This window comes from Bos grunniens, chromosome 14, assembly GCF_055505025.1.
Source record: "Bos grunniens cultivar Pamir isolate PY7600 chromosome 14, Bosgru_T2T1.0, whole genome shotgun sequence".
In the NCBI taxonomy this organism is placed as follows: domain Eukaryota; kingdom Metazoa; phylum Chordata; class Mammalia; order Artiodactyla; family Bovidae; genus Bos; species Bos grunniens.
The window spans coordinates 84,193,102-84,335,932 of record NC_141178.1 but is presented as its reverse complement, the minus strand read 5'-3'; the positions used below and the strand labels follow the sequence as shown (position 1 = coordinate 84,335,932).

General features: G+C 46.1%; 3 protein-coding genes, 3 long non-coding RNA genes, 1 other non-coding gene and 3 pseudogenes across 12 annotated transcripts in view; 3 read left to right on the top strand and 7 right to left on the bottom strand.

The window, feature by feature from the left end:
- The first annotated feature begins 10,792 nt into the window (after positions 1-10,792).
- LOC147359921 (liprin-alpha-1-like) lies at positions 10,793-15,665 on the top strand. The gene is made up of 3 exons (XM_086338123.1): positions 10,793-11,801; positions 12,633-12,805; positions 14,114-15,665. Exons 1-3 carry the CDS (start codon positions 11,737-11,739, stop codon positions 14,167-14,169), a joined length of 294 nt encoding a protein of 97 aa, XP_086194249.1. The 5' UTR covers positions 10,793-11,736; the 3' UTR covers positions 14,170-15,665.
- A 2,044-nt stretch (positions 15,666-17,709) lies between these two features.
- On the bottom strand, positions 17,710-21,761 carry LOC147359920 (uncharacterized). The gene has a single exon (XM_086338118.1). The coding sequence runs from the start codon at positions 18,664-18,666 to the stop codon at positions 17,965-17,967; it is 702 nt and encodes a 233-aa protein (XP_086194244.1). The 5' UTR covers positions 18,667-21,761; the 3' UTR covers positions 17,710-17,964.
- A 485-nt stretch (positions 21,762-22,246) lies between these two features.
- LOC147359919 (5S ribosomal RNA) lies at positions 22,247-22,366 on the bottom strand (annotated as a pseudogene).
- Positions 22,367-29,639: 7,273 nt separating this feature from the next.
- On the bottom strand, positions 29,640-46,948 carry LOC147359918 (olfactory receptor 4P4-like; annotated as a pseudogene). The gene is made up of 3 exons (XR_015141333.1): positions 43,405-46,948; positions 42,386-42,562; positions 29,640-33,383 (listed from the first exon to the last, which is right to left on the bottom strand). The product of XR_015141333.1 is annotated as an olfactory receptor 4P4-like (transcript).
- Positions 46,949-49,223: 2,275 nt separating this feature from the next.
- LOC147359915 (uncharacterized) lies at positions 49,224-78,814 on the bottom strand. The gene is made up of 4 exons (XR_015141336.1): positions 78,604-78,814; positions 63,322-63,576; positions 61,046-61,131; positions 49,224-49,378 (listed from the first exon to the last, which is right to left on the bottom strand). It is a non-coding gene; the product is annotated as an uncharacterized LOC147359915 (long non-coding RNA).
- On the bottom strand, positions 49,831-54,184 carry LOC147359917 (liprin-alpha-1 pseudogene; annotated as a pseudogene). The gene is made up of 2 exons (XR_015141334.1): positions 53,977-54,184; positions 49,831-51,376 (listed from the first exon to the last, which is right to left on the bottom strand). The product of XR_015141334.1 is annotated as a liprin-alpha-1 pseudogene (transcript).
- LOC147359916 (uncharacterized) lies at positions 64,255-71,677 on the bottom strand. The gene is made up of 2 exons (XR_015141339.1): positions 68,424-71,677; positions 64,255-65,532 (listed from the first exon to the last, which is right to left on the bottom strand). It is a non-coding gene; the product is annotated as an uncharacterized LOC147359916 (long non-coding RNA).
- Positions 78,815-78,941: 127 nt separating the features above from the next.
- Positions 78,942-103,829, top strand: LOC147359914 (uncharacterized). The gene is made up of 4 exons (XR_015141335.1): positions 78,942-79,194; positions 99,886-100,008; positions 102,288-102,367; positions 103,470-103,829. It is a non-coding gene; the product is annotated as an uncharacterized LOC147359914 (long non-coding RNA).
- Positions 102,622-118,119, bottom strand: LOC147359913 (uncharacterized). Of its 4 annotated transcripts, XM_086338121.1 has the most exons (8): positions 117,855-118,119; positions 116,984-117,060; positions 114,495-114,665; positions 106,468-106,570; positions 105,785-105,998; positions 104,636-104,734; positions 104,214-104,413; positions 102,622-103,584 (listed from the first exon to the last, which is right to left on the bottom strand). In XM_086338121.1, the coding sequence occupies exons 6-8, from the start codon at positions 104,668-104,670 to the stop codon at positions 103,325-103,327; spliced, it is 495 nt and encodes a 164-aa protein (XP_086194247.1). In that variant the 5' UTR covers positions 104,671-104,734; positions 105,785-105,998; positions 106,468-106,570; positions 114,495-114,665; positions 116,984-117,060; positions 117,855-118,119; the 3' UTR covers positions 102,622-103,324. The 4 variants fall into 4 exon arrangements, with proteins under 4 accessions (XP_086194247.1, XP_086194248.1, XP_086194246.1 ...); XM_086338122.1 differs by lacking the exon at positions 105,785-105,998; XM_086338120.1 differs by lacking the exon at positions 114,495-114,665.
- Positions 118,120-142,740: 24,621 nt separating this feature from the next.
- LOC147359912 (U6 spliceosomal RNA) overlaps positions 142,741-142,831 on the top strand; it is a 107-nt gene continuing 16 nt past the window's right edge. Inside the window, exon 1 of the small nuclear RNA XR_015141384.1 lies at positions 142,741-142,831. This exon is cut by the window's right edge and continues 16 nt beyond it. This is a non-coding gene — a small nuclear RNA (U6 spliceosomal RNA).

Sequence of the window (142,831 nt, the reverse complement as noted above, 5' to 3'; positions counted from 1 at the left end):
AGTTGTCCAAGGAGGAGGGGATGATCGTGTGTAAACAGGGTGGCCAGTGAGGTGACACCAGGAGGGTGACCTTGAACCAGAGACCCAGAGGCAGGAAGAGAAGTAGCCACTCGGAGATAGAAAAAGGGTCATGTCAACCAGCGGGGACAAGGGAGAGAGTAGGCCACATCAGGGAGGAGCCTGAGCTCAGGCCTGAGCAGCTCGAGGCCAGAGGCTGTTTCCTGAGGTGAGGAGGGCGGCTGGGGCGGGGAGCTAAGCCGGGCCTCAGCCCTGTTGAGGTGGACGAGCCCATTGGGTGTCCCGGGGACGTGTCAGGAGAACAGCTGAGTGTTCCGGCCTGCATCCGGGAGAAAACTCATTCAGGTCAGGGTGGACTTCGGGTCGTGGGCATACAGATGGCATTTAAAGGCACGAGCACAGTAAAGTCACCAGGCGGGTGCCGGTGGAGAGAGATGGGGTGCAAGGGTAGGGCTGTGGGGCATCCTGCATTCCAAGGTTGAGAAGGGGCGCAAGGGACTGAGGAATAACCGCAGGGAGGGCAGGGCCTGGAGCCCAGGGAGAAACATGCTGGGGGCAGGGGGTGGCGTGGGGGAGGGCAAGGAAAGGAAGGGGCTTGGTAACTCGGGTTCCTCGAGCCCCTGGGGAATTGCCTTGCAGGGCGGGGCTCACCGCCTGCTGGCAGAGACGTGGAGACCTGGCGGGGAGGGGGACCATAGAGGCCACTCCCAAGGAGCTTTCAGAGACCCGCAGTGGGCGCTGCAGGGAGCCCTGGAGGAGGAATCTGCTGGTTCCCCTTGTGTGATTGGAAGGCGAGAGAAGGGAGAGGACATGCTGACCGGGCTGATGGGGGTGAACCCATAGGCAGCTGGTTCGCTGGAGCAGAGGAGGAATGATGGCAGGCGGTCCCGGAGCCAGCAAATGGGGTAGCCCAGCCCTGGGGCGGGGTCGTGATGAAGACAGGAGGCTAGGGCACTGGACACAGGGGCAGGGAGCCAGCAAGCCAGCACCTCGAGGCTGCCCCTCAGTTCCTTTGAGGTCCTGTCTGGGAAAGAAGGCAGGACCTGGGTGACAGTGTGGCAGGGGGGACGTTTTCCGAGAGAAGGGTGTGAGGTGTGAGAGCGGGAGGGCGGCACGGGGCCCCGCTGGCACTATCCCATGTGTCTCTGATGACAGAGCCACCCTTGCAGTGTGAGGAGCCATCCCCCAGAACAGCCCGAGGGCCTGTGTCCCGAGAGGAGAGCCGTGGAGGGGCTGGCCCTCCCGTCTCCTGGCTGCCCCTGCTTGCGCCTCTCTGTGGGTGTTCAGACCAGCCTGGGAAACGGAGGACTGGGAGCCTGCGAGGATGGCACACTCTGGTGAACTGGTACCAGTGATGACCGCTGATAGGGACCCAGCGGCTGCCGAGCTGAAGGGTTCTTTTTTCTTATTTTCCTCCAGCCTGGCTGATGGAGGCATGGATGTATTTTTGTAATTTTCAGTTTCTGTCTCTGACTCCATCAGCCCACCCTTGTGAATAACCTCATAGGATTGCCTGCTGTCCACGCTGAGACCTGAGTGTCACCAGGCCATCTAGGAACTGGATTCTCCCCGTGCCTGTTTCTTGAGTCCTGTTCGCTTAAGAGATGGCAGTGTCTCATGAGCATGGTCCATTTATCCAGAGTCAGGGCTTCCATGTAAAATTGGGTTCAGTTCCTGATAGACTTGAGCTGCCCTGAATGTCGCTGATGAGACGTGGTCCTCTCATGCCCAGGTGCAGACCCCGAAGGAGCAGGACTGGGAGCGCACGCAGAAAGCCAGCATGCTGGCCGACGTGGCCCAGGCATTTGAGAGTGACGAGGGCGTGTCTGACGACGAGGGCGACAGGGTCACCCTCTTCAGCTCGGCCACTCAGCTGTCGCCCGGCAGGCAGGCTGATGCCAAGACTCTGACCGTGATGATGCAGGAGCAGCTGGACGCCATCAACGAAGAGATCCGGTGAGTGATCCTGAACTCAGCTCCCCAGAAACTCGGTTTCTCTGAGGAGCTGTCTTCTCCTAGGGACGTCTGAGTGTTCCATAGTAAGAAACCTGACCTCAGGTCTGCTTCAAGAATTTTCAGTTTTGAGATGGCCCTTGATTACAGAGCTCGGTCAGCCAGGGCATTCTGTCCGTGGTGTGGTGTCAGCACTCTGTGGGGGCGGGGGGGGGGGCGTTGCGGGGTGTCCCCCCTCAGCTCTGAGCCACAAGGTGAGTGAGGTACCGAGGCGGTGTCCCCTGTGGCCCGTGGACTCTCCTGTGTCCCTCAGAGGCCCCCATGTTCTGGTGAAAAGCCACCTGGTGAAAGCTGGGGTTTTGCGCTTGGCAAATTCCCACTCAGATCTGCATTTTCCTTTTTAACTTAATGCAGTGTGAAGATTGGCTTGTTGTAAGACAGTGGTCCAAGGACGTGTGTTTGAGTTTTTCTCATCTCATCAGTATATTTAAGAAGTTTTCTTTAGACACCCGTCTTGGCAGTTATAACAATTTTCAAAACAGGATAGAATCCAAAGGCCTGCCTCGTGGTGAGCGGGGGGCCTTGGGTCTGGGTGCAGCCAGGTGGCTGGGGGCCCCGAGGCCTGCCTGGTGCCACACCCGCACAGCTATGCCCGTGTCCCGAGTCCATGTTCAGAGTGGCCGCAGGCCGGTGACCCTGCACAGGACCAGGCAGAGCTGCTGCTCAGACTGTTCTCATCACGTCAGCCCAGGCCGAGGTGCCCGTTCCTGTCGGCCGAGCGGGATGCTCCGGGGGAAAGGCAGGGGGTGAATGGGACAACCAGCAAATGCAGGTGGTGTCGCCTGCCCATTTGACGCCAAGACAGACAGCTGTGTGGGCCGTGTTTGAGCACAGATGAGCTCAGAAAGATGGTCTTTCCGCGTCCCTGCAGGAAGTATGGAACGGTTATATATTAATATTTTTATTTTTACAGCAAGTTGTCAGGTAAAAGTGATTTTTCCTTATGCGACAAGTTGACTTGATGTAAATGGTCAATTCTGTCCATCAACTTGTTATCAACAGTGAAAAACTTTCCAGATGTATGAGTAGAAGTGAAGCTGGAGAGTTTACTTCCTGTAAGAATCTTGTATTTTAATTTGAAAGTCATTTTATTTGCATAATCGTGTATTTAAACTGCTATATAAAAACATCCACCACACATTAGGGGAGAAGAGCAGAAACTGTGAATTCTAGGTTAATGCAGCACATTGACATGAATCCAGGAACTCACACAAAGCTGGTGGAGAACCTCATCAAGTGATGCGTCTGTATATATACAACCTTAAAAAAAAATAAAAAAAAAAAAAGATCAACTCAGCACTTCATCTGGTCTGGAGACTTGTGTTTAGAAACTGCAGCTTGTTTGTGAATTGCTGTTTTGATTATACAGAGTTCCTGATTCCCAGTGGAAAAGACTTGAGGCACTGACGTGCATCTCTGCCCTGAGAGCAGGGGAGGTAAGGGTTGTCAACTTGAGGTATCTCTTCACAGGAAAGAGAGTGGCCACCAGGGCCCCTTCAGAATGTTAGAGTAAATAAGTGAAATCAAGCGTGAATGATCAGGGCCAGTTTGTAAGACTCAACGCTAAGTTATTCTAAGTTTGAGAATATTCAAAAGAGGAAACGTAGAACCTTTTGGCTGAGATGTTCATTGAGCAACTGTTTCTGGAATTTGCTAATCATGACACAGAATGCCAGCCCAAATTTATTGTCCAGATAGGTTCCTCTGCTGACAAAGGCAGGTGACGTATTTTATTCTATTTTAGGTTGATCAAAGAAGAGAAGGAGAACACGGAGCAGCGGGCCGAGGAGACTGAGAGCAGGGAGGACAGGGGGAGCTTAGGCAGCCTCCGTCGTTTTAAATCAGTGAGCTCCCTCAACCTGCTTCCCACTTCCTCGAATGCTGGCTCCTGCCCGCCCCTGCCCAAGCCCAGAACGAGGCGGCACAGCCTGGCACAGGAGGGAGACCAGCTGGGCATCATGACTCTGGTATGTGTCTGCCTCCTCCCTGCCGCATCCCTCCCCCAGCACGCTGTTTTTTTTTGTTTTTTGTTTTTTCTCTTTATACCCAGAAGAAAATCAGATACATTTGCTACGCTCAGAGGTCTAAAAGTTTTTAAACCGCCTAGTCTTTAATCATTCCACAATGGCACAGCAACAAATTAGTCTTGGTATTTGGACCACTACTTAGCACGTCATCATGAACTCAGCCAGAGCCTGCCTCTGTAACGTTGGGCCTGGCCTGTGCTGGGCACAGCAGCTGCAGGGAAGTTTCTGTTCTCAGGGAGCAGACAGCTTCGTGAAAGTAGCCATAGGCAGCTCTCATGGCATGGGAAAGCCGTACAGCACATTCTCCACTGGGGATGCCTGGCTGCAGGGTGCAGGGCATGCGGTGGGAACAAAACCAAGAATCTACACTGGTCTGCTTGCTGATGGACCTGGCCACGCGCTCAGTCCAGCTCTGCGTGTGAAACCAGGTTAAAAGCCCAGGGCCCCAGGGCCGCAGGGAAGACGTCGGGCTGCCTCAGTTTTCTGAGTCTAAAACTGGGATGACGACCTAGGGCTTTTGGTGACAGAGTGTGCGGCTCTAAAGCACATGTTCCAGCTTTCTTGTGTGTTTAGCTTAGGTGTTGTGAGTGTATTGCTGTTTACCCCATGAAATCACGTGTACAACATTCTGCTTTGTAACTGGACTTGTATTGTCTCTTTTTTCTGTTACCACCCATTTCATGTTAGCTGCATTGTTAGTCAGCTTATAATTAAATTAACCGTGAATCATTTTAGCGGCCTGTGAAGTGGTAACCAGTCCATTTTGTGGTCTTTTGACACTGTTTTTTATAATTGGCATCATTGGCTAATTAGTTGATATTTAAAATTCTTTGATGATTTCTCTGTGGTTTCATGCTTGATTTCTTTCCAAATATTTGGAAAAAAACAGTTCTGTATGTTTTCCTTGCTGTTGGAGTTCTCTGACAGTGTGTCTGCTTTCATCATTGGTTTTGATTCCCTCTCTCATCCTGTTGTCTGCTTAGTCATCATGAATCCAGATCCCCCCCAGCCCCCGAGGCTGTAGTTTACCCATCCATCTCCCGTCCCCCATCCCCTCACTTGCTCTGGTCATAGCCGTTCTGTGGTCCACAGCGTGTGTCCCCTTAGTCGGGTTTGTGCTTTGTCTTCATGTGTCATTAAATGGTGTTTTTCCCCCATAGCAGTAAGTTGAATTGGTGTATCACTGTGCAGTTACAGGAGAAGGCAGTGGCAACCCACTCCAGTACTCTTGCCTGGAAAATCCCATGGACAGAGGAACCTGGTAGGCTGCAGTCCATGGGGTTGCACAGAGTCGGACACGACTGAAGGGACTTAGCAGCAGCAGCACGCAGTTATAAGCATAATATATGTAGATGGATCCTAAACTACATATCATGTGTAATTCATAAATGAGATTGTGCTTACATGAAGAAATGATCCTCTTAAGTGTAGAATTAATGGACTTTTAGATATGCAGATGACATCACCCTTAAGGCAGAAAGTGAGAGGAACTAGAAAGCCTCTTGATGAAAGTGAAAGAGGAGAGTGAAAAAGTTGGCTTAAAGCTCACCATTCAGAAAACTAAGATCATGGTATCTGGTCCCATCACTTCATAGGAAATAGATGGGGAAACAGTGTCAGACTTTATTTTTTGGGGGCTCCAAAATCACTGCAGATGGTGACTGCAGCCATGAAATTAAAAGGCGCTTACTCATTGGAAGCAAAGTTATGACCAACATAGATAGCGTATTCAAAAGCAGAGACATTACTTTGCCAACAAACGTCCATCTAGTCAAGGCTATGGTTTTTCCAGTTGTCATGTATGGATATGAAAGTTGGACTGTGAAGAAAGCTGAGCATCAAAGAATTGATGCTTTTGAGCTGTGGTGTTGGAGAAGACTCTTGAGAGTGAGTCCCTTGGACTGCAAGGAGGTCCAACCAGTCCATTCTAAAGGAGATCGGTCCTGGGTGTTCATTGGAAGGACTGATGCTAAAGCTGAAACTCCAGCACTTTGGCCACCTCAAGTGAAGAGTTGACACATTGGAAAAGACTCATGCTGGGAGGAATTGGGGGAAGGAGGAGAAGGGGAGGACAGAGGATGAGATGGCTGGATGGCATCACCAACTCAATGGACATGAGTTTGGGTGAACTCCAAGAGTTGGTGATGGACAGGGGGTCCTGGCATGCTGCGATTCATGGGGTCACAAAGAGTCAGACATGACTGAGCAACTGAACTGAACTGACACAATATCCTTTCTGTGTTGGTGCTTGTATTTAAGACTGTAAATCTCATCAGCTTTTGCACAGTTAATGTCTCTATTAGACTCGTTAAAAAAGTATCTTCTATGGTTAATGTAAAGACTGCACCTGCTATTATGCTAGCTTTCATTCTTACATATTTTCACAGGGAACTTGCTTTAATGAATTTATTGTGAGAAGTTTTTTTTTTTTTTTTGCACATTTTTAATTTTTAATGTCAAGCTTAAAGAAAAGTTCCAAAAATAATACAAATAATATCCATATAACCTCTGCCCAGATTTTTCACTTGTTCTTATCATTTCACCCCATTTCTTTATTATTTGTCTGCTCCCCACCCAAAAAGTTTTTTTCTAAACTCTTGGAAGGCCTGCTGCAGATATCATGGTTTTTATTCCCATGAAGTATCCCACATACTTCAGTACATATTTCTGAATTTCCTAAGAATAGGGATATTCGGTTAATAACTGTAATAGTACAGTTGTCAACTTCAGTGATTTAACATGAATAAAATACTTTTATTAAATCTACTGTCTGTATTCTAATACTGTTAACTGACCCTCAGTGTCCTTTTTAGCACTTTTTCCTTCTAGTACAAGATCTAGTCCAGGATCAGATATTGCATTTCATTGTCATGTTGATAAAGTCTCTTTTAATCTGGAACACTTTTACAGCCTTTCTTTGTTTTTTATGATATTGTCATTGTTAAAGAATACTGCCCCTACTTTGTTTTTTGTTTTTTGTTTTTGACAGCTTTAATTTTTCAGCACTTTATTTATTTATTTTTTTATTTGATAAATTTAACACCTTTTATTGCCATACCTCATTTTACTGTGCTTTGCTTTAGTGAGCTTTATAGATACATGTTTTTTTTTTTTTCCTTGTTAATTTTCTGTTTAGTTGATCTATCCATAAGTGTGAGTGGGGTATTAAAGTCTCCCACTATTATTGTGTTATTGTTAATTTCTCCTTTCATACTTGTTAGGATTTGTCTTACATACTGCGGTGCTCCCATGTTGGGTGGATATATATTTATAATTGTTGTATCTTCTTCTTGGATTGATCTTTTGATCATTATGTAGTGACCTTCTTTGTCTCTTTTCACAGCCTTTGTTTTAAAGTCTAATTTATCTGATACGAGTATTGTGACTCCTGCTTTCTTTTGGTCCCAATTTGCATGGAAAATCTTTTTCCAGCCCTTCACTTTCAGTCTGTATGTGTCCCCTGTTTTGAGGTGGGTCTCTTGTAGACAACATATGTAGGGGTCTTGTTTTTGTATCCATTCAGCCAGTCTTTGTCTTTTGGTTGGGGCATTCAACCCATTTACGTTTAAGGTAATTACTAATAAGTATGATCCCGTCGCCATTTACTTTATTGTTTTGGGTTCGAGTTTATACACTATTTTTGTGTTTCCTGTCTAGAGAATATCCTTTAGTATTTGTTGGAGAGCTGGTTTGGTGGTGCAGAATTCTCTCAGCTTTTGCTTGTCTGAAAAGCTTTTGATTTCTCCTTCATACTTGAATGAGATCCTTGCTGGGTACAATAATCTGGGCTGTAGGTTATTTTCTTTCATCATTTTAAGTATGTCTTGCCATTCCCTCCTGGCTTGAAGAGTTTCTATTGAAAGATCAGCTGTTATCCTTATGGGAATTCCCTTGTGTGTTATTTGTTGTTTTTCCCTTGCTGCTTTTAATATTTGTTCTTTGTGTTTGATCTTTGTTAATTTGATTAATATGTGTCTTGGGGTGTTTCTCCTTGGGTTTATCCTGTTTGGGACTCTCTGGGTTTCTTGGACTTGGGTGATTATTTCCTTCCCCATTTTAGGGAAGTTTTCCACTATTATCTCCTCAAGTATTTTCTCATGGTCTTTCTTTTTGTCTTCTTCTTCTGGAACCCCTATGATTCGAATGTTGTAGCATTTAATATTGTCCTGGAGGTCTCTGAGATTGTCCTCATTTCTTTTAATTCGTTTTTCTTTTATCCTCTCTGATTCATTTATTTCTACCATTCTATCTTCTAATTCACTAATCCTATCTTCTGCCTCTGTTATTCTACTATTTGTTGGCTCCAGAGTGTTTTTAATTTCATTTATTGCATTATTCATTATATTCATTATATTCATTATATATTGACTCTTTTTATTTCTTCTAGGTCCTTGTTAAACCTTTCTTGCATCTTCTCAATCCTTGTCTCCAGGCTATTTATCTGTGATTCCATTTTAATTTCAAGATTTTGGATCTTGAAATCAAATCTGTGTTTTAAATCAAATTCTGTGTCAGGATTTTACATTAATGTCCAAAAGGTGGTTAGATTTGTTCAGTGTTAAAATAGATATTATGGTAACTTCCTCATCAGTTAAATTACTAATTTAAAGTATAACATGTTTTTGATTAAGATAAACGAACTTATAGAGAAATTTGGCTGAGAATAGACACCTGTTAAGGCCCTTTGTTGTACAGAATGCTATGCTTTAATAAATCATGATGTTGTAATAGAATGGTATCTTCTTGAGTAATAATTTATAGTGTTTCTCTAGTAAATCTCGAATAGCTTATTTAACTTCTGTGGTCAAAAAAAATGTTCTGTTTCCAGTCACATGTTCTGTAAATCTTCATGTCACTTACATGTTTGCCATCATTTTTGCTTTACTGTATTTGCCTCTACGGATTCTTGAAATTTTAGCTTCAAAGTCGCAATGAATCTGGTTTCTCTTCATTTCTTTGCATGCATCTATCAGCCTAGTGATTTAAGGAAGCAGCGTCGAAAGGTAGACTGTTTACTAATTTAGCAGGCCTTTGTTTCTCTGTGAAGTATTGAAGAGTCCTTATCGTTTAACATGAATGAACACTGTGTGGTTATGTCTTGGTGAATAATTGATGTTTTAATGGAAGTGATGAAACTCACCCACCACTTAAAATGTGCTGATGGTTCTGTTGGAAATAGGTCATTCGTTGGGACAGTTGTAACAGTTTGCCTTTCTCCCACTTGTTTGCCTTCTGATCATCTCATGCTTGTTTATAATAGACATAGTATTATTTATTATTTTTAAAAGTTTCTATACTTATGTTTTTGGCCATGCTGCACAGCTTATGGGATCTTAGTTCCCCAAGCAGGGATCAGACCAGTGTCCCGGCAGTGAAAGTGCCAAGTCTTAACCTTTGGACCACCATGGAATTTCCGCTTAGTGTTTTCATGTAAGAAATGACTGAATCAGAGCCATAGATGTTAGATTTGCGGGAAGCCAATTTAATGATGGTGGGTAGCAGTGTGCAGGAGACTCTGTGTGCCGGGCACGTGCTTTCCAAGTCTGTCATCTCATCCCCAGGTGAGGTCCAGGCTGCTGCTATCCCCATTCAGCAGACATAGACACTGAGGCTTAGCGAGGCCGGGCACACTGCCCAGGCTCTCACACCCAGCAGCGTGGTGTGGACTGGTCTGATCAGAGCCCGGACACTTAACCATGGTGCTGTCCAGCCCGCTTTCCTCCAGAGGCTCTCGTGTCCATCACGGCATCCCTGATGGAGGGAGCATCAGGAGGGAGCTCTCTGCCTCTCCCCTCGGGTCACTTGGATGAGCCCCTGTTGTTGGAGTCCAGTGCCCCAAGGGATGGCCTTCCTTGTCCCTCTCCTGCTCCCAGCCCGCTGACCGAGCACTCCTGGGCCTTCCCGCAGGACTGGGGTGGCCGTGCTCCAGTTCAGGCAGCTCAGTGCACAGGAGACCTTCTGCTGAGCACAGCAGACCAGCGCCGTCCCCCTGGGGTTGGTGACCTGGGTGTGCTGCTCGCCTGCTCTGTGGCCTGCTTTGCCCTCCTGTTCAGCGAGGACACGGCACTGCCCTTCCTAGCCACATGTGGCACCAGTGGGGCAGCTCCCATCCTGGGGGAGGGCAGCCAGGCGCAGACCCAGAGGCCTTCCTCAGGAGGAGGCCCGGGGGAAGGGGCTGGCCTGGGCCCTGACTCTGAGGCAGGTGTTTGTCTCCACTGAGTCCATAGTCAACCCAGGCGTGTCACTTCCCTGCTCTGTTCGTTGTTATTTTCTGATTTTTATAAATGCTTATTTTAACTTGAATTTGAGATTGATCCGTGTTCAGTTCCATGTGGAAAATTTCTAGCCTTTGTAGCCTTCTGTTGTCTGAGGGTTCTTGTTAGAGCTCAGGGGAGGGAGCCCAGTTTATCCAGCTGCTCTTAAATGAGTTCAGCTCTATTTTGCACTAAGTTACTTTGTTGTCACCAAGCTCCTGTGGGGCTGCACGGGATCAGTATTCTTTACAGAATCCCACCAAAAAAGCACAGGTTAGTTGGTCAAAACAACGCACTCATTGTTTATAACAATACATGCCATGCATGTTTCCTAAAACCTCCCCTGGTTTAACCACACACCGAAATGTATCAGTGAGACCTGTTTGGACCCTGCAGGGTTAATCTGTTCCCACACTGTCTTTCCTTTCCTCACACCCAGGACCAGCGGAAACGCTGGGAGTCCAAGAGAGATCATCTTCTTCTTCTTTTTTTTTTTTTTAATTAGTTTATTTTTTAACTGAAAGATAATTGCTTTACAGAATTTTCTTTTCTGTCAAACCTCAACATGAATCAGCCATAGGTACCCATATGTCTCCTCCCTTTTGAACTTCCCACCACTCTAGGGTGATACAAGATCATCTCTTAGTGAAGACCTGGGGGTGCCTTATGGAAACCACTGTGAGCGAATGACACTCGAACTGCGTGTAAGTACTTCAGTGGGTAGTCCCCAGTCTGTATGTTACCGAGAAATACGATCCAGGCACATGGTGTTCGCGTGGAGGGGTTAGGTACCTTTTCTGTGTTTCTCTTGTTGTCATGGGTTCCAGTAACCTGCATCATCACTGCAAATGATCTTGGATGGTGGCACAAGCTGTGTCTTTTTCTCCTTCAAACAGAAAGGTCTGGACGGCTTTGCTGAGAGGTTTTGTACTCTAGCTGTGGTTCTTCCGAGCAGCATCTGGCGATGAGCACAGTCCTTTCATCAGGGCAGTTCATGCCGTGCAGGATTCAGGGTGCCAGCATCGCTCTGCTGTCCTGCCCCGCAGGGCCGTCTGGTCGCTGGATTCCAGGGAGGGCCGAGGCCGGCTGCAGGGAGGCTCCCGTCCGGGGTCTCTGCACTCAGTCAGATGCTCTCGTTGTCCCATAGCCTCGCTTTTTTTGAACAAGACAGTCCTTTAAGATGGCATTAAGCTATAACAAGGGTTTTTTTGTACTTGGGGGAAAGCATAGCTAATAGATCTTCAAATAAGTTTCTGGTTATAATGTAGGGCCTGTGTGATTGCCTTTTTCAGAACAGTCTATTGTTAGCCAATTTGACACTTACCTCACTCCCTCAGCTGCCAGCTATACAGGAAGAGGTAGGAGATGACAAGACCGCCATCAAATGTGAAACCTCGACCCTCGCCTGGCCACGGTCGCTTCGGATGGGCCGCCTGCGCACGGGGGCGCTGCGCACAGCCACCCATGAGGACCTCAGGGACGCCCACAAGTCAGTGACCTGTGTGTGCATCGTCAGTTTCAGGAGCCCTGCACCTCTTGTCTTGAAAGAGTTGCAAGGATGATTTTAAAGGAATACCACTGAGTTCGGTGCCTGTGTTTAGTGGTGAACTTCAGGTGCTGGGGAAGAAGAGCTCAGTGACCTCAGTGATTTTAGAAAGTGTCCATCTCTACAGATTGACTCCTGTGGGAGCTTTCTTCCTGCTCTGGGTAGAGGGCACGTTCCTGACGGTGACGGCCCCATGCCTCTCGGGTTCGCTCTTGAGGGTCCCTCCCTTTTCTGCAGGGGTCTCCTCTCAGGAGACCCTGTCCCCTCCTGTGACTGACACTGTCCTCATTCAGACCACCACTTGCTAAGCTCCCATCCTGAGCCAGGCAGCACTCGATGGGGGGCACGTGTGGTCACCTGACCAGCAGCCCTGCACGGTGATCGTCGCTCTCCTGCCACGGCCAGGGACGGTTACCCTGTGGGAGGCGGGGGGAACTACCCAGAGCAGGGGAGCACGTCTTCTCCTGGAGCGTCGTCACCTGCCGAGCAGCAACCCTAAGGGAGGGTCAGAGCGCCCTCTGCACCAGCTGTCCTGAAGTCAAGCCCTCCTCTCGGGAGAGCTCGAGGCAGAGAATCTCAGCTTCCCGGTGCGGTTGTCTGACACCGGGGGCCTGCATTGCTCGTGTGGAGTCTGGTTGGTGAAGGAGACTCCAACTGTCAGCTGCGAGGTTGAGGCACGGGTGTTTCTGGGTGCCCGTTTCTATCAGTAGCTCTTATGGAGGGGTGTGTGTTTGCACAGGGGTGCCAGTTAAAGGTCGTTTTCTCTCCCCGAAGCTCCACAGGCTCTCAGGACAGCCCCGGGAATAACCCCAGCAGCAGCACCAGCAGCCAGGGCTCGCTGCACAAAGCCCCAAAGAAGAAGGGCATCAAGTCCTCCATCAGCCGCTTGTTTCGCAAGAAGGAAAAGGGCCGGCCTGAACACCCCAGCAAGGAGGCGTTAGGACCAGGTGGGTGCTTCACCGTTCAGAGGGAGGAGGGCCTGCAGGCATCTCCCTTCTGTGTCTCCCCTGTCGTCCCCATGAGGCTCCTGTCAATCACGCTGGGGGTCCTCCTGGGAGCAGGAGTGAAGGAGGCGTCTGTCTTCTCAATGGGTCTGAGATGATCGGCTGAGTTAATGAGTGGATGGTTGGATGGATGGATGAATTAAGAGTGGATGGATGGATTGATTAGTGAGTGGTGGATGGATGAACAGATGGCTGGCTGGCTGGGTGGATGAACGGAGCATGGAATGAATAAAGCAGATGATTGTACTCCAGTGCTAGAAACATATTCTACGAAATTGGTTGAGTAGGAGCTGGGCGATGATTGTTTCATCCTAACAGTGACATGTGTTTGGAAACGGCCTAAGTGCTCCTCAGTGAGGGGTGAAGTACAATCTGTGGACACCCCACAAGGAACAGCCCGCCCTCCTTCCTGCCACCTTCCCCATCCCCAGGAGCTCATCAGGGGTTCTGCTCATGCCCCCCACCCCACCCGACAGCCACACAGGTCCTCCTGGGGTCCCCTCATCACACAGGGTTATCATCAGGCCCCCATATCACTCAGCTTCCTCTCCTTGAGGACAGCGCATGTTCCTGCCTCTTCAGCCACAAATGTGTTGAGTCTCGTTTGTGCTGGGTGTGGGATTTACAGGGGTAAGTAAAGCAGATGTGGTCTGGAGCACAGTTTAGTGACAAGAGAGAAAAAGGAGCAGATTATTAAATGCTATCCCTATTAGTAGTAAATACAATGCTGAGATGGATGGTGCATTGATTATGTACCAGATGCTGTGTGTGCCCCTTACCAAGCAGGTGCTGCCCCCTCCCGATTTACAGAGGACAAAGTGACAGTCACCTGGTTAGGGAGCGGTTAGGGCAGGTTCACACCCACCCAGTGGGACCAGACACTTTGCCGAGCCCCAGCCACCTCTCTCGTGGATGAAACAGGAATGAGATGGCTCTATGGCATGATGATTCAATGGACATGAGTTGGAGCAAACTCCAGGAGATAGTGAAGGACAGGAAAGCCTGGAGTGCTGCAATCCAAGGAGTGACAAGAGTCGGACACAACTGAGTGACTGAACTAAAAACTGAGTGTGTGCTAACCTGTTTCAGTCGTGTCTGACTCTGCGACCCCAGGAACTGTAGCCCACTAGCTCCTCTGTCCATGGGATTCTCCAGGCAAGAAGACTGGAGTGGGTTGCCATGCTCTCTTCCAGGGCATCTTCTCAACCCAGGGATTGAACCCACATCTCTCATTATCTCTTGCATTGGCAGGCAGGATCTTTACCCCTAGCGCCACCTGGAAAGCCCCAGTGAATGCTGACAACTAGAAATGCAGAAAATGAGGGCTGCTCCTAAGTTAAACTGGAAGAGCAGCAAGCACAGGTTGTAAAGAGGAAAACACACGATGAGCGACAACAGCGCCAACAGAAACAAGGGATGCGTTCACCCACAGAAAGAAAATGTCTGTGCCGTTCGGAAGAGGAGCCCGTCAGCCCTTGGAGGGACAGTTGGAACCAGAATGAAAACCGAGGACATGGTCAGCAGTGCCCACCACACGGCCTGGGTGGCGTGGTGTCACTCACCAGGCTTCCTGTATCCCCAGAGCTGCTGGCAGTAACATCTCTGAGTGCCAGGCCGGGCAGCATCCCCAAGTGAGCTAAGGCATCACTGCTCTCCTTCCAGTGCTGCTCCGGAGCCCTCTGTAGGCGGCCACCCTCATCCCCTGCCCTGCCACTTGCTGGGGCCCAGCTGTCCCCCTGGAATCCTTTCAGCCCTTGAGCTTGGGTGTTCCCAGCCCTCTGCCACACCGGACTGGGACACAACTCAGGACTTGGGCTTGAGATATCAAGGAGACCGTGAATCTGGAAGGACACCACCCTGGGGCCTGTGAGAGAGCAGGAGAGCAAAGCCCCTACGGGGAGGAAGCAGAGCTGGGGGAACGTGCCCACAGCCTCCACTGCCTCTTGCACAAGTGCCTTTTCTTTGTCTCTCCTTGATCTGAAACAAAGCCCAGCTGCTGCTGCTCCGCAGGTGATTCCTAAAGATGCACCTCCTGCCAGAGCTATTGTCCTGCTTCTCTGGGGCTGCCTGAGTGTGCTCAGGAGTATCAGACAAGTAGGGCTGCCACACCTCATACTGGAGGTGGGGGGCCTGATACTGGGGAAGGGTTGGAGGTGGGGGGAGGGTTTGAGCGTCGGGGAGGGCCTGATGCTGGCCTAGGGTGCATCATTTGGGTCCCCATCAAGGTTGCCCTCGGACACCCCACGCTGTGACCGATGGCGAGCCTCGACACCTGCACTTTGTTCCCACCCTCGGCCCGCTGCCCACGCCTCAGCAGCAGAGGGGCCCTGTCCCCGCAGATGCTGAAGTGATGGAGCCTCTTGTCTCCGGAGCCAAGGGCATGAACACACCGTCGGTCGTCCTCTAGGGACACCTATGCTTCCGCCTTCTGGCCTTTCCATTGCATCCGTCCATTTCTCTTAACAGAATGTCCGTGTGATGACACGGGCTCCCATTACCAGCTCTGGTCTGTTCTCAGTGAGAGTACAGCTTACCCTCGGCACTCTTTATTGGCCCTGGGAAATTTTGCTTCAGTACTTTATTGAAAGAAAGCAATAAATAATACTATGATAAAAATAGTTCAAAAGTAGACTGTACATACTTTGTCACATATTCGGGAAGTTCACAAAAGATTAATAGAAAAATAGAATGGTAACAATGAATTGTACAAGTAAATTAAAGGCAGAACCCACATGTAAAGAAACATGCTGTCTCTGTCTACCAAGATACCAGCTGCATAATAAATATCACACTGTGACCTGAACGCATCTCTTGCTGGCTTTTTTAATGTGCCGCTGAAAAAGTAAAAATTACATTTGCTACTTATACAATCCAGAATGGCTATGTCATCACAATCTAAAAATGTACGCCTAGGTCCATTCTTTAAACATGTTTACAATCATGTAAAAAGATGATTTCCATAAAAATAAGGCCTTTGTCAGAGCTACACTACCCTGTCTGTCTGGGAAGTGGCACCTTCACTGTCCAGCTCGATGGCTCTGTAGTGGGTGCAGGGCATTGAGATTGGTCCCCAAAGAGTCTCACCAGAGAGGAGGGATCCAGGTCCACAGAGACAGGGTTACAGGAGAGATTTTCAGTCTTCTTCTAGGCATCCTTTCAGCCCAAATTTCATTAGAAGCTCACATTTAACACCCAGTACTTTTAAATCACTTCACGCTGTGGACAAAAAGCATTTCTTGCTAGAAAAAGTACAGTTTAGGCCAGTCGTTAACATCCAACAACAACTGGTTGAAATTAAGTTTTCTTATTTCAGAGTGATTGTTGGAGAGCTTGGTTACATTCTGGAAGGATAATAAAGCACACCGTGTCATGATGATTTTACAATCGCAGGAAAACCCCTTCTCTCATGGCTTAACATTGAAAAATTAAACAAGAATAATTACAATAAATGCATCATTTACAAAAGCCCTGTGTTTGTTCATAGGATTTATACAGACAAGCACTACAGTACATTCATTTGAAAGACTGAAATCAGGTATCAGAACATGAAATTGATCTGAAAGGATATTCATAGCCTGAATATACAAGAAAAAGGAAGGAATTATATAAATGAAGTCATAAGTTTACATAAATATCAGAAACATTAAATTCTAAAATATTTTCTCTATGGTATTCATGAATTTTTCACTAATTAAAAACCCTGTAATATCTTCGGGTCCATGTAACAAGTATTAACAGAGTAAAGATTCCATCGAGTTCAAAATGTAGTCTTTGTTGTATACTGGATGCTGTATAAACATCTGGAGAATTCGTGCAGGTAAACTGGAAACACACACAGAAAAGTCAGTCCTGGGTTGGCAGCTGGTGCCCCAGCCCCTGCCCCTCCTGACACCCCCACCCCCCCACCCCATTTGGGGCTTCAGCTGCTTTGAGAATTCAGAGAAACATGGAGGGCCAAGCAGATCAAGGAGAGAACTCTGTGGCTGACTTTATTCTGACATATAGCTAAAAGCTGCTGGTAAAAAAACCTCAAAAGCCCAATCCAGCTTTCTAGCTGAGATGTGAACAGGACAGAGCAGACAGCCTCCTGCCCTCAGAGTTGCTCGAGCAGGGCTGGGCCCCAGGGCCAGACCCACCAGAGGCCTACCCAGAGCAGCGCCTGCAAGGGAGGGTGGCCCCTTAGCAGCAGCCGAGCCCCAGATGCCGGTGCACCTCCGTGTGAAATGCTGGCCTCCGTACGGAGAGGCCCAGGGCAGGGCAGCCTCGTGAACCCTGACACTCTGGGCCCTGTTCCCTCCGAGAATGTGCACGCAGGGCATGGCTGGCAGCACTGCCGCTGTGGGAGGGATACCCATGCGTCCCTATGCGAGGGGCCTTGGCCATGCTCTGACCACTCCGGCGGCAGTGGGGCACCAAGGTCACGTTCTCTGGTGTGAGGGTTCTCCCAGGCTAACCTCCAGAGACCCACTGACCCTCCACTCCCTGGGGCGTGGGCTCCATGCCCCCGCAGGACCAGGCCGGCCTGTACTCACCCCAAAGCACATCAGGAGCAAGTCCTGACTGTAGCAGAATCCAGCCCCTGCATTCCCGCCACGCTGCCTGGTCCCATGAGCGCGGGAGGAAGGGTGCAAACACAGAGTGCGGTTAGTCGTGCAACGTCACATGGGGCACGAGGACACACAACGCACACCCGCAGCAGTGCCCACTCCTACTGAGGGTCTGGGGAAACTTCTAGAGGGTGGATGAGCCAGAGAGAGCGAGCCTGGGGGCTGCCACGTGGGGGTCCCTGCCACCCGGGGTCGGGGGAGGGCGGTCAATGGCACATTTGATGACGTAAACGTGGTCATGGGGACAGATACTCCACGTCGGCAGCTGCCAGTCTCTCCTTAGACCTACGGATTCACAGAGCTCCACATTCACAGATTCCACACAGTCTATTGTTATTCAATTTTACACTTACCTCATTCCCTCAGCTGCCAGCTTTACGAGAAAGAGGTAGGAGATGACAAGACCACCATCAAATGTGAGCCCTCGAGATCAGATGAGATCAGGCGCGTTCAGGGTGGTATGGCCTTAGAAGGAGGCGGCTGCCGCCGGGGGCCCTAAGAGCCCTGCACTGTGCCTCCCTTTCGCTCTGACCTGCCAGTCGGGCCAGCAGGCCGCACCTCACCGTGGGGGCGCGCGCTATACTTGAGCCGAACGACCCGCGACCAGACTCCGCCGGCCAATGGCGCCACGCTCCCGAACACTGCCACCCCGCGGCCAGCAAACGCCTGGCCAGGTTCGGCAGCCCGGAGGGCTTCCGGGACCCCCAGTGGCATGCCAGGCGTGCGTGCGCACGGGGCCTGGGGGGTGGGCTGAGGGGCGCGGAGGTCTTGGCGCCCTCCATCCCGGGCCTCTTGAGGCCCGGCCGCGCTCGGCGAGCCAGGCCTCCCTCGATCCCGTTCGCTGCCCAGGGCCACGCGGCCCAGATGTTTCTGGCTTTCGGCCCTGCCGCCGCCCGACCCCCGCGGCCCTCGGGCCTCTGAGCCTCCTGTGGGCCTAGGCGCAACCCAGCCAGGGCCCTGAGCGCCCATCCTGCCCGACACCTGCCCGATGCCCATACCCACCGGGAGCCACGGAGGCGCGGTCCACCCGAGTGCCTCAGCCCCGCCCCTTCGCCCTACTGAGGCCCCCACCTTTCCCCCACGCCGCCGGACAAGCACACAACCTTCCTGCGAGAGCAGACGAGCGACAGGCAGGCACACGGACAGACACACAGACAGTTGACAGCCCGCCGTCGCAACCTCATCAGCCAGAGCCATAGCACCTGTGAGAGGCCGGGGCCAGAGGAACGGACGGGCCGCCGGGTGTCAGGAGAGACAGAGGCAGAAAGAGATGAAAGTTCAGAGATAGACTCCAGGACTGTGAGAGGGAGATACAGATAGACAGACAGACAGACGCGTGTGCGTGCGCGCGCGCACACACACACACACACACGGAGCCAGAGACAGAGGGAGACACAGAGCGAGTGACAGAGAGACAGCAAACAGGAGACAGGGGAGAGAGGATGGCATCGGATCTGAGACAGACACATTGGCACAGCCCGTGACGCACCTCAGAGGAAGGTCACACGGAAGAAGCAGCTTCCCCAAGGGAGGGGGCGTCGGCTTTGGGCCGGGCCCGGCTGGACGCGGTGCCCTGGGGCTGGCGGTCACCCGTGGGGACCCCAAGACTTCCTTGAAGCCGAGGTCTCAAAGGTCCCCTTTGGCCTGGCTATCTAAGGCGAGACCCAGCCCCCATCCCCAGGCCAGAGGGTGAGTGTGTGAGAGTGTGTGTGAGTGTGTCGGTGGGTGAGGGTGAGGTCGGGTCGACTTGGGGCCGAGTGAATACCCAGAGTGGAGGGGGGAGGGTGTGGAGGCCGGGGGTTGGGAAGCTTGCGTGTCCTCTTGCTGTCTCTCTCTCCCTCTTTCTCCGTCTCCCTTACCTGTGGTTTCTAGCTCTTGACCTGTCTCGGCGGCAGGGTGTGTGTGTGTGTGTGTGTGTGTGTGTGTGTACCTCCAAACCCAAAGCAACTTTCTATGGAGACATAGTGAAGGGTAAATGCATTCTTACTCATCTGATATATCCTAAAACACTGGACATGTCTGAACTCAAACTTTCAGGGCCGCCTTCCTGCCACCCCTGGCAAGCATTGATGGTGCAACTGTAATCCTCTAAAGGAGCAAAAGTCCTGTACAAGTCCAGACATCTGCTCTGTACAGTCTCTTCCTGCAGTACAGAAAAGTATAGAACAGAATGACACATTCTTTGTTAATTGTACAGAAGAATCAGCTGCTATCTGCTGCCTAGTCAACATGGTCAACATGAGGAAGTCAAGCAAGAGTTCCAAATCTCTTGAATGTGGTCCTTGGAAATACTTCTGTTCTTAGTTGCTCAGTTGTGCCCAACTTTTATGCTACCCATGGACTGTGGCCAGTCAGGCTCCTCTGTCCGTGGCATTTCCCAGTCAAGAATACTGGAGTGGTTTGCCATTTCTTTCTCCAGGGGATCTTCCCGACCCAGGGATCAAACCTGAGTCTCCTGCAGGTGGATGCCTTCCCATCTGAGCCACAATACAACTAATTGCCTAGTCAAAATACAAAGAAAAAAGCTAGTGTTCTACTAAGTGGAAAGATGATTTAAGAAACGGAAGCTTTCCTTTGTTGGTATATTTGAATCTTTATTTAGTTTTATTTTATTTTTATGATTAAGGCTACTTGAACAAGGCAATGGAGAAACCCCAGAGTTGAAAAGCAATTGACTTTTTAAAAGAAACATGTGGCAGGTGAAACTTTCTTCATTTTTTAGAGTTGGTTCAATGCAAAATCTTTATTCAACAAATATGACTCTTGTGAACTTTATTTCAAATCTCCACGATGAATCACTAAGGCATCAAGGAAGAAAGGAGTAGAGGTGGAGAAAAAAAGAGCAACCTTTCCCCTTGGCTCCATCTCAACCAGCTGCTTAGTTCCTTCATCTCATGGACTACGATCTGGGATAATCTTGTTTGTCTGATTTTTGTTTGGGGACCGTTTCTAGTCACAGGGCTAGAAACAGTGGAGGGGGTAAGCCCTTCTTTCCATTCCACATCAGACCCAGTGGGCAGTCCAGGCCCTGCCCACTGCATTGAGTCTGTAGCAACAGAATCACCAATGATGCTGGTTAACAATGCATATTGCTGGAATCCACTCCATGAGGACTATGGAAGATCTTCACATTTCTGGAAGAGCTGCACACCTCCAGAAGGAACCAAAAGACTTGCCTGAAATGGTAAAGGTATAAGTATTGGACTGAAAGTTGGAAGGTCTCCACCTTTGCTATGTAAGTAAAATGATCTTTCTTTGAAATGAAAATGGATAATACTAAAAGTTCACATTGTTCTAGAGCATTAATTAAAAAAAAACCCTGAATTATAGAAATCTGATGTATGAGTTCCTGGAAAGCAAGAACCTATATTTATTGATATGTCTTCATGCCTTAGATCGTCCCTTGAATATAGTGTGCACATCAACAGAAGAAAGAAAAGAACTGAATTGACAAAGATACAAAGAGATCCAAAGTGCTGAGCCAAGTGAAAAGCTGAGGCTTCGCAGAACTTTTCTGTCTTTCACACACTGAATAAATATTGAGCACCTACTATGAGCTAGTAGGCATGCAATAAGTTTCTGGAAATAGAATGCTGAGAGAAGAAGAAACACAGTTCCTTCTTTCACTGACTAATGATAAATAACAGGCAGATACTTTGAGAACTTCTATAGGGGCCTCTTCCCTCACCAAAAACTGGGTGTCAGAGAAGGCTTTTCAGACTAATAATTGAGTTGAGATCCATAGGTTGAACCAATGTCAACCAGGGTTGAGATGCAGGAAGAATTTCAGGCAGGTAAAATAGCATCTTGGAAGGCTACATGACAAGGGAACCTTAGTACATTCAAGAAATGAAAAATGCCCTATGGGATGGAACCAAAAGAGTGCAGAGGGCATTCCGGTGAAAAGAAATCAGAGAAGAAAGGGGGGACCAAGCAATGAAGGGATTTGGTCATATCTTCACTATGATGGGAAAATACAAGAGCAGTTGGAGCAGGGAGGTGATAGAATTGCATCTGCATTTTAAAAAGGTCATCTTGCTCCACATCACTCATGATTGGACAGACTCAACTCCAAACTACAACGAGGTTCCACTTCACATTAGTCAGAATGGTCCTCATGGAAAAGTCTGTAGATAACAAATGCTGGAAAGGATGTGGAGAAAAGGGAACTCGCCTCCACCGTTAGTAGGAATGTGAGTTGGTAGAGCCACTATGGAAAAGAGTATGGAGGTTCCTAAAGGAACTAAAACTAGAAGTACCATATTCAGCAGTCCCACTCCCAGGCATATATCCACCAAAATTATAACTGAACAAGATACATGCACCGTCTGTGCACATATATCTGTGTGTGCGCGCGGGTGCGCGCGAGCTCCGGCGTTCGCAGGCGAGGATGGGGGTGGGGTGGGGTGGGGGTGGGGCTGGGGCTGGGGCTGGAGCTGGTGCAGCCCCCTGGGATTGCCTGAGGCACGCCAAGGGAGCCCCAGACGGAGACCCGCGGGACGGTGGGGTGGGGTGGGGGTGGGGCTGGGGCTGGGGCTGGAACTGGTGCAGCCCCCTGGGATTGCCTGAGGCACGCCAAGGAGCCCCAGACGGAGACCCGGGACGGTCGTCTGGTTTCCTGGAAGCCAAATGCGGAGGGGCTCGCGGGCCCCGCGGAGGCAACCCAGGTCTGCAGCGGGAGTCAGTGCCCTGGCCACCCAGCCCCAGGAGGGGCTGTGGCTGCGGGAGCCCAAGAGTTGGGACGTGGGGCGGGGGCTAAAGGAGAGGGAAGGCAAAGAGCCTACAGCACCCGGTATACCCAGGCGGTCTCCCACCCAAGTACTAACCAGGCCCGACCCTGCTTAGCTTCCGAGATCAGATGAGATAGGGCGCGTTCAGGGCGCTATTCGCCTTAGACAGAGGCTGCTGCCACCGGGCGCCCTAAGAGCCCTGCCCTGCATCTCCGTTTCGCTCTGACCTGCCGGTCAGCCATTCCGTCTACAAGTGATTTTACTCTCTCCCCTTTCAATCCCTGCTTTCTGAGAGTCTCTCTCCTTCCATACTTGATGGTGTAATGAATGGATGCCTTAGATCATTTTCCCTCAACATTTTTTTCTCTTTATTTTTACATTGATTTCTATGAATTCATCTTCAAGTTTATGGATTATTTCTGCTAGCATCTCAAATGTGCTGTTGAACCTATCAGTTTTTCATTTCAATTATTTTAGTTTTCAAATCCAGAATTTATGTTAGTTTCCTTTAAAAAAAATAATTTGTAGCTCTTCATTGAGTCTCTGTTTGTTGACTTCGTATCATACTGTCATCTAATTCTTCAAACATGGTTCCATTATTTCATTTTGTAGTTATCATTATTTTGATATTTTATCTTTTGACCTTCATACTGAATTTATAAGTGATATTCTTATATGAGTTATCAGTGGTATGTTATACAAATGCTTTACTCACCACCATTACAACATTAGAGTTTTCTGAGTTTAACTGTATACTTACCTGTCCCAGCAGGTTGATAAAGAGTCCAAGCCTAAAGCCCCTTTAAGGAGGAGGCAAGCTTGCTTTCTTTTTCACATTCTTTTGCCTAAGACAAGTAGGCATTGTAGGGAGCAGTATCTCAGGTTCAAGGACATTCCTCTTTTTGAGCTTTGGATGTATGTTATAGGAAAGGGTGTGGGCAAAACGCTCACATCCTTGAGATGTTTTTTGTCTATTCTCAGAGGCTAGTTGAGAAGTATATATGGCCCCACTTAAATTAGTGAGCCCCTTCTGATGTCTGTGTCAGAAGCTTTTTCTGTCACCTTCACTTTAAATAAAATATACACAAAGCTCTGAGTGACTGAGACTGTCTTTGGCCCCAGAGTAATATCTTCTTCTTAGACACCATGAATCCAGTGGCATCGGTCACCGTTGACTGCTAGGTTATCATCTTGGGGGCTTGTCCAAGATCTTCAAGACAAGATAAGAACACTCAGAGTTGAGATTCTTTTGCTCTTTTACTGTGCTCTCTACTTTACTACGGAGAAGGCAATGGCACCCCACTCCAGTACTCTTGCCTGGAAAATCCCATGGGTGGAGGAGCCTGGTAGGCTGCAGTGCATGGGGTCGCTAAGAGTTGGACACGACTGAGTGACTTCACTTTCCCTTTTCACTTTCCTGCATTGGAGAAGGAAAGGGCAATCCACTACAGTACTCTTGCTTGGAGAACCCCAGGGGTGGGGGAGCCTGGTGGGCTGCCAACTCTGGGGTCTGACTCAACAGAGTCAGACACGACTGAAGCAACTTAGCAGCAGCAGCAGCAGCAGCAGCTACTTTACTAAATCAGAAGCATGTGGACTGAATTTCTTTTCCCCAGTCAGCTTTTCCTGGTCCCTCTGACCATTTCATATCTGCTTGGGGAATTAAAGTTATTAACCTTGTGTGCCGGATTGTAGACTTTCAAGGGACTTGCAATCCATGCTGTTATTGTGCTTTTCTAGCAAGGCCCCCACTCCAAGTTTTACAGGACACTGCAGACAGGAGCACTTTAGGGAGCTAGCTGGAGCTCTAGCTCCAGGGACATCTCTCAGACTGGAAATCACCATCCTGACCCCACAGACACACAGGCAAGTTCTTGTCATGGCTATGCCTCTGGACTATATGGATTGAGGCATTGCTGGTGAGCATGAGATTCCTGAGGACACAGATTGGGACACCCCAGATTTGGGCAGATTGAAAGTGCATTGGGCTTCTTCCCTTAGTAACGCTAGCTCTTAGCAGAGCAGACGAAGCCCTCCAGTGGCTCTTGTCTCAACTCCTTAGGTATTCTTTTTGTACAGTCTGCTGGACAGGAATAAAAAGGATGATGCTGGCACTCCATGAATATGAAGGATTAGCTTTTCCTCGCAGGCGGGCCCTCCATCGCCTCCTTTGTTATTAAATAGACTCGTGTGGCCACTCTCAGGAGGATGTCTTGGGTTTTCTGTTCATCCCTTTATGACTTGCCACTTATACTGTTATGAGGAATGTGCACAGGTACACAGAAGTTGGGTGCTTCCCCTAGTGGTCTTGGCTCGGCAAGCATCCAGAAAACTACTCTGTTCCACCCCAGGTGGTGCCGGAATAAAAGGGAAATCAAACCAAGGTTTTAATGGTGAGGACCTGGACATCAATCTGGAATGCCATCAGCTCTAACCCTGGTGCATCTCCACCATGCCTGGGTGGTAGAACGAGGGGGGTTGGGAGTAGGACACCTTCACCTGTAAGAGACAGGTTAGCTCTGGCCAGGGAAGGAAGCTTAGGTGGAAAATCAGTCTCCAACCCCGTCTAGAGCAGGGGCAGACACCTCTGGTAGAAAAAAGCCATGGCACTGGGCACTGCTTTTTTCTCTCTTACAGATGGGGCCTAACAGTCCAGAACCACCCCCCTTGAATAATATCTTGAAAACCTGGGATAATTTTGATCCTCAAGGCCTAAAAATCCCTTATATATGGGGTTTCTTTGCTTTAAGAGAAGACCTCTCCTGCCCAGAGAGAGAATCCCTGCTGGGACATCTTATCGATCAGTCTACCCCTGTCATCAGAGCCCATCTGAGCACTCTCTGGTTTAAAGTTTAGCTATGAAGCTATGACTACATGAAGGAGAAATGACATTTTGAACCCTGAATGGCCATGTGTATTCTTTAGACTCCGGAGAAAACTAGGTAAAATGGAATCTTTTTGAAATTGCAAAACTGGTTCTTTTTGCACATGTAATTACTAAAAGTTTGACTTGTGAAAATACTCTTTTGGGGAGCTCTGATCCTGCCTGAGAAACAGAAACATGCCTGGGGAAAAACCTGAGTTAACTCTTATCATGTCCTTGAGATACACAGCCCACTCTATCTGGGACTCCAGCCATGAGCTGGAACTCAAGCCAAGAAATTAAAAGGGACAAAGAGACATTTTAAATTTCAGGTGGAAAACTGTGAGGTTTCTGTCTGTCCAGATATGTGTGTGTCTCGGTGTATGTCTCCATCCTTGGAAAAAATTGCTAAAGGCTAAGTGGTTCAATGAGCTCTAATTAATTGGCCTAAAGAGAAGTCAGTGCTTACAAATCAAACAATTCTAAATTCAAGAAAATTAAAGTAAATGAATTTGAGGCTTGTGTGATCTGGGAAATAATCATTACTGAACTGATACATGATATTGATGTTTGTTTATTGATCTAATTAACAGAGGCATTGTGAAGATACTTTTATAAATGATATAACTTTGGGTGATTTATCCTTACCAATCTACAGAATGATGATGTAAAGTACAAGTCATGGTTTCTGAAGAAAAGTAAGATGTGTGTTTTTAATAAAAAGTAATAAGGAATGGAATTCCATTCTATTAAGGAAAAGCAAAGTAAGTCTAAACGTACAGGTGGCTGTCCTCTAAATGGACAAATGAAGTGATGAATACAGAAAGTGTAACCAGGTGTGTTGCAAGTGAAAGAAGAGTTTTGTGCATGCTACAAGTTTGTTAAGACATTAAACTGCCTTTGAAGTCTTATTGTTACTATGACTAAGTGAATAACTATTGTTTCACAGTGAATATAAGCTGTTACCAAACTGGAATTTGGTTTTCTCTCACTGATTAAAAGAACAAAGTTTTCTTGGAATGTGGCTTTTGAGAACAGACTACAGCACATATGAACAAAGCTCATTCTGCTTCTACAAAAGTTAACATGTCTTCAGGGAATTTAAAATGGATTAAAAATGGCCATAAACCAAAGAGTTGGGGCTATGAGAGGTCCAAGATGGCCACTTGGCTTTTCCTGGCTCCCTGACAAACCTCATTTTTATTTGATAATGCCTTTCCTGGCTTCAGGATTAATATCGCAGAATAGAAAAAAATGGTTAAAAGGTGCTTTCCACAATCTCCAGTGATCAGGGCACCCACTTTGCTGGACAGGTCATACAGACGTTCACAAAAACTTCATGAGTCTCTTCGAGACTATTGCTTTCACTGATGTCCTTGGTCATTGGGCAAGGACAGCAGAACAAAGGGATCAATTGCATGGGATGGAGTAGACCGCTAAATATGACCACAATTTTCACGACTTTTTGTCTGACATATTGTTGACTTTTACTCTGTGTTTTCAGATATAAAGAAGCACTTCTCCTCGAGTTACTGATCGTTTAAAACAATCTAGTGATTTACTCCTATGGGTAAAATTATACCTTTTTTCTCTCTGCCTCATCCCTCCAGAAACTGGAGACACTTGGGTTCTGAACAGCCTTATCAGGTAAATAAAAAGACTGTCTCCCGACATATACAGAAATCTCAACGTATACTGGGGAGCTCTAAAAGAAAAATCCACCTAACTGAAGTCAGGCCTATGGCATCTATTATGTTTCACTGAATATTAAGTTCCAGTTTTTTTAATTAAGGTCTGTATTTACTAAGACTCACTCCTTAGATAGTTCCTTGTGGTTATGTTACATTGCTAAGAGGTTGAATTAAGTTGTTAAAAAGGACATTCTGAGTTTGTTTCTAAAGCTTATCTCAATAACCAGTCTTTGAATAAAGATCAGATGCTCAGGATCTACAAGCAGGATATCAACAGCAAGCTATAGTCATTTAGCAAACTAAGTCAGATGACATGGAGATGTCACTGGGCTACACCTAATAGAAGTTCTTGACTTAACTTCTTATGATTCTACTATTACTGCTATTGTTTTCGATATTGCCTGTTTCAAGAAGTGTTGTTCCTTACATTCTCAAGTGTGTGACTGAGCCACTAAGTGAGTCACTGTATGACTTAGCTGTAAAAAGAAGAGAAGTGAAAAGCAAAGGAGATAAGGAAAGATATAAGCATCTGAATGCAGAGTTCCAAAGAACAGCAAGGAGAGATAAGCAAGCCTTCCTCAGCGATCAATGCAAAGAAATAGAGGAAAACAACAGGATGGGAAAGACTAGAGATCTCTTCAAGAAAATTAGAGATACCAAGGGGACATTTCATGCAAAGATGGGCTCGATAAAGGACAGAAATGGTATGGACCTAACAGAAGCAGCAGATATTAAGAAGAGGTGGCAAGAATACACAGAAGAACTGTACAGAAAAGATCTTCACGACCCAGATAATCACGACGGTGTGATCACTGACCTAGAGCCAGACATCCTGGAATGTGAAGTCAAGTGGGCCTTAGAAAGCATCACTATGATCAAAGTTAGTGAGGTGATGGAACTCCAGAGGAGCTATTTCAACTCCTGAAAGATGATGCTGTGAAAGTGCTGCACTGAATATGCCAGCAAATTTGGAAAACTCAGCAGTGGCCACAGGACTGGAAAAGGTCAGTTTTCATTCCAATCCCAAAGAAAGCAATGCCAAAGAATGCTCAAACTACCGCACAATTGCACTCATCTCACATGCTAGTAAAGTAATGCTCAAAATTCTCCAAGCCAGGCTTCAGCAATACACGAACCGTGAACTTCCAGATGTTCAAGCTGGTTTTAGAAAAGGCACAGGAACCAGAGATCAAATTGCCAACATCTGCTGGATCATGGAAAAAGCAAGAGAGTTCCAGAAAAACATCTATTTCTGCTTTATTGACTATGCCAAAGCCTTTGACTGCATGGATCACAATAAACTGTATAAAATTCTGAAAGAGATGGGAATACCAGAACCCCTGACCTGCCTCTTGAGAAATCTGTATGCAGGTCAGGAAGCAACAGTTAGAACTGGACATGGAAAAACAGACTGGTTCCAAATAGGAAAAGGAGTACATCAAGGCTGTATATTGTCACCGTGCTTATTTAATTTCTATGCAGAGTACATCATGAGAAATGCTGGACTGGGAGAAACACAAGCTGGAATCAAGATTGCCAGGATAATATCAGTAACCTCAGAAATGCAGATGACACCACCCTTATGGCAGAAAGTGAAGAGGAACTAAAAAGCCTCTTGATGAAAGTGAAAGTGGAGAGTGAAAAAGTTGGCTTAAAGCTCGACATGCAGAAAACGAAGATCACAGCATCTGCACCCATCACTTCATGGGAAATAGATGGGGAAATAGTGGAAACAGTATCAGACTTTATTTTGGGGGGCTCCAAAATCACTGCAGATGGTGACTGCAGCCATGAAATTAAAAGACGCTTACTCCTTGGAAGAAAAGTTATGAACAACCTAGATAGCATATTCAAAAGCAGAGACATTACTTTGCCAACAAAGGTCCGTCTAGTCAAGGCTATGGTTTTTCCTGTAGTCATGTTTGGATGTGAGAGTTGGACCATGAAGAAGGCTGAGCACCGAAGAATTGATGCTTTTGAACTGTGGTGTTGGAGAAGACTCCTGAGAGTCCCTTGGACTGCAAGGAGATCCAACCAGTCCATTCTGAAGGAGATCAGCCCTGGGATTTCTTTGGAAGGAATGATGCTAAAGCTGAAACTCCAGTACTTTGGCCACCTCATGCAAAGAGTTGACTCTTTGGAAAAGACTCCGATGCTGGGAGGGATTGGGGGCAAGAGGAGAAGGGGACGACAGAGGATGAGATGGCTGGATGGCATGACTGACTCGATGGACATGAGTCTAAGTGAAGTCCAGGAGTTGGTGATGGACAGGGAGGCCTGGCGTGCTGCGATTCATGGGGTCACGAAGAGTCGGACAGGACTGAGCAACTGAACTGAACTGAACCGACATAACATAAGAAATCCCCACGCAATAGGAATTAAAATCAGTATATGAGTTTTCTCATACAGTTTGATTTACTAGCGAAAAGCAACCACCACCCCACAACCTGAACTGTTCATGAATCCAGACTGAATGAGGCAGGCAGAATAATGTCTTATTTTAAGCCTCATTCCGAGAGAGAGAGATTTGTATGAATGATGTCTCTGTGAAATGAAGCAATATATTCTGGCCTCTTTATTTCCTAGTACTTGTACTTATTAACAAGAGAGATAAGAATGGCATATATTGTAAGCATCTTTTTAAAAAATTCCTCACCCAAAATATCTGGTATTAAACTCTGTAGTTCGTGGCTGAAGGTCATGGATTATGGTTTATGCTTAATTTACACATGAAGGCAGAACTGAGGTCTCTATGGAAGGCTATTAAACACTATAAGCAAACACAGAGATGGGGATATTGAAAAATATCAGTTATTACCAGATATTCGCAACTATCTGGGAAGATGAATGGATGATCTTTATGAAAATGTAACTCCAAACAACTGATCCACTTGAGGAGATAATTCAATTGGGAAAATAAGTAAGATTTGGTTAATTTACATTATTTACTACATATTCATTCAGTTACTTTGATAACTTTTGCCTCCTTAAGATTATTATTTACAATTCTGAAACACCATTCTTTTTTGACATGTAAATATGAAGCAAAATATGAAAATAATATTTGCAAAGTATCTTGCAAGTACAAAAATAAGACACATACATATTCAGTTCAGTTCAGTCCCTCAGTCGTGTCTGACTCTTTGAGACCCCATGTACTGCAGCAAACCAGGCCTCCCTGTCCATCACCAACTCCCGGAGTCCACCCAAACCCATGTCCATTGAGTCAGTGATGCCATCCAGCCATCTCATCCTCTGTTGTCCCCTTCTCCTCCTCCCCTCAACCTTTCCAAGCATCAGGGTCTTTTCAAATGCGTCAGCTCTTCTCATCAGGTGGCCAAAGTGTTGGAGTTTTAGCTTCAACATCAGTCCTTCCAATGAACACCCAGGACTGATCTCCTTTGGGATGGACTGGTTGGATCTCCTTGTAGTCCAAGGGACATTCAAGAGTCTTCTCCAACACCACAGTTCAAATGCATCAATTCTTCGGCCCTCAGCTTTCTTTACAGTCCAACTCTCACATCCATACATGACTGCTGGAAAAACTATAGCTTTGACTAGACAGATCTTTGTTGCTAGTAAAGTAATGCTCAAAATTCCCCAAGCCAGGCTTCAGCAATACGTGCACCATGAACTTCCAGATGTTCAAGCTGGTTTTAGAAAAGGCAGAGGAACCAGAAATCAAATTGCCAACATCTGCTGGATCATCGAAAAAGCAAGAGAGTTCCAGAAAAACGTCTATTTCTGCTTTCTTGACTATGCCATAGCCTTTGACTGTGTGGATCACAATAAACTGTGGAAAATTCTGAAGGAGACACACACATAATATAGCCAAATATTAATATGGCCTATCTTTGTGTGGAGAACAGTTAACAACATTTTTATGACATATTAATAATATGATTCTTTAAAATTCATAATCTTTCCTATTAATTCTAAAAAATATTACATTATTTGAGAGAGAAACATTAGAAAATATCCTATTACCTAAAATAAATCTATAGTATTAAATATAGTTTAACTCATTATATAGAATACAAATCTATACTATCAATAGTTACATTTTATATCCAAAACTATGCACATTTTCATAAGAAAATGCAGCAATCTTAAAAATGTATTTCAAACAAAATGTATACTTTGCACTAGAAAATCATGAAAATCCTATAGGTATGGATGTATACACATTAGACTTCCCTGGTAGCTCACCTGGTGAAGAATCCATCTGCAATGCAGGAGACCTCTGGTTGATTCCTGGGTCAGGAAAATCCCCTGGAGAAGAGATAGGCTACCCACTCCAGTATACTTGGGCTTCCCTGATGGCTCAGTTGGTAAAGAGTCTGCCTGCAGTATGGGAGACCTGGGTTCAGTCCCTGGCTTGGGAAGATCCCCTGGAGGAGAACATGGCAACCCACTCTGATATTTGTGCCTGGAGAATCCCCATGGACAGAGAAGCCTGGTGGGCTACAGTCCATGTGGCCACAGAGTCAGAAACACCTAAGCACAGCAGCAGAATATATATATATTCCCATCACTGAGTCTGATCTATATTTTGTCAAATATTATTTTAGGATTATTCTACACTTGAAATTAGAAACGAAGTGAAAGTCTTTTACTTTGAAATAAATCATCTATTTTGAGGAACTAAAGGATTTATATTTTCTTCTTTTTTGTAGCAAAGTCAGTTGTAGTTTATATATTCCTTGATCATGTATACTTAATGTGAAACCCAGTTAAAATAGCAAGAGTTTGTGTGTATGTATATATATATATATATATATATATATATATATATATATATACACACACACATATATTTTCCCCAATACTTACAATGTTACTGCACAAACAGATCACACAGTGACTTGCTTTTCAGACTGTAAGACTTGCCATGTAGACTATAAGGCTGGACTTTACACTATGTTGTATTTAGATCTATATATTCTTTTCACTTAAGTAAAATAATCGCAGTTCACAAATACACACAAAAAGATCTCTAGGTATTTGATTAAAAGAAATCTAGAGTTGTAGGATAGGAGGCTAGGTATATAGTTCTGAAAGGAGTTTGCAGTATGTGATTGTTCTTATTTTCCTATAACTGCCTTTTTGTTTTTGTTTAGTCGCTGAATCATGTCCAGCTGTTTTGCATCCCCATGGGCTGTAGCCCACCAGATTCCTCTCTCCATGGGATTTCCCAGGCAAAAACACTGGAGTGGGTAGCCATTTCCTTCTCCAGAGGATCTTCCTGGCCCAAGGATTGAACCTGTGTCTCCTGCATTAGCAGGTGGATTCTTCAACTGTCTTTTACCTTTTAACATATTATTACCTTTTATACCTTGAGGCCAACTATTTTGAGAGCGAAGTCTCCCCCAGGTTTAGCCTTCAATACAGGCAGGATCACTCTCCCTCCAGATTTTTCAGTGTGTTTTTACTCTGTAAAAAGTTTTCTTTTCTTTTTTTTTTTTTTTTAAACAAAGGGGATTATTAGTGAAAAGTGAAATCAAGGAAAACACATTGAGAGGAAAATAAAGAAGGAACCACCGAAGGCAAGCTGCTGTTGGAGGCTTGGCTTTTACACATTCTGACTGATTTTCCCATTAGCAGGAGAGAATCAGCAACAGAGGGAGTGATGAGAAGACAGTCACTGGCGTCAGACGAATGACCTTCAGATCATTAAGTTCCCTTCCCAGAACCTTTTATTGCACCAAACTCTTCTTATGGAATTTTTCATCTCCATGTTTCTAAGTGTGTAGATAAGCGGGTTGAGCATGGGGACAATAATTGTGTAGAAGAGCGTAAACACTTTATCTTCTGGTAATGTTGTGGCAGGTCTAATGTAAACAAAGATGACAGGTGTGAAAAAGAGGATCACGGACTGTGATGTGGGAACTACAGGTGGAAAGTGCTTTATGGTGGCTTTCTGCAGAATATGTGCACACATTATACAGAATCAAAGTGTAGGAGGCCATCAAAACCACAAAGAGCACCAGTCCCATCAAGCCAGAACTGGCAATGACAAAAAAGCCAATTTTGTGAGTATCAGTGCAGGCTAGTTTCAACAAAAGATATGCATCACGGAAATAGTGATCTATTTCACTGGGGCCACAGAAAGGTCAAACAATCGCAAGAAGAAAGAGACCAAGAGAATGAAGAAGTCCCCCTGCACACGACGCTATGAGAATTGAGTGACGTTTTTGCCTGTTCATGGTGATGGCGTCGTGGAGAGGTTTGCTGACGGCCACATAGCAGTCACAGGCCATCCCTGTGAGGGTGAAGACCTCAATCCCCCCTCAAAGAAGTGGGTGGTGAAAAGCTGTGTCATGCAGTTTTTATAGGAAATGGCCTTTTTCTCCATCAGTAAGTCAGTCATGAGTTTGGGTGTCACAGTGGAGGTGTAGAAGAGGTCTGAGAGTGCAAGGCAGTTAAGGAAGAAGTACATGGGCTGGGTGATTAGCTGACTGCATGTAATAGAAATCACAATGATCAAATTCCCCAACCAAATAGCCAGGTAACAGAATAAGAAAAATAAAAAGCAGAGGATCTGGACTTTCTTGTCCATAGAAAGTTCTAAGAGGATAAATTCAGTAACATTATTTCTATCTTCCATGATCTGATGTTCAAGAAAGTGATCTGAAATGACAAAACCAATGAAACGAATCATTGATGAGAAAATGGAAACCTAATATCTACTTTAAATGGCACCAATGCCTTTTAAAGACAAGTTATTTTGAGACCCACTGAAATCATTTTCATTTAATACGAGTCTTTGACTATCTAGTACTAATATTCTTCTATGAGCTAAGAATACAGTGATAAATTAGACAAAGTTCCAGTTTTTATATAATTTAAATTATTTTGTGAGGAAGCAAGGAATTATATTTATCAAGAATTTTAAAAAAAGAGATAATCTTAATAGTGTTAAGTAGGGTGACATATAATGTGCCAATTTAGGATGTAAAATAGAGGTAACTATAGAATTTGCTTGATTAAGTGGTTTCTAATGAAATCACAAAATTGGTGTAGGGTGTGTGGGTGGGTTTTGCAGTGCTGGCACAGAGTCAATGTTAAATAAATATCAATTAAATAAAAATCTGGAAAGTGAACAATGTGCTATAATTTTGAAGGAATAATACAATAAATAATCATCCTTTAGTCAGGTAATTCATGATAAAACTGAAGAACAAATCATTTTTATGAGTGGACTCATTTTTGACTTTTTGACTTTTAAGTTAGTTAAGTTGCTCAGTAGTATCTGATTCTTTGCGACCCCGTGGACTGTAGACCACCAGGCTCCTCCATCCATGGGATTCTCCGGGCAAGAATACTGGAGTGGGTTGCCATTTCCTTCTCCAGGGGATCTTTCTGACTCAGGGATCAAACCCAGGTCTTCTGCATTGCAGGCAGATGCTTTAACCTCTGAGCCACCAGGGAAGCCCTTTTGACTTTTAAGAGGAAATAATTCCTTCATGTGAAATACTCCATGAAACTTTCATATTTCTTAAACAATATTTGAAGCATCTCTAGGTTAATATATTGACAACTATGCTTTTCCTGTTTGTCTATATTTCTCTTGCAAGATTATTTCCTCTTTCAAAATAAATTAACATTCAGAAGTTATTTGAGTTCCATCTTATCAGACTGTAATTATAGTTGCCTAGTTTGGAAATAATATACTGAGAAATGGGCTCCACTAATTCCAAATTAGTTCCCCTAAACACAATGCAATAAACAAGATGGAGCACTTCTTCCCGTAATTTCTTAGAGAATTCACCCACACAGTCTGCATGTGGAGTAGAGTTCCCTTTGGTCCACATCTTCTCTAGCATTTGTTATTGATAGACTTTGCAATGAGGACCATTCGGATTCGAGGAAGTGGTCCCTCCTTGTAATTTGCAGTTGAGTCGCTGCAATCATTAGTGTTATGGAGCAAGATGAACTTTTGGAAATGCAGATGCAATTCTATCACCTCCCTGCCACAACTGCTCTTGGATTTTCCCATCATATTGAATATATGATCACATCCCTTCATTGCTTGTTCCCGAAGTTTGTCTCTGATGCCTTTTCACTGGAATGCCCTCTGCACTCTGGCTTCCATCCCATAGGGCATTTTTCATTTCTAGAATGTCCTAAGTTTCCCTGGTCACATAGCCTTCCAAGATGCTATTTTCCCTGCGTGAAATTCTTCCTGCATCTTAACCCTGGTTTACGTAGGTTCAACCTACGGATCTCAAACCAATTGTTACTCTGAAAAGCCTTTCCTGACACCCAGGTTTTGGTGAGGGAAGAGGTCCCACTATAAGTTTGCAAAGGATCTGGCTGTGATGTATCATTAAATTCCTCTCAGTGAAAGCAGGAACTCTGTGTCTTCTTCTCTCCACATTCTATTTCCAGAAATTTATTACACGCCTCCTAGCTCATCGTAGGTGCTCAGTATTTACTTAGTGTGTGAAAGACAGAAAAGATCTTGGAGGCCTCAAGGTGTCACTTGGCTCGGCACTTTTGATCTCCTTGTATATTTGGCGATTGAATTCTTTCTTTCCTGGGTTGATGTGTACACTATAATCAAGGCAAAATATAAGGCATTAATACATATCCATAAATATAGTTTCTTGCTTTCAAGGAACTCGTACCGCAGATTTCTACAAGTTAGGGCTTTTCAAAAGCTCTAGAACGTTCAGTGAACGTTCAGTATGATTCATTTTCACTTCAAAGAAAAATCGTTTGACTTCCATAGCAAAGGTGGAGACCTTCCAACGTTGAGTCCAATACTTATACCTTGACCATTTCAGGCAAGTCTTGTGGTTCCTTCTGGAGGTGTGTGGCTCTTGCAGAAATGTGAAGATTTTCCAATGTCCTCAGACTTTGCTGTCATTTGCAATCATCAGGAAAGCTTCCAGGTCTCCCACCACACACAGTCAGTAGCCAACGGAGTGCATTCCAGGAATATGCGTTGTTAACCAGCATCACCGTTGATACTGTTGCTGCACACTCAATGCAGTGGGCAGGGCCAGGATTGTCCTCTGGGTCTCATGTGGAATGGAGAGAAGGGCTACCCCCACCCCCACAGAGCCCAACACCCCCACCCGCTGTTCACAGCCTTGTGACTAGAAACGGTCCCCAAAACAAGAATCAGACAAACCAGAGAAGCCCAATGATAGTCCTTGAGATGAAGGAACTAAGCAGCTGGTTGAGAAGGCACCAAGGGGAAAGGTTGCTCTTCTTGTCTGCCACTCTACTCCTTTCTTCCTGGACGCCTTAGGGGTTCGTCATGGAGATTTGAAATAAAGTGCACAAAAGTCATATGTGTTGAATCAAGATTTTGCATTTAACCATCTCTCAAAAAGGAAGAGAGCTTCACCTGCACATGTTTCTTTCAAAAACGTCAACTGCTTTTCAATTCTGGGGTTTCTCTCTTGCCTTGTTCAAGTAGCCTTAAGAGTAAAAATCGACGAAAACTACATAAAGATTCAAAGATACCAACAAAGGACACCTTCTGTTTCTGAAATCATCTTTCCATTTAGTAGAACACGAGCTCTATTCTTTGTATTTGGCCTAGGGAATTAGCAATGTCCTTGTTCAGATGGCAAGGCATCCGCCCGCAGGAGATTGGGGTTTGGTCCCTGGGTCGGGAATATCACCCCCCCCGCCCCGCCCCGGAGAAGGAAATGGCAACCCACTCCAGTATTCTCGCCTGGGAAATGCCACGGACAGAGGAGCCTGATGGGCCACAGTCCATGGGTCATATCAAAGTTGGGCTCAACCCAGCAACTAGGAACAGAAGTATTTCCAAAGACCACACTCAAGTGTGTGTGTGTGTGTGTGTGTGTATCTCCTCTTGCCGTCTTGGAGTCTGTCTCGGAATCTTCATGTATTTCTGCCTCTGTATCTCCTGACAGCCGGCCGCCGGCCCGTTCGTCTGGCCCTGGCCTCTGCCAGGTGCTCTGGCTCTGGCTGAGGAGCTTGCGCAGGCCAGCTGTCTCCCTTGGTGTGGGTGCGTGCGAGTGTCTGTCTGTGTGCCTGCCTGTGGCTCGTCTACTCTCTCAGGAAGGTCGAGTGCTTGGCGGGCGGCGTGGGGGCAAAAGGGGGCCTCGGTAGTGCGAACGGGCGGGGCTGAGGCGCTCTGGTCGACCGTGCCTCCGTGGCTTCCGGTGGGTTTGGGCACCAGGCAGGTGCCCGGGAAGTTGGGCACTCAAGTTTCGCTGCGCCTAGGCCCGCAGGATGTTCAAAGGTCCCTGGGCCGCGGGGGTTGGGAACCGGGGGGCCCCGAAGACCGACACCTCCAGGGCCCCGCGGGCCTGAGCAGCGAATGGGATCGGGGGTGGCCCCGCTCAGCCAGCGCGGCCGGGTCTGGAGTGGCCGGGGGTGGGAGGGCGCCGAGACCTCCGCACCCCTCAGCCCACACCCCAGGTCCCGCGCGCACGCACGCATGCCCTCCCGGTCACTGGGTGGTCCTGGAAGCCCTTCGGGCCCCCGGGCCCGGGCAGACGCTTGCTGGTCTGGTGTTGGCAGTGTTCGGGGGGCGGGCCGGCGTCAGCAGGCTGGAGTCAGGTCGGGGGTCATGCGGCTCAAATACAGCACGCCCCCCGACGAGAGGTGCGGCCCGTTGGCCCGACCTGCAGGTCAGAGCGAAAGGGAGGCGAAGTGCAAGGCTCTTAGGGCGCCCGGCGCCAACCGCTTCAGTCTCCGGACATATCAGCCTGAAGGCGCTAGATCTTGTCTGCTCTCAGAAGTTAAGCAGGGTCGGGCCTGGTTAGTATCTTGGATGGGAGACCACCTGGGAATCCCGGGTGCTCGAGGCTTTTTGCCTGCCAGAAGAGGTCCTTTAGCCCCACCCCCTCCCACCTCCCGCGTCCCAATTCTTGGATCCCCCCCGCAGCCCCAGCCCCTCCCAGGGCAGGGGGAGTGGGTGGCCCGGGCCCCAGCTCCCGCTGCAGACCTGGGTTGCCTCCACGTTGCCCGCGAGCCCCTCCGCATTCGCATTCGACTTCCAGGACACCAGAGGACAGGCAGTCCCTTCTCCATCTGGGGCTCCTTTGGCTTGCCTCAGGCAATCCCGGGGCTTGCACCGACTCCAGCCAGAGCCCCATCCCCCACCCCACCCCCTGCCTAGCAGGCGATCACGCACGCGCACGCACAGATAGATGTGCCCAAACGGGGCATCTATCTTGTTCACTTATACTGTGGGTGGATCTATGCCTGGGAGTCGGACTGCTGAACCATACGCTACTTCCACTTTTAGTTCCTTCGAGAACCTCCATATTCTTGTCCATACCGGCTCCACCAACTCCCATTCCTACTCACCATGGAGGAGAGTTCCCTTTGCTCCACATCTTCTCCAGCATTTGTTATTGACAGACATTGCAGTGAGGCCCAATCGGACTCATGTGAAGTCTTCCCTCCTTGGAGTTTGGAGTTGAGTCTCTCCAGTCATTAGTGATGTGGAACAAGATGACCTTTTGGAAGTGCAGATGCAATTCTGTCACCTCCCTGCTCCAACGGCTCTTGTATTTTCCCATCATATTGAAGATATGACCACTTCCCTTCAGGCTTGCTCCTCACGTTCTTCTCTGATGTCTTTTGCCTGGAATGCCCTCTGCACTCTTTGGCTTCCATCCCATAGGGCATTTTTCATTTCTTGAATGTCCTAAGTTTCCCTGGTCACATAGCCTTCCAAGATGCTATTTTCCCTGCCTGAAATTCTTCCTGCATCTCAACCCTGGTTTACCTAGGTTCACCCTATGGACCTCAATGCAATGGTTCCTCTGAAAAGCCTTCCCTGACACCCAGGTTTTGGTGAAGGAAGAGGCCCCTCTATAATCTCACAGGATCTGCCTGTGATGTATCATTAGAGTCGTCTCAGTGAAAGCAGGAACTCTGTGTCTTCTTCTCTCCACATTCTATTTCCAGAAACTTATTACTTGCCTCCTAGCTCTTCGTAGGTGCTCAGTATTTACATAGTGTGTGAAAGATAGAAAAGCTCTGGGAAGCCTCAAGGTGTCTCTTTTGATCTCTTTGTATATTTGTCGATTCAATTCTTTGCTTTCCTGGGTTGATGTGTACACTATATTTGAGGCACAATCTACGGCATTAAGACACATCCATAAATATAGGTTCTTGCTTTCAAGGAACTCGTACAGCAGATTTCTACAAGTTAGGGCTTTTCAAATGCTCTAGAAGAATGTGAACGTTCAGTAGGCTCCATTTTCATTTCAAAGAAAGATCGTTTGACTTCCATAGCAAAGGTGGAGACCTTCCAACGTTGAGTCCAATACTTATACCTTGACCATTTCAGGCAAGTCTTGTGGTTCCTTCTGGAGGTGTGTGGCTCTTGCAGAAATGTGAAGGTCTTCCATCGTCCTCAGACTTTGGTGTCATTTGCAATCATCAAGACAGCTTCCAGGTGTAGGTTCCAGACCACCACCACACACAGTCAGTAGCCAACGGAGTGGATTCCAGGAATATGCGTTGTTAACCAGCATCACCGTTGATACTGTTGCTGCACACTCAATGCAGTGGGCAGGGCCTGGATTATCCACTGGGTCTCATGTGGAATGGAGAGAAGGGTTTCCCACACACACACACACCACCCCCTCTGTTGACAGCCTTGTGACTAGAAACGGTCCCGAAACAAGAATCAGACAAACCAGAGAAGCCCAGATGGTAGTCCTTGAGATGAAGGAACTAAGCAGCTGGTTGAGATGGCTCCAAGGGGAAAGGCTGCTCTTTCTGTCTGCCCCTCTAGTCCTTTCTTCCTGGATGCCTTAGGGGTTCATCATGGAGATTTGAAATAAAGTTCACAAAAGTCTTATGTGTTGAATCAAGATTTTGCATTTAACCACCTCTCAAAAAGGAAGAGAGCTTCGCCTGCACATGTTTCTTTCAAAAATGCCAGTTGCTTTTCAATTCTGGGGTTTCTCTCTTGCCTTGTTCCAGTAGCCTTAATAGTAAAAATCAACAAAAACCACATAAAGATTGACAGATACCAACAAAGGACAGCTTCTGTTTCTGAAATCATCTTTCCATTTAGTAGAACACGAGCTCTATTCTTTGTATTTTGCCTAGGGAATTAGCAATGTCCTGGTTCAGATGGCAAGGCATCCACGCGCAGGAGACTCGGGTTTGATCCCTGGGTTGGGAAGATCCCCTGGAGAAGGAAATGCCAACCCACTCCAGTATTCTCGCCTGGGAAATGCCACGGACAGAGGAGCCTGATGGGCCGCAGTCCATGGGTCCTATCAAAGTTGGGCTCAACCCAGCAACTAGGAACAGAAGTATTTCCAAAGACCACACTCAAGTGTGTGTGTGTGTGTGTGTGTGTGTGTGTGTGTGTGCGCTTGTGTATCTCCTCTCGCCGTCTTGGAGTCTGTCTCGGAATCTTCATGTATTTCTGCCTCTGTATCTTCTGACAGCCGGCCGCCGGCCCGTTCGTCTGGCCCCGGCCTCTGCCAGGTGCTCTGGCTCTGGCTGAGGAGCTTGCGCAGGCCAGCTGTCTCCCTTGGCATGGGTGCGTGCGAGTGTCTGTGTGTCTGTCTGTGCGCCTGCCTGTGGCTCATCTGCTCTCTCAGGAAGGTCGAGTGCTTGGCGGGCGGCGTGGGGGCAAAGGGGGGCCTCGGTAGTGCGAAGGGGCGGGGCTGACGCGCTCCAGTGGACTGCGCCTCCATGGCTCCAGGTGTGTTTCAGCACCAGGCAGGTGCCCAGCAAGATGGGCGCTCAAGATTCATTGCGCATAGTCCCGAAGGAGGTTTAGAGTCCAGCGGGCCGCGGGAGTCAGGTCACGGCAGGTCCCGAAGATCGACACCTCTAGGGCGGCGTGGCCCTGATCAGAGAAACGGATTGGGGGCAGGCCCTGCTCAGCGAACGCAGCCGGGCTTGGAGTGGCTGGGGGTGGGAATGGGCCAAGACCTCCGCACCCCTCAGCCTACCCCCCAGGCCCCACGCGCAAACACGCCCACCCTCCCCGTCACTGGGATGTCCTGGAAGCCCTTCGGGCCCCCGGGCCTGGCCTGGCGATTCCTGGTCTGGTTTTGGCGGTGTTTGGTGGCGGGCTGGCGTCAGCAGGCTGGTGTCCTTTCGCAGGCAGTGCACCTCAAGTACAGCACGCCCCCCAAGGAGAGGTGCGGCCTGTTGGCCTGACCTGCAGATCAGAGTGAAAGGGTGGCGACGAGCAAGGCTCTTAGGGCGCCCCACAGCAACCGCCTCTGTCTGGCTGTCGCAGTTTCCGCGGGGTGGCATGTGTTTTCCTCTTTATAACCCGTGCTTGCTGCTCTTACAGTTTAACTTAGAAGCAGCCCTTATTTTCTGCATTTCTAGTTGTCACCGTTCACTGGGGCTTTCCATGTGGTGCTTGGGATAAAGATCCTGCCTGCCCGTGCATCAGATAACAAGCGATGTGGGTTCGATCCGTGGGTCGAGAAGATGCCCTGGAGGAGGGCGTGGCCACCCACTCCAGTATTCTCGCCTGGAGAATCCCATGGACAGAGGAGCTAGTGGGCTACAGTCCCTGGGGTCGCAAAGTCAGACACGACTGAAGCAGGTTAGCACACACTCAGGTTTTAGTTCAGCCACTCAGGTGTGTCCGACTCTTTGCCACTCCGCGGACTGCAGCACTCCAGGCTTTCCTGTCCTTCAGTATCTCCTGGAATTTGCTCCAACTCATGTCCATTGAATCATCATGCCATAGAACCATCTCATTCCGGTGGCATCCACCAGAGAGGTGGCTGGGGTTTGGCAAAGTGCCTGGTCTTGCTGCGTGGGTGTGAACCTGCCCTCACCACTCCCTGACCGTGTGACCGTCACCGTGTCCTCCTCTGTAAATTTGGAGGGGGCAACACCTGCTTGGGAAGGGGCACACACAGCATCTTGTATATAATCAATGCACCATCCATCGCAGCATTGTATATATTAATAACAGGGATCACATTTAATAACCTGCTCCTTTTTCTCTCTTGTCACTTAACTGTGCTCCAGATCACATCTGCTTTACTTACCCCCGTAAATCCCACACCCAGCACAAACAAGACTCAACAAATTTGTGGCTGAAGAGGCAGGAACATACCCTGTCTTCAAGGAGATGAAGCCAAGCGAGATGAGGGCCTAATGATAACCCTGTGTGATGAGGGGACCTCAGGAGGACCTGCATGGCTGTGGGGTGGGGTAGGGGCATGGGCAGATGAGCTCCTGGATGGGGAGGTGGCAGGAAGGAGGGCGGGCTGTTCCTTGTGGGGTGTCCACAGATTGTACTTCACCCCTCACTGATGAGCACTTAGGCAGTTTCCAAACACATGTCACTGTTAGGAGGAAACAATCATTGCCTAGCTCCTACTCAATTGATTTCGTACAATATGTTTCTAGCATTGGAGTACAATCATCTGCTTTATTCATTCCATGCTCCGTCCATCCACCCATCCAGCCAGCCATCTGTTCATCCAACCATCCACTCACTAATCAATCCATCCATCCACTCATTAACTCATCTGATCATCTCAGACCCATTGAGAAGACAGACGCCTCTTCCACTCCTGCTCCTAGGAGGACCCCCAGAGTGAGTGACTGGAGCCTTGTGGGGACAACAGGGGAGACACAGAAGGGAGATGCCTGCAGGCCCTCCTCCCTCTGAAAGGTGAAGCACCCACCTGGTCCTAATGCCTCCTTGTTGGGGTCTTCAGGCCGGCCCTTTTCCTTCTTGCGAAACAAGAGGCTGATGGAGGACTTAATTGATGCCCTTTTTCTTTGGGGCTTTGTGCAGCGAGTCCTGCCTGCTGGTGCCGCTGCTGGGGTTGTTCCCGGGGCTGTCCTGAGAGCCTGTCGAGCTTTAGGGAGAGAAAAGGACCTTTAACTGGCACCCTTGTACAAACACACACCCCTCCACAAGATCTACTGATAGAAATGGGCACCCAGCAACACCCGCACCTCAACCTCGAAGCAGACAGTGGAGTCTCCTTCACCAAACACACTCCACACAAGCAATGCAGGCTCCGAGACACAGAGAACCACCCCAGGAAGTTGAGATTCTCTGCCTCAAGCTCTCCCCCGAGGAGGGCTGGACTCCAGGCCAGCTGGTGCAGAGGGCACTCCGACCCTCCATCAGGGTCGCTGCTCAGCAGGTGAAAACGCTCAAGCAGAAGGCAAGCTCCCCTGCTCTGGGCAGTTCCCCCCACCTCCTGCAGCGTGACTGTCCCCGGCCATGGCAGGAGAGCGACGGTCACCGTGCAGGTCTGCTGGCCAAGTGACCACATGTGTCCTCCATCGAGTGCTGCCTGGCTCAGGACGGGAGCTTAGGTGGTGGTCTCAATGAGGACAGTGTCAGTCACAGGAGGGGACAGAGTCTCCTGAGAGGAGACCCCTGAGGAAAAGGGAGGGACCCTCAAGAGCGAACCTGAGAGGCACAGGGCCATCACTGTCAGGAACATGCCCCGGGCCGGGCAGACCTCTACCAAGATCAGGAAGAAAGCTCCCACAGGAGTCAATCTGTAGAGAAGGACGTTTTCTAAAATCACTGAGGTCACTGAGCTCTTCTTCCCCAGCACCTGAAGTTCACCACTAAACACAGGCACTAAACCCGAGGGTATTCCTTTAAAATCATCCTTGCAACTCCTTCAAGACAAGAGGCGCAGGGCTCCTGAAACTGATGACGGGCACACAGGCCGCTTACTTGTGGGCGTCCCTGAGGTCCTCATGGGTGGCTGTGTGCAGCGCCCCCGTGTGCAGGCGGCCCAGCCGAAGGGACAGCGGTAAGGCGGGGGTCGAGGTTTCACATTTGATGGTGGTCTTGTCATCTCCTACCTCTTCCCGTATAGCTGGCAGCTGAGGGAGTGAGGTAAGTGTCCAATTGGCTAACAATAGACTGTTTTGAAAATGGCAATCACATAGGCGTTACATTATAACCAGAAACTTATGTGAAAATCTATTAGCTATGCTTTCCCCCAAGTACAAAAAAACCCCCTTGTTCTAGCTTAATGCCATCTTAAAGGACTGTCTTGTTCAAGAGAAGCAGGGCTATGGGGCAGCGAGAGCATCCGATTGAGTGCAGAGACCATGGATGGGAGCCTTCCTGCAGCTGGGCTCTGCCCTCTCTGGAATCCAGCGACCAGATGGCCCTGCCGGGCAGGACAGCAGAGCGACGCCAGCACCGTGGACCCTGCATGGCATGAACTGCCCTGATGAAAGGACTGTGCTCATTGCCAGATGCTGCTCAGAAGCACCACAGCTAGAGTACGAAACCTCTCAGCAAAGCCGTCCAGACCTTTCTGTTTGAAGGAGAAAAAGACACAGCTTGTGCCACCACCCAAGATCATTTGTAATGATGATGCAGGTTACTGGAACCCATGACAACAAGAGAAACACAGAAAAGGTACCTAACCCCTCCACGCGAACACCATGTGCCTGGATCGTATTTCTCGGTAACATACAGACTCGGGGCTACTCACTGAAGTACTTACACGCAGTTCGAGTGTCATTCGCTCACAGTGGTTTCCGTAAAGCACCCCCTGGTCTTCACTAAGAGATGATCTTGTATCACCCTAGTGGGGTGGGAGGTTCAAAAGGGAGGAGATATATGGGTACCTATGGCTGATTCATGTTGAGGTTGGATAGAAAAGAAAATTCTGTAAAGCAATTATCTTTCAACTAAAAAATAAACAAATTAAAAAAAAAAAAAAGAGAGATGATCTCTCCTGGACTCCCAGCGTTTCTGCTGGTCCTGGGTGTGAGGACAGGAAAGACAGTGGTGGCAACAGTGTGGGGAACAGATTAACCCCTCAGGGTCCAGACAGGTCTCACTGACACATCTGGGTGTGTGGTTAAGCCAGGGGAGGTTTTAGGAGACATGCATGGCATGTATTTTTATAAACAATGAGTGTGTTGTTTTAACCAACTAACCTGTGCCTTTTTAGTGGGATTCTGTAAAGAATACTGATCCCGTGCAGTCCCACGGGAGCTTGGTGACAACAAAGTGACAGTGCAAAATACAGCTGAGCTCATTTAACAGCAGCTGGATAAACTGGGCACCCTCTCCTGAGCTCTAACAAGAACCCTCAGACAACAGAAGGCTACAAAGGCTAGAAATTATCCACATGGAACTGAACAGGGATCGATCTCAAATTCAAGTTAAAATAAGCATTTATAAAAATCAGAAAACAGCAACGAACAGAGCAGGGAAGTGACACACCTGGGTTGACTACGGACTCAGTGGAGACAAACACCTGCCTCAAAGTCAGGGACTGTGGCCAGCCCCTTCGCCTGGGCCTTCTCCTGAGGAAGGCCTCTGGGTCCACAGCCTGGCTGCCCTACCCAGGATGGGAGCCACACCACTGGTGCCCACATGGCCAGGATGGGCAGCACCGTGTCCACTTAACAGGAGGGCAAAGCAGGCCACAGAGCAGGCGAATGGCACACCCAGGTCACCAACCCCAGGGGGACAGCACTGGTCTGCTGTGCCCAGGAGAAGGGCTCCTGGGCACTGAGCTGCCTGAACTGGAGCACAGCCACCCCAGTCCTGCGGAAAGGCCCAGGAGTACTCGGTCAGTGGGCTGGGAGCAGGAGAGGGACAAGGAAGGCCAGCCCTTGGGGCACTGGACTCCAACAACAGGGGCTCATCCAAGTGACCCGAGGGGAGAGGCAGCGAGCTCCCTCCTGATGCTCCCTCCATCAGGGATGCCGTGATGGACACGAGAGCCTCTGGAGGAAAGGTGGCTGGACAGCACCATGGTTAAGTGTCCAGGCTCTGATCAGACCAGTCCGCACCGTGCTGCTGGGTGTGAGAGCCTGGGCAGGGTGCCCGGCCTCGCTAAGCCTCAGTGTCTATGTCTGCTGACTGGGGATAGCATCAATCTGGATCTCACCTGGGGCTGAGATGACAGACTCAGAAAGCACGTGCCTGGCACACAGAGTCTCCTGCACACTGCTACCCACCATCATTAAATTGGCTTCCCGCAAATCTAACATCTATGGCTCTGATTCAGTCATTTCTTACATGAAAACACCAAGCGGAAATTCCATGGTGGTCCAGAGGTTAAGACTTGGCACTTTCACTGCCGGGACACTGGTCTGATCCCTGCTTGGGGAACTAAGATCCCATAAGCTGTGCAGCATGGCCAAAAACATAAGTAAAGAACATTTTAAAAATAAGAAATAATACTATGTCTATTATAAACATGCATGAGATGATCAGAAGGCAAACAAGTGGGAGAAAGGCACACTGTTACAACTGTCCCAACGAATGACCTATTTCCAACAGAACCATCAGCACATTTTAAGTGGTGGGTGAGTTTCATCACTTCCATTAAAACGTCAATTATTCACCAGGACATAATCACACAGTGTTCATTCATGTTAAACGATAAGGACTCTTTAATACTTCACAGAGAAACAAAGGCGTGCTACCTTACTAAATAGTTTACCTTTCGACACTGCTTCCTTAAATCACTAGGCTGATAGATGCATGCAAAGAAATGAAGAGAAACCAGATTCATTGCGACTCTGAAGCTAAAATTTCAAGAATCCATAGAGGCAAATACAGTAAAGCAAAAATGATGGCAAACATGTAAGTGACATGAAGATTTACAGAACATATGACTGGAAGCAGAACAGTTTTTTTGACCACAGAAGATAAATAAGCTATTCAAGATTTACTAGAGAAACACTATAAATTATTACTCAGGAAGATACCATTCTATTACAACATCATGATTTATTAAAGCATAGCATTCTGTACAACAAAGGGCCTTAACAGGTGTCTATTCTCAGCCAAATTTCTCTATAAGTTAGTTTCTCTTAATCAAAAACATGTTATATTTTAAATTAGTAATTTAACTGATGAGGAAGTTACCATAATATCTATTTTAACATTGAACAAATCTAACCAGCTCTTGGACATTAATGTAAAATCCTGACATAGAATTTGATTTAAAACTTCTCAGAATAAATTCATTAAAGCAAGTTCCCTGTGATAATATGTAAGAATGAAAGCTAGCATAATAGCAGGTGCAGTCTTTACATTTTATTAACTATAGAAGATACTTTTTTAACGAGTCTAATAGAGACATTAACTGTGCAAAAGCTGATGAGATTTACAGTCTTAAATACAAGCACCAACACAGAAAGGATATTGTGTCAGTTCAGTTCAGTTCAGTTGCTCAGTCGTGTCCGACTCTTTGTGATCCCATGAATCGCAGCACGCCAGGCCCCCCTGTCCATCACCAACACTTGGAGTTCAACCAAACTCATGTCCATCGAGTCGGTGAAGCCATCCAGCTATCTCATCCTCTGTCGTCCCCTTCTCCTCCTGCCCCCAATCCCTCCCAGCATCAGAGTCTTTTCCAGTGAGTCAACTCTTCACTTGAGGTGGCCAAAGTACTGGAGTTTCAGCTTTAGCATCAGTCCTTCCAATGAACACCCAGGACTGATCTCCTTTAGAATGGACTGGTTGCATCTCCCTGCAGTCCAAGGGACTCACTCTCAAGAGTCTTCTCCAACACCACAGCTCAAAAGCATCAATTCTTCAGCGCTCGGCTTTCTTCACATCCCAACTTTCATATCCAAACATGACCACTGGAAAAACCATAGCCTTGACTAGATGGACGTTTGTTGGCAAAGTAATGTCTCTGCTTTTTAATATCCTATCTAGGTTGGTCATTAACTTTCCTTCCAAGGAGTAAGCGTCTTTTTAATTTCATGGCTGCAATCACCATCTGCCGTGATTTTGGAGCCCGCAAAAATAACGCCTGACACTGTTTCCCCATCTATTTCCCATAAAGTGATGGGACCAGATGCCATGATCTTAGTTTTCTGAATGGTGAGCTTTAAGCCAACTGTTTCACTCTCCTTTTTCACTTTCATCAAGAGGCTTTCTAGTTCCTCTTCACTTTCTGCCATAAGGGTGGTGTCATCTGCATATCTAAAAGTCCATTAATTCTACACTTAAGAGGATCATTTCTTCATGTAAGCACAATCTCATTTATGAATTACACATGATATGTAGTTTAGGATCCATCTACATTATGCTTATACCTGCGTGCTGCTGCTGCTAAGTCCCTTCAGTCCTGTCCAACTCTGTGTGACCCCATGGACTGCAGCCTACCAGGCTCCTCCATCCATGGGATTTTCCAGGCAAGAGTACTGGAGTGGGTTGCCATTGCCTTCTCCTGTAAATGCATAGTGATACACCAATTCAAATTACTGCTATGGGGGAAAAACACCATTTAACGAGACAGGAAGACAAAGCACAAACCCGACTAAGGGGACTCACGCTGTGGACCACAGCACTGCTATGACCAGAGGAAGTGGGGGGACGGGGGAGGGGAGATGGATGAGTAAACTACAGCCTCGGGGGCTGGGGGGGGGGATCTGGATTGAGGACGACTAAGCAGACAACAGGATGAGACAGGAAATCAAAACCAATGATGAAAGCAGACACACTGTCAGAGAACTCCAACAGCAAGGAAAACATACAGAACTGTTCTTTTCATAAATATTCGGAAAGAAATCAAGCATGAAACCACAGAGAAATCGTCAAAGAATTTTAAATATCAACTAATTAGCCAATGATGCAAATTATAAAAACAGTGTCAAAAGACCACAAAATGGACTAGTTACCACTTCACAGGCCTCTAAAATGATTCACGGTTAATTTAATTATAAGCTGACTAACAATGCAGCTAACATGAAATGGGTGGTAACAGAAAAAAGAGATAATACAAGTCCAGTTACAAAGCAGAGTGTTGTACACGTGATTTCATGGGGTAAACAGCAATGCACTCACAACACCTAAGCTAAACACCCAAGAAAGCTGGAACATGTGCTTTAGAGCCGCACACTTTGTCACCAAAAGCCCTAGGTCGTCATCCCAGTTTTAGACTTGGAAAAGTGAGGCAGCCTGACATCTTCCCTGGGGCCCTGGGGCACTGGGCTTTTAACCTGGTTTCACACGCAGAGCTGGCCGGAGTGCGTGGCCAGGTCCATCAGCAAGCAGACCAGTGTAGATTCTTGGTTTTGTTCCCACCGCATGCCCTGTACCCTGTAGCCAGGCATTCCCAATGGAAAATGTGCTGCACGACTTTCCCACGCCATGACAGCTGCCTATAGTTACTTTCACAAAGCTGTCTGCTCCCTGAGAACAGAAACTTCCCTGCAGCTGCTGTGCCCAGCACAGGCCAGGCCCAACGTTACAGAGGCAGGCTCTGGCTGAGTTCATGATGACATGCTAAGTTGGTGGTCCAAATATCAAGACTAATTTGTCACTGTGCCATTGTGGAATGATTAAAGACTAGGCGGTTTAAAAACTTTTAGACCTCTGAGCGTAGCAAATGTACCTGATTTTCTTCTGGGTATAAAGAGAAAAATCAAAAAACAAACAAAAAACAGCGTGCTGGGGGAGGGATGCGGCAGGGAGGAGGCAGACACATACCAGAGTCATGATGCCCAGCTGGTCTCCCTCCTGTGCCGGGCTGTGCCGCCTCGTTCTGGGCTTGGGCAGGGGCGGGCAGGAGCCAGCATGCGAGGAGGTGGGAAGCAGGTTGAGGGAGCTCACTGATTTAAAACGACAGAGGCTGCCTAAGCTCCCCCTGCCCTCCCTGCTCTCAGTCTCCTCGGCCCGCTGCTCCGTGTTCTCCTTCTCTTCTTCGATCAACCTAAAATAGAATAAAATGCATCACCTGCCTTTGTCAGCAGAGGAACCTGTCTGGACAATAAATTTGGGCTGGCATTCTGTGTCATGATTAGCAAATTCCAGAAACAGTTGCTCAATGAACATCTCAGCCAAAAGGTTCTACGTTTCCTCTTTTGAATATTCTCAAACTTAGAATGACTTAGCGTTGAGTCTTACTGGCCCCTGATCATTCACGCTTGATTTCACTTATTTACTCTAACCTTCTGCAGGGACCCTGGTGGCAACTCTCTTCCTCTGAGGAGATACCTCAAGTTGACAACCCTTACTTCCCCTGCTCTCAGGGCAGAGATGCATGTCAGTGCCTCAAGTCTTTTCCACTGCGAATCAGGAACTCTGTATAATCAAAACAGCAATTCACAAACAAGCTGCAGTTTCTAAACACAAGTCTCCAGACCAGATGAAGTGCTGAGTTGATTTTTTTTTTTTTTTTAAGGTTGTGTATATACAAACGCATCACTTGATGAAGTTCTCCACCAGCTTTGTGTGAGTTTCTGGGTTCATGTCAATGTGCTGCATTAACCTAGAATTCACAGTTTCTGCTCTTCTCCCCTAATGTGTGGTGGATGTTTTTATATAGCAGTTTAAATACACGATTATGCAAATAAAATGACTTTCAAATTAAAATACAAGATTCTTACAGACAGTAAACTCTCCAGCTTCACTTCTACTCATACATCTTGAAAGTTTTTCACTGTTGATTACAAGTTGATGGACAGAATTTACCATTTACATCAAGTCAACTTGTCAAATAAGGAAAAATCACTTTTACCTGACAACTTGCTGTAAAAATAAAAATATTAATATATAACCATTCCATACTTCCTGCAGGGATGCAGAAAGATCATCTTTCTGAGCTCGTCTCTGCTCAAACACGGCCCACAAAGCTGTCTGTCTTGGCGTCAAATGGGCAGGCGACACCACCTGCGTTTGCTGGTTGTCCCATTCACCCCCTGCCTTTCCCCGGGATCCCCGCACTCGGCCGACAGGAAAGGGCACCTCAGCCTGGGCTGACGTGGCGAGAACAGTCTGAGCAGCAGCTCTGCCTGGTCCTGTGCAGGGTCACCAGCCTGCGGCCACTCTGAACGTGGACTCGGGACACGGGCATAGCTGTGCGGGTGTGGCACCAGGCAGGCCTCGGGGCCCCCAGCCACCCGGCCGCACCCAGACCCAAGGCCCCCTGCTCACCACGAGGGAGGCCTTTGGATTCTATCCCGTTTTGAAAATTGTTATAACTGCCAAGATGGTGTCTAAAGAAAACATCTTAAATATACTGATGAGATGTGAAAAACTCAAACACATGTCCTTGGACCACTGTCTTACAACAAGCCAATCTTCACACTGCATTAAGTTAAAAAGGAAAATGCAGATCTGAGTGGGAATTTGCCAACCCCAAAACTCCAGCTTTCACCAGGTGGCTTTTCACCAGAACGTGGGGGGCTCCGAGGGACACAGGAGGGTGCAAGGGCCATAGGGGACACCGCCTCGGCACCTCACCCACCTTGGGGCTCAGAGCTGACGGGGAACACCCCACAACGCCCCCCCACAGAGTGCTGACACCACACCGTGGATAGAACGCCCTGGCTGACCGAGCTCTATAAGCAAGGGCAATCTAAAAACTGAAAATTCTTGAAGCAGACCTGAGGTCAGGTTTCTTGCTATGGAACACTCAGATGTCCCTAGAAGACAGCTCCTCAGAGAAACCGAGTTTCTGGGGAGCCGAGTTCGCAATCACCCACTGAATCTCTTCATTGATGGTGTCCAGCTTCTCCTGAAGCATCACAGTCAGAGTCTTGGCATTGGCCTGCCCGCTGGGCGACAGCTGAGTGGCCGAGCTGAAGAGGGTGACCCTGTCGCCCTCGTCGTCAGACACGCCCTCGTCACTCTCAAATGCCTGGGCCACGTCGGCCAGCATGCTGGCTTGCTCCGCGTGCTCCCAGTTCTGCTCCTTCAGGGTCTGCATCTGGGCACGAGAGGACCACGTCTCGTCAGCAACATTCAGGGCAGCTCAAGTCTATCAGGAACTGAACCCAATTTTACATGGAAACCCTGACTGTGGATAAATGGGCCATGTTCATGAGACACTGCCATCTCTTAATCGAGCAGGACTGAAGAAACGGGCAGGGGGAGAATCCAGTTCCTAGATGGCCTGGTGACACCCAGGACGGCAGGCATTCTATGAGGTTATTCAAAAGGGTGGGCTGATGGAGTCAGAGACAGAAACTGAAAATTACAAAAATACATCCATGCCTCCATCAGCCAGGCTGGAGGAAAATAAGAAAAAAGAACCCTTCAGCTCGGCAGCCACTGGGTCCCTATCAGCGGTCACCTCTGGTACCAGTTCACCAGAGAGTGCCATCCTCGCAGGCTTCCAGCCCTCCATTTCCCAGGCTGGTCTGAACACCCACAGACAGGAGTGAGCAGGGTCAGCCAGGAGACAGGAGGGCCAGCCCCCCTGCGGCTCTCCTCTCTGGGCACAGGCCCTCGGGCTGTTCTGGGGGACGGCCCCTCGCACCACAAGTGTGGCTCTGTCATCAGAGACACACGGGAGAGGGCCCACGGGGCCCCGTCCCACCCTCCGGCTCTCACACCTCACACCCTTCTCTCTGAAAACGTCCCCTCTGCCACACTGTCACCCAGGTCCTGCCTTCTTTCCCAAACATGACCTCAAAGGAACTGAGGGGCAGCCTCGAGGTGCTGGCTTGCTGGCTCCCTGTCCCCTGTGGCCAGTGCCCTCGCCTCCTGTCTTCATCACAACCCCGCCCCAGGCCTGGGCTACCCCCTTCGCTGGCTCCAGGACCACCTGCCATCATTCCTGCTCCGCTCTAGCAAACCAGCTGCCTATGGGTTCACCCCCATCAGCCCGGTCAGCAAATCCTCTCCCTTCTCTCGCCTTCCAATAGCACAAGGGGAACCAGCAGATTCCTCCTCCAGGGCTCCCTGCAGCACCCACTGTGGGTCTCTGAAAGCTCCCTGGGAGCAGCCTCTATGGTCCCCTCCCGCCCGGTTCCTAGCTCTCTGCCAGCAGGCGGTGGGTGTGCCCCAACCTGCAGGGCAGCTCCCCGGGGGTTTGAAGAACCCATGTTACCAAGCCCCCTCCCCTCTTTGCCCTCCCCCACACCCGCCCCAGCATGTCTCTCCCTGGGATCCAGGCCCTGCCCTCCCTGCAGTTATTCCTGTCGCTTGCACCCCTTCTCAACCTTGGAATGCAGGGTTCCCCACAGCTCTACCCTTGCACCCCATCTCTCTCCACGGGCACCCACCTGATGACTTTACCGTGCTCGTGGCTTTCAATGCCATCTGTATGCCCACGACCCCAAGTCCACCCTGAGCTGAGTGAGTCCTCTCCCGGATGCAGGCCGGAACACTCAGCTGCTCTCCTCACAAGTCCCTGGGACACCCCATGGGCTTGTCCACCTCAACAGGGCCGAGGCCCAGCTCTTAGCTCCCCGTCCCGGCAGCCCTCCTCACCTCAGGAAACAGGCTCTGGCCTCAAGCTGCTGAGGCCTGAGCCCGGGCTCCTCCCTGATGCGGCCCGCTCTCTCCCTTGTCCCCACTGGTTGACACGACCCTTTTTCTATCTCCAAGTGGCTACTTCTCTTCCTGCCTCGGGGTCTCTGGTTCAAGGTCACCCTCCTGGTGTCACCTTGCTGGCCACCCTGTTCACACACAATCGTCCCCTCCTCCTTGGACAACTCGGGCACTCTGGTCTCCTTTCCCTGCTCATTACTGTTCGACAGGCTGTGCGGGTTTAAAAAGGGGTCCACAAATTCTTCCCTCCTCCTCCCTTCAAGCGGCAGAAGGGGCAACTCCTGCTCAGCCCCTAAGCGAGGCAGGACTGTGCAGCTCACTCTTGCAAACAGAAGTGAAGGTGTGCGGCCTCGGGATCAGGGTGCAAAAGGCCCCGGGCTAAACCCCACGCTCTCACTCTTAGAGGGTGTTCCGAGGAGAGTCAGGCCATATGGGAAAGCCACACGGCAGGGACCTGGGCCTGTCCCCAGCAGCCAAGTGAATCTGAAAGCCTGCCATCCAGCCCTGGGGGGCCTTCCTGTGTCTGTGCCCTCAGGAGGCCCTGAACCAGGCCTGCCTGCTACAATGCACAGGCACTGTGGACTGTGAGCTGCTCCCTAGGAAGTCATTAAGCTTTGCAATGATTCGTTACGTAGCAGTGGATAAAGGACACACACGGTTTTTAATTCACTGCTGGAGTCCTACTTCTGACCATGTCTGGCCCAAACTAACTGCTCACTGAATATGGAAGCTCAAAACACAGACATGTATGAACAAACACATGGCATGAATGAGGTGAAAAGATAAAGGCACTTAAACTCCCAATGAGAATTCTTCTCACTATAAGCTGATGGATATGTGTATCCATTTACTCGTAGGATGATTTCAAAACTGTGGTAATTAGTACCATGCTGGAGCTCACAGTAGGCCACAAGTTATCCAAATTGGTTATTTTAAGAAAAAAAAAAGCATGCCTTAAAAGTAAACTCTTAGCCAGAAAAAGGAAAATGGGAAGACATAAAGCGACCTATCAGCGCTTTGTTCCAAACCCACCTCAGGACCACAGTGTGAGGGGGCAGGTGCCTCACAAGGTGCCCACCAGGGACGGGAAGAGGGCCGCGGGGTCCTTGCCTCTGACAGCTCATCGTGCAGCGCTGCCAGCTGGCCTTTCTGGGGGCATTGTAGCACTGCCCGATCTCCTGAGTAGTCTGCTGACCAGTCTGCCACAGGGAACCTGAGGTCCAGAGCACTGCCCAAGTGGGGTCAGCTGAAACACACGGCAAAGAGCAGCGCTGTTAGAAGAAAAGAGAGCTCACTCTGTCAGTCGAGCCAGAGCCTGTCCATTTGGAAGATTGGCAATTTCACAGCAAAAGGGCCCCCGGGAGGGCACTGCCCTCTGGCTCCAACAGCAACAGGCCACCCGCTGCTCCACAGACACTCAGGGCTCATCCCCAGCAGCTGGAAAACTCCCATATGTGGGGAAGGCAGTGCTGACGCGAGGGTGTGGAGCTGACTAGGACAGGATCGGCTGTCTGAGGCTGGGGCATCCAGGGTCCCTCTGGAGCCCACTCTCAGGTCCCAGGGCAGGGCCTGCACCTGCTCTGCTTTCCCCTTGGCACCCCACCTCCCCTTCGGCCCACGCCTGCTCTGACCTCCCTCTCCCACGGGAAGTCTGTGGATCACAATCACCAGTCTGCCTGGAACACTGTCTGCACTGCTCTCATTGTTTTTAAAGGTGTCTCAAACAACCCGCAGCAGAAAGGGCTAGGACCCACACCTCGGAGCTGAGCACCACTGGTGTCTCCCATTAAAACAAAGGTGAGCGTGTCACTGGACTCTGGGCTGAACAAGGCCCAGCACAGATGCTCAGGCCCTGAGCACTAAGGCCTGGGCCTGCAGGTGCCAGGAGCTCACTCAGCAGGGGCCTGCTGAGAGGCAGGGTGGCCCCGCCTTGACTGTGAGCCACCTGCACGGCAGGACCGCCCGGGCTGTGCTCAGTCTTGTCCCTAGGAAGAGGGTGGTGCCTTCACGTGCAGGAGTCCCTAAACCTGGGAGACAGGACCTTCCTCCGAGGACAGGACACCCCATACGTCTGCAGAGTGGCCAGGGCCGACCACCAGCTCAGCCTGCTCGGGGTCACCCGCTGCTCTGCTTGACGGTTTTGCAAGGAATACTGTGTTGCATAGGAGATGGAAGTCTGGAATCTCCCGGAGCCACACCTGTCTTCCCTCCTGTCTCCTCTCCCTCCTGACAGAACTGCTCCCTTCTCTGCCCCACTTGCACCCAAGGGCCTGGGGCCAGAACACACTTGGGAACTGGGTAGGGGGTACGACACAGTCCCACTGTGGACTGCGGACCCTCGAGGGTCCTCTGAGGGCCACAGAGGCCTCCGGATTGGGTCGCCACCCAACCATCACCTCCCAGTCCCCTCGCGGGATGCAGCCTCCATCTCTTTCCCCCTCATCACCCGAAGCTCTATCCCCCCCGGAGAAGGTCTCAGAGACAAGGTGACCAATTCCTCTGGGAGGCCCACTAAATATGCTGTGCCTGCCCTGCCTGTGAGCCAGGTTTTCAGTCCCCACTCCCTTTCTCCTGAGCCAGCATAGTGCTGCCCACCCAGCCCACAGTGCCCGCAAGCCCCACTCCGAAGCCCCACCTGTGCTGCTACGTCACTGCCGTGACCCCTCGAGAGCTGCCTCCTGGAGACACCCCTCCCTCGCACCAGCCGCTGTGGCCCACTGTCTTCAGAGCACAGCGGGCCCTCCTGCCCCGCGGCTGCTTCCTCTTCTTGTCTCTCACACTCACTGACACACAGGGGACTGGTGACCAGGCCCCAGGTTTCTCCATCTGAGCCCCCCAACCATGCCAGGCCTCGGATCCTGGCACCAGGGCCCTCCTCATTACCCAAAACCCCCCAAGAGCAGGAGGCCATGTCCACCTCCTCTTTCTCCACTGTCTACACAGTCTGCCTCACACTCACCTTGTCCATCCCGGGAGCAGGGGTTCCCCACTTCTGACAGCACCAGCCTCTCACCTTGGGGGAGCTCTACCAGCAAGTCCAGCCATGTCCCCTATCCATATTGCAGGGCACGTGCTCTCCTTGAACTCCACCCACTGTGGTTTCGGACTCCACCTGCCAGTTTCTGGCTCTGCCTTTGTCTCAAATGATATCCCCTTACTCTAGAAGAAGGCTGGGTTGGGGCCCTGGACTGTGAGGATCCCCTAAGTACACAAACACAGAAATATGCGTATGGGCTCCAAACTGTCTCCTAAGTCAGGCTTCAAGCAGTAGTCGATTTCCTACAGATGAATGAATGTCACCAGTTAAGCACTTAATGACCTTTGCTAAAGTTTGTCTCTCACTTGTGACCATTTTTCCGTGAAGAAGCCAAAGAAACATTTAAATACTTAATAAGAATTACCACCCCTCGAACAATGAGGAAGAAAAAATCAGGATGCTCAGTAATCTGCTCGCCTCATTCACAAGCCAGGTGATTCCTCCCACCACAGTCAACGGCAAGTCATGTCTCAGTCTCCATTCATGTAAAAAAGACTACAGGTCATTAACCTTCTGCGACTCTTCCGAAACATCAGTGTCACAGTCTGTCAGGCCCCTCAAATGAATACACCCAAATATCAACTGGTCGCCCCCACACTTCCAAATCTCTGCCTGTGGTTTTGAGTGTTGTCAATACTGTGACTACCACTCCATGGTACCAAGTTTGACCCTAAGGAACGATGCTTGTCTCTTCCCTCTCGCTGGTCACGAAGCTACAGGCTCCTTGAGGTGCGACCATGAGCAACACCCAGTCATACTGTCCACACACCAGACAGGCCCTTGTCACACTCGACAGCGCTGAGGGGAGCTGCCCGGGGGAGCAGCCTACCCATAGTGGAAGGGAGCCCCTCGCACTCTCATCTGGTCCAGTTCAGCTCTCAGGGTTTCCAGGTTTAGAATCAGCTGGTCCTACGAAACAGCAAATGACACAGCCTGCACCGCTTGCTTTCCTGATGTAAAATGACTTGCACCAAAATGTGCAGAACAGGTTATGTGAGTAGGTATCCACTCCGAACATTTTAATTCTGAGAAAATGTTCTCTAGGAGTCCCTAGAAAATATAAACACTCAGAACAATATTCACCCATAAACCACAATGAGGAGGAAGTTCCATCTCAGGCGCAGAAAAGGTTTCTCTGGAGGAAACATGGCAAGCCATTAACAACGATGAAGTCTGTAGAGAGAAGCTCGACTTCAGGCGGGGGTTCGGGTCAGGGGGACACAACTCACTCTATTGCCCTCACTCCTCTCGTTGCTTTAAACGGTCTCCATGGAGCTCACCTGCATTCCTGGGCATTCCTCACATTCATTCCTCTACAGCCCACTTCACTTCCTTATGGGGTAAAACAAGTCAAACGGGCCAAGTTTCCGAGTCACTCGACTCAACCTGGAAGCTCTGTGCTGTCGGCCATGGCAGTCACTCGCCTCGTGCAGCCCCTGAGCACGTGAGACAGGCTGGTGCAACACTAGATGTGGAAATCACACAGAAGATTTCAAGACTCACAGTGAAAGAAGGATGTCAAGGAGCCCATTGGGTTTTAGGAAATTTTTGATTGTGTAGGTGGCTCGTATTATCTTTCTGACGCACAGCACAGTCTACGTGAAGGGCTCACGCTTTGTCTCAGCTTTCAGGTGATCCCAGAAAGGACTACTCAGAATTCTGAACCACACATAACAGCCACACACTCTAAATTCAACTATAATGCAAACACATTCAGTGTTCAAAACCAGAAATGCTATACGTGTTACAGCAGTGGATTAGCATAAGGAAAATGTAACTTGACTTCTGCTAAGCATCTGCTCAAACTCATGTCCATTGAGTTGGTGATGCCATCCAACCATCTCATCCTCTGTCATCCACTCTCTTCCTGCCTTCAATCTTTCCCAGCATCAGGGTCTTTTCCAATATGAAAATTCATATTAAAAAACTGGAAATAATTACCTCAAGCATTTTTTAAATGTAATAACAAAGTTGGCAAGGCTGTGTTTTATAAAATGAGCATCAATTCAATTTCAAGGTTTAAAAAGCTGTTTTAGAATCTACTGTATAAAGAAATGGAGAGAAGAATGATCTAGTTGAGATTGGCTTTGTGTTAAAAATTGCTGAGATTAATTGATGGGTCATGGGTATTTATTATACTACTCCATCCACTTTTGTGCATGTTTGAAATTTTCTATTGTAATACATTTAAAAACAGTTTATTTTCTGTTAGAACAGAGTCTTCTCCAGCAACACAATTCGAAAGCATCAGTTCTTCAGGGCTCAGCCTTCTTTATGGTCCAATTCTCACACCCATCCGTGACTACTGGTAAAACCATAGCTTTGACTATATGGATCTTTGTCAGCAAGTGATGTCTCTACTTTTCAATATGCTGTCTATGTTTGTCATAGCTTTCCAAGGAGCAAGCAGTTTTTAATCTCATGGCTGCAGTCACCGTCTGCAGTGATTTTTGAGCCCAAGGAAATAAAACCTGTCACAGCTTCCACAGTAAGGCATCGGCATTCAAAGATTTTTAAAGCAAAACAAAAGTTGACTTTGAATTGGCTTAGTCATAAACAGCATCCTGATGTCAACAGCCTCTGAACAGCAGTTCTGAAAGTAAGGAAGAGCACCCCTGATCGGGAGCCACTGAGCTCTCTGCCTAAGCCGGGAAGGCGCCTCACCACAGGTCTCACAATGGGAGTCAGAACCACTGCCCCCTGGGAGCCCGTCTTTGAGGCTCTGCAGTCCAGGCCCAAGAACACAGGCATAGTGGGGACAGTACTAACATGTGAGGCTGGACCTGGGATCCCCACTCCATTTCCTGAATGGTCTGTATCGCCGTGTGGCCAACCTTTCCAGGAAACCTCTCTCAGGACTCGGTGATGTGAGCCTCCACCATCACCCTTTCCTGACGCACCTTCTGTCGCAGCGCAACTACGGTTCTCGTCCTGCCTAGGAGCAGCCATCCTACACATACACCGTGTCTGGACCAGCAGTTTGGCATGTGGGACTCCAGCGCCACGTCCGAGGCAAGCAGGCTCCACACCTGGGCACCATGCCTTCAGTTTCATGGGCCCTGGGCTGGCACCCTCAGGTTTGTCTGAGGGGCAGTTGGGAGGTCCACCTGTATCCCAAGCAGCTCCCAGACTGGCTGGTCAGAGCAACAAGCAGCCTCTTTGAACGTGGGGACGCCCTGGCTCCTGCCCACCGCCTATGGGCGACCACCTCTGGCCCTGCTCCCGAGGAGGTGGGTGCCCGGATCAGCAGATGGGGCCACACATGCACACACTCGGCGGCAGAGAAGGGAGCGGCGGAGAAAGGCAGCTCTGGCCCCTGCCCAAGCCGTGTCTCCTGCCCAGACGCCGCCTCCCCGTCAGCACAGGCACCAGCTGCAGCTCCTTGTTCTCCTCCAGTTGGGCCTCCATCTGGCACAGCCTATTCTCCATGCTGCCATGACTCTCTCCCGCCTGTCCGCCAAGAACAGCATCAGCTCCGCTCTCAACGACCCTGTCCTGACGGCACGCGGGCTGTGACCGCAGGGGCGGCAAGCAGACCATGCTCTGTGTGGACCACCGGCCCCAGGTTCGTGGGGGGCATGCCCGCATGCCTGCTCACGCAGCCTGTGCAGTTTTGTGTGTGACGCGTGGCTCACGGAGGGTGCTGGTGACCGGCTCGTGAGAGAAGACGTGCTCCCCTCTGCCCTGGGCGCCGCAACCGCCGCCACTGCGCCCCCTCCTCGGACTGCATGTGGCAAGCCAGTGCAGGCAGCAGGACGCGCGAGGCACACATTCTACCTTCCTAAGCTGGGAAGGAAGTTTGAACCGTTTAGCCTCCTTAGTGGCAGAGCTTCTGGAATACAAAAGGTCGGACTACGAGGCCAACCGGGGAAGGACAGCAGAGATGCCAGCGGGGAGGAGAAACCAAGCCTGGAGAAGATCACAGGCAGAAGGGCGCCCCCTGGCGGTTGTTAGTGACCCTGCTCTGGGAGGGTCTGCGAGCACCCGACACCGCCCACCACCCACCAACGGATGGACGGCCCCTCAGCTGCTCACTGAGCTCCGGGCAACGCTCCCAACAGCCACGCCAGCACAACCCCGCCTGACTCTTCATCACCAGCCAGTGCCCACCGGCAGTGCGGGGCAACACTTTCCCACCAGAAGGACAAGGTGGCTGACTGGCTGGCTGGCTGGCAGTGGGGACGATTCCCGTAGCAGCACCACATCCCTGGAATGTTTTTCATAAATCATGACCCCCACAGACACGACCGCCAGAAACATCATGATTCCACATTTCTTCGGGCCTGAAGATCTGAGGGTGAGCAAACATCACTCGACTTGTCTGACTGTATCACTGTCACACATCCCTTCAAGGAACGGAACCTCAGAAAACTCGAGAAGATGGCCAGGCAAGCTGCCTCAGCAGAGCCCACACAGCATGCTCCCATCGCTCTGAGAGAACGGGCTCCACAGATGTCACCAGACTCGTCTGAGGGAATCAGAAGGAAATTTCAGCATTCAACAGGCAGGTGGAGGCGGGGATGAACTGGGAGACTGGGGTTGACATATATACAGTACTGATACTACACATAAAGTCAATGAGTAAGGACCTAGTGTACAGCACAGGGAAGTCTACTCAGTGCTCTGTGGTGAAGTAAATGGGCAGGAAATCTAAAAGAGAGGCAGATAGATAGACAGATAGATAGATAGATGATTGATTCACTTTGCTGTACAGCAGAAATTGACATAGCAGTGTAAAGCCACTATACACCAATTAATGAATGAATGGATGAATGAGTTTTTACAAAAGGAGCACAATGGGTCCCCTAGAACTTGTGGAAAGGAGGAGTCCACACCCAGGGTGCAGCACAGCGCCAGGGCTGCCCTCATGCCGGTCCACTGCCAACGGACTGCCTGGACCAGGCCTCTTCTACCCCAGAGACCTCAACGCAGAGGTGAGGAGGCAGCCAGTTGTGGTCTCTCCAGTGCTCTGCTCTTACTCACGCAGCCATCCCAAGGCTGAGATCACCGGGAGAAGAAGGGACCCACAGTCCACCTCAGGCAGACAGGACCGCCATCACTCACTTCGCGGATGTCCCACTGCAGTTTCGTGTTCATGTCCTTGGACTTGAGGAGGTTCTTCCTGGCCGTGTCCAGGTCTTCCTCCAGATCTGTAACGTGGAAAGAGAGGGCTGCCAGGCACTCCTTCAACTGGCTCTCCTCCTGTGACTGCTTTTCTATGACTTCCTGAGTGCGATCTCCTTAGTCAGGTCTTACTCGTGGCTTAGAGAGCCGTAGGAGGGTCTCTAAGGGGGAAAGGAAGCCTTAGCCTTGTTTTGACAGGGAAGGAACACAGCACTTCCAGGCAATCGGTGAGGTCAAAACAAGGCACTAAGTGTACAAATCCAGGATGGATGGGTGGCTGGTACCTTCTCGTCCAGGGCCTTGTGGTGCTCAAACAGCAATTTCAGTGCCCTGAGCACCTCCACCTCACTGGTCATGTTAGCTGGGGACTGTGCCTGCCACTTGCCCACTGTAATCCAGAGGGATGGAACGTACCGGGAAACCAGTAACCCCAGGTGTTCCAACAGCAGCTGCAGGGCAGGGCCAAAGGGGCACTTTCAACCTCATGCTTGACTTCAGGGCCGATAACTCCTTTCAGCCTCACGCTACAGCTGGAAACATGCTAAGGCACGTTGGAATCCTGCCAGTTCAGTCTAAAGTTAAGAGTGGACTTCCCCAGGGGCCCAGTAGTTAAGACTCCACCCTTCTGCAGGGGTCATGGGTTTTAATCCCTGATTGGGGAACTAAGATCCCACACAAAGTGTAGCGTGGACAAAAATGTAAGTTGAGAACTCCCCTCTCAAAGGTACTAAAATTACATTAGCTCTCATCATAAATTTGGAGTAAGGTATGAGAACCCCGAACTGATCCACCCTGGTCTTCTCAGTGGGAAGATGTGAAAAATGACTTAAAAATCAGACAGAGTTTAAAGACAGCAACACGGAGGCTAGCGGTGACCCACGTGGGGCAAATGTCAACACATGAGAATCCCCCTACTGACCCTGGTGTTGCTTCTTTCTGCTTTCAGTTCAGCAATTTCCTCTTCTCTTTTAAGAAGCTGCTCCCTGCATATTTTGAGTTCTACACTAGGAGTTGGAAACTCCTAGAAAACAGTTAAAGGGGAAACTAAATGCAAATATAAATTAAAAAGAGAGAGAGACTGTGAAGACTGACCCTGTCAAGTCTCTCCAGGCTTCACACAAAGGATCTCCTTGCCCTTCCAGAGAAGAGGGGGTCCACTGACCCCAAGACCACATAGACCACCACAACTCAGACTGGCCTTTGGCCTCCACCTCGACCTGGCAGGCACGTGGCAGGGGAGAACCCAGAATCCAAGCCTGCCTTCTCAAGTCCCAGGGACGTCTGAGAAGCTTTCCAAAACATAAACCTAACAACAAAGTGGATAAAGAGATTCTTAAATGACACACAGACCAATGACCTAGAGCCACTGGGGAGAGTGAAGAATAAAGGGAAGGTCTACAAGGCCACCAAGATTTGGAGTGTTCCTCTGGGACAAAGGTGGATGGCACCCCAAGGCCATCTGTTAGCCTGACTCCACTGAAGCCACCCAGTCATTCAGTCAAGTGGTTAAAATGTTAAATTTATGTTATATGTATTTTACCACAATTTACATGCATGCAGGGCCGTCCACGTGGTGAACTTGCTCAAGCTGAACCACACGGAGTCTTTTGTTCTTCTATTTTTCTTTGCAGAAATAGAAAGATCCTGGACTACATATCCCCTACTACATACTGAGTGTCCAGCACCCAGAACAGTGCCCAGCACTTGTAAGAGGCATGTAGTAGACATGTGAAGCTATGAGGGTGTATGTCATACACGTAAGCAGTAGGTACCCGTCATTAAAATACTGGACACATTGGTCCGTGGTTTGTAAGATGGGAGACATTAACGGGCTTAGCCTTTCTGCTTCAAGGACTGACTCTCTAGCTCGATCCTCATGCCCCAGAGACTCTTCCAGCCAGTGTATTCTTTCCTTGGAAGAAGGGAGACGTTAAGGGGCTTAGCCTTTCTGCTTCAAGGACTGACTTGATAGCTCAGTCCACATGCCCCCGTGACTCCTCCAGCCAGTGTTTCCCTTCTTGTGGGGCCCCCGCCCATCCTCTATGCAGCACCTGCACAACCTCTTACAAGGTAAACTGCTGGGGTCGATCCTGCCCACTAAGGCCAAAATGCCCTGGCCAGCAGGGCCCACAACTATGCTAACAAAATGAAACACAACCCCAACGCTTCACTGGGTGAAGGCCAATCCGACGGGCGTAGTCCCTGGCTGCTCTCACCTTGTTGAAGTCTTTTAATGGACTGGAACCTGGTGGTCTAGAGTCGATGATGAGAAGGTAAAGGAGAGAAAAAGGCTGATATTCCTTGATTTATGCAGAAAGCCAATAAAGCCCCCGACATGGGACTTGCTCTGTTCACGGAGGCCTCAGGTGCCCTCTCGATGGAGTGAAGACGGAGAGCACCTTCTCGAGAGGGTCTTAGAAGCCCGGGTAGGAAAGTGAACTCAGAGAGCCTCTGCGCTCCAAGAGATCATCCTGAAAGAGAGAGAGAGAGAGAGAGAGAGAAATACATGGGGACCAGAGCTCTGATGGAACAAAGGTGTTTTAATCAACATGGTGTGGAAATATATACTGTCTTACAAGGTAGTTATTCTCAGCAAAGATAAAGATTAAAATTCCAGACTTACAAAACATAGGTGATCCATATTAAAGGGAAAGAGAGTTGTATACGATCACTTTTACCATATGGTTCACAGGAAGGAAGAGGGTACTTATCACTGTATAGAAAAACTAATGAAGGAAATGCCTGGATTCTTCAGCCCGTGGGAGAGGCTTGCCTCTCCTCTTCAGGAATTAATAAGGAGCAGAGAATTCCTGACAGATCCAAAACAGCACACAGGAAGCCTCTTGTTAAATGCTTCCTGACAATTCCCTCTATTTTATTATATTTGTAAAAAAAAGGTCTTGACCAAATGAATTTGGTTAGTATTAACCAACCTTATAGAAAGGTGACGGTAAACAACAAATAAAATTATCAAGACAATCACCAAAGCTGTGTTCCAGACCCGATACTGTGGGTAATACTTTGAAACCATCCTCGTGGGTCTAGCCCAGGTAATTTGTTCAGCTAAAGTTTCCAAATTAGGGGAAGAGGGCAGATTTTTAGAAAAAAGTTTTAAAGATTTTCTTTTATAGTAGTTGTACATTCAGAGAGGCATTATCACGTATATTTATTAAATGAAATTTGATTTGTTCCCAGTTGTAGGCACTGTGATTGACGTGAACAGGAATAACACAAAAAGCTTAAAGAAATAGAGGTGTTAATACAAGTATATAGTTTGCAATTAATACAAGTTACAGAATGTAAAAGTCTTATTAAATGGTAAATTTTCTATGGCTATAACAAAAGGAAGTGGGACACAGGCCTGTATAAAATATGACTGACTGTAGCGAAAGAAATAGTTATTGTGACGACTGGTCCCTATGAAATGTCCGGTCCAAGTTCCAAGTTGTTCTGTGCTCTGATGCTTGCAGCAAGTTTCCAAATGGCCCATTGTTCAGGCCCACTCTGTTTATGGAGGACGATCTTAGGAGGAGGTGGGGCTAATCCATGGTCAAGTCACTCAAGAAGTCGTTTGTCATAGTAATGTTCCATCATAGTGTCAGTGACCTTCCATATCACACACAGTGTTGTTAATATCATCTGAGCAGTCAGATAACCACATACCATGGGGTCCCCAAGCAACAATTGTATGATTAGCCACAAACATTGATTTTCTTGATTGGTTTGACATTTGTCCCAAGGAATGGGAGTATAAGTAAAGTTTTTATAAGTAAACCCTTTGCATAAAGTTCTTTGTTCTTTCCCTAACTCTTTCCCGAAAGTTTCAGTAGTATAAACATGGTTTACAGACAACGAAAGGGCAGTAAATAATCCAAGCAGTGTCTGAAAGTCTTCTTTTGGAGGTAGGATGAAAGCCTAAATTTGTCAGCCCAAATTTGTCGGCTGACGTTTATGCACAATTTTGCTGGGCCCGTGCACAAGGGAAGGACTTCATAGCCTAAAGAAATATTAATTAGTTTTCTTTCCTGCCCAGGGTATGAAGGCCCTTTCATGTACTAGGGAGAAAGCATATGTATAGTCATTAGTTGAAATGATTGGTCCTCTCTCCGTCCATTCGACCACCTGCAATAGAGGGGGGTTGGGTGTTAGTCTGAGCTTGAGCAGGGGGAGGTACAGGCCAAAAGACTGAGCATTGCCGGGAGAATGTACTCAGGACTCGGAGGCAACCCCTGTTGAGAGACCAAATTTTCAGCTTGATTAGTAGGGCTTTTATTTGTCTCCAAGTGAGGAGATCATCGGGGTGATGCCGTCGAAGGCGGTGCTTTCTGGAGATCTTTGGAGCAGACATGGCCCGTATTGGAATTTCTTCTTCCTGGGGTTCTTATTTCATCTCCATTTTGAATGCCGGGGGCCCCCTTGGGTTGAATCTTAAGAAGAGGTTAAAAAATTTAAAACAAATAAAGCTGTAGTAACAATAGTTATAGGTTTAGAAAATATGTTAGAAGCTAGTAAAGTCTGCTTTAGATAAGGAAGACAGTAGTGTACCTGTGTATTCCCCTTTTTAATTTTTTTTATTTGTAACTTTAGTGTGTGATGTGTTTTATTTTGACTATGTCTTGTGTCTGTGGATTATAAGGAATACCTGTAATACGTATTTATTGATAGGTATTACAATTTTATGAGGATCGGAGCCAATTAGAGTTTTAGTCCTAATTCTTCCATTGATAACGATTAGAGCAATTAAATCAAGGTTGGGTGTAAGTGACTTTATTTCCATAAAACGGATATAGATCCATTTTACTGGGTCTTCTTGTTGGGCAATAAGTCCTGTGGGAGAATGAGAGGGGAGTATAAACAATTCTAGAGGTAAATCTATTTTGATGCGAGTAAGAAATTGTTTTTCTAATTTATTTTGCACCAAACAGAGTTCTTCTCGTGCCTCTTGAGAAAGTGAACAAGGGCTATTTAAATCAGGATCTCCTTTTAAAGTACTAAATAGACTATTCAGTTGATAATTAGCAATGCCTAAAGAAGGTCTAATCCAATTAATATCCCCTAAGAGCTTTTGAAAATCATTTACGGTTGATAATTTATCAGCACGGATCTGAGTTAGTTGGGGAGTAATGCGTTGCCTATTAACAACGAACCCCAAGTAATAGTATGGTGTAGAGGTTTGAATTTTTTCAGGGGCAATGATTCATCTAGAGTTTTTAAAGCATAGTTGAGCTATATCAAACATGTGTTCAGTGTTTAAGATAGATGGAGCCGAAAACAATATATCATCCATATACTGAATAACAAGAAAGTTAGGAAATTGCTTTCTCACAGGCTCAAGGGTTTTGGCTACGTAGTACTGACACATGGTGGGAGAATTCATCATCTCTTGTGGCAGTACAGTCTATTGGTACCGTTTATGAGGTCTAATATGATTAGGATAAGAGAGAGAGAAAGCGAATCTCTATTGGTCTAAAGGGTGTAAAGGTTTATTAAAAAAGCAATCTTGTCCTGGTTGCAATGCACCCATAGGTTTCACAGATGCACTAACTTTTCTAAGGTCTGTTAGGAGACGCCATTTGTTAGGTTTTTTGTTTTTTTTTTTATGACAAAGATAGCAGAGTTCCAAGGAGAACAAGACTCTTCAATATGTTTTAATTCTAGTTGTGCATCTATAAGTTCCTTAGCTGCCTGTAATTTCTCTTTCATGAGGGGCCACTGCTCTGTCCAAATAGGCTCGTCATTCTTCCAAGTTATTTTAATAATTGTATTGTTTGTTAAATGAGGAGGGGCCCCCAGGGAAAATGTGGAATGTATATCTGAGTATGTCATATCTCATATCTTTTTATTAAAAGCATATATCTCACTTTTCCTTAGCAACTATGAAGTGTCTTGTACATTAGCATTTTATAGATTGGTGAATATATTTATTACATATAAATATATATTTATATTTATATATATCAATATATTATACATTATAAAATATATTTATTAATAGTTTAAAATCTCTTTAGTCTTTCTGTAAGAAAAACTTTTTGTAAGAGGAATTTAATGTTTAGTAATTAATGTTTTAAAATCTTATTTTATTTGGAAATGACCTAGCTATTTAATAAACTTTTATTATTTAGTTTAGTAGAACTCTAGAAATTTAAGTTATTCCAATCCTAAGAGACTATTTTAGATTATAATAACAGATTACAATAATAGATTATTCTATTAAAAATATAATAACTTTTAATAGTTTATCCAAAAGTTTTTATCTCATATATATATATATATATATATATATATATATATATATATATGAAGAGTTACCTTTTTGACAAATTTAGTTTACCTTAAACCTAGGCATAATAAAAGTATTATATAATGTTGATGATTTAAGACATGTCTTAATTAGATTAGCAAACAATTATATTTAAATTATACTCATATGTAAATAATTACATATATTTAATATTTTTCAGTTCATGTGAATTTGAATTTAAATAGAGCTCATTAACTTCATAGTATCTAAAACCAAAGCTGGTATATCGATGGCAGCACTGCCAGATGTTGAGGGTTTCAGGTAAAAGATGGAATTTGTCTCAGGTTTTTGCTGAAGGGGACCTGGGGGGTCCCTGCTTGCAGTTTTCTGGAATAGGTTTCCTTTCAATGTCAGATTTAGACTTACAATCTTTTGCCCAATGCATTCCTCTACTGTAGCGAGGGCAGATTTTTGGAGGTCTTTTATCTTTATATATTTTTCTTTTCTTTTTTTTTTTAAGCTTTCTTAGGGCTGTCCCTTTTCAAATGGTTCTTATTTCCACATGTAAAGCATCCTTTATTTCCCTTTCTTAAGGCAGCAGCTATTGTTTCAGCTACCATTTGCATCTTTTGAGTTTCTAATCCTAGATTGCGACAAGCCTTCAAATAATCAATAGTCCCTTTCTCACGAATTGGAGCCATAGCTTTTTGACATCCCTGATTTGCATTATCACATAATGCAGGTAATTTGCAAGTAATTAAAGGTGTTTTAATCAACATGGTGTGGGCATATATACTGTCTTACAAGGTAGTTATTCTCAGCAAAGATAAAGATTAAAATTCCAGACTTACAAAACATAGGCAATCCATATCAAAGAGAGAGAGAGTTGTAAAGCAAATAATTTCTCTAGTTGCCTTTTGGCTTCTCCAAATACACTACGGGAAATAGCAGTTTCTAATCTAGCTAAAAAATCAGCATGCATTTCGTTAGATCCCTGAACTTTAAATAAGTGATGAATTAAAGTAGAAAAGTGATGGGGCTTTCCAGCCTTTTTACCCATGTCTTAGTACTTACCGGCCTCAATAGGCCCTGGGGTCACTCCGTCCAAGAATCTGCCTACGTGCACCAAGTCCCTGTTCTGGGTGCCACTTGTTGAGGTCCTTTAATGGACCGGAACTTGGTGGTCCGGAGTTGACGACAAGAAGGTAAGGGACAGAAAGAGGCTGATATTCCTTGGCTTATGCAGAAAGCCAATAAAGCCCCCGACACAGGGCTTGCTCTGTTCACAGAGGCCTCAGGTGCCCTCTCAATGGAGTGAACATGCAAAGTGCCTTCTCGAGAGGGTCTTAGAAGCCCAGGCAGGAAAGTGAATTCAGAGAGCCTCTGCAGAGCTCCAAGGGATCAGCCTGAAAAAGAGATAGAGAGAGAGAGAGAGAAAGACACGGGGACCAGAGCTCTGATGGAACAAAGGTGTTTTAATCAACATGGTGTGGAAATATATACTGTCTTACAAGGTAGTTATTCTCAGCAAAGATAAAGATTAAAATTCCAGACTTACAAAACATAGGCGAACCATATTAAAGAGAGAGAGAGTTGTAAACAGTCACTTTTACCGTATGGTTCACAAGAAGGAAGAGGGTACTTATCACTATATAGAAAAATTAATGAAGGAAATGCCTGGATTCTTCGGCCAGCAGGAGAGGCTTGCCTCTCCTCTTAATTCCTGAGTATTCAGGAATTAATAAGGAGCAGAGAATTCCTGACAGATCCAAAACAGCACACAGGAAGCCTCCTGTTAAATGCATCCTGACATCACCTCAGGCCACTCTCCTTACAGGACTTGGGCCGAGGCCAAGTTCTTCCTTGTCTTGGCCTTTGCCTTGGGGTTGCAGCACTGAAAAAGCGCCCACAGCCGGGCCCTTCTGCAACCCATCCTCGCGGATGGGGGCAGCCCCCCACTCGGGGGCAACTGCTGTTTCACGGTAGGATACCTCCGCTCCTGAGCTATAACCACCAATCTCACACTACAACCACTGCTATTCACACTATGACCACCGCTCTCACACACACTGCTCTCACACACACCACTCCCACACTATGACCACTGCTCTCACACTATGACCAATAGCACCACTGTCTCAAGGAGAAATGGCACGAAGGCTCTGCCTCCAGCACGTCTCCCAGGAGCCCAGAACCGGAACCCACTCAGTCACAAGGGGCTCTGTCGTAACAGGGGGGCTGGGCTCAGGCCCACCGTCAAGGGTACAGAGAGGGGGGACGGGCTGCCAAAAAGATGACAGGTGAGTGTGGGGTGCGGGAGAAGGAAGGCCGTGCCCATGGCTCAGGCCCCCTGTCAAACATGACCCTGCAAGGTACTGGGTCACAGTCGAACCGACCAGTATAAACTCTTTCAGAAACCACCACCCCTGGGAATGAGCACGTCTTCTAAATGGGCTTCTACACCCCTTTAAGCCCCAAACAAGCCTCCAGTGAGGCTACTGAAAGGGCACCCATGAACTCAAGGGCGTCCCCAGAATCCACCCGGCTGAGGAGGACTCACCACGCTAGCTGCCCCTCACTCTCACCCTGAGCTCAGTCCTCCCTGACTGACTCCCTCACTCAAGCTCAGCAAGGGCTTGACCAACCTCGCTCCAGGTACTTAAAATGAACCCACAGTGGGTACAGGGGTTCATTCAACCTGCTGTGAACTCATCCTTTTAACTTCAACCCTGGGCTGTCAGATGACTCTGCTCCGTGGGGGCTGCAAGGTGGAGGTTCAGGGATGTCCCTGCCTCGAGCCGTGACAGCCAGTGCCTCGCAGACGCCACCAGGTGCTGCCCCACCCTCCGCCCCCGAGTCTCCCACCCCTCTCCTGGCCCCACTCCCACCCTTGCGGCTCTCCACTTGCCAGGGCACAGGCCACTTGCTCCTGGCTCAGCCTGGACCTCTGCTGTCACTTGAGGGCCTCAGTCCCCAGGGTGCTTGGGGTCCTATATCCACCCATCTCACCAATTACACACTCTGGGAGAGACAGAGTACAGTTTGGGGTCCTGCCCACAGTTCACCCTGACAACGTTCTCTTTTTTTGGCTTTATCTACTGGAGTTCTCTGAGATGTGTTTTTAAAACCTCAACTGTTGCTTTCAAAAAGACTGTAAAATCACTGTGCTCAACTTTAAGAATAAAATCTTCATTTTCCACCTTAAAGTAAAACTGGAGGGAAAACTAAAAGCAGTCATTTTTTCAAACTGAAAAAGAAAACCCACATGTGACCATGTCACAGAATACAGGTCACGTAACCCCTCCCTCCTCAGCCTTGGCCTCCACCACCAGCAGCCCGTCGTCGCAAGGCCTGCCCTGGGCCGGCAGGGGCAAGGGAAGAGGGGAGACCGGCTCCTCTGTCTCCAGGCCACGTCGGCTGCTTGCTCCACCTCCTTCCCAAGTTCACGTGGCACTGAAACAGCCTGGGCAAGCTGGGGATTCTGACCAGAAACACAACCGTGGGTACTAAGCAAGGACACCTGGTTCTTGTTTTCCCCAGTATCAAAGTTGATCAATACAAGTACTGTGACTGTTGCATGTGGCTTCAGATGACAGACTACACCCAGGGTGTCCCCACATCCAGTGACAGATGCAAGCAGCTTGTAGGTCAGCCTACCGAGAACTAGAAAAGCTAAATACAGTTTAAAAAGAGGTCCTTAGGCAGCCACAATCCAAGATTTCAAACAAAAGGGAAGCCCAGTGAGGGAACTGAAGACTGAGAGGCCCGCTCCTTCCCTTGGGCCATCTGAACAAAGCCGACTCTGCGAAGAAAAGGCAGGGAAAAAGTCAAGCAGAGGGGACTGGATAACACAGCTCTGGATGGTTCCTTGGGCTGGGAAGACAAAAATTTGTGTGCAGGCCTAGAGAATCAGTTCGGATATCAGAAAATGTACCCAACACTCTGCCCGAACTGGTTGAGCACTATCTGTCACCTCGTGGTGCTCAGGAGACAGATGGTGGGCTTCAGGACCTGCTGAGAAGAGGGCGGCCCTGGGAGGCAGCCCAGGCTTCCAGATGGAGACGCTGGAAAGCTCCTCCCTGGGCTCGGGGGGAAAGGTGGGTGAAGGCTGCTGAAACTGAGCTTACAAGGAACCCCCAGCCTCAAGTCCCTCAGGCCCTGAGTGAACAGACAGCTCTGTCCCCACTGGAGGTCTGTGTCAGAGGAGACTCTGGAGAAGACAGCATCACTCAGAACCTCTAGGGTTTTCCAAACATAATGTCCAACATGCAATCAAAAAAGCAAAAGAGGGTGTAACAACAAACAGGACCAAGAGAAAAAAAAAAAAAAAAACTGAACCAGATCCAGAGGTATCAGATGTATATCAGCATATCAGAGGTATGCTAGAGGTATTAGATGCAAATGTCACCTGTTGAAAAATATACTTGACGAAAGGAAAACTTTCTGAGAATCAAAACTGACTCTCGAACTTTACAATAACAGTGACTGAATTTAAGAACTCAGTCTCTGGCCTTAACATCAAATTGGACATAGCTGAAGAGATGATCAGTGAACTGAAGGATGGGTCAGGTAAAAATATATATAAGAGAGAAAAAAAGGATAGAATATATTGAAGGAGCCCCATGTTAAACTACGTTGTTAAAAACTATAAATGGGGACCCTCATGGTGGAGAAAAGAGAAAGGGGAATAAGAAATGCCTCCAGGGGTTGAAACGAAAGAGCCTCTTGATGAAAGTGAAAGAGGAGAGTAAAAAAGCTGGCAAAACTCAACATTCCAAAAAATGAAGATCATGGCATCCGGCCCCAGCACTACGTGGCAAATAAATGGGGCAACAATGGAAACAGTGACAGACTTTATTTTTTGGGCTCCATAATTACTGTAGACAGTGAAATTAGAAGATGCTTGCTCCTTGGAAGGAAAGCTATGCCAAACCTAGACAGCATATTAAAAAGCAGAGACATTATTTTGCCGACAAAGGTCATTTAGTCAAAGCTATGGTTTTTCCAGTAGTCATGTATGGATGTGAGAGTTGCCCCATGAAGAAGGCTGAACGCCAAAGAATCGATGCTTCTGAACTGGGGAGTTGGAGAAGACTCTTGAGAGACCTGTGGACTGCCAGGAGATCCAACAAGTCACTCCTAAAGCAAATCAGACCTGAACATTCACTGCAAAGAGTGATGCCGAAGCTCCAATATTTTGGCCACCTGCTGCGAAGGACTGACTCATTGGAAAAGAACCTGATGCTGGGGAAGACTGAAGGCAGGAGGAGAAGGGGACGACAGAGGATGAGATGGTTGGATGGCATCAATGACTCGATGGTCATGAGCCTGAGCGAGCTCGGGGAGTTGGTGATGGACAGAGAAGCCTGGTGTGCTGCAGTCCATGGGGTCGCAACGGGGCAGATACGGAGCGACTGAACTGGCTGACAGGGACAGTGGCAAGAGTTGGTTCAAGAATCAGACCACTGACTCAAAAATGAAACCACACATTGGTTTCAGCAGCTCTGCAGGTGCCTAAGGCAAGAACAGCATGTTCAAGCGCTCAGAGGAAAAAGGTGTGGCTTTTAGTGGCACAGCAACACTGAGAGCTGACTTTCCAAGAACAAGGAAGTCAGAAGATAATGGACTGGCATCTGTAAAATGCTGAAAAACAAATAACCACCAACCTGGAATTCTATACTCAACAAAAATACTCTTCGAATGTGAAAGCAAAATAGAGACTTTGAGGGCAAAGGGAAATGAGACAATTCATCACCCACACACATGAACTAAAAAAATATTCAGGCAGTGCTTTGGGAAAAAGAAAAGTAGTCTATGACGGAAATATAAAAAACAAGTAGAGACCAACAACGAGGTAACTGTGAGGGTAAATATTAACTCTACAAAACAATGATGTTAACGCCAAATATATATCTAACAGTTCAAAGTGTAACAGTGACAAGGAGGAAACAGTCGAGTCAGGGAGGCAGTAAAGTACTAAGTTAGGCTTGAGTGTAAAACACACGCTGTGTCTGCAAATATGCACCTAACAACCTGACAGAGGAGCACAGAACTAGAGAAACACTTCAAACTTCTAAAAGAAGGCAAGAGCAAAGAACACAGACTAGGTGGGACAAACAGAAAACACACACCAACATGGTGTCTACACACTGAATATCAACATTATAAACACAGCAAACACTCTCATTAAAAGATAAAGTGTCATACTGATTCCAATGAAAACTGTACACTATTCACAGAGCTACATGTTAAGATGGAATATCTTTTAGACAGGTGAAACTAAAAGATACCCAGGCCAACAAGGACAGAAAACTGATGTGGCAACATCACTGTCAAATAGTCTCTAAAGAAAGAAGCATTTCTAGTGATAAAAAGGAGCATCTCATACTGACACAAGTTCAGTCTAGCAAGAAGATGAGGATTCTAAATTTGAATGTACCTAATAACATAACCTCAAAATATCAATACATAAAAACTGACAGAAATAGAAAAGGAGTAACAGCCGAGTTCATAATCCCAGTGGGAGATATTAAAGACACCTCTCTCGTGGAACTGGGCCCCCTGGTATGTAGTCATCTGCAGCCATGAAGTACCTGAAATATGGCTGGCTCTACAATGAGATGCGCTGCAAGCCTAAAACACATACTGGATTTTAAAGACTGAGCATGAAAAAAAGAATGTGAACTATTTCATTAGGTTTTATCATGTTGATTACACACTGAAATGATATTTTATGTGTGCTAAAATAAAATATATTACAGGTAATTTCACCTACTTCTGCTTTTACTCAATGTGGCTACTGGAATCGGAATTACATGAGTGACAAGCCTGATCTGACTGATACACATGGAACATTGCATCCCACTGATACATATTATTTTCAAGAGCCAAAGGAACATATAACAAAAAGAATATATATTGGGCCATTAGGAAAGCACAAATTATTTCAAAGGACTGAAATAATGCAGGGTATACTTAGCGACTGCAATGGGCTGATGGTTTATGGGCCCTCAAACTTCATCCGGCAGGTGGTGATGATCCAAGGAGGCAGGCACTCTGGGAGGGGTCAGGCCAGGAGGGAATGGGCTCCTGTGCTGCGAGAACAGGGAGAAGCAGCAGGCAGTCTAGGAACCAGGAAACAGGCCTCACCAGACGAGGCACCTGCTGGTGATCTTGGGACTCCCCAGCCTCCAGGCCTACAAGAAACAACTTTCTGTTGTTTATCAGCTAGTCTACGGGATTTATAACAGTAGCCCCAAAAGCCTACAACACGGCTCTTCATGGAATTAAGCTAGAAATCAAACAAGGGTCACTAGAAAAACCTCCCCAAACATTCGGAAGTTAAATGACATACTGCTTGAAGAATTTCCTGATTAATAATTTTAAAAAACACAATGAAAATTAGAAAATACTTTTCCATAAAAGATAATGAAAATCTGGCTTATTCAAACCTGTGGGATGCAGCGAACTATGTTTAGAGGGTAACTTAAAGCCTTAAACACGTACACTGGAAAAGAAGGAAGGCTAAAAATCAATTAAGCCTCCCTCCCAAGAAACCAGAAAAAACACCATAGCGAATGAAACACAAGGCAGATGGAAAAAAAAAAAAAAAAGAAAGAGCAGAAAACAAGGAAACAGAAAGCAAATATGAAGTTTCTTTAAAAAGAAAGCCAAAAGTTGGCACTTTGAAAGGAATGATAAAAACTGATAAACCCCTAGAAAGACTTATTAAGAAAAAGAGACAAAGCACAAATCACCAGCATCGAGGGTTTTTAAAAGGGGAGACAACACATCTTGCAGATAAGAAAGATATTATGAACCACAGTTCACTTACTAACTGGAGAGTCTGCTCATCTCAATAAATTCCTAGCAGGGGGGGAAATGTTTTACTGAAATAGACCCACGAAGACATACAATATGAGAAAATTTTATTTGCATGAAAAAAATTACATCTGAAATTAAAAGCCTCCCCACAATGAAACCAACTGGTTTTGCCAATCAGTTTTTCCAAAAATCTAGGGAAGAAAACAGTAGTCTCACAGGAATTCTCGGGGTAAACAAGGAACACTCTGCAAACTTGTTTTATAAGACTAGCATAACCTTGATACTAAAACCAACAAGGAAGAAGTACAAGAAAGTAAAATTACAGACTCTGAGTATAGATGAAATAATCCTAAATAAAACACTAACAAGTAAAGTCCAACTGAAGGAGAATACATTGAGATCAGGTTGGGGTTGTTTTAGAATCACAAAATTTTTAAAAGTTAAATCACCACATAAAAGAAAAATCACCTGTTTCAAAATCTGCAGAAGATAAACTTAAGAATTTTTAATGTAATAATTTTAGTTCATGACTAAGAAAAAACTGCTTAGTAAACTAACAGAGAAGAATTTACATATTTTGATAAAAATATCTACAAAAAAGCTAATATCCTGTGTGATGGTGAAATAGTGAAAGCTTTTCCTCTGATAATTGGACAGAGACAAGGATACTTATTCTCACTACTTCTGTTCACCACTGTACTGGAGATCCTAGTCCGTACAATAAGTCAAGAAAAAGGAAAGGGTTATCACAGTTGCAAAGGGGAAAAAAAAGAACTTATTTGCAGACATAATTGTGTATACAAAAAAAAAATACAATTAGAAGGATTTGAAGTAAGTGGATTTACCAAGGGAATATAGACAAGTCAATTCTATCTCTATTAGGAATTTATAATGGCACTAAAAATATCAAGTTATCTAATTAAACATGTGCAAAACATACAGCAAACTATAAACTTCTAAGATAAATAAGATCTAAAAAAATGGAGAGCTATCTGTATTGTGTTCATGGATTATAAGAACAACATAAAAGGCACACACACACACACACACAGAGTTAATCGTGTGAGGCGATGCGAATGTGGGGCAATCATTCCACGACGTCTATGGGCATCAAGTCATCACAATGTAGACTTGAAATACACACAAACTGTATCTGTCAATGACTCCTTAGTGAAGCTGGGGGTCTAAAATCGGCGCTTGGCACCTGGTAGCTGGCAGGTGTGGGAACCGGGGTTCACATGCAGGCTGTACACACTCTTAATCACAGGTGAGACTTGAGGCAACCCAGCAACTCTCCATTTTTTTTTTTCTGTTTTGCTCTGTTCCCCTTGCCATTTGTGTTTAACAGATACCCAGTATCGAGTGAGCAGCGTCAATGCAGCAATAATGTTTTCCCATCTAAGGCGGGAGCATGTAACACTAGCAGACTTCCCAATCGCCCTGAGATAACTGGAGTGCCCCATCACAACAGAAAGCAAAGAAACACGACAGTCCCCGAGAGAGTTGCCCCACGGCAGGGGGAACTAGGTCCACCGGACGTCCCAAGGGGACGCTCAGGGGCTTGGAGCCCAGGCTGGGCCCCTCAGCTTGAGACCACACTTGCCTTTCCACCATTCTGCCGGTCCTGGCAGAAGAAAGCCAGGCCATGGAAGGGGGAAGGTGTGGCTGGCCCGTGGGACTCAGGGCAGGACTGACTTCCGTCTGTGCTGGGCTCCATGTCCAGTCACCACCCTTGGTGTGTACAAAGCTCTTGAGATCATTGTAGGTTTTTGGCAAAAAAGCAATGGAGCTGAAGTCACTTAGGATGGCTTTTAAGGAAAAAAATCCTCACTGAGGATTCCCTCAGCACCAGCCTCGGCCCCTAGTGAGATGCAGACTCCTGGTCATCCATGGCTGTGCCCGCAGCCCACCAGCTCCAGGAAAGGACTCCGCCTTCTCTTCTCTGTGTGCCATGAACCTGCACAGTGGGCCTTCAGAACCTCAGGAGACTCACCCCACCCCCACTGTAGCCAGAACCCTCCCCAGGCATTAAAACAGCTGTGGAGTCACTTTGGCCCAAGCCCTGGTTACGGATCCCTAGAGCCCACTACAGCCTCTACAGCATGATTAATCAGGCCCTTTACACACAGATTGCTGCCTGTCAGATCTGAGCTTTGGATTCATGGTCAGCTCTGTCCCTCCCGTGGCAGCCAGGTGGGCCGCAATGCAGACAAAGGAGCTCAGGAGCTGAGTGTCAAGGGAAGCATTGAAAGGACAGCGATGGATGCAACCTGTTGCAAACTGAAGGAGGGTCCCTGCATGTCTCAGAAACGGCCTCTGGTGTGCAGGTGTGGAGGAGGGCCCCCACGGTGCAAAGGAAAGAGAGGTACTCGGGGGCAAAGGCTCTTGGCCTCTCCGGTAGCAGCTCCAGGTGGTAGCTCGTGAACAGTGGACAGCCAATGTGGTCACATGAGCGTGACACTTATTCCCTCACAAAGAAAGAGAAAGGGGGCAGGGTGTGGGAGTACCCGGAGGGTGTGGTGGGGAGGATGAAGAGAGGTGTCCCTCCTCTCTTCAGTGCAAATTGCTTTTGTGAGTCTCAGAGCTGCCAGAAGGCAGTTACCAAGTCAGGTCCCCACAGTATCCAGTGTGGGCTGGGTGCCTTAGCCCCCGTCACATGGACAAGCCACACCACATGGCTTCCCTGAGTTCTAACAGAAGATCGGGGGGTTTTGTCTAGGTACACACTTCCTTGCTGTAGCTGTGTTACCCACTTCTGTGAGCCCCCGTTTTGTCCTCTAGATAAAGGACATCAATTGCTACCTTAGCAGGTTGCCAGCTTAATCCCATGAAGACTAATTAGGGTAATCCTACAATTAATATCTGGCCTTAAGAGATATCAATGAATAGCTGGCCTTAAGAGATATCAATGAATAGCTGGCCTTAAGAGATACTGGGCTTCCCTGATAGCTCAGCTGGTAATGAATCCTCCTGCCATGAGGAGACCCTGGTTTGATTCCTGGGTTGGGCATGCTGATCCACTACAGAAGGGACAGGCTACCCACTTCAGTATTCTTGGACTTCTCTTGGGGCTCAGCTGGTAAAGAATATTCCTGCATTGCAGGAAACCTGGGTTCAATCCCTGGACTGGGAAGATCCCCTGGAGAAGGGAAAGGCTACCCACTCCAGTATTCTGGCCTGCAGAATTCCATGGACTGTATAGCCCATGGGGTTGCCAAGAGTTAGACATGACTGAGGGACTTTCACTTCACTTTCAAGAGATATGACCTGAATCCAGATTAAACTGAAGTCTCCCAGTATCATCTGGCATTTCTTCCCTGAAGCCAGCCAAAACTCACAGAGGAGCATTTCCAGGGTCTCCACGTAGCCAGCTGGACAGAAAATCCAGTGTGGTTCAAACAAGCTGACAGACAAGCAGGAGAGGACTCACGGGCAGACGGCCTCCCTCTGGCCTCAGGGCAGCTCCCGGACCACAGCAAGAACTGGTGCTCTCAACCCCTGGGCTCAGCAGTGCCCTCCTTCTCAGGCCGGCGGCTCTACCCTGACGGGCGCAGGAAGGCCACCAACTGCCCCAGGCTGACCTCAATCCCCTCCCACAGCTGTAGCCTGACCTCACCTGGCCTCACCCCTTCCGGCAGAACCAGCCCTCCTCTTCCCTTGATTCCAGTGTGAGGCCCGGCCCTGGGCCCTGATTGGTCACCACCCCAGTCCTGAGCCACTCACGGTGGCCAGGGAGGATGGAACACACCGATTGGTCAGGTCCAGGTCATGTGACCATACTCTCCAGGATACGTGCAAGCTGCTCACCCTGTGTCAGGGGTAGAGATAGTGTGATGCCCCCAGAGCAGGGCTGAGAGTCCAGTCCATGTGTCCGTGTGCTCAGTGTCCTGGGACGTGCCTGCACATCCTCTCTACACACCGCTTTGTCCTCTGCAGACAAAATATTCATGACACACCTCTTCCTTTCCCAAGCGCTGTTTCACACACCCACATTCAAGGGAGCAAGACTTCCTGTTTGAAGGTAGGTTTGGAGATCCTCTCTTAACCTCTGGACTTGTTTCTTGTATTGCTACCACTGCTACTGTTAAGTCACTTCAGTCGTGTCTGACTCTGTGCGACCCCATAGACGGCAGCCCACCAGGCTCCCCCGTCCCTGGGATTCTCCAGGCAAGAACACTGGAGTGGGGTGCCATTGCCTTCTCCAGTTTCTTATATTGTTCGAATAATTTATTCAGTCTAAAAACCCCCACAAGCACCACCATATGCTTGCTGCTTTGCCTATTCAGGATTCTTAGCTGTTCTGACAGAGAAGGCAATGGCAACCCACTCCAGTACTCTTGCCTGGAAAGTCCCATGGGCAGAGGAGCCTTGTAGGCTGCAGTCCATGGGGTTGCAGAGAGTCGGAGAGGACTGAGCGACTTCCCTTTCACTTTTCTCTTTCATGCATTGGAGAAGGAAATGGCAACCCACTCCAGTGTTCTTGCCTGGAGAATCCCAGGGACAGGGGAGCCTGGTGGGTCTATGGGGTCACACAGAGTCCGACATGACTGAAGCGACTTAGCAGCAGCAGCTGTTCTGAGGGCATGGCCCAGGGGCCTCCCAAAGGGAATGAATTTTGTCCAAGGAAGCACCTGAGAGGCTGAATCACTGAATCACTTTGCTGTACACCTTAAACAAACAAATTATTGCAAATCAACAATACCTCAATTTAAAGAAAAGATATTCCCTCATCAAAAATTGTTCAAAATTTTGTAAAGTTTTTCCTTCAATTGTTGGTTTTTAGTATGTGCCTAATTGGTTTGGTGGTGTTTTGTGAGGTAGGGATCCAACTTACCTTCCCACATGGATACCACATTGTCCCAATGGGACGATTCCTTTGTACTTGAATAATTGAATATTTTTTACTTTAATAATGGAAATTATTAAATTAAATTATTGAGTTAATTTAATTATTAAATATTAAATTATTTATTGTATTAATATTATAAAGTAATTTATTATATTGATTACATTAACTGTTAACTATTAAATTGATTTATTTAAATTAATATTTAATTTATTTTAATTTAAATAATATTTCAATTATTGTGCTTGATTTATTCATATTTTCTATTTGTTCCTGGTTCAGTCTTTAGAAGATTGTACTTTTCTAAGAATTTGTCCTTTTGTTCCAGGATATCCATTTTATTGTCATGCAGTTATTTCTAATTGTCTCTTATGACCCTTTGTCTTTCTGTGTGGTCTGTTGTAACATCTCCTTTGTCATTTCAAGTTGCTTTGAGTCTTCTCCTTGTTTTTCTTGATGAGTCCGGCTAATGATTTGTCAATTTTGTTTATGTTCTCCAAGACGTATCTTATTGTTCTATTGATCTTTGCTCGTGTTTCCTTCATTTCCATTTATTTCTGCTCTGATCTTTATGATTTCTTTCCTTCTGCTCACTTTGGAGGTTTTGTGGCCATTTTCCTCTTTTTCTAGGTTCTTTAGGTGTTAGATTAGGTTGTTTATTTGATGTTCTTTTCATTTCTTGAGGTAGGCTTCTTGTATTGCTATAAACTTCCCTCTTAGCATTGATTTATTGCATCACATAGGTTTTGGGTTATCATTTATTCATTGCCATTTGTTTTTAGGTATTTTTAAATTTCCTCTTTGATTTCTTCAGTGACCTGTTTGATTTCTCCATGTGTTTGTGTTTTTTACAAATTTTCCTATAAATGATCCTTAATCATGTATCAGTGTGATCAGAAAAGATTCTTGCTGTGATTTCAGTTTCTTAAAATTTGCAAGGCTTGATTTGCGACCCAAGACGTGATCCATTTCAGAGAGTGTTTCATGTGCACTTGAGAAAAAAAAAAAAATGTATTCTGCTGTTTGGTGATGGAATATGCTAAAGATATCAATAAGGTCCATCTAGTCTAATGTGTGATTTAAGGCTTATGTTTCTATATTAATTTTCTTTGTGGATGATCTGTCCATTGGTATAAGTGGGGTGTTAAAGTCCCCTAGTATTATTTTCTTACTGTCGATTCCCTGTTTTTTGGTTATTTGTATTTGTCTTACGTATTTAGGTGCTCCTGTGTTGGATGCGTGTGTATTATTATTGCAATATCCTCTTCCTGGATCGATCTCTTTATCATTATGTAGTGTCCTTCCTTGTCTCTTGTAATAGTATTTATTTAAAAGTCTGTTTTATCTGAGATGAGAATTGCTACTCCAGCTTTCTTTTGATTTCCATTTGCATGGGATACCTTTTTTCCAGGCCCTCAGTTTTAGTCTGTGTGTGTCCCTAGGTCTGAGGTGCATGTATTATCGACAACATTTATATGGGGCTTGTTTTTGTTTCCATTCAGCCAGTCTGTGTTTCAGTTGGACCATTTTATCCATTTATAGGTAAGGTAATTATTGCTATGCATGATACTATTATATACTTTATTATTCTGTTTTTTTCCATGTCTATTCACTCCCTTCTATTTCCTGCCTAGAGAGCATCCTTTAATATTTGTTTTGTAAAGCTACTTTGGTGGTGCTGAATTTTTTAACTTTTGCTTATTTGTAAAGGTACTGAGTTCTTTGAATCTGAGTGAGGTCATAGCTGGTTGGAGTAGTCTTGCTGGTAAGTTTTTCCCTTTCATAACTTTAAGTATATCATGCCACACCCTTCTGGCCTGCAGCGTTTCTTCAGAAAGATCAGCTGTTAAACTTATGGGGATTCCCTTGTTCTTTGCTGCTTTTCCCTTTCTGCTTTTAATATTTTCTCTTTTTGCTAAGTTTTTCTTAGTTTGATTAGTATATGTCTTGGCATGTTTCTCCTTTGGTTTACTCTGTGTTGGACTCTCTGTGCTTCTTGGACCTGGGTGTGGTTCCTTCAACAATATAGGGAAATTTTCAGTCATTGTTTCTTCAAGGGAGAGTTTATCTTTCTCTCTTCTCCTTGAATTCCTATAATGTGAATGTTAGTATGTTTGATATTATCCACCAAATGCCTTAAACTATCCTCAATTTTTTGGCTTATTTTCTTCTTTTTGGTGCTCAGATCGGGTGATTTCCACTACTCTGTATTTCTTTGTCTTTTTTTAAATATAAATGTATTTATTTTAAGTGGAGGCTAATTACTTTACAGTACGGTAGTGGTTCTGCTCTACATTGACATGAATCCGCCACGGGTGCACATGTGCTCCCCATCCTGAGGCCCCGCCCCCTCCCTCTGGGTCAGCCCAGTGCACCGGCACTGCTCTGTATGTCAGCTTACTGATCTGTCCTCTGAATCATCCAATCTCTTGACTCATCTGCTGTATTTTTCATGTCAGTTATTGTATTCTTCCATTATAATCAGTTCTTTTTTATACTTATTGCCTGTTTGTGGAGTTCTCACTCTGTTCTTTCATGCTTCCCCTGATACAAGTAAATATCTTTTATTCGTTTATTTAATGGGTCCACTGGGGCTTGCTGTGTCATTGGCTTTCTCTAGTTGCATAGAGTGGGGGCTGCACTCAGTTATGGTGCGTGGGCTTCCCATCATTCTGTCTTCTCTTGTGGAGCACAGGCTCTAGGGTACATGAGTTCAACAGCTGTGACATGCAGCTTTACTTGCCCCACAGCCTGGGATCTTAGTTCCCAGACCACGGGTTGAACCCTTGTTGCCTACATTGTCTGAAAAATCTTAACAAATGAACCAGCAGGGAAGACCCAGTAAATATCTTTATGACCCTTACTTTGCAGTCATTTGATGTAGATTATTTATCTCCATCTTGTTTAGTTCTTTTTCTGAGTTTATGTCTTAGCTGTTCATTTAGCATAGATTCTTTGTCTCTTTATTTTGCCTTTTTGTTTCTATGCATTAATATTAGGTAGATGAACTATGTCTGAATAAGTGGATTTTTGTAGAGTGTCTCCTATGCGGCCCAAAGGAACAGTTCCCCCAGGTCACCAGAGACAGGAAATCCAGGGTGTCTCCTGTGTAGGCTGAGTTTGGTGTTCTGTTAGATGTGCATGCGTTGCTTTGGGCATGCTGGTGGGTCTGGCTGGCCCCCAGTGCAGCTGAATGTAAGCCCCACCTCAACAGTTGCAGGTGTAGTTCTGGCTGGAGCTGACCTGAAGTGGGAATCAACTTGAGGGGATGCAAGTCACAGCTGAGTCCACCCACCGTGAATGGTAGGAAAGGAGGCGATTGTGTGGGAATCCAGGCCCTTGAGGGCAAAGCCATTTTGGAGGAGCGTTGTGGGCATGGCTGGGCTGGATATGTCTGTTCCACAGGGAACACAGAGACATAGCAGGGCAAGCAGTGCTAGCAAGGTAAGTGAGGAATGTCAGAAAAGTCTCCTTCTAGCACTGGGACAGCTGGGTACAGGGAAGATTTTTTTAAATGTCAAGTGATTTCATCCCTGGATAAAGTTTCAAGAAATCCTTGCCCCTTTGGCACGTGTCCTAAAATTAGTATATAATTCTCTTTCCCATGTGACCTGTGGCTACATTGAGCGTCATTACTGACAACATTCAGCGTCAGTAAGTTTGGCACTAACCTATTAAGCATGGGGTCTTGGCTTACCACAGCCCCCAGCTCTCTCCCAGACGTAGCTCTGCTGGTTTCAAATCAAGATATGGGGGCTTGTCTTCCTCATTCAGGTCACCAGGGCTCAGGTGCTCAGCATGTCCTCCCAGGGAAGATACCAAGTTGGTAATGTCCCCTCCTAATTCTGGGTTACCCATCAGGAGTATGGGTCCTGACTAGACTCTATCTCTCCCTTCCAATGCATCTCCATATTGTTTTTTCTTTACAACCTTAGTTGTGGAAGAGCTACTCTGCTAATTTTCAAGTTGGCATCTGGGTTCTCCATGTGAGGAAGCTCTCAGAATAAAATAGAGTAAGTGTCTCAAAAAGTGCTGTTTCAGTTTCTGTGGAAGCTGTCTCCTTGCGTAAGTCAGTGGTTCTCCAAGTGTCATCACTGGACCAGCCGTGTTAGCATCACCTGGGAAGTGGTTAAAACTGGAGTTTCCTAAGGTCCACCCTCATCTACTGTATGAGACGCTCTGAATCATTCCTCCTAGCCATACACATGCTCAATACTAAATTAACCTGAAACACATCTTCCCCAAGGTTCTGGGCCCACCGTGCCCCTTAGCTTTAACCAGGTACTACTGTTTTGCAATTCTGAGGAAATTTAGGAATTTGGGGGGGGGCATGTTTCACCACTCTCTCTTGGAAGATACTAAGGAATATCTAATAAGTTGGACACGATACTTCTCTCTCGTCACCCATTGTGAGAGTTCTTAGTACATAAAGTAAAAATAAAGAACAATTTGATTGGTAAAGAAAATCCTACAGCATGTTGGAAAGGTGCAGATGCTGCATTAAGATCAAGGTCTTGTACAAGGTTCATGGGAGTACAGGATGTACAGATAGTTTGTTACCTTCATGGAAAAGAAACAAGGGTGGAGCAGAGTAGCCACTGGGCTTCAGTGACCCCCTACTGCTTAGCTGTGCACCTTCCTGCAGGTGTGATCACCACTGAACCCTGGGAAGAGCGCTTCACACCTTGAACTGTGAGGCTCCCCAGCAGGCTGGCCTGTGACCTCCTGGGCACCATCACCTGCTGCTGCTTCCTGAACTGGCCATGTTTTCTCCCTCTGCCTTCATCTCCTCTGCCTTTATCGCCTGGTCTTTTGTGGGGGTGCCAGTACCTTGTGGTCTGTGCTGGGCCAAGGAAGACGCACCTTTGCACTTCTGAACCCTACTGGCCACCTGATGACACGTCATCCTCCCGTGATCGTTAACTCTGGCCCTGATGGGAGAGAGCTGTGTTCACCCACCACTGATGTACTCTCTTTTAGCTAAAGAAGGAATCCATTCTAATCATGCTTTTTAGGTGGCTGGATTTACCAAACAGAAATACACGAATCCCAGTTAAATTTGAATTTTAGGGAAACAATGAAAACTTTTTTTTTTCTTTTGTTTAGTAGAAGTCCATCTCCTGCAATACTTGGGATGTACTTATACTAAAAATTATTCACTGAAAACCAAATTTAACTAGATGTCTTGTGTTTTACCTGACAGGCTTACTCCCAAGGTAAAGGGGTTCCCATTTTAGCTTCCCATCCTAGGAGTGGCACTTTGTCTTAGAAAGGAATGTATTTAGTCATCAAAATAAGGTCAGACTTACCTGCACGCCAGCCATGACTTGTGACATATTGATCACATGTTGAAATGATAATACTTTTTGTTTACTGGATTAAAATATAATTTGAAAATTAATTTCATCTGCTTCTTTATGTTTTTAAATGTGGTTACTAGAAAATTTAAGGTATTATATGGAGCTTGAGTTTGTAGTCCATAGTACACTTCACTGGACAGCTTTGGCCTAGAGCAAAAGCAATGCTGGGGGACCTAACGACCATCGGGCTGGGAGTGGGGCACCCCTCTCCCCAGAAAGAGTTAGACTCTCCCCTTTGGAGTCGTTTGTAGCTGAACTGGTCAGGGGCATATAGATTCCTTGAGTGTAGTTTGTCTTTACAAAGATTTTATTGTTTGAATTTTTCAGTTCTGACCAAATCTTGGTGGTTTTTGATTGACGAGAGACCAAACAGGCCTGGAGTGCATTTCCTGTTAAGTATATTTATAGCAGGGTGCTTCCTAGGTGACTCTGGTGGTATAGAACCCATCTGCCAATTTAGGACGCACAGAAGACTAGGGATAAAAGTTTGATCCCTAGGTCAGGAAGATCGCCTGGAGGAGGGCAAGACAACCCACTCCAGTATTGTTGCATGGAGAATCCCATGGACAGAGAATCCTGGTGGGCTACAGTCCATAGGGATGCACTGAGTCGGACATGCCTGAAATGACTGAGCACACATGTGTATTTGCAGTTGAATTATGACAGCAGATTGTGACACATGGGAAGAAGCAAGATGGGTGTGGAAAGGGGGTGATTTGGGAAAGGGTCTGGTTTCTGGAAGCTGTACCGTGTTGTCCTTTTTACTCCTCTTTTTCTTCTTTTGGTTTTATGATTGCATACTGGTGGTGGCAAGACAACACTGACTGCATTTGCTAGAAGCAGATGTCCCCATTAATTTAGATTTTAGAGACTGAAAATTAAGGAGGATGCATTATGCAATATGAAAGAAGGAAATGAAAATTTCTTTGGCAACATTCAAACTCTGAATATCTCCTGAGTTGGGTTCGTGGAGGTGGAAGTCTTTTTATATATGTCTTATATAAGATATAAGACAATATCTTAGGATCATAGTTTAGTTGTAGGACTACAATTCTCCTTGATCATTCACTGCTTTCCTCTCCCTACCCCCTAACCTTCTGAAATTCTTGGAAAGTCAAGAAACAGTAGTGAGAGCAAAGCAAATAAAAATTCAAGAGCTTTCAGAGGCCAAGGGCTTGGTCTCTGGTCAAATAACCTGACCTTTACTCAGTTCCATTTACAATCTCTCTTCTGGGAAGGCTTGGACGGTAAAAGAATCTGCCTGCAATGCAGGAGACGTGGGTTCGATCCCTGGGTTGGGAAGATCCCCTACTCCAGTATTCTTGCCTGGAAAATCCCCATGGATAGAGGAGCATGGAAGGGCACAGTTCATGAGGTCGCAAAGAGTCAGACATGACTGAGCAACTAAGCATAGCACATGCCAAGCACAGCAACTCGGAGAACCTACTCTTGCTGCAGGATCCACCTTCTGTCCACTTCCACTTTTCCCTCCAGGTTTCACTACCTGCTGATCATGTTGCCACAGTGTCCCTCATAGGTGTCTTGTCACCAGTTTGAGGATATGACCTCCAAGATGTCAGGCCAGTGGGAAGTTGATGCCACATACCTTAGCAGCTGGCAGTCTGGCACATCTGGTGATAATTTCATTAAGCTCAGCCCTCCCCCACCCTAGGTCTTCTTGTTGGCATTGTTGTTAATTTGAGGATTTTTATAGGACACGTGTGACACATGGCTCTTCAGTAAGAGGAGCTGATAGCCTTGGCTGGCAGAATGAGGCATGGCGCTGTGTGCCAAGTTCCATTTTCTGAGAAGGAGAACACCTCAATTTCATGAGGCCTTGAGCTCTCAGACCCAAAGGAGAGAAACCAAGGGTGTAGAAGGTTGACAGGCACTGACTGGAAATCTGTGTGAGAAGGTGTTACTGCTGGCTGTGTCCTGTGTCTCATGCTCAGCGCAGAAAAACTGATGCTTTTGAACTGTGGTGTTGGAGAAGACTCTCGAGTGTCCCTTGGACTACAAGATCCAACCAGTCCATCCTAAAGGAAATCAGTCCTGGGTGTTCGTTGGAAGGACTGATGTTGAAGCTGAAACTCCAACATTTTGGCCACCTGATGCGAAGAGCTGACTCATTTGAAAAGACCCTGATGTTGGGAAACATTGAAGGCTGGAGGAAAAGGGGACCACAGAGGGTGAGATGGTTAGATGGCATCACTGACTCAATGGACATGCTTTGGGTAAACTGCAGGAGTTGGTGATGGACAGGGAGGCCTGGTGTGCTGTGATTCATGGGGTCACAGAGTCAGATTCGACTGAGCGACTGAACTGACTGACTGACCACCACCATCATCGTGCACGGTCACTGGCCCTTGTTCAAGTCCAACAGGTCCAACTCCCCTTATCCCCTGGCAGCCTTATTCTACTTTGTGTTTGCAGTGGACTTATCTGGACATCTCACAGTGGAATCATAGATTATTTGTCCATTACTGTTTAGCTTGTTTCACTTGGCATATGACTTCAAACTTTACTCAATTTGCAACACATGTCAGAATTTCCTTAGTTGTTAAAAATAAATAGCACACAGGCTCACCATCATGTACAGTCAGGGAATTACAAATGAAAATCATGATATATCACACCACACCTCTTAGGACTGCTAAACGCCAAATATAAGATAATACTAATTGCTGGAGGGTGAGGAACAACAGCAATTCCTCATTGCTGGTGGAATGCATGTACAGTCCCCATGAGAGGCAGTCTGGTAGTTTTCCCCAAAGCTCACAGGTTTCACCTTGGGATCCAACAATCATGCTTTCAGTATTTACACAGTTGCTCTGAAATTCTACATCCAAATGCAAACGAGGATGCAGTTTTGCACAGCAGTTCTATTCACAATGGCTACAAACTTGAAGAAATCAGGATATCTTTCAGTAGATGAATGTGCAAGCAAATTGGTGTACACAGATATCAAGGGGACCAGAACACACCACCCCAAATTATGTCTGACATGAGTTAGTTTAGTTTAATTTAAAATAATAATAATAAAAACCTGAGTAGAGGTTGCCCCCTATTTTGTTTTAAATGTGTTCATTTCTTTATGGCCATGCTGTGTCTTCGTTGCTTTGAGAGGCCTTTCTCCAGCTGTGGAGAGCTGGTTCTGCTCTTGTTGCAGAGCGTGGGCTCTAGGTGTGCAGGCTTCAGTAGTTGTGGCGCCTGCATGTAGTAGTTGTGGCTCCCCAGCTCTAGAGCGCTGGCTCAGTAGTTGTGGTGCATGAGCTCAGCTGCTCTGAGGCATGTGGGATACTCCTGGATCAGGGATAGAACCTGTGTCCAGCGCATTAGCAGGCAGATTTTTAGCAGCTAGCTCGCCAGGGAAGACTGAGGTTACCCTTTTGTGAGGTACATTTACATTTATGAGAGAAATCTCCATTTGTAAGGGTGTCCCCCTTTGAACCTAGGAGAGGAATAATTACATCTCAAGGAAGGAACACTTATCAGTGAGGAAGTCAGGACTTAAATCTGCAAACAATCTTCTGTTTATTTACTGTGCTTTGCATGATAACCTGCCATAAATGGCCTCTGCCTTCCCCTCAAGGTCTTTCTTCTGTTTGGGGTTGAAGAGCTATTTATGGTGAAGTCTTTGGTCATTTCAGGGAGGACTCAGTTTTCCTTGGCATCTCCTCTCTATGCAAAAGGTATACATGTTCATTAAACTTCTTTCTCCTGATAATTTGTGTTTAATGATGGAGAAGGAGGGCTCAACCAAGAACCTGGAAGGGGAGAGGGAAATTTATTTTCCTCCTATATACATGCAAAGGAATAACACTCAACAGTGGAAAGGAATGAAACATCAACCTTGAAAGGGATAAATCTTAGATGCACATGGCTAAGTGAAAGAATCCAGTTGAAAAGGCTGCACCCAGTATGACGCCATTGTGACATTCTTGGAAAGGTAAAGCTACATAGATGATAAGCAGATCACGGAGTGGGGAATTGGAAGTGATCGTTTAGGATGGATACCTGTCAATATGCATTTGTCTAAGCCTGTCATTTTATATAGTGCAAAGGGTCGATCAGAATCTATTCAAATGTACTTATTCATTGTATAAGTAAGTCATAGGATGGAATACCAAACACAACAGAATCTCAACATCACTCACTATTCTATCACTATTCAGTTCAGTTCAATTCAGTCGCTCAGTCATGTCTGACTCTTTGTGACCCCATGAATTGTTGGTGGGAATGTAAATTGACATAGCCACTTTGGGGGGCAGTATGTAGGTTCCTTAAAAAACTGAAAAGAGAACTACCATACCACCCAGCAATCCCACTGGGTTTGCTGAGACTACCATAATTCAAAAAGATAGATGCACGCTCATGTTCATTGCAGCCCTATTTACAATAACTAGGACATGAAATCTGGAGAAGGAAATGGCAACCCACTCCAGTACTCTTGCCTGGAAAATCCCATGGATGGAGGAGCCTGGTAGATTACAGTCCATGGGGACAGGAAGAGCCGGACAGGACTGAGTGAGTTCACTTTCAATTTCACTTTCATGCATTGGAGAAGGAAATGGGAACCCACTCCAGTATTCTTGCCTGGAGAATCCCAGGGACGGGGGAACCTGGTGGGCTGCGGTCTATGGGATTGCACAGAATCAGACACGACTGAAGTGACTTAGCAGCAGCAGGACATGGAATCAACCTAAATGTCCATCAACTGCGAAATGGGTAAGGAAGAGTGCTACATGTATACAGTGTAATATTATGTAGGCGTTAAAGGAATGAAAGTGGGTCCTCTGAAGACATGTGGATGGACGGTCAGTCATAAAGTGAAATGAGACAGAAAAACAAAAACATATATTGTATCTTCATATATATATATATATATATATATATCTTCATATATATATATATATATATTTGTATATATGAATTTATACGTTTTTCTGTCTATCTGTAGGCTTCCATAGTAGCTCAGCTGGTAAAGAATCTTCCTGTAATGCCAGAGACCACGGTTCAATTCCTGGGTTGGCAATATCCCCTAAGAAAGGATAAGCTACCCGTTCCACTATTGTTGGGCTTCCCTTGTGGCTCAGAGAGTAAAGAATCTGCCTGCAATGTGGGAAACCTGAGTTTGATCCCTGGTTTGGGAAGACACCCTGGAAAAGGGCATGGCAACCCACTCTAGTATACTTGTGTGGAGAATCCCCTTTGGCAGAGGAGCCTTGCAGGCAACAGAATGAACAGGATTGAGCAGCTAAGCACAGCGTATATGGAAAATGGTGCTGAGGCCCTTATCGCCAGAGCCCACATAGAGGCACAGACACAGAGAAGGACCTTGACGACGCAGCAGGAGAGGGGGGAGGGGCAAACTGAGAGGCCAGCAGGGACATGCATGCCCTGTTAAGATGTACGTTTCCTGTTGTTGCTTTTGTTTGTTTTTAAATTTCCTTTATTTATTTCTAGTAATCCTCAGGTCTTTAACCAGACAGCTAGTGGAGAGCAGCTGTCTAATATACGGAGCTCAGCTTGGTGCTCTCCATTGACCTAAAGAAGAGGAATGAGGGGGTGGGTGGGAAGCTCAAAGGGGAGCAGATATATATGCACATATAAATGATTTACTTCATTGTACAGCAGAGAATAATGTAACATTGTAAAATGACTATGACACAATTTTAAAAAGAGAAAACATATAGGTGGTCCTGGTGCTACGACTCTGCACTCCCAAAGCAGGGAGCCCAGATTGATTCATAGTCAGGGAACTGTATCCCACAAACTGCAACTGAGACCCAGCGTAGCCAAATTGTAAAAAAAACGAAAAATTACGAATGCCACAGACAGCATAAAAAATAAAATAGTATCCATATATTTCTGATAAATGTTATAAAAAATGGGGACATTTCCTTTTCAGGAAAAGCCCTGATGGTTATTAGAAATAAATTAAGGAAATTTAAAAACAAACAAAAAGCAACAACAGAAAACCTATTATGCCAAACAAAAGAAGTCTGACACAAATGCAAACACAAGATCCGGTTTTTATGAAATCCTAGAAAATAGATCTAATCTCTCGAAACCAGCAAATCATTGGCTGCCTGGTGTTGATCAAAATGGTTGGGAAAAGGACAAGAGAAGATTTGTGGTGATGGAAACATTCTGTATCTTGCTTGTGGTGGCTGTACATGGGTGTATTTATCTGTCAGAAAACATAAAACTATACCCTTAAATTTTACTGCATGTGGATTATACTAAGGTCATGAAACGATACTTAACATGGTTTGTCACTAGAGAAATGCAAGTTAAAACCACAATGAGAAACATCTCACATCTAAGATAGCTTCAATGTAAAGATCAGAAACAACAGAATATGACAAGAGTGCACAGGATTAACAAGTGGTGGGAGAACGTGGAGACACTGGAACCCTGTATCTTGCTGGGGAGAATGGAAGATGATGTGGCCACTGTGGAAAAAAATTCACACATTCCTCAAAAAGTTAAAATTGACCTATGAGCTGGCAAAACTGTTAGGGGAAGCACACTAATTGAAACTGCCCACCCTGGCCAGGCACCATAGTAACCATTTGCATGAGTTGTTTTATGACAGGAGATCCTGATAAGGAATACGAAACTAATAAGCCACCACCAACAGGAAGAGTTCGGGAAATGTTAAAAGGAGACACTGTGTGTCCATCCACTTCCCAGAATCCCTCTCGCTAGCATCCATCTTGGCTGAGCGATGCGTGCACCACCAGGAAAGACTCTGAATTAGAATGATTGGCCAAAGACCACCCGGAAACTAATCCCATCACCATAAACCCCAAGACTGCGAGCCACGCGGCAGAGGAGTTCTCCTGGGTTCCCTTACCCTACTGCTCTCCACCCGGGTGCCCTTTCCCAATAAAATCTCTTGATTTGTCAGCACATGTGTCTCCTTGGACAATTCATTTCTGAGTGTTAGACAAGAGCCCAGCTTCGGGCCCTGGAAGGGGTCCTCCTTCCTGAAACAAAACTACTCTAGGTCTAAACCCAAAAGAATTGCCAGTAGGGACTCCAACAGATACTTGTACACGAATATTCATACCAGCACCATTCACAACAGACAAAAGGGAGATGCAACCCAAACGTTCATCCATGGGCAATGGATAAGCAAAATGCATTACAAACACAGTTACCCCTCAAACCACACAGATTTGAACTGCACAGGTCCACTTACACCTGTATTTTTTTCAATAAATATATACTATGGCATGTCCCATGGTTTTTGAATCCACAGACATTAAACCGAGGTTATAGAGGACTCACTGTAAAGTGTACACAGATTTTTGACTACATGGAGGATCTTAATACTTTTTTGCTTTCAGAGAACTAATTTTGTAAAGGGAATGGTGCTCAGAGATATAACTTGATACTTTCATCTCCACCTGCCTACCTCCCATCTTCATTCTGAAGTCTAAGATCTGCCTCAGTATCAGCAGGGCCACAGCCATGACTTTCTGCCTCTACTCTGTTCCTGCAGATGCCCCCCCCACCCCTCCCCCCATAGTAATCACTGCTTATTGTTTCTCAGGCCCAAACAACGATTCCATTCTTGGGTCCTTCCTTCCACCAGTTCCAGACATGAATTGAAGAAAATAAAGTTGATTCTGTCTTTGAGATATATCTAGTTCTGCCCATACATGAGTACTTGCTTTATTACACTACTAGTACCAGTGACTTCCCTGATAGCTCAGATGGTAAAGAATCTGCATGCCATGTAGGAGACCCCAGTTCGATTCCTGGCTTGGGAAGATCCACTAGAGAAGGGATAAGCTACCCACTCCAGTATTCTGGCCTAGAGAATTCCATGGAGTGTACAGTCCAGGTGGCTGAAAAGAGTCAGACACGACTAAGTGACTTTCATTCATTCACTCACTGACTCAGTACCAGTGAGCAGGCAAGTAGATTTAAAGTAAATGCTGCTTAATTAACTGCCCATCTAGATGGAATAAAATCGATCCAACAGAAGTCAGTTCCAAGTGAATAGTGAACCTAAGTGGAAAGGAAAGAAAAACCGGTAGATGACATAGGGGAATATCTTCATGACCTCAGGTAGCCAAAAGTCCAAGGGCAGGAATTTGTGTCTGCTGCATTCATGCCGCATCTCCAGTACAGATGCCCAGTGTTTCCAGAGGGAACATAAAGGAAACTTCAACACCATCTGGAGGAAACTACACACCTGCAAGCACTTGGGTCATTGTGAAGACACACAGTATTCTCAATGATCAGATTGAATGTCATATAAATGTCACTTCTCGTTAGTCTAACATCTAATGCAATCCTAATTAACAGCCATTCAGACTGATTTTCAGGATAAACTGATTCTAAGTTTCACATGAAAAATGAGCAAGAATACCTAGGAAAGCCTGAGGGAAAAAAGCCGGGTCCAGTGATGAGGTGTGATAAGGCCTACCAGGAGATAAGACAGATTTTAAAGCCAGGATTATTATCATTTTTTTTTTGAAGAATCCAGGCAACTACTGTTACAAGTTTCGTTATTGGCTCAGATACCACTACATAAAACACTATTCCGAAGACTCTTGACTTGTTAGGTGCCTCCCGACTCAGAGATCGGGAGGGCCCTGGGAGGCGCAAACGGAGGCGGCGGCGATCGCCTTAAATCAGAAAGTGGTGGATAAGTTTTTAAAGGTTTGCGTAGAGGGGCAGGGGGCTCGCCAGGGCGCCCAGCTGCAGTGCCCTGTAAGCCCCCTCCTTTCTCAGGAGGTAGAGCACAGTCTCCCTCCTTTTCTTCATCAATGGTAGAAAAATATGATCTGCGCAGAAAGTGGAGACCCACCACCATCCACCGCCATAGCCTCCCCCACAGGCTATCTAACAGCCTCATGACGGGGGTCCAGGACATTTCTAATCACATTCCACAGAGCAAAAGCATCTACAGGAACCCTTTTTGGCTCATGTTTCTCTTTCCCTGTTCCGGAGATCTTTTAACTGTTTGGTGACTGAATCTTATGGATGGTCTGGTTGGGGATGTTTCTCTTAAGCTCTTAGGAGCATTTTTAGCTAAAAAAGACCAATCTTTATTAGAATGGTATCGGGCTGCTGCCTCTTTTAAATCTTTTTCATCTTGAGGTGAAGTATATTAATTATAAACAATTAACGAATTGTTTTTATTAATAATTTATAATTATTTACGCATTGTCATAAATAAATATATGTATTTATATAATTGTACATTTTAATTAATTAAAGTAATATACTGTAAATATAAGTATTTACAATAAATTTTTGTAATATTATTTATGTAATGTAAATAATTATAATGTAATTCGTAGCTAATATTAAATATTAATCATATATAATGTATGTGTATATACATAAGTATAATTAATATATATAATATATAATATAATAATGTAATAATAGCATTATGTAATAAATGTAATACATTTATATATTATTAGATTCATAAACATTTATTAATATTAAAATTATATTATTTAATTACAAAATAATAATAATACATTTTAATAAATTAATGTAAGTTATTTATATATTTTATTACTAAATCACATTGGCAATTAATGTAGTGGATTAACCAGATTCATGAGCAGGATCTAAAGAGTCTCTAATCATATTTCATAGAGAAAAGGTGTCAGTGGGGACCTTTTCTGGGCCATGTAAAGTGTAATAAGTTTTTAGGGGCTTCCCTACTTTTTCCCAGATATCTAGGTTAACAGTGCCCTCTTCTGGAAACCAAGGACATTGCTCTTGTACAAATGTAAAAAGGATTGAACATTAGCTTTCTTAAACTTAATTCCTCTTTTGTTTAACAGTTGTAAGATTACTCCTATAAAGAGTTGTCATTCTTTTGACTCACTGTTACCCGTGTCAGAAAATTATCTTTTTTATCTCTTCATCGAAAAGATTTTTACTTCCCACTGTTTTTTACTTTACCTATTTTATGCAGGGGGGTCTGCGGCATCCTGAGTGGGGTCCTAGCTGTTCGAAAAACTGTACAATGGGGGAGACTTACCTTCGGGACCCTGTTTCGGGTGCCACTTAGCGGGGTCCAGCCCCAGTTGGATCCAGGGATTCCCTCAGGAGAACGGTGTCGGCAAATAGAGAAAGTAAAGGAGATAGATAAAAGGGGGGGAAAATAGGCTTAATCTTCCTTGGTTTACACAGAAAGCCAATAAAGTTCCTGACACAGAACTTGTTCTGTTCACAGAGTCCGCAGGCGCCCTCTCAGATGGGGTTAGGACGCAGGGCGCCCTCTCCCTGGTGAAGACGCAGGGCGCCTTCCCGATAGGGTCTTAGAAGCCCAGGCAAAAAGTGAACAGAGAGCCCCTGTGTTTTAAGTAGTCATCCTAAAAAAAGAACAGAGAGGAAAAAAGCATGAAAAGGAAAAAAAAAAAATGACACAGGGAGACCAAGCTCTGATGAAGCCAGGTCTGTAGCTTTATTTTCAAAAGGAGCTTTTATACCCTAAGTTGCATATTTCCAGAAGTGAAAGATACAGAGTTATATAGAGTCAGCTCAACATTACATCAGTTTCACCCTTATCAAAAGCAGGACATTTTTTGTATAGCTTTTTATAAACAAGGGTCTTATGTTGTGCACACCATCTTCTGGCCCTGTGGCCTGTTAACATTTTGTAACTCTTTTTTGATAAAGGTTGGTCGCCCAGAAAACCTGTTTTCCCTTTATCGTTTTAGTCTACAGTCCCCCTCAAGAAACAGAGATACATTCTTATGGAACAAAGGCACAGTGGGTTACAACAAAGAAAGAACTTACTAACTCAAGGGTTTTATGTTGCTAATGCCAAGGCTACTGCTTGTTTTTCTTGCATACCAACTATTTTTGTTAATGTACTCCCAGGCGCACATTGGGTAAAGGACAAGGAAACTCAGCAGCAAACATTGGCTCAACAATGCAGTATTATTTTAATAAAGCTTTTTTATCGCTCAAAGGTTATGCTTGGGGTGTTGTGAACAATCATGTGCATTAGTTGTAAGAATGTGGATAAACCTGCCAAACAAGCTAAAATAGTAACAGAGGGGTTACAGGAAAAATGTTCCTTTCAAGCCCAGGAGACTTAGTAACTATAGCCCTAAGTTGATTTGTTTCAGAAAAAGGTGGTCAGGGATAGCCCCCTGTAAATGTCAAAAAAGTTGGTGAAAAGCATAATATAATAAACAGTAGACACACAGATTTTAGTTTTGGGGTAGATGCTGGAGCAGATCCAGAGAATCCCTTGAGTCCTGTTTCGCCTTTGTCTGTCGGTCCTCTCCACATGACGTTTGTCATGGTTGGGATCTCTCGTGGTGGCTCCTGACATATATCAGAAGCTTTCTCTGTCTCCTTTATACTTTAATAAAACTTTATTACATAAAAAGCTCTGAGCAATCAAGCCTCATCACTGGCACTGGATCGAATTCCTTTCCTCCAGAGGCCAAGTATCCTGGCATCTGTCACAGCTCATCGCAGCAACATTTCAATACTGAAGAGATCCTCCAAGAACTAAGAGTCTTTTAATAGTACAAAGCCATAGATTACAAAATGAAAATACATATGACCCCCCCCCTAATTTGTGCAGCTTCACAGGTGCCACTATGTGGGTCGGGAAGATCCCCTGGAGGAGGGCATGGCAATCCACTCCATTGTTCTTGCCTGGAGAATACCATGGACAGAGGAGCCTGGCAGGCTACAGCACATAGGGTCGCACAGAGTGGGACACGAATGAAGTGACTTTACACTCACGCACCTTAATTTGTCAAGAAATAGCTGGAGTAACAGCAAATTTAGCCTTGGAGTACAGAATGAAGCAGGGCATAGACTAATAGAGTTTTGCCAGGAGAACACGCTGGTCATAGCAAACACCCTCTTCCAACAACACAAGAGAAGACTCTACACATGGACATCACCAGATGGTCAACACCACAATCAGACAGATTATACTCTTTGCAGCCAAAGATAGAGAAGCTCTATACAGTCAGCAAAAACAAGACCGGAAGCTGACTGTGGCTCAGATCATGAACTCTTTATTGCTAAATTCATACTTCTATTGAAGAAAGTCGGGAAAACCACTAGACAATTCAGGTATGACCTAAATCAAATCCCTTACAATTATGTAGTGGAAGTGATAAAAGAGATTCAAAGGAATAAATCTGATAGAATGCCTGAAGAATTATGGGCGGAAGTTGGTGACATTGTACAGGAAACAGTAATCAAGACCATCCCCCCAAAAAAAGAAATGCAAAAAAGGCAAAATGGTTTTCTGAGGAGGCCACACAAATAGCTGTGAAAAGAAGAGAAGCAAAAGGCAAAGGAGAAAAGGAAAGATATACCCATTTGAATGCAGAGTTCCAAAGAATAGCAAGGAGAGATAAGAAAGCCTTCCTCAGTGATCAATCCAAAGAAATAGAGGAAAGCAATAGAATGGGAAAGACTAGAGATCTCTCCAAGAAAATTAGAGACACCAAGGGAACTTTTCCTGCAAAGATAGCACAATAAAGGACAGACATGGTATGGACCTAACAAAAGCAGAAGATATTAAGAAGAGGTGGCAAGAATACACAGAAGAACTGTACAAAAAAGATCTTCACAACCAAGATATTCACGATGGTGTGATCACTCACCTAGAGCCAGACATCCTGGAATGTGAAGTCAAGTGGGCCTTAGGAAGCATCACTACGAACAAAGCTAGTGGACGTGATGGAATTCCAGTTGAGCTATTTCAAATCCTGAAAGATGATGCTGTGAAAGTGCTGAACCCAATATGCCAGCAAATTTGGAAAAACTCAGCAGTGGCCACCGGACTGGAAAAGGTCCGTTTTCATTCCAATCCCAAAGAAAGGCAATGCCAAAGAATGCTCAAACTACTGCACAATTGCATTCATCTCACACGGTAGCAAAGTAATGCTCAAAATTCTCCAAGGCAGGTTTCAGTAGTATGTGAACTATGAACTTCCAGATGTTCAAGCTGGATTTAGAAAAGGCAGAGGAATCAGAGATCAAATTTCCAACATATGTTGGGTCATTGAAAAAGCAAGAGACTTACAGAAAAGCACATACTTCTGCTTAATTGACTACACCAGAGCCTTTGACTGTGTGTATCACAAAAAAACGGTGGAAAATTCATCAAGAGATGGGAATACCAGACCACCTGACCTGCCTCCTAAGAAATTTGTATGCAGGTCAAGAAGCAACAGTTAGAACTGGATATGGAACAACAGACTGGTTCAAAATCAGGAAAGGAGTAAGTCAAGGCTGTATATTATCGTCCTCCTTATTTAACTTATATCCAGAGTACATCATGAGAAATGCTGGACTGGATGAAGAAAAAGCTAGAATCAAGATTATCAGGAGAAATATCAATAACCTCAGATATGCAGATGACACCATCCTTATGGCAGAAAGCCACGAGGACCTTGATGAAGAGCCTCTTGATGAAGGTGAAAAAAAGTGAAAAAGATGGCTTGAAACTGAACATTAAAAAATAAAAAACAAAAAACTAAGATCATCATTTGCCATCAAAGGTCCACCTACTTAAAGAAACGGATTTTCCAGTAGTCATGTACGGATGTGAGAGTTGGACCATGAAGAAGGCTGAGCATCAAAGAATTGATGCTTTTCAACTGAGGTGTTGGAAAAGACTCGAGAGTCCCCTGGACTGTATGGCAATCAAACCAATGAATCCTAAAGGAAATCAGTCCTGAATATTCATTGGAAGGACTGATGCTGAAGCTGAAGATTCAATACTTGGGCACCTGATGCGAAGAACACACTCCTTGGAAAAGATCCTGATGCTGGGAAAGAGCGAAGGCAGGAGGAGAAGGTGTGACAGAGGACGAGATGGTTGGATGGCATCACTGACTCGATGGACATGAGTTTGAGCAACTTCTGGGAAATAGTGAAGGACAGGGAAGCCTGGCGTGCTGCAGTCCATGGGGTCACAAAGGGTCAGACACGACTGAGCAACTGAACAACAGCAATTATTTCAAAGAATTCAAGTGATGTTGCATGTAAAGACAAATATGTGAAAGCCTATCTCCACTGGCTTTTTTTCCAAAATGAATTTTCTCACCTTTTGCTTTATAAATTGAATTCATTTTACCCCCTTAATCCAGACTCAAGATTCTGTTTGTATACTGGGAAATTCCTCCACCAACATGTGTGTAAGCCGATCCCCTTTAAAGTCTGCTTGTTTCTGAGTGTAAATCTGCTTGCTCCCCAAGCCCCTGCGACGAGTAATATCTGGTGCCAGTAAGGTCCACCAGGTGCTCTGCCAAAGAGAAGCATTGGGAGTGACCTTTGACAAGTGAAGTCCCTGCCTCCCTCTGCACCTGCCCATCTGCTCTGGTGATGCTTAAGAGCCCACCAGAGGTGGCCATGGGAGGGGACTGCCTCGGGAACCAAGACATAGGCCGCTCACATCGCGGCTCCCTGGTGTTTTAAAAGAAAGACCATACTTGCTCTTGAAGTTTATGAGTTTTTGTTTTTCCTGTTTTAGGCGATGCAGAGACTAAAAATGAAGAGCACAATAAATGCTTATCAGATACCTTGGATAAGCTTCTATGCGAATCAGATGAGAAACTTCAGCTTCATCTGAAGGAGAGAATGGCAGCTTTGGAGGGTAAGGTGAGCCAGCCCCATGGCCTCTTTAGAAAGAGGCGCTTCTGGCCTGGCCCGGCCTGGCCCGGCCTGGCCCGGCCTGTGTGTGGGGGAAATCTCCAGCATAGGAGTTGGAAAACTCTTCCCATAGAGGGCCCCGGAGTGAATGTCTTTACTGGTATGAATAATTGAGTAGCAGCATTTCATGCTAGTGAATAAGCGTGACAGCATCCACAGGCAGTGTGTAAAGGAACAGACATAGATGTGTGCCTGCAACCTTTACAGAAAGCGTCAGAGAGCCGGATCCACTGATGGCCCCAGTGTTACCAGCCACCATGCTAGAACTTTCTTCTAGGTCCACCCTCACCCTTTCGTTTCTTTCTTAGAAGTTTATTTCTGGGGCTTTGCTGGCAGTCCAGTGACTGAGAGTCTGCCTTGCAAGGTCAGGGACACAGGTTCGATGGCTGGTTGGGGAGCTAAGATCCCACAGACCACGTGGCAACCATGACAAAGGAATCCCGCATGATGCAGCTAAGCTAAGGCCTGACACAGTCAAATCAATAAGTTTAGTTCAGGATCTTTTACATAAAGTGATAGAAAAGACTGAATCAACTAAAAGCAAGTATTCTCATATTCCAACTCCAGCCTTCTCTCTTTTCATTTGCTTTGAAAAATGGCTGAGAACCTCTACCAGAGCAGCTCAGTGGGCAACATTCTGGTTCAGGTTCGGTGAAAACCTGTCCCACCTGCACCAGTGCCCTAAAGACGAGGCCCAGAACCTTCCCCGAGGTTGGCGTTTGGGCAACGCTTGTCTGAGAGAGACCAATGGTCACTACAAGTTCTGTGGCACGTTTCCCCCCCACAAAACCCAAGATGAAACACACACCTCACTAGAGACCACACAGTGTGGTCCCCTCACTTCACCCTGAACTGTGGGCTGGCCCTGAGGTGGGGATAGTTTTGTCTCAGGCTTGAATTTGGCATGTGAAACCTGCGCCAGTTTCCTGAGTGACCACTGAACTGCAAAAAGCTATAAGCAGTTTCACTTCTGCCGGGACCTGGCCTCCTTGTATCTAAAAGATCAGTCAGGGAAGGAGGAGATTGTCTGTGTACAAGTTAATGTTAAAAGTTGTCATCCAGCCTCTTGCTGGCACTTCACTCTGGGCGCGAGGTCCGCCCCTCATCCCAAGGTGCTTTATGCTTTCAGACAGAAGAGTAGCCATCCCGCAGTCCATGCAACATCTGTAAGAATTGACACTAAAGCTGTTTGTATCTTTTTCAGAATTCTCTCCTATGGGAAGCTAAAAATGTTAAAAAGCAATTAGAAGAAATGCAAAACAACAAGCTATTTAAATCTCTAAATCGTTTAGCAATTTGTTAAGAGCTGAATTGAGCTGGGTTCATTGTTCCAGTCACTAAAGATGCTTAGGAGATGTCGAGTTACATTTTCCTTATGGCTAATCCACTGCTGTAACATGTATAGCATTTCTGGTTTTGAACACTGAATGTGTTTGCATTATAGATGGATTTAGAGTGTGTGGCCGTTGTGTGTGGTTCAGAATTCTGAGTAGTCCTTTCTGGGTTCACCCGAAAGCTGAGACAAAGCGTGAGCCTTTCACGTGGACTGTGCTGTCCGTTAGAAAGATAATATGAGCCACATATGCAATCTAAACTTTCTTAAAAACCAACAGGCTATTTGACGTCCTTTTTTCACTGCGCGTCTTGAAATCCTGTGTGATTTCCACATCGAGGTTTGCACCAGCCTGTCTCACGTGCTCAGGGGCTGCAGGAGGCGAGTGACTGCCATGGCCGACAGCACAGAGCTGCCAGGTTGAGTCAAGTGACTCAGAAACTTGGCCCGTTTGACTTGTTTTACCCCATGAAGAAGTGGGGTGTAGAGGAATGAATGTGAGGAATGCCCAGGAATGCAGGTGAGCTCCATGGATACAGTTTAAAGCAATGAGAGGAGCGAGGGCAATAGAGTGAGTCCTGCCCCCCTACCCGAAGCCCCGTCCCAAGTCCAGCTTCTCTCTACAGACTTCATCATTGTTAATGGCTTGCCGTGTTTCCTCCAGAAGCTTTTCTACACCTGAGATGGAACTTCTTATTCATTATGGTTTATAGGGTTTAATACTGTTCTGAGTGCTTCTATTTGCTATGGGACACTTAGAGAATATTTTCTCACAATTAAAATATTTGGAGTTGATAACTACTCCTATAACCTGTTCTACACATTTTGGTGCAAGTCATTTTACATCCAGAAAGCAAGCGGTGCAGGCTGTGTCATTTGCTTTTTCATAGGCCCAGCTGATTCTAAACCTGGAGACCCTGAGAGCCGAACTGGACCAGACGAGGCTACGAGGGGCTCCCTTCCACCATGGGTAGGCCGCTCCCCCAAGCAGCTCCCCTCAGCGCTGTCGAGTGTGACAAGGGCCTCTCTGGTGTGTGGACAGTATGACTGGGTGTTGCTCATGGTCGCACCTCAAGGAGCCTGTAGCTTCGTGGCCAGCGAGAGAGAAGAGACAAACATTGTTCCTTAGGGTCAAACTTGGTACCACGGAGTGGTAGTCACAGGATTGACAACACTCAAAAACACAGGCAGAGGTTTGGAACTGGGTGAGGGGGGGGCGACCAGTTGATATTTGGGTGTATTTATTTGAGGGGCCTGACAGACTGTGACACTGCCATTTCTTAAGAGTTGCAGAAGGTTAATAACCTGTAGTCTTTTTTACATGAATGGAGACTGAGACATGACTTGTCATTGACTATGGTGGGAGGAATCACCTGGCTTGTGAATGAGGCAAGCAGATCAAAGTGTAACACAACTGGGCACAGATTTCTCAAGCCTAGTTCTTCTAAAGCAGAGTTACACCACATGTATGAAACGCTCAAACCAGGACCAGAACTTGCTGCTGGTACAACTCCTGTGTGCCAGTTCAAAATCCATTTCAGGTCCCTCCCTGGTCATTAAGTAACCAATGTGGGCAAAGTCCTAACATTAAAAGTGAAAGGTCTTAAAAACGCTTTTTCCAGAATTCTGTACGTATTAAACTCTGCCACCTAATCTCCTGTTGCCAAAGAGTAGTGTGAATAGCTTATACAAACCTGTGCAAATATTTCTTTTTTGAGTTCTCACGCAGAATTACTCACACCAAGCTACTAAACAAGGACACTTGGTGTACCACATGTTGGAGGGGTTCTCTCTGAGATGGTCTCAAGGGGGAGGGGTGGGCAGGGTGGGCGCTGTCTGTCTGTGCACAGAGGAGAGGTGAGGCTCACAGGAGGAGGCCTGAACCCCCAGCACTCTTCTGTTTTCACGGTGACCATTAGGTAGTTTCTTATAAATCATGACACCCGCAGACACGACCGCCAGAAACATCATGATTCCACATGGTTACACAACTCGGGCCTGAGGATCTGAGGGTGAGCAAATGCCACTTGACTTGTCTGACCGCCGGTATCACTGTCACACATCCCTTCAAGGAGCGGAACCTCAGAAAACCAGAGAAGATGGCCAGGCAAACTGCCTCAGCAGAGTCCACACAGCATGCTCCCATCTCTCCGAGAGAACGGGCTCCACAGACGTCACCAGACTCGCCTGAGTGAATCAGAAGGAAATTTCAGCATCATCAGGAACACATTTGACAGGGAGTTGCGGGGGGTGGGGGTGGGGGTGGGGGAGGAAGAACCGGGAGACTCGGGTTGACATATATACAGCACTGATACTACACATAAAGTCAACGAGTGAGGACCTAGTGCATAGCACAGGGAAGTCTACTCAGTGCTCTGTGGTGAAGTAAATGGGCAGGAAATCTAAAAGAGAGGGAGATACGTAGATAGATAGATAGATAGATAGATGACTGATTCACTTTGCTGTACAGCAGAAATTGACACAGCAGTGTAAAGCAACTATACGCCAAAAAATGGATGAATGAATTTTTAAAAAAGGAACACACTGGGCACCCTAGAACTTGTAGAAATGAGGAGTCCACACCCAGGGTGCAACACAGCGCTAGGGCTGCCCTAATGTTGGTTCACTGCCAACGGAATGCCTGGACCAAGCCTCTTCTACCCCAGAGATCTCAATGCAGAGGCGGGGAGGCAGCCAGTTGCAGTCTCACCAGAGCTCTGCTCTTGCTCACACAGCCATGCCAAGGCTGAGATCACCGGGAGAACAAGGGACTCACAGTCCACCTCAGGACAACAGACACAGCTGCAGTCACTCACTTCGTGAACATCCTGCTGCAGTTTCCTGTTCACGTCCTCGGACTTGAGGAGGTCCTTCCTGGCCATGTCCAGGTCCTCCTTCAGTCACATGGGCAAAGAGGGCTGCCAGGCGCTCCTCCATCTGGCTCTGCTCCTGCTTGTCTATGACTTCCTGGAGGTCGATCACCTTAGCCAGGTCTTCCTCGTGGCTTAGAGGGTCTCTAAGGGGGAAAGGAAGCCTTAGACAGCCTTGTTTTGAGAGGGAGGGACCACAGCACTTCCGGGCAATCGGTGAGGTCAAAACTGCCTTCTGCTCTCTGGGAGCTCACAAGACCCTCACAGCCACTCAGACCTACATGGTATGTTGGTGAGAGGTCCCGACAGCCCCACACAGACTGGATGGTAAGACAAGAACCAGACAGAGAGTGAGACCAAGGACTTGCCTTTCCATTGGCGCTTGGCATGTTTCCTTGCTCATGATTTACATCAAGCACCCTGTGCATTAGTATCTTTTCCTGGTTATTCTCCTCTTTAAGAATCATCTGCTAAAACCAAAAAGTTGAATTAGAGTAAAGAAATAAGTAAAGACAGCAAAACACCTGGAAAAATTCAAGTCTAAACTGAAAATGCAACATAAAAAGAAAATACATGGTGATACTATCCATCCCGAATACCACCAGGTGATTAGAGTCAGAATTTGTCTTCTGCTGGAAAAAGGGGTACTTAAGAGATCCTGCAACTCTGAGCCACAAGTCTAGTTTACTAGTCATTAAAATAACCCAGGTGGGCAGGTCCTCAATCAGAACGATAAATAACATCTGATGCCCACCACTACAGCTTTCATTCTTTTTTAAAATGAAAGGATTCAAATGACAAACCCTTCACGGAAATTACACAATGACTGATCAAACTTACCTCTTTATGTGTGGCACCTAATTCTTCTTCTAACAAACTACACCTTTCGAGTGCTACTCGTAATCACGCTCTCAACTCAAACAAAAGGGGCCAAGTCACTGTGTGTTGATGTGTGTATATACATTAGTACACTTCTTAGTGTATACTCACCCTAATACATAGATACTGTCACAGAATACCTTTAATGTCTCTCATTGATCTTAACGTCAAGTAAATCTGCTTGTTAACAGCTTTAAATTCTAAATTTGAGAGAACAAAATGTTATCCTAAATTAATTCTATTACCCAGTTTTTAACTGCAAGTTGATATACAGAATGTAATAAATCTGGAGACATTTATGCCAACTAACACTTTTTAACTGGGGGTTTCCCAGGTGGCTCAGTGGTAAAGAATCCACTTGCCAATACAAGAGGGCAGGTTCGATCCCTGGGTTGGGAAGACTGCCTGGAGTGGAAGATGGACACCCACTCTAGTATTCACGCCTGGGAAGCCCCATGAAGAGAGGAGCGTGGTGGGCTACAGTCCACAGTGTCACAAAGATTTGGACATGACTGAGCATGTACACAGGCAATGCTTTTTAACTATATAAAACTCTGACTTCTTACAGAAAAAATATATATACAAGAATTCAAGAAGCTCAAAAGTCAAGTAGTTACATAAATACATGCATCATCCACCTAACAAGACAGCAAGTGTACAAATCCAGGACGACTGGGTGGCTGGTACCCTCTCGTCCAGGGTCTTGTGGTGCTCAAACAGCAATTTCAGTGCGCTGAGCACCTCCACGTCGCTGGTCATGCCGGCTAGGGACTGCGCCTGCTGCTTGCCCACCGTCATCTGGAGGGATGACACATACCAGGAAACCAGGCACTCCAGGTGCTCCAGTAGCAGCTGCAGGGCAGGGCCAAAGGAGCACCTTCAACCTCATGCTTGATTCAGGCCCAATAACTCCTCTCAGACTCACCCTATAGCGGAAAACATGCTAAGGCACATCGGAATCCCGCCAGTTCAGGCTAAAGTTAGAGTGGACTTTCCCAGGGGCCCAGTAGTCAAGACTCCACACTTCTGCAGGGGTCATTGGTTTTAATCCCTGATCGGGGAACTAAGATCCCACACAAAGTGTAACATGGACAAAAATGTAAGTTAAGAGAACTCCCCCCTCAAATGTTCTAAAATTACATTAGCTCTCATCATAAATTTGAAGCAAGGTATGAGAACCCCGAACTGATCCACCCTGGTTTGCTCAGTGGGAAGGTGTGAAAAATGACTTGGAAATCAGACAAAGTTTAAAGACAGCACACGGAGGCCAGCGGTGACCCCCGCGGGGCAAATGTCAACACGTGAGAATCCCCCTACTGACCCTGGTATTGCTTCTTTCCACTCTAAGCTCAGCGATTTCTTCTTATTCTTTCAAGAAGCTGCTCCATGCATATTTTTAGTTCTTCAGTAGGAGTTGGAATCTCCTAGAAAACAGTTAAATGAGAAACTAAATGCAAACATAAATTAAAAAGAGAGAGAGACTGTGAAGACTGATGCTGTCAAGTCTCTCCAGGCTCCACACAAAGGATTTCCTTGCCCCTCCAGAGAAGAGGGGGTCCACTGACCACACGAGCACACAGACCACCACAACTCAGACCAGCCTTCGGCCTCCACCTCAACCTGGCAGGCATGTGGCAGGGGAGAACGTGGAATCCAAGCCTACCTTCTCAAGACCCAGGGGCATCTGAGAAGCTTTCCAAAATATAAACCTAACAACAAAGTGGATAAAGAGATTCTTAAATGACACACAGACCAATGACCTAGAGCCACTGGGGAGAGTGAAGAATAAAGGGAAGGTCTACAAGGCCACCAAGCTTTGGAGTGTTCCTCTGGGAGAAAGGTGGATGACACCTCAGGGCCATCTGTTAGCCTGACTCCACTGAAGCCACCCAGTCATTCAATCAAGTGGTTAAAATGTTAAATTTATGTTATATGTATTTTACCACAATTTGCGTGCACATGGGGCCCTCCACATGGTGAACTTTCTCAAACTGAACCACATGGAATCTTTCGTTCTTCTATTTTTCTTTGCAGAAATAAAAAAATCCTGGGCTACGTATCCCCTACTACATACTGAGTGTCCAGCACCCAGAACAATGCCCAGCACTTGTAAGAGGCATGTAGTAGACATGTGTAGCTATGAGGGTGTATGTCACACATGTAAGCAGTAGGTACCTGACATTAAAATACTGGACACACTGGTCTGTGCTTTGTAAGATGGGAGACATTAACGGGCTTAGCCTTTCTGCTTCAAGGACTGACTCTCTAGCTCGATCCTCACGCCCCAGAGACTCCTCCAGCCAGTGTATCCTTTCTTTGGAAGAAGGGAGACGTTAAGGGGCTTAGCCTTTCTGCTTCAAGGACTGACTTTATAGCTTAGTCCACGTGCCCCAGTGACTCCTCCATGCAGTGTTTCCCTTCTTGTGGGGCCCCCACCTGTCCTCCACGTGGCACCTGCACAACCTCTTACAAGGTAATCCTGCTGGGGTCAATCGTGCCCACTAAGGCCAAAGCGCCCTGGCCGGCAGGGCCCACAACTATGCTAACAAAATGAAACACAACCCCAAAACTTCACTGGGTGAGGCCCAATCTGATGGGCCCAGCCCCTGGCTGCTCTCACCTCAGGCCACTCTGCTTCCAGGACTTGGGCCGAGGCCAAGTTCTTCCTGGTCTTGGTCTTTGCCTTGGGGTTGCAACACTGAAAAAGTGCCCACAGGCGGGCCCTTTGGTTACACTCTCTTGCGGATGGGGGCAGCCCCCGACTTCAGGACCTGCCGAGAGGGGTGGGGGGGGACCTATGGGGCAGCCCAGGCTTCCAGACCGAGATGCTGGAAAGCTCCTCCCTGGGGTGGTGGTGGAAGGTAGGTGAAGGCTGCTGAGACTGAGCTTACAAGGACACTGCCCCCTCCCCAGCCTCAAGTCCCTCAGGCCCTAAGTGAACAGACAGCTCTGTCCCCACTGGACGTGTGTGTCAGAGGAAACTCTGGAGAAGGCAGCATCACTCAGAACCTCTAGGGTTTTCCAAACATAATGTCCAACATGCAACCAAAGAAGCAAAAAAGGGTGTAACAACAAACAAGACCAAGAGAAAAAGAGCTGAACCAGATCCAGAGGTATCAGATGTATATCAGCATATCAGAAGTGTGCTAGAGGTATCAGATGCAAATGTCACCTGTTCAAAAATATACTTGACAAAAGGAAAAATTTCTGAGAATCAAAACCGACTCTCGAACTTTACAATAACAGTGACTGAATTTAAGAACTCAGTCTCTGGGCTTAACACCAAATTGGACGTAGTTGAAGAGAGGATCAGTGAACTGAAGGACTGGTCGAGTAAAAAATATATATAAGAGAGAGAAAAAAAGGATAGAATATATTGAAGGAGTCTGTTGTTAAACTATGTTGTTAAAAAGTATAAATGGGGACCCTCATGGTGGAGAAAAGACAGAAAGGGGAATAAGAAATGCCTCCAGGGGTTGAAACTAGAGAGCCTCTTGATGAAAGTGAAAGGGGAGAGTGAAAAAGCTGGCATAAAACTCAACATTCAAAAAATGAAGATCATGGCATCCGGCCCCATCACTTCATGGCAAATAAATGGAGAAACAATGGAAACAGTGACAGACTTTATTTTCTTGGGCTCCAAAATTACTGCAGATGGTGAAATTAAAAGATGCTTGCTTCTTGGAAGGAAACCTATGACAAACCTAGACAGCATATTAAAAAGCAGAGACATTACTTTGCCGACAAAGGTTCACTGAGTCAAAGCTATGATTTTTCCAGTAGTCATGTATGGATGTAAGAGTTGCCCCATGAAGAAGGCTGAATGCCAAAGAATCGATGCTTCTGAACTGGGGAGTTGGAGAAGACTCTTGAGAGCCCCTTGGACTGCCAGGAGATCCAACAAGCCAATCCTAAAGCAAATCAGACCTGAATATTCACTGCAAAGACTGATGCCGAAGCTCCAATATTTTGGCCACCTGATGCAAAGAACTGACTCATTGGAAAAGAACCTGATGCTGGGGAAGACTGAGGGCAGGAGGAGAAGGGGACAACAGAGGATGAGATGGTTGGATGGCATCACCAACTTGATGGTCATGAGTCTGAGCAAGCTCTGGAGTTGGTGATGGACAGGGAAGCCTCGTGTGCTGCAGTCCATGGGGTTGCAACGGGGCAGATACTGAGCGACTGAACTGGCTGACAGGGACAGTGGTAAGAGTTGGTTCAAGAATCAGACCACTGACTCAAAAATGATAACCACCCATTGGTTTCAGCAGCTCTGTGGGTGCCTAAGGCTAGAAGAACATGTTCAAGCACTCAGAGGAAAAATGGTGTGGCTTTTAATGGCACAGCAACACTGAGAGCTGACTTTTCAAGAACAAGGAAGTCAGAAAATAATGGACTGGCATCTGTAAAATGCTGAAAAACAAATAACCACCAACCTGGAATTCTATACCCAAGAAAAACACTCTTCGAAAATGAAAGCAAAATAAAGACTTTTAGGGCAAGTGGAAATGAGACAACTCATCACCCACACACATGCACTAAAAGAATATTCAGGCAGTGCTTTGGGAAAAAGAAAAGTAGTCTCTGATGGAAATATAAAAAACAAGTAGAGACCAACAATGAGGTAACTGTGAGGGTAAATACTAACTTTACAAAACAATGATGTTAACGCCAAATATACATCTAACAGTTTAAAGTGTAACAGTGACAAGGAGGAAACAGTCGTGTCAGGGAGGCAGTAAAAGTACTAAGTTAGACTTGAATGTAAAACACACGCTGTGTCTCTGAATGTGCACCCAACAACCTGACAGAGGAGCACAGAACTAGAGAAACACTTCAAACTTCTAAAAGAAGGCAAGAGCAAAGAACACAGACTAGGTGGGACAAACAGAAAACACACAGCAACATGGTGTCTACACACTGAATATCAACATTATAAACAGAGCAAACACTCTCATTCAAAGATAAAGTGTCAAACTGATTCCAATGAAAACTGTACACTATTCACAGAGCTACATGTTAAGATGGAATATCTTTTAGACAGGTGAACCTAAAAGATACCCAGGCCAACAAGGACAGAAAACCGATGTGGCAATATCACTGTCAGATAGTCTCTAAAAAAGAAGCATTTCTAGCAATAAAAAGGAGCATCTCATACTGATACAAGTTCAATCTAGCAAGAAGATGAGGATTCTAAACTTGAATGTACCTAATGACATAACTTCAAAATATCAATACATAAAAACCAACAGAAATAGAAAAGGAGTAACAGCCAAGTTCATAATCCCAGTGGGAGACGTTAAAGACACATCTCTCGTGGAACTGGGCCCTGGTATGTAGTCACCTGCAGCCATGAAGTACCTGAAATGCGGCTGGCTCTACAATCAGATGCGCTGCAAGCATGAAACTCACACTGGATTTTAAAGACTTAGCATGAAAAAAAGAACGTGAACTATTTCATTAGGTTTTATCATGTTGATTACACACTGAAATGATAATATTTGGGGTGTGTTAAAATAAAATATATTACAGGTAATTTCACCTACTTCTGCTTTTATTCAACGTGGCTACCGGAATCTGAATTACATGAGTGACAAGCCTGATCTGACTGATACACATGGAACACTGCATTCCCACTGATACATATTCAAGAGCCCAAGGAACATATAACAGAAAGAATATGTATTGAGCCATTAGGAAAGCTTGAATTATTTCAAAGGACTGAAATAATGCAGAGGATACTTAGGGATTGCAATGGGCTGACAGTTTATGGGCCCTCAAACTTCACCCAGCACGTGGTGATGATCCGAGGAGGCAGGCACCCTGCGAAGGGTCAGGCCAGGAGGGAATGGGCTCCTGTGCTGTGAGGACAGGGAGAAGCAGGAGGCAGTCTAGGAACCAGGAAACAGGCCTCACCAGATGTGGCACCTGCTGGTGATCTTGGGACTCCCCAGCCTCAAGACTACAAGAAACAACTTTCTGTTGTTTATCAGCTAGTCTACGGGATTTATAACAGTAACCCCAAAAGCCTACAATGGGGCTCTTCATGGAATTAAGCTAGAAATCAAAAAAGGGTCACTGGAAAAAGCTCCCCAAACATTGCGAAGTTAAATGACACACTGCTTGAAGAATTTCATGAATAATAATTTTAAAAAACACAATGAAAATTAGAAAATACTTTTCCATAAAAGATAATGAAAATCTGGCTTATTCAAACCTGTGGGACACAGCGACTGTGTTTAGAGGGTAACTTAAAGTCTTAAACACATACACTGGAAAAAAAGGAAGGCTAAAAATCAATTAAGCCTCTCTCCCAAGAAACCAGGAAAAAAACATAGCAAACGAAACACAAGGTAGATGGGGGAAAAAAAAAAAAAAGGAGCAGAAAACAAGCAAACAGAAAGCAAATATGAAGTTTTTTAAAAACAAAGCCGAAAGTTTGCTCTTTGAAAGAACTGATAAACCCCTAGAGAGACTTATTAAGACAAAGAGACAAAGCTCAAATCACCAGCATCAGGGGTTTTTAAAAGGGGAGACAACACATCTTGCAGATAAGAAAGATACTATGAACCACAGTTCACTTACTAACTGGAGAGTCTGCTCGCCTCAATAACTTTCTAGCAGGAGCGAAATGCTTTACTGAAATAGACCCAAGAAGACATACAAAATCAGAAAATTTTATTTGCATGAAAAAAATTACATCTGAAATTAAAAGCCTCCCCACAATAAAACCAACTGGTTTTGCCAATCAATTCTTCCAAAATTCTAGGGAAGAAAACAGTAATCTCACAGGAATTCTTGCAGTAAACAAGGAACACTCTCCAACCTTGTTTTATAAGACTAGCATAACCTTGATACTAAATCCAACCAGGAAGAAGTACAAGAAAGTAAAATTACAGACTCTGAGTATAGATGAAATAACCCTAAATAAAACACTAAGAAATAAAGTCCAACTGAAAGAGAATACATTGAGATCAGGTTGGGGTCGTTTTAGAATCACAAAAATTTTTTAAAGTTAAATCACATAAAAGAAAAATAATCACATAAAAGAAAAATTACCTGTTTCAAAATCTGCAGAAAATAAACAAGAAAATGTAATGTAATAATTTTAGTTCACAACTAAGAAAAAATTCTTAGTAAACTAACAGAGAAGAATTTACATATTTTGATTAAACTATCTACAAAAAAGCTAATATCATGTGTGATGGTGAAATACTGAAAGCTTTTCCTCTGATAATGTGAAAGAGACAAGGATACTTATTCTTACTACTTCTGTTCACCAATGTACTCAGGACTGGAGATCCTAGTCCATACAATAAGGCAAGAAAAAGTAAAGGGTTATCACAGTTTCAAAGGGGAAAAAAGAACTGATTTGCAGACATAATTGTGTGTACATAAATAAATACAATTAGAATGATTTGAAATATATGGATTTACCAAGTGAATATAGAAAAGTAAATTCTGTATCTATTAGGAATTTATAATGGCACTGAAAATATCAAGATATCTAATCAAACATGTGCAAGACATACGGCAAACTATAAACTTCTAAGATAAATTAAAGAAGATCTTAAAAAATGGAGAGCTATCTATATTGTGTTCACGGATTATAAGAACAACATAAAAGACACACACACACACAGAGTTAACCGTGTGAGGTGATGCGTATGTAAGGCAATCATTCCATGATATCTATGGGCATCAAGTCATCGCAATGTAGACTTGAAATACACACAAACTGTATCTGTCAATGACTCCTTAGTGAAGCTGGGGGTCTAAAATCAGGGCCTGGCACCTGGTAGCTGGCAGGTGTGGGAACCCAGGTTCACATGCAGGCTGTACACACTCTTAATCACAGGTGAGACCTGAAGCAAACCAGCAACTCTCTATTTTTCTTTTTCTGTTTTGCTCTGTTCCCCTTGCCATTTGTGTTTAACAGATTCCCAGTATCGAGTGAGCAGTGTCAATGCAGCAATAACGTTTCCCCATCTAAGGCAGGAGCATGTAACACCAACAGACTTCCCATCACCTCGAGATAACTGGAGTGCCCCATCACAACAGAAAGCAAAGAAACACGACAGTCCCCGAGAGAGAGCTGCCCCACGGCAGGGGGAACTAGGTCCACCAGACGTCCCAAGGGGACCCCCAGGGCTTTGGAGCCCAGGCTGGGCCCCTCAGCTTGAGGCCACACTTGCCTTTCCACCATTCTGGGGGTCCTGGCAGAAGAAAGCCAGGCCAAGGAAGGGGCATGGTGTGGCCGGCCCGTGGGACTCAGGGCAGGACTGACTTGGGTCTGTGCTGGGCTCCATGTCCAAGTCACCACCCTTGGAGTATACAAAGCTCTTGGGATCATTGTAGGTTTTTGGCAAAAAGCAATGGAGCTGAAGTCACTTATGATGGTTTTTTAAAAAAAAAAATCCTCACTGAGGATTCCCTCAGTGCCAGCCTCGGCCCCTAGTGAGATGCAGACTCCTTGTCATCCATGGCTCTGCCCGCAGCCTGCCATGGCAAGGGGAGGCTACCGGACACTGGGTGCCACATGGGGTTCTTCCCCCACTTTGAGTGAAGGGCTGCACCCCCCCAGGATGAACCCAGATCAACCCTCCACCGCTGATGCTGAGGCGCCCATGCCTCCCACGACCGGAGGATCCAGCCTCTCCCGGGGTCTCCGTGTCACTGCACAAGCCTTCTCCATGCGGCCCCAGCAGGCAGGGTGAGCCCTGTGTGGAGCCTCCCAGCTCGCTGGCCTCACTGCCCGCATCAGGGCCTTGTATGTCCACTGAATGAGTGGATGAGGGCCCCTCACAATGACGGTGATGGTGACGAGGAGGAGGAAGTGAAGCGGGCTGAGATCCAAATGTCAGTCCCTGATTCAGCCATCTGTGTGTATGAACTCATTTAACCTCATGACAAGATTGTGTGTTGGGGTTGGGGGGTAGGGGGTGGGTCCTGCCACTGTTCTCACCTTGGAGCCAGCAAGTTCACTCTCAGTGTCCAGGGGTGGCTGCAGCCACTGGCCACAGACTGGACAGCTTTAACACAAATTCATCCCCCCTCCCCCCAGTTCTGGAGTCAGAAACCTGTGATCCAGGTGTGGGCAGGGCTGAGCTCCCTCCAGAGGCTCCAGCGGAGGGTCCCTCTGGCCTGGTCCAGTCCTTGGGGGACGCCAGGCCACCCTGGGCTTCTGGCCACATCACCCCGACCTGTGCGTCCATCTGCACAAACCTTCTCCCCTGGGTGGCTCTGTGCCTCAGATCACCCCCTCTTTTCTTCCAAGGACATCTGTCGTTGGATTTAGGGTCCACATGCATCCTGGGTGATCTGGTGCAGAGGTCAGGAACTTACTTCCATCTGCCGAGACCTTTCATCGGAATAAGGCCACCTCTGGAGGCTGCAGAAGGATGGATGGCTTTCGGAGCCACTACTCAGCCCACCATACTTGTCATGAAGCCACAGGGCAGAGCCTCACTGGGCTTGGTGAAGGGAGCTTCGAAGAAGCAGGGCTCAGTCCTGGGGCTGCCTCAAGAAAACAGTTAGGATCAGGACACTCGGGCACAGAGACCAGATGGGCAGGGCTCGGAGGTGTGCTGGTGGGCGTGGGGCTCACCTGCCGGGAGCCTGGAGCCTGATATGACGGCCCAGGGCTGGGGGACACAGTGCATGGTTGGGAATGGACACATCCCAGCGCAGACAAGGGGAGGCAGGCCCGGGGGCTCAGGCCAGGGGAGCCCAGATCTTCCTGCTGCCCTCAAGGGGCAGGTCAGATGGGCACAGGAGGGAGCTGTGGTTTCAGCGACCTGGGTCGGAGTCCTGGTCTGCTGCTGTGTTGTCTCTGGTGAGTGACTCAGCCTCTCTGAGCCCACCGGAGAAGTGCTCGCTGGTGCCCGGGAAACAACGCATGCATTTTGGAACTGGGAGAAGAATCCTCGTCACTTATTGGTACAGCTCAATCTTTTCTGGAGGCCATAACCAATGTCTTTATGTTTGATGTTCATTTCAAAGTCAGAAGTTTTTAAAAAGATATGTGTGGCAAAGGATTTAATTGGACTTGGAAAGGCTCTTCTTTCTCCTTCATGAGCATGGCCATTTCATTATCATATGAGCAATAATGATATATGACTGAATATTCACATCACCAGTGAGAATTTCCCGAGTGCCAGACTCCAAGTTAAGTACTTTAGGATAACCCAGTTATGTAATGACTTGTTTCCCAGGTGGTTCAGCAGAAAAGAACCCGACAGCCAATGTAGGAGATGCAGGAGACCTGGGTTCAATTCCTGGGTTGGGAAGATCCCCTGGAGGAGGAAATGGCAACCCATTTCAGTATTCTTGCCTGAAAAATTCCACAGAGAGAGGATCTTAGGGGCTACAGGGCTGCAAGAGTTTGACACGTATGAGCCACTGAACATGCACACAGTCGTGTAAATACTGTTGTTATCTCTGACAAATGGTGAAGCTTCGGTGTTGTTGATTAGTCATCAGATTTTGTCCGATTCTTTGTGACCCCACGGAGTATACACTCCATGGAATTCTCTAGGCCAGAATACTGGAGTGGGTGGTGTTTCCCTTCTCCAGGGGATTTTTCTGACTCCCCACATATTGTAAGACTAAACTTGAGAATTCGTGTTTTTATTTCATTTCAAATAGCCTTTGGGAATCTGAAAGGACAGTGTAGGTACTTTCAAGATGTCTTCTGCAAAACAAAGCCCTTTCGGCAAATGTGGTCATTATATCCAGGTAGGTGTTGCTGTTGTAAGTGTCACATATCAGCCAGAGGCAAATTCTGAGCTCTTCCTCTGGCAGAAACAAATTGACAAAATAAGGCAAGAAAGAGAGCTGGGAAAACAAACCACATCAACAAGTGGAAAAGCGTTCCTCATGAGACAAAGCTAGAGAAAAACCCAACATCCTTGTGGCCCAAAAACCCTCTCAGAAATGAATGTTCCATAGGGAAGAGACGAAACATGTCAAGTTCCAAGGAGAGGCAATGCCCATGGCCAGTGTAGCTTAGAGACGGCCTGACCACTCGATGAAGACACACACCAACGTAAACCCTTTGCAGACAGCAGTGACGGTCATCACCATAGTAAGTGTTTAGTCTGGGGACAACCTGCCCTGGGCTCCAATAAGCGAGCAAACCTGGTTCTCTTCCTCTGCCCCCACACCATTCACTCATAATGGCAGCTCAGGTGCTTTCGTGCCCTGCCTGCCTGTCTGGCTCATCCATGAGCTTTGACCACCTCCAGGAAAGGACTCTGCCTTCTCTTCTCTATGCACCATGAATCTGCACACAGTGGGCCTTCAGAACCTCAGGAGACTCACCCCACCCCCACTATAGCCAGACCCTCCCCAGGCATTAAAATAGCTGTGGAGTCACTTTGGCCCAAGTCCTACTTACGGATCCCTGGAGCCCACTACAGCCTCTACAGCATGATTAATCAGGCCCTTTACACACAGATTCCTGCCTGTCAGATCTGAGCTTTGGATTCATGGTCAGCTCTGTCCCTCCGTGGCACCCAGGTGGGTCACAATGCAGACAAAGGAGCTCAGGAGCTGAGTGTCAAAGGAAGCATTGAAAGGACAGTGATGGATGCAATCTGTTGCAAACTGAAGGAGGGTCCCTGCATGTCTCAGAAACGGCCTCTGGTGTGCAGGTGTTGAGAAAGGCCCCCACAGTGCAAAGGAAAGAGGGGTACTCGGGGGCAAAGGCACTTGGCCTCTCCAGTAGCAGCTCCAGGTGGTAGCTCGTGAACAGTGGACAGCCAATGTGGTCACATGAGCGTGACGCTTATTCCCTCACAAAGAAAGAGAAAGGGGGCAGGGTGTGGGAGTACCTGGAGGATGTGGTGGGTTGGATGGAGGGACGTATCCTTCCTCTCTCCAGTGAAAATCGCTTTTTTGAGTCTCAGAGCTGCAAGAAGGCAGTTACCAAGTTAGGTCCCCACAGTATCCGGTGTGGGCTGGGTGTCTTAGCCCCCATCACATGGACAAGCCACACCATATGGCTTCCCTGAGTTCTAACAGCAGGATCTGGGGGTTTTGTTTAGGTACACACTTCCTTGCTCTAGCTGTGTTACCCCCTTCTTTGAGCCCCAGTTTTGTCCTGTAGAAAAAGGACATCGATTGCTACCTTAGCAGGTTGCTACCTTAATCCCATGAAGACTAATTAGGGTGATACTACAATGAATAGCTGGCCTTAAGAGATACTGGGCTTCCCTGACAGCTCAGCTGGTAAAGGATTCTCCTGCCATGCAGGAGACCCCGGTTTGGTTCCTGGGTCGGGAATGCTGATCCACTACAGAAGGGACAGACCACCCACTGCAGTATTCTTGGGCTTCTCTTGTGGCTCAGCTGGTAAAGAATCTGCCCACAATGCGGGAAACCTGGGTTCAATCCCTGGACTGGGAAGATCCCCTGGAGAAGGGAAAGGCTACCCACTCCAGTATTCTGGCCTGGAGAATTCCATGGACTGTATAGCCCACAGGGTTGCCAAGAGGTGGACACGACTGAGGGACTTTCACTTCACTTTCAAGAGATATGACCTGAATCCAGATTAAACTGGAGTCTCCCAGTGTCATCTAGCATTTCTTCCCTGAAGCCAGCCAAAACCCACACAGGTGCATTTCCAGGGTCTTCACGTAGCCAGCTGGACAGAAAACCCAGCGTAGTCCAAACAAGCTGACAGTCAAGCAGGAGAGGACTCACGGGCAGACGGCTTCCCTCTGGTCTCAGGTGGAGCTCCGGGACCACAGCAGGAACTGGCGCTCTCAACCCCTGGGCTCAGCAGCACCCTCCTTATCAGGCCAGCGGCTCTGCCCTAACGGGCGCAAGAAGGTCACCAACTGCCCCAGGTGAACTCACGCCCCCTCCCACTGCTGCAGCCTGACCTCACAGGGCCCCACCCCTTCCGGCAGAGCCAGCCCTCCTCTTCCTTTGAATCCCCCTTGAGGCCTGGTCCTGGGTCCCGATTGGTCAGTGCCAATCATGGTGGCCAGGGATGGAGCACACTGATTGGCCAGGTCCAGGTCATGTGACCATACTCTCCAAGACACGTGTGAGCTGCTCACGCTCTGGCAGGGATGGAGAGAGTGCAATGCCCCCAGAGCAGGGCTGAGAGTCCGGTCACTCTGTCCGTGTGCTCAGTGTCCTGGGACATGCCTGCACATCATCTCTACACACCACTTTGTCTCCTCTGCAGACCAAATATTCATGACATACCTTTTCCCTTCCCAAGCGCTGTTTCACGCACTGACATTCAAGGGAGCATGACCTCCTTTTGGAAGGTAGGTTTGGAGATCCTCTCTTAAACTCTGGGCTTGTTCCTTGTATCATGTTAGAATAGTTGATTCAGTCTAAAAACCCTCACTGAGCACCACCATATGCTGCTTTGCCTATTCAGGATTCTTAGCTGTTCTGAGTAGAGGGGCATGGCCTAGGGGCCTCCCAAAGGGAATGAATTTTTTCCAAGGAAGTACCTGAGAGGCTGAATCACTGAATCACTTTGCTGTAAACCTTAAACAAATTATTGTAAATCAACAATACCTCAATTTAAAGAAAAGATATTCCCTCATCAAAAATGGTTCGAAATTTTGTAAAGCTTTTCCTTCAATTGTTGGTTTTTAGTATGTGTCTAATTGATTTGGTGCTGTCTTTTGAGGAAGGGATCCAACTTACTTTCCCACATGGATACCAAATTGTCCCAATGGGACGATTCCTTTGTCCTTTCTCCTGGAAATATCCTTTCTGCGTTTACACATTAAGAAGCTTCTTTTAACAATGCCAAGTATCAAGAACTTCAGATCTTTGGAAATTTGTACAGCACCCCAGAAGCATGTTTCCATTTCTGTGTCTTCTCTTCACACTTCACCATTGCCTGTTTCTAGTATACACAAGTACCCTCAGAGGGTTCTCTGTAGTGAACCATGTATGTTTCTGTGAGGACAGAGGATGTGAGCACAGAGGAGGCACTGAGTGACCCTAGTGACCACGTAACCATGCTCAGCAACCTCAATATTAAGTCTGGCTGAGACTTCCTAAGGCAAGGTCTGTGTTTCTCCCTCTTGCTGTCTGGATATGCAAAAGGATGTTGGTGGATTGGGACATGGGTCCCTGGGTCCAGCAGTGTAGAGATATACCCATAGCCTGCTTTTCCATTATATTTTCCTCCTGTGGGCTCTGCTGAGCTGCTGTGGAGATATTTCTGCTAAAGGCTTGAGAGGTAGTCAATCCTCCTGCTTCTCATCCCCTGACCTGTCTGTACTTCTGTCATTTTTTTAAATATAGCTAATTTTCAATGTTGTTAGTCCTTGTGTCATTCTGACTCTCAGGCACCTGTGGTTTAATAGACCTCCAAGTCCCAAGAGCTCTTTGCCTGGTGGAGACCTGGAGAACTCAGGGAGCAGCCCCACATCACACTGGAGCCCGGACCAGAGAGAAGGTTCTTGCCAGGAAGGCTCCATCCCTGCTGGGGGTGGGGTGGGGTCGGGGTTCACATCTGATTGTGCATCCCCCGGGCCTTCGGTGCAGGCCCCACTCTGAGATCTGGAAAGGAGGTGGCTTCCCTCCCTGACACAGAACTAGTATTTTTTTTGTCCTTGTCATTGTCTAGTCCCATTTGGCTCCCAGGCTCTACACTTGACCCTCACCCACAGGATCAGGAGAGCCCAGTTCTAGAAGAGTTTCATACAGGGAGAGGCTCCAGGAGACACTCCAATGCCCGGGCCTAAATAAGCATTTCCTTGGAGTTTCACAGCCCTGGGAGGAGATACTGGGTTTGTGTCCATTTTACAGTTGAATATGTTGAGCCTCAGATCATTGTGTGATTTGCCCTGGGTCACTCTGCAGGTCAGTGTAAGGTGGGATTTGAATCCAGACTCTATGTCTTGGAGCCTGTGACTGTACAGGTGTTTCTGCTCATCGGTAAATTTTATTTCATGGTTGTTGTTGTTGTTGTTGTTGTTTGATGCATTTGTATATGGTACTGTTCTGTTCTCTCTCTGATGGCTCATTTTCCTGCTACATTGCTGAGTTTATTAGTTTTAATACTTGTTACTTGGTGGAGTTTTTATGGTTTCATATAAATCCTGTCATAATCGAATAATGGCAGTGTAACTTCATTTGTTCCAATGGGGATGCTTTTATTTCCTTTTCTTGCCTAGTTATTCTGGGTAGGACACTTCCACTACTATGTTGAACAAGATTGGGGAGAGTGGGCATCCTTGTACTATTCCTGATCTTTTAGGAAAATCTTTCACCTCTTTACCACTGACTTGGATGTTAGCTGTGGGCTTGTCTTATATACCCTTTAGGATGTTCCATGTTTAACCACTGTATTGAGAGATTGTACCAAAATTGATGTTACACTTTGTTGAAAGCTTTTTCTGCAATTATTGAGATGATCACATGATTTCATTCTTAATTTTGCTCATACTGTGTATCACAGTGATTGATGTGCAAATAATAAATCATGCTTGCAGGCACAGAATAAATTCCATTTGATCATAGTGTATGATTCTTTTTAATGTGTCTTCAATTTGGTTTGCTAATATTCTTTTGAGGATTTTTACATCCGTGTACACCAGGGTTAGGGTTCTCTGGTGGTTCATATGGTAAAGAATCTGCCTGCAATGCGGGAGACCAGGGTTTGACCCCTGGGTCAGGAAGAGCCCCTTGAGAAAGGAATGGCTACACACTCCAATATTCTTGCCTGGAAAATTCTGTGGACAGAGGACCTGGTGGGCTACAGTCCATGGGTCACGAATAACTGGACATGACTGAGTGACTCACACTTACAAGAGTGCTTCTTGACATTCTTAATATCTAAATTTAAGATTTTATCTCAGTCAAAAATTACAGCCTAAGGCAAAAATGTCAAAAGTCCAAGAGTCCTTAGAAGTAAATGAGAATATGGCATAACAGATGAAAGCAAGAAGGACTCGACATAATGTACTTTTCATAAGAATTTTAGATCTTCAGAGGAATTCTCACTGAACTGAATTAAAATGCAAGCTTTAGTTTAAAATGCAAACCTTTTTTGGTATTATGTTTCTATGTTGAGACTGAAATGTTATTATGTATGTGTGAGATATTAAGCAATACTGTGTAGCTATTAAAATCATATTTTAAAATCATATTTTCAAAACCTTTAATGACATTTATAAGCACTTATAGTGGAAAAATAGCTAGGAATAGAAGATGATCCCATATAGCTTTAGATGACAGTACAAATGTGTTGAATGATAGTTTTTAGATTGTATTTATTAATTTTTAATTGAAGGATAACTGCTTTACATTGTTTGGTTTGTTTTCCTCATACAACAACATGAATAGGCCATAAGTATATTATCCACTCTTTGGTGAGCCTGCCTCCCACTTCCCGCCATCCCACCCTCTAGGTCATCACAGAGGACAGTGCTGGGCTCCCCATGTTATATAGCAACTTCCCACTAGCTAGCTATTTTACATATGGTAGTAGGTGATGTTTCAGTGCTACTCTCTCAATTCATCCCACCCTCTCCTTCTCCAGCTGAGTTCACAAGTCCTTCCTCTACATCTGTGTATCTGTTTCTGCTCTTCAAATATTCACCAGTACCATTTTACAAGATTCCATGTGTATGCGTTCATTTACTATATTTATTTTTCTCTTTCTGACTTACTTCACTCTGTATCACAGTTTCTAGGTTCATCTACCTCAGTTAAACTGACTCGTATTGTTCCTTTTCGTGGTTGAGTAATATTCCATTGTGTATATGTTCCACGACTTCTTTATACATTGTTCTCTTGATAGACATTAGGTTGCTTCCATGCCCTGGCTATTTTAAATAGTGCTGCAGTGGACATTGGGGTATATGTGTCTTTTTAGAGGTATGGTTTTCTCCGGGTATATGGCCAGTAGGGGATTGTTGCATCATATGGTAGCTTTATTCCTACTTTTTAAAGAAACCTACATTCCTTCTCCATAGTGGCTGTATCCATTTACATGTCTACCAACAGTGCAAGAGGGTTCCCTTTCTTCCATGTCCTGTCCAGCATTTATTATTTGTAGAATTGTTGATGATGGCCATTCTGACTGGTGTGAGGTGATACCTCACGTAGTTTTGATTAGCATTTCATTAATAATGAGTGATGTGGAGCATCTTTGCATGTGTTTGGTGGCCTTCTTAATGTCGTCTTTGGATAAATTTGTTCATGTCTTCTGGTCACTTTTCAGTTGGTTGCTTTTTATCTGATATTAGGCTCGATGATCTACTTGTGTACTTTGTAGATAATCCTTTGTCAATTGCTTCATTTACAATTGCTTTCTCCTATTCTGAGGGTTGTCTTTTCATCTTGTTTATAGTTTTCTTTGCTGCTTATATACTTTGAAGTTTCTCTAGATGCCATTTATTTTTATTTTTATTTCAGTCATTCTCGGAGGTCTTGCTGTGATAAATGGCAAAGAGTGTTCTGCCTGTGTTTTCCTCTAAGAATTTTATAGTTTCTGGCCTTACTTTTGGTCTTTAATCCATTGTGAATTATTTTTGTGTATAGTATGAAGAAGTGTTCTAATTTCATTCGTTTACATGTAGTTGTCCAGTTTCCCAGCACCACTTACTGAAGAGGCTCTCTTTTCTGTCCTTTCTCCATTGTAGCTTCTTGCCTCCCTTGTCAAAGAAAAGATGCCTATAGGAGTGTGGGTTCATCTCTCAGCTTTGTGTCTTGTTCCTTTGCTCTCTGTTTCTGCTTTTGTGTCTGTACCATAGTGTCTTGGTAGTATAGTCTGAAGTCAGAAGGTTGATTCGTCCAGTTCCACCTTTCTTTCCAAGATTGCTTTGGCCCTTCTGGGTCTTTTTTCCCCCCATATAAATTGTAAAATTATTAGTCCTAGTTCTTTTTAAAAATGTCATTGGTTGTTTGATAGGGAGGAATTGAATCTTCAGATTGCTTTGGGTAGTATAGACATTTTCACAACATTGATTTCTTTCAAGTCAAGAACAAGGCATATCTTTCTATCTGTTTATTTCAACTTGGCTATCTTTCATCATACAGCCTGTCTTTCTGCATACATGTGTTTTGTCTGTTTAGATAACTTTATTCCTAGCTATTGGAGAAGAAAAATGGAAACCCACTCCAGTACTCTTGCCTGGAAAATCCCATGTACAAGGAGCCTGATAGGCTACAGTCCATGAGGTCCCAAAGAGTCGGACACGACTGAGCGACTTCACTTTCACATTTCACTTTCATGCATTGGAGAAGGAAATAGCAACCCACTCCAGTGTTCTTGCCTGGAGAATCCCGGGGATGGGGGAGCCTGGTGGGCTCCCATCTATGGGGTCGCACAGAGTCGGACGTGACTGACGTGACTCAGCAGCAGCAGCATTCCTAGCTATGCTATTCTTCTTGTTGCAGGGGGAATGGCACTTTTTTCTTAGTTTCTCTTTCTGATTTTTCTTGTTGTGCTGTAAGTCTGCAAAGGATTTCTGTGTATTAATTTTGTATCCTGGGCTTTACTAAATTCATTGATTAGCTCTAGTAATTTTCTGGTTCTATCTATAGGGTCTTCTATGAATAGAAACAGGTCATCTGCAATCAATGACAGATGGACTTCTTCTTTTCCAATATGTGTTCTTTCTCGTTTTCTTCTCTGATTGCTATGTCTATGACTTTAAAAAAAACTATATTGATTAATAGGAATAGAGTGGGCCCCATGATCTTGATGCTGATCTTAGAGGAAATGCTTACATTTTGACACCATTGAAAATAATGTTTGCTGAGAGATTTTCCTATATGACCTTTCTTATGTTAAGGTAGGTATCTTCCATGCCCATTTATGGAGTGCTTTTTAAACTGGTATTTAGTTTTGTCAAAACCTTTCTCTGCATTGATCAAGATTATCATATGCTTTTTATCTTTCAGTTTGTTAATATAGTGTATCACATTGATTGATTTGCAGATAGCGAAGAATCTTTGAATCCCTGGGATAAACCCCACTTCAACTTGGTGTATGATCCTTTTCATGTGTTTTTGTTTGGTTTTTGCTACAATTTTTCCCCAGGATTTTTGCATTGATGTTCATCAGTGATGTTAGCCTGTAATTTTCTTTTCTGTGTGGCATTTCTGTTTCCTTTTGGTTCATGGTGATGGTGGCCTCGCAGAATGAGTTGGGAATGCTCCTCCCTCCACATTTTTCTGGAACAGTTTGACCAGCATAGGTATTATCACATCTCTACCATTTGAAAGCATTCATCTGTGAAGTCCCGGGCATTTCTTTGTTGGAGACTTTTGATCCCAGTTAGTAGTGCTTGTGATTGATCTGTTCATAGTTAGAGCTTGTGACTGGTGTTGGTGCTTGACTTATTCATATTTTCTATTTCTTCCTGGTTCAGCCTTAGAAGATTGTACTTTTCTAAGAATTTGTCCATTTGTTCCAGGTTATCCATTTTATTGTCATGCAGTTGTTTCTAATTGTCTCTTATGATCCTTTCTCTTTCTGTGTTGTCTGTTGAAACATCTCCCTTTTCATTTCAAGTTCATTTGAGTGGGCTGCCTTCTATGGGGTGACATAGAGTTGGACACGACTGAAGTGACTTAGCAGCAGCAGCAGCATATAAGGCTCAGCGACCCCGAGCTTTCCCAGATGTGGGATTTTTAGTGCTAAAACCAGGACAGCCCCGGGCAAACCAGGATCCTGGTCACCCTAGTTCTGTGTATCGTCTTCCTCAATCCTGAATGCTCCCCCTTGTCTGTCCCATCCCGTGTTTACTATCCAATACTCCTCATCCTCCATTTCTGCTTGCACATCACTTCTGCTGCCCCCAGGGAGTGGTTTATTCATCCTGTCTAGGCGCTCTGGGGCTTCCCAGGAGGCACTGAACAGAAAGTGAAAGTGTTAGTCGCTCAGTCATGTCCTGACTCTTTTGCAACCCCATGGACTGCAGCCCGCCAGGCTCCTCTGTCCATGGAAATCCCAGGCGAGAATACTGGTACCTATGCCCTCCTCCAGGAGATCTTCCTGACCTGGGGATAGAACCCAGGTCTCCCGCATTGCAGGTGAAATCTTTATCATCTGAGTCACCAGGGGTGCTAGTGGAAAAGAACCTGCTGCCAGTTCAGGAGACCCAAGAGACGTGGGTTCGATCCCTGGGTCTGGAGAAGGAAATGGCAACCCACTCCAGTATTCTTGCCCGGAGAATCCCATTGATAGAGGAGCCTGGCGGGCTACAGTCCAAGGGGTCTCAAAGAGCCGAACATGACCGAGTGACTTAGCACAAATGCTCAGGCTCTCCTGGCAGTGACCACTGTGTTCTAATAGCTTCTCTGTCTCTCTTCAAGTTATAAACTCATTAAAGACTGAGGCAGTTTTTTTTTTTTTCCTTCTACCTATAATCTCAGAGCCTAGCAGAGATTCTGGTGCACAGTAGGTGTGCAATGAAGTTTTATTGATTTCATGACTATCAGTACCAACATATCAAGTGTCATCTATTTCATATCACTACATGGGATGTTATGGACTGAATGTTTGGGTCCCCTCCAAAACTCATATGTTGAAGTCTTAACCCCCAGAGTGGCTGTATTTGGACGTGGATCCTTTAGGGAAATGCATGAGCGCGTGCTAAGTCACTCAGTCGTCTCCAACTCCTGCGACTACATAGACTGTAGCCTGCCAGGTTCCTCTGTCCATGGGATTTTCCAGACAAGGATACTGGAGTGGGTTGCCATTTCCTCCTCCAGGGGATCTTCCTGACTCAGGGATCAAGCCTGTGTCCCAATGCAGGGGGCCTGGGTTTGATCCCTGGTCAGCAAACTAGACTGTACATGCCGCAACTAAGCCCTGGTGTGATTAAATAAATTTTTTTTAAAAATTCAAGTAACCCTAAATTCAACACTATACTTTAAAAACAGCATGTGCAGATTGAGCCTATTCCTGTTACAGTCACTCTATCTATGTAGCTCTCTATTCATCCTTCTATCTGTATTTGTTATAACAGTGTTCACCAACTGTGGATATTTATAGTATTTCTGTGATCATAAAGTCAGGATGATTTGAACTTAGGTAAAAAAAAAAAAGAAGTGGAGAAGGAAATGGCAACCCACCCAGTGTTTTTACCTGGAGAATCTCAGGGACGGGGGAGCCTGGTGGGCTACCGTCTATGGGGTTGCCCAGAGTCGGACACAACTGAAGTGACTTAGCAGCAGCAGCAGCAAAAAAAGAAAAAAAAAGGGGGGGGGACACCAAGAAATCGCTCTTTCTCCCCCTCCCTCCATCCCCCTCACTTTTTCCCCCTGCAGAGTCACCTAGGAAAGACCGTGTGAGCACACACTGAAAAGGAGCTCCCAAAGGGAGCTCTCAGCAGACATCCACCCTGTCAACATTGGGTCTCAGGCTTCCAGCCTCCAGAGTGGTGAGAAAACAAATTTCTGTAGTCAAAGCCACCAGCCTATGGTATTTTGTTATGGCACACCCAGCGCGATAACACAGGGGTCATACCGAGTTCATATAACCATGCTGTGACGATTGATGGGTGTGGTCACACAGGCACCCTCCTGAGTCAGAGAGCTGCTTTCTATTCCAAAACCCTTCCAATAATATTTCCCATCCCATTTTAAGAACATAAGTGTTCAACATGTCAAGATTGACAAACCTATTTTTCTATCATTCTGCTTTACTTCTGCAAACAAGTATCTTAGAATAGTAACTTCTGGGACTGGAAATGGTTACATGAATACGTGGTTCAGTTTCAAATGTATGACTAATATTTTTTGCAGCTAAGTAGCATTTTCTGTTTTCCAATGATACTTTAAAGCCCATTTATGTTACTGAGTATGCATAATTAATTCCTCCTTTGGAAATGTCTTTGTTTTCTCCACTGAGCTGGTGATTCTTCATCGTCCCACTCAAATCCTACCACTCCCCTCCCACCCCTGGCCACACTTGTCATCCCATTCCCTGCCTCAAAGCCTGACATCTACAAGCTGCAGCCCCCAGGCCTCGCTGTTCTCAGCGCCTCTTTCTCGGCTCTTGACCAAAGGGAAGCACTATTAGAGTGTGAAGAGAGGAGTGTGAAGGGCGGGGAGAGAGAGGGGTGGGTCTTCTCCCTCCCTCCCTCCCTGCCAGAGCCTGGTCTCCACCATGGGTGCCTTCCTCTGTCATATAGCACCCATGCCTGGTGGCCCCTCTCCTATGACCACAGCTCTGGATGGGTTCTAGGAATAGCACACCCTTTCCCTTTTGTTTCTCCAGGCCCAAGGATGATGGAAGCTTCTGCTGTTAATAGTTCCCAGTGGCTTCTCCATTCATCTTGATTGTCTTTACCTTGCCCACAGTGTGAGTTAAGGGTTAAGTTGTAACCCCTGCCCCCAATTCCTATGTTGAAGTTCTAACCCCCAAGACCTATGTTGAAGTTCTAACCCCCTAAGTGACTGTCTTAGGAGAGTGTCTTCAAAAAGGTAATTATAGTTAAACAAAGTCATACAGGTGGACCCTAATCCAATCTGACTTGTGTCCATATAGTAAGAGGCCCAGGTGGCACTAGCGGTGAAGAACCCGCTTGCCAATGCAGGAGACATAAGAGATGTGGGTTCGATCCCTGGGTCTGGAAGATCACCTTGGAGGAGGGCATAGGAACCCACTCAAGTATTCTTGCCTGGAGAATCCCATGGACAGAGGAGCCTGGCGGGCTACAGTCCATGGGGTGCCAAAGAGTCGGACATGACTGAGCAACTTAGCATATACACAGTAAGAGAAGATTAGGACATCGACAAGCAGAGAAGGAAGACAGTCTGTGGGCAAGGCAGCCGTCTGCAAGCCAGAGAGAGAGGCCTCAAAAGAAACGAACTCTGCCCACATCTTAATCTTGGACTTCCCAGCCTCCAGAAAATAAATGTCTGTTGTTTTTAAGCCACTCATCAATTGTGGTGGTAGCTTAGTCACTCAGTCATGTCCAACTCTTTGTGACCCTGTGGGCTGTAGCCCACCAGGCTCCTTTGTCCATGGGATTTCCCAGGCAAGAATACTGGAGTGGGTTCCCATTTCCTTCTCCAGGGCATCTTCCTAACCCAGGGATCAAACCCAAGTCTCCTGCATTGCATGCTGTTTCTTTACCTCTGAGACATCAGGGAAGCCCACTTATCAATGGTACTTTTGCTACAGCAGCCTAAACGGACTAAGGTTTTGCTACAGCAGCCCCTGCAAACTATGACACCATGGTCAATCGTCCCATCACTAAACCACTTGTGGAGCCCTGGGTTATATCCTTCTCGGACCTGGTCTCACACAGCCAACCTCACCAAGGACACTTATCATATGTCCCTTTATCCACTCCACGGTATCTATCATCACATTCCTAAGTTTATAAATATGTCAATGTTTGTGTTGTGAATACCTGTTCCTGAAATACTGCAGGACTTACTTTCACAATAAGGTTCCTAAGCTGTTTCTAAGCGAGGAGCCAAGTGACATCCAAGTCTCTGTGTGGAGCATCTTGTCGTTTTAGGAAAAATCTTTTCACATTTTTTACATCAGCTGCTGCTGGAAGGCCTGGGGTGATGACTGAAGTCCAGAGAGCTTTTGGAGATGCTGTGTGAGAGTTTTTGCTGCTGCTTCAGTGGCTGGGAGACCCAGTGGCTGGTGAGGAAGCTGAGCAAGGTGAGCTGGAACATGTAGGGAGGCCCTGGGTTCTGCATTTAAGGAGATCTAGGGAGGAAAAAAAGATACCGCTACAGTGAGGGTTGTTAGAACAGCAGAAAAAGCTATCTAATTCAACTTATTGAAGGAATATAAAGGGCTTCCCTAGTGGCTCAGTGGTAAAGGATCCACCTGCCAAGCAGGAGATGTGGGTTTAATTCCTGGGTTGGGAAAATCCCTGGGAGAAAGGAATGGCATTTCACTCCAGTATTCTTGCCCGGAGAAATCCATGGACAGAGAGGCTGGTTGGCCAAAGGCGAACAGAACCTAGTTACTGACCAACGACAAAGTAGTGTAAAACAATTTTATAAAATCATAGGACGGGATGGGATTTATTGAGATGTCCCAGTTTTACCACCTTCCGCCTCATTCACCCCTCAAGTATTGAGTTACTACTAATAAATACATTTCTTTGTCTCCAAAGCACTTTCACAACCATATTTCATTTGAGCCTCAAGGAAATTGTGTGAGGTAGATTGCGGGGAGCCGGTGAGGCATTCCACTCATGACAAAGGTCATGAGGAAGGAGGCTCGGCATACGCAAAGGCGGGATCGAGCCTCAGGAGTCCCCCCGGATATTCTCGAGCATTTTCCCCCAAAAAACCAGAGTCTGCCTACTTTATTGCTTTGTGCTCTCACCTCTGACTTTACTGGGGGCTGTCCCCTACCACCATCTCTCTCTCTCTGTCAAAGAGTTAACTTACAGCTCCAATTAATAAAGTTCCTGGGCAATTAGGAGTGTTTAAATCCAAACCCCTCTGATGGCTCTCTAACTCGCCTGACAAGTTTACCCGGACTCCTGCAGCTATGCATACGATTGTTTACAGTCTCCCAGCCTCAAGAGGCACGGGAAGCTTAAGATATTCAAATAGCTTAGAGCCTCTCAGAGAGTTAAAAACTGTCAGAATAAACTAGTAAAGGATTTCATTGATGAGTCAATGCTTGTTGCCAAGTTTTCACATCCCCTGAATTGTATCCTTGAATATGTATCAATTAATAGTGGGTATGTAGAAAAAATAAGTAGTGGCCTTGGTGTTAGTAACTTTAGACCCTTAAGGTAATAAATTCTTTCTTTGTTGTAAACCCATTACACATCCGCCCTATAGGAATGCAATTTTATCTTTGGAAGATGGTGCCAAACCTTGAAATAATTACTCTTAGAGAAAGTAAGTCTTTGTTGATAAGTCCTTGTCAAGAGTCATAAAATGTTAGTAGGCCTTCTGGCCAGAAGATGATGTAAATCACCTAAACCATTTGTATACGATACATTTGCAGGAAAGAAACCTTGGTTTTTGATAAGAACCAAAGACTGCTGACTTTGCATCCCCTATTATCCTCTATGTGTAACTTAGGGTATAAAAGCCCCTGTTAAAAATAAAGCTACGGGCCTTGCTCACCAACGCTTGGTCTCCCCATGTCATTCTTTCTTTCCAGCTGAGTCTCCATCTGGAGCGCGGAACCCACCACGCTTACTAATCATGCCTGGGCTTCTAAGACCCTCTCGAGAAGGAGTCTAGGGTGAGACACCTTCCGCTATTCGAGAGGGCGCCTGCGGCCTACGTAAGTGGTGCAAACTTCTTGTCTTGAAGTTTTATTGGTCTCCCGCGTAAACCAAGCTACTCAGCTTCTTTTCTCCACTGAATTTTCCTACTGAGCTATCCTCATTCTATTGTTCTCTATATCTCTAATTAGCATATAAATAGTCGCCTAGGCCGTCTCTCCTTCGAATACCCTGGATCAGCTGGGGCTGGTCCCCAGCAGGTGGCGCCCGATACAGGGTTTTCGAAGGTAAGCTCCCAGCAATTGGGGTTACCAGCCCTATTGCCCCCCGTTCTCGGAACAACTGGGTTATCAGCCCTCTTGTTCCCCCACGGAGCAGTTTGGGTGACCAGCCCTACTGCTCCTCCCTTGGAACAGTTTGGGCCATCAGCCTACTGTTCCTCCCCCGGAACAATCTGGGTCACCAGCCCTATTGTTCTTCCAGTGTTCGGGACGGCTAGGACCCCACTCAAGGGTGCCGCGGACCCCCCTGTAGGATAGACAGGGCGAGAGGAGTGGGAAGTGTTGAAAGTGTTAAAGAATTAGACTTAGAGCGAGAAAACAGTTTCTGAAGTTAAAAGGCCAAAGAAAAGCCTGATCTTTTGATAGCTTAAAGCAAAATCTTTTACTATACTTAATTTTCTGACATGGGTAATACTGAATCAAATGAAAGACAGCTCTTTATAGGAGTAATTTTACAGTTATTAGGTAAAAGAGGAATCAAAGTTAAAAAATCTGCCATTCAATCATTTCTTTCATTTGTACAAGAGCACTGTCCCTGGTTCCCAGATGAAGGCTCCGTTAACTTAGATGTCTGGGAAAAAGTAGGAAAACAGCTAAAAACTTACCATGCCGAACATGGCTCAGAAAAGGTGCCTAATGACGCCTTTTCCTTATGGAATATCATTAGAGATGTCTTAGATCCTGCCCCTGATTCAGAAAAAGTACATCTTAAAAGGGATAGTGAAGAAAATGCTGTAGCTAAACCTGCCCCTAAATCTAAAAGAGTAACTTTTAAAGAGGAAAATGATGTTGAAACTGTAGTTAAACCTGAGGAAAATGAGAAAAACGAAGACCCGCCTGACTATCGGCAACTAAGAAAAATGTTAGCAGCCGTGACTACTCAGGAACAACCTAAAGATAGGGATGAGGAACAAGATCAGCCTTCCCCAAAACAAAAAGAGAATTTAGGCGAGATAACAGCTAAATATCACTCTGATGGAGATTGGCATCTCTTAAACAAAGATGCCCCAAAAGGCCTAAGAGAAACTTCCCCTGTCAGACCATCCGCTCCTAGGAGCTTGAGGGAAACATCCCCAATCAGACAGTTTGTAAGATTTAGTCACCAAACAGTTAAAGGATCTCCGGAGCAGGAGAAGAGAAATACGGGACGCTCCCATCCCTCCATGCCTCCTCCTCCGTGTGGGGGTAAAGGGCCTCCTCTAGGAGTTTCCCGGAGAAGGATTTTCTCTAGTCCCAAGGATAAATTTGATCCTCACCTTGAGGCTTCTTTTCTAGTCCCCTCTATAGTTTAGCTAGGCTAAAGAGGGTACAAAATGAATAAAAATATTCTCAAAAAAAAAAAAATTAAAAAAAAAAAGAATGGGTTTCTCTACATCTAAAAATAGACAAATGTTTATTGGCTCTGTGAAATATGATTAGAAATGTCCTGGACCCCTGTCATGAGGCTGTTAAATAGCCTTTGAGGGAGGCTATAGCGGTAGATGGTGGTGAGTCTCCACTTTCTGCACAGATCATAATTTCTGCTATTGAAAAAAAAAAAAAAAAAGGAGGGAGAAAGTGCTTTACCTCCCGAAGAAGGAGAGGGCTTACAGGACGCTGCGGCCGAGCGCCCTGGAGAGCTCCCTCCCCCTCTGCACAAACCTTTAAAAAACTTATCCACCACTTTCTGATTTAAGGTGATCGCCACCGCCTCCGTTTGTGCCTCCCAGCACCCAGGAGTTCCCCACTTTGCCCCCAAAGCCTCTCAAAGCGTTGCCTAAGCCTGAGGAAGATAGTTTTTTGAACAGTGGAGCTTTTAAAACAGACTGCGTGCACAATATGCAGAGCATGCTCCTTAGAGAAAACCTCCTCAGGGGGGTCTCATCCAGGCTAGGAAAAAAGCGAAAGGGGATTTAGCAACAATATTAACCCCTGATGTGCCGCTTACTCCAATTCCAAGGGGAGTGGCTGGCCCCCTACCTGAGGACATTGTAAGATTTGTCCTGGGGCGTAGCTCGCTTTCTTTTCAAAAAAAAAAAAAAAAAAAGAAAAGAAATTTCGGTGGTGCATGGTGTAGTAGATTCTGATTATATTGAGAAATTAAAAGTTTTGATCTCACCGCCTAACAAAACTGTACAAATTAATAAAGGTCAAAGAGTAACACAGCTTTTACTTTTACCTTACTATCAGACAAAAAAAACTTGACTTCTCAAGCTAGGAGCCACAAAACATTTGGATCTAGTGATCTAGCCTTTTGGGTGCAAGAAATTACAGCTCCAAGGCCTTTAAAAGATCTTTTAATTCAAGGGAATAAAATGTCAAGACTGAGCAGTTATTTAGGCTTTTCAACATTTAAGAGACCACACCTTTAATCTTTTGACTGACTCCAGATATATTGTGGGGTTATTTCCTCATATTGAAACTGCTAATATTCCAAAAAATAAAACTACTATCTTCTCCTTGTTATCTGATTTACAAAAAGAGATTAAACACAGAGATAAAAAATATATTGTGGGACATATTAGAGTCCATTTCAACTTGCCCAGCCCTTTACATGAAGGAAATGCCTTGGTAGATGCATTGACTGAAGTAATTGTTTTAAACTTACATAAAAAGATTGATAAGGCCAAAAATTCTCGCAAAATTCACCATCAAAATGCAGCTGGTTTAAGGTATAAATTTCATATCCCTAGGGTAACAGCTAGACAAAAAGTTATGTCCAAATTGTAATTAATCACTTAAACGTAAACACACAGGGGCAGACTACAATGATGAGACACTAGATGCCTGAATTACAGGCTACGACTCGGCCCCTGGTCAAGTAAAAAGACCTCCTTACTGGAGAGTGTAAAAGGCCAGATGTGTTGCTAACTTGTGGGAGAGGGTATGCTTATATATTTTTACAGAATGCAGATTCTCCGATTTGGATCTCAGAAAAATTCGTCATGTCACATTCCCCAAAGACCAGGTTCGCGGCGCGTGCACTCGCTCGCTCCCCCTCCCCCAGCCAGCTCTCTCCTCCGCGCCGCCAGCGGCGCCCCGCACCCTCCTTGCTGCACCCCGCGACCTAGAGCAAGGAAGTCTGTGCGGCGAGTGAGGGCCAGAGAGGAAAGCGCGCCCGCGGAATGCAGTCCAGACCAGCGCGCTCCCGCCGGCGATAGGAAAACGCCCGGAGCCCAAGCGGCGGCGGCTAGCCCGAGTCCGCGAACCCCGCCCCTCCGCCCGCCGTAGACGCCGCGGCCCACAGCCTGCCGTTCGCGTTCTGCCTCCTGATGCTGCGGACACTGCTCCGCCGAGCCGATGCCTACAGCTGCTCCTTGTTTCATCTTGTTTAAATCCTCAATATAATGTTTGCTCCTTTGTGGTGTTGTTGTGAACAAATGTATGCTCTCATCTTGTTTAAATCCTCAATATAATGTTTGCTCCTTTGTAATGTTACAACGTCCACCTTATCTTATGATGTAACCACTTACTGAATTATGCTCTTGCTGTATTGCAACAACTGCAGGATTTAATGCGAACACGACGGTTTATGGGCTTACTTATCTTGGGAATAGCAGCTTTGATAAGTGCAATTACTTCTGTTACTGTGGCAGCAATATCATTGACTCAACAAGTACATACTGCTCAATATGTTGATTCTACGTCCAAAAATGTTTCTTTAGCATTGGCAACACAGGAAGCTATAGACAGAAAATTAGAGATGAGGGTAGACGCCCTAGAGGAAGCAGTAATACATATTGGGACTGAATTGCAGGCTTTAAAGGTGAAAATGGCATTGTCCTGTCATGCTGACTACCAGTGGATATGTGTAACACCCCTGAAAGTAAATGAGACAGATTTTGAATGGGAAAAGATTAAAAACCATATTTCAGGTATTTGGAACAGCTCTGACATTAGCTTGGACTTAGGGAAACTTCACAATCAAATAGCAACCCTGGAACACTCCCGATTAGATTTTACTGCCGCTGGAACAGCAAATGATTTCTTCCATACTTTCTCTAACTACATTTCAGGAAAAAATATTCTGTCTACCTTCCTCGGCTATGCTACGTTGGCTGTTTTAATTTTATTTCTAATAATAATTCTTCCTTGTATTGTCAGGATTCTTCGGCAGAGCATTCAGAGGCTCGCGACTGAGCTACATCTGGCTGTTTTAAGAAATAAAAAAGGGGGAGATGCGGGGAGCCGGTGAGGCATTCCACTCATGACAAAGGTCATGAGGAAGGAGGCTCGGCATACGCAAAGGCGGGATCGAGCCTCAGGAGTCCCCCCGGATATTCTCGAGCATTTTCCCCCAAAAAACCAGAGTCTGCCTACTTTATTGCTTTGTGCTCTCACCTCTGACTTTACTGGGGGCTGTCCCCTACCACCATCTCTCTCTCTCTGTCAAAGAGTTAACTTACAGCTCCAATTAATAAAGTTCCTGGGCAATTAGGAGTGTTTAAATCCAAACCCCTCTGATGGCTCTCTAACTCGCCTGACAAGTTTACCCGGACTCCTGCAGCTATGCATACGATTGTTTACAGTCTCCCAGCCTCCAGAGGCACGGGAAGCTTAAGATATTCAAATAGCTTAGAGCCTCTCAGAGAGTTAAAAACTGTCAGAATAAACTAGTAAAGGATTTCATTGATGAGTCAATGCTTGTTGCCAAGTTTTCACATCCCCTGAATTGTATCCTTGAATATGTATCAATTAATAGTGGGTATGTAGAAAAAATAAGTAGTGGCCTTGGTGTTAGTAACTTTAGACCCTTAAGGTAATAAATTCTTTCTTTGTTGTAAACCCATTACACATCCGCCCTATAGGAATGCAATTTTATCTTTGGAAGATGGTGCCAAACCTTGAAATAATTACTCTTAGAGAAAGTAAGTCTTTGTTGATAAGTCCTTGTCAAGAGTCATAAAATGTTAGTAGGCCTTCTGGCCAGAAGATGATGTAAATCACCTAAACCATTTGTATACGATACATTTGCAGGAAAGAAACCTTGGTTTTTGATAAGAACCAAAGACTGCTGACTTTGCATCCCCTATTATCCTCTATGTGTAACTTAGGGTATAAAAGCCCCTGTTAAAAATAAAGCTACGGGCCTTGCTCACCAACGCTTTGTCTCCCCATGTCATTCTTTCTTTCCAGCTGAGTCTCCATCTGGAGCGCGGAACCCACCACGCTTACTAATCATGCCTGGGCTTCTAAGACCCACTCGAGAAGGTGTCTAGGGTGAGACACCTTCCGCTATTCGAGAGGGCGCCTGCGGCCTACGTAAGTGGTGCAAACTTCTTGTCTTGAAGTTTTATTGGTCTCCCGCGTAAACCAAGCTACTCAGCTTCTTTTCTCCACTGAATTTTCCTACTGAGCTATCCTCATTCTCTTGTTCTCTATATCTCTAATTAGCATATAAATAGTCGCCTAGGCCGTCTCTCCTTCGAATACCCTGGATCAGCTGGGGCTGGTCCCCAGTAGTAGATAGGGAGGTATTAATGTCTCCATTTTACAAATAAATGAAACTGAAGAGCAGGTAGTTGAAATGCCAGCATTCAAGGAGCTAAAAAGTGTTAAAGCTGGGCCTGGAGACTCGTGATCCTCAGACCAGGTGGGTATTGATAGAGTTCCCATCGTTTACCCTCCCTGCTAATCTGGGCATGCACACTAAAGACTGATGTCACACGTGGACATTCCATCCAAAACTCACAGCGAGGAAGGACTTCTCAACATCTAGCCGTGAGCAGAAAAGGCAGAGGAAGGGAGAGAGTGAGAGAAAGACCTAATACGTGCTGAGTTTACAGGGAGCAGGAAGGGGCAAATGCACTCTTATCTCAGCCCCGACTGGGCAAAGCAACACAGGAGAGCAAGCAGATATACAGAGGCTGAGCCTCTCCGAACTGACTCCATATTCAGCTGGCAGGCCCCAGGAGTCAGGTCATCCGTTACCTCCCTCTAATGCTCTGATGGATATGTTTGCAATGCACAGGGTTTCCATTAATCTAGGGAAAGTCCTACTTTAGGCTTTCACTGAATCTGAAATTGCTTCAGCCATGACTGCTGTCTCCAGTGAACTGGGTCCCTCTCCTTCCACAGAGATGCCCCACACAGGCTGCTCTCACCTGCACCCTCCACCTGCCTCTCTCTCTTTATATATATCTTTAAATTGGAGGGTAATTGCCTTACAATGGTGTGGTGCTCTCTGCCATACATCAATATTAATCAGTCATAATGATATATATGTATATATCCCCTTACCCTCTTGAGCCTCCCTCGCCCCGCATTCCACCTCTTTAGGTCATCACAGACTCCAGGTTGGGCTCCCTGTGCTATATAGCAGCCTCCCACAAGTTATGAGCATACATGGGGCTTCCTTGGTGGTTCAAATGGTAAAGAATCTGCCTGCAATGAAGGAGACTCAGGTTTGATCCCTGGATTAGGAAGATCTCCTGGAGATGGGAATGGCAACCCACTCCAGTATTTTTGCCTGGGAAATCCCATGGACAGAGGAGCCTGGCGGGCTGCAGTCCATGGGCTCTCAAAGAGTCAGACACATCTGAGTGACTTTGAGAGTGAGTGAGTGTATATACATCAATGCTACCTTCTCAATTTGTCCTAGCCTCTCCTTCCCCCGCCGTGTCCACAAGTCCATTCCCTACATCTGCATCTCCATTTCTTCTCTGTAAATAGGTTCATCAGTACTGTTTTCCTAGATTCTGTATATATGTGTGGTGCATGCATGCTGAGTCACTTTGGTTGTGACTTTGGTCATATAGACCCCATAGACTGTAGCCTGCCATAATGCATATCATACATGCATTAATATACAATATTTGTTTTGCTCTTTCTGACTTTCTCACCTGCTCTCTTTACTTTTTCTCTACACCTATCCTTGGAGGCCCACCTTCTCCAAGAAGCTTGAGTGTTTCAACCCTCAGGGATTTTTGTCTCAGCTGCATTCCTGAAGCCATTATCATACAGACCCGCAAACTCAGCACTGAACATAATGCTCTTCAGGACTAGTTCTCTGATGAGATGTCAGCCCCTGGAGAATCAAGCTGGAATCCCACATCCTACTGAAGCTATGCTCCTGCTAGTAGATCCATGCATGTTAGCTGTGACTTTTCTGGGAAAGAGTAGGCAAAACTAGGGTTAAACACAGCCAGTCATTGGAATCCAAGAGGAAAGGGGGAAGGAGTGGGAATTAATTGTCTTCCTGAGTTGGAGGTTTTCACTGTTGTTTCAAGATCCGCGTACAGTAGCATATTCATGTTGCTCTAGGATTAGCACAAGGTAAAAGAACAAACAGAAGCCTTCCTTTGTGCTATTTTAGGAACAAGGAAAATAAAATAATACCTTCCAAATGGAGGAACAGCCTAGCTTTCTGTGACACAAGAATGGGCTCATAACACCTCGGCTGTAACTGTTTCAAATGGAATCCTATTACAGTGCAGAGGATATTTATCAGCGTATTTGAGGAACCCTTTCTCCTAAGTCCCCCCAGGGGGAGATCCACAGGCCCAGGCAGGCTCCTCTCAAACTCTCCTATTCCACCCTGGCAGGTCCCAGGGACTCCCCCGCCCCACCACCTCTCCTCTTGGTAATTGTCACCACCACCCCAAGCTATCAAGTTTCTCACCCCTTCCTGAGGGGCTCTGGAAACTGGTCTCTTTATGCCCACCTGTTGGACTGCACCTCACAGGCCTACAAAGCCTGAATTTGCCCAGCTTCAAGACTGACGAAAGCCTGGATTGAGCAACAGAGGGCTTCCCCGGTGGCTCAGCAGTGAAGAATCCACTAGCAATGCAGGAGACACAGGAGATGGGGGTTCGATCCCTGCACCAGGAAGATCCCCTGGAGAAGGGAATGGCAAACCCACTCCAGTATTCTTGACCAGAGAATCCCATGAACAGAGGGACCTGCCGGGCTATAGCCCATAAAGTTGCAAAGAGTCAGGCCTGACTGAAGTGCCTTAGCATGCACACATGGATCAGGCAACAGAGACTTCAGTGGTTTGACAGATGGGGAGCTTCTGTGTCTGAAGCAAAGTCCTGGAGCGACCTCCCACCCTGTGCAGCATACACCTTCAGGATGTGGCAGCAGTCTTTGCTCCTGGTGGAGGGGGAGATTGCCAGTTACAGGGGAGTTGATGTCAGATGGGCTTATCGATTAGCAGGGAAACCAACAGAAAGGCACACACCTCACCGTCCCTTTGATAAGAACAATCACTAGCTGGCGCCCAAGGCAAGTATGTAGGAAGGCCAGAGTAAGTGTAAATGAAGCAGGCACTGGTCGGGCAAGGGACAGACAGAGAGCAAGGGAACAGCCATCTTGAGTGGGCTAGTCAGCCACCACCATTCCTGGTTGTCCCTGAAAAAAAGCTTCCAGACCCTCATTTTAAGACTTTAATGCCCATGATGACAAGAGGAAAGACAAAAATGGGGAATTACATGCGTGTGTGTGTGTGTGTCCAGTGGCTAAGCTGTGTCTGACTCTTTGCAACCCCATGGATTGTAGCCTGCCAGGCTCCTCTGTCCATGGAACTTTCCAGACAAGAATACTGGAGTGGGTTGTCATTTCCTCCTCCAGGGGATCTTCCTGACCCAGGGATCAAACCTGTATCTCCTGCATTGGTAGGTGGATTGTTTACCACTTGAGCCACCTGGGAAGCTGAGGAAATATACAGAGTACAAATCTAACAGTCTTGAGTTTGGTCCAGAGCATCTGATGATCTGGTTGAAATAACTGGAAATTTCCTTTATGTCAACATTGGGTGTTGTAAGCAGATAGGGGAGGGGGTCCCTGGAGAAAGATAATCAAGCTTGACCTCATTTTGGTCCAAGAGATTTTGTGATCTAAACCTGGCCACAATGCTTGCCCTTAAACTGGTCTCAGTAATTAATGATCTTAAGGGGAGAAAGGACTGCAGGCACGAAGGGAAAGCAGTCAAGAAACAATGGGTCTAGGACTCCCTTGGTGGTCCAGTGGCTAAGACTCCGAGCTCCCAATGCAAAGGGGCTGGGGTTCCATCCCTGGTCAGGGAACTAGATCCTGCATGCCACAACTAAGAGTTTGCACGCCCCAACTAAAGATCCTGCATGCTGTATGATGTGGCCATTGAAAAAGATTGGTCCACATTAAAAAATATATACCTAAAAATTTTTTTTAATAGAGAAATAGAAGTGAGCAAGAAATAATCAACACAGCAACAGGCCTGTTTTTGTTCTTCATTTGTCTTTAGCTCTGGGGTAAAACCATCAGTTGTGGGGGGAAGGCTAAGCAGAAAATTCTAGCCAGGGTTTTGGAATTTAAGTCCAAGATTATATTATATATATATATATATATATATATATATATATGTATATAAAATATACCATTCAGCCTCCCAAATAGGTGGTATAATGTCGGGTTGTGCCGCCAAATGTGCACAGAACATAGAATTCCTATGGTTCTTTGTTAGTAGGGACTATGAATTTACATTTCAAAGCATCCATGTCTGAACAAATTGGCTTCTAATGTAGTTTGCTGTAAAAAGCCAAACTATTTAGTACAAAGGGTTATACTCATGCACATACATATAGACTACATATGCACATGTGTATATTTTTTAAGAATTTTTTTGATGTGGACCATTTTTAAAGTTGTTTATTGAATTTGTTACAATATTGCTTCTGTTTTTCGTTTTGGTTTTTGAGCAGTGAGGCATGTGGGATCGTGGTCCCCCCATCAGGGGTTGAACCTGCAGCCCCTGCATTGGAAGGCACAGTCTTAACCACGGCACCACCAGGGAAGTCCCTTTTGTTTAACTCTTAAGTAAAAACAAGAAGCCATTTGGCCACAGTCTAAATATTCAGGGAAAGAAGTAAGTAGAATTACTCCTGTTGGAAATGCCACATTAATTTATTATGCATAGCATGATCAAACAAGAGGCCACAAGACAGAACAAGCAGACTATGCTCTTTCAGAGGTAAAAGAGAAATGCAAAGATGCTAAGTAGTGGTCCTTCCTGAGAATTAATTTTGCCCCCAGGATTCTTAGCAATTAGGTCTTTTCATCTTGGAGGTATCAGAGGCAAAGGAGGGTGCACAGCACCAAATCCATGGCACAGAGTTCAACACACAGTATTCTACCTGGGGACGTGGAATCAAAAACCCAGCACTGAGAAGGAGTCATACACAGACATAAGATTTATGGAGGCCATGCAGGGAAAGAAAATATATGGGTTACATATCATACCACTCTGGATGCAACCATTTTTCACACAGCAGAAACTGAGAGAGAAGATAAAGGAGAAAGAAAAAGAAAAGTGGGGAGGGGCTTTCCCTGGTGGTCCAGTGGTTAAAAATCTGCCTTCCAATGCAGGGGATGAGGGTTTGATCCCTGGTGGGGGAACTAAGATGCCACAAGCCACAGGGCAATTAAGTTTGCAAGTCACAACTACTGAGCCCGGGAGCCACATGTAGAGAGAAGCCCACACCCCACAATGTAAGATCCCACATGCTGCAATTGAGACCCACCAAGGCGATGGAAAGCTGGAATCAAGATTGCCGGGAGAAATATCAATAACCTCAGATATGCAGATGACACCACCCTTACGGCGGAAAGTGAAGAGGAACTCAAAAGCCTCTTGACGAAAGAGAAAGAGGAGAGTGAAAAAGTTGGCTTAAAGCTCAACATTCAGAAAACTAAGATCATCGCATCTGGTCCCATCACTTCATGGGAAATAGATGGGGAAACAATGAAAACAGTGTCAGACTTTATTTTCGGGGGCTCCAGAATCATTGCAGATGGTGACTGCAGCCATGAAATTAAAAGACGCTTACTCCTTGGAAGAAAAGTTATGACCAACCTAGATAGCATATTGAAAAGCAGAGACATTACTTTGCCAACAAAGGTCTGTCTAGTCAAGGCTATGGTTTTTCCAGTGGTCATGTATGGATGTGAGAGTTGGACTGTGAAGAAAGCTGAGCGTTGAAGAATTGATGCTTTTGAACTGTGCTGTTGGAGAAGACTCCTGAGAGTCCCTTGGACTGCAAGGAGATCCAACCAGTCCATTCTAAAGGAGATCAGTCCTGGGTGTTCTTTGGAAGGAATGATGCTAAAGCTGAAACTCCAGTACTTTGGCCACCTCATGTGAAGAGTTGACTCATTGGGAAAGACTCTGATGCTGGGAGGGATTAGGGGCAGGAGGAAAAGGGGACAACAGAATGAGATGGCTGGATGGCATCACTGACTCGATGGATGTGAGTTTGAGTGAACTCCAGGAGTTGGTGATGGACAGGGAGGTCTGGCGTGCTGCGATTCATGGGGCCGCAAAGAGTCGGACACAACTGAGCGACTGAACTGAAGTGAACTGAACTGAACTGAAAGGCGATGGCACCCCACTCCAGTACTCTTGCCTGGAAAATCCCATGGGTAGAGGAGCCTGGTGGGCTGCAGTCCATGGGGTCGCAAAGAGTCAGACACGTCTGAGCGACTTCACTTGCAATTTTCACTTTCATGCATTGGAGAAGGAAATGGCAACCCACCCCAGTGTTCTTGCCTGGAGAATCCCAGGGACGAGGAGACCTGGTGGGCTGCCATCTATGGGGTCGCACAGAGTCGGACATGACTGAAGCGACTTAGCAGCAGCAGCAGCAGCAGCAGCAGCAGCAACATAGCCATAAAAGAATTTAAAATATTTAAAAAAAAAAAAAAAAAGAAAAGTGGGGCAAGTAAAGGTAAAATCAAGAAAGAGAAGGATGGAGCCTCCTCCTGGCCACCTGGCTGACCCCTCGTCAGCAACTCAGCAGCCACTCAACATCAGCACTCTCTCAGTATCCCTGCTGTCTCCATGGTGATTTAATGTGATTCTGATGGATGTGACTAGTTCGTGAACGCTTCGTGGAGCTGGGCACTGTTGGTGCTAACTCCATTTTCCAGATGAGAAAACAGTGCTTCCGAGATTGTTAACAACTTGTCCCAAATCACCGAGTTGCTAAAATTGTGGGATCAGGCCATTGAACCTAGGCTGTTTCAGGCCCAAACGTGTGCTCTTGGTGAGCAAAGTAAAAAATAAGATGGTGTTTAATGGAGGAGAACATGAACATGTATTGAGTACTTAATATATACCTGGCATGTGATCCTCACAACAGTCCTGCAAGGGAGGTATCATTCCCATTTCATAGATGAAGAAATTGAGGCTCAGTGCTCACTTTGGCAGCACATATACTTAAATTGGAATGATACAAAGAAGATCAGCATGGCCCCTGCTCAAGGATGACATGCAAATTGGTGA

What these genes read in the sequence shown, in the direction of transcription:
- LOC147359913 (XM_086338121.1), bottom strand. Translation starts at nt 104,670, where the DNA reads ATGAGCAAGGAAACATGCCAAGCGCCAATGGAAAG. An exon ending in TGCCAAGCGCCAATGGAAAG is followed by an intron (nt 104,414 to 104,635) that starts GCAAGTCCTTGG and finishes TTTCCCCCTTAG; the next exon opens with AGACCCTCTAAGCCACGAGG. An exon ending in TGCAGCAGGATGTTCACGAA is followed by an intron (nt 103,585 to 104,213) that starts GTGAGTGACTGC and finishes TGATTCACTCAG; the next exon opens with GCGAGTCTGGTGACGTCTGT.
- LOC147359921 (XM_086338123.1), top strand. Translation starts at nt 11,737, where the DNA reads ATGGGCCGCCTGCGCACGGGGGCGCTGCGCACAGCCACCCATGAGGAC. An exon ending in GACCTCAGGGACGCCCACAA is followed by an intron (nt 11,802 to 12,632) that starts GTCAGTGACCTG and finishes CTCTCCCCGAAG; the next exon opens with CTCCACAGGCTCTCAGGACA. An exon ending in CAAGGAGGCGTTAGGACCAG is followed by an intron (nt 12,806 to 14,113) that starts GTGGGTGCTTCA and finishes TTGCATTGGCAG; the next exon opens with GCAGGATCTTTACCCCTAGC.
- LOC147359920 (XM_086338118.1), bottom strand. Translation starts at nt 18,666, where the DNA reads ATGGCTCTGGCTGATGAGGTTGCGACGGCGGGCTGTCAACTGTCTGTG.